General features: G+C 32.3%; 12 protein-coding genes, 1 non-coding gene and 3 pseudogenes across 22 annotated transcripts; 8 read left to right on the plus strand and 8 right to left on the minus strand.

Annotated features, from left to right (window-relative positions):
- Nucleotides 1-3,604: 3,604 nt before the first annotated feature.
- On the minus strand, nucleotides 3,605-14,356 carry LOC114425024 (protein transport protein SEC31 homolog B-like). The gene is made up of 22 exons (XM_028391749.1): nucleotides 13,775-14,356; nucleotides 12,466-12,520; nucleotides 12,234-12,356; nucleotides 11,999-12,095; nucleotides 11,859-11,895; nucleotides 11,649-11,754; nucleotides 11,509-11,566; nucleotides 10,268-10,365; nucleotides 10,008-10,127; nucleotides 9,089-9,131; nucleotides 8,732-8,853; nucleotides 8,520-8,647; nucleotides 7,858-8,413; nucleotides 7,643-7,735; nucleotides 7,019-7,204; nucleotides 6,717-6,930; nucleotides 6,018-6,115; nucleotides 5,734-5,919; nucleotides 5,001-5,123; nucleotides 4,653-4,914; nucleotides 4,293-4,531; nucleotides 3,605-4,202 (listed from the first exon to the last, which is right to left on the minus strand). Exons 1-22 carry the CDS (start codon nucleotides 14,089-14,091, stop codon nucleotides 4,107-4,109), a joined length of 3,357 nt encoding a protein of 1,118 aa, XP_028247550.1. The 5' UTR covers nucleotides 14,092-14,356; the 3' UTR covers nucleotides 3,605-4,106.
- Nucleotides 14,357-21,583: 7,227 nt separating this feature from the next.
- LOC114368520 lies at nucleotides 21,584-24,646 on the minus strand (annotated as a pseudogene).
- An 849-nt stretch (nucleotides 24,647-25,495) lies between these two features.
- Nucleotides 25,496-28,090, plus strand: LOC114425425 (EEF1A lysine methyltransferase 4-like). Of its 3 annotated transcripts, none has more exons than XM_028392353.1 (8): nucleotides 25,497-25,858; nucleotides 25,953-26,066; nucleotides 26,154-26,222; nucleotides 26,347-26,366; nucleotides 26,457-26,509; nucleotides 26,623-26,653; nucleotides 26,760-26,841; nucleotides 27,588-27,784. In XM_028392353.1, exons 1-8 carry the CDS (start codon nucleotides 25,750-25,752, stop codon nucleotides 27,782-27,784), a joined length of 675 nt encoding a protein of 224 aa, XP_028248154.1. In that variant the 5' UTR covers nucleotides 25,497-25,749. The 3 variants fall into 3 exon arrangements, with proteins under 3 accessions (XP_028248155.1, XP_028248154.1, XP_028248153.1); XM_028392352.1 differs by having other exon boundaries at nucleotides 25,600-25,854; nucleotides 27,588-27,886; XM_028392354.1 differs by lacking the exon at nucleotides 26,760-26,841 and having other exon boundaries at nucleotides 25,496-25,854; nucleotides 27,588-28,090.
- Nucleotides 28,091-32,702: 4,612 nt separating this feature from the next.
- On the plus strand, nucleotides 32,703-37,622 carry LOC114425026 (serine carboxypeptidase-like 40). Its single transcript, XM_028391750.1, has 7 exons — nucleotides 32,703-33,306; nucleotides 34,685-34,792; nucleotides 34,892-35,166; nucleotides 36,123-36,377; nucleotides 36,481-36,689; nucleotides 36,879-36,984; nucleotides 37,167-37,622. Exons 1-7 carry the CDS (start codon nucleotides 32,931-32,933, stop codon nucleotides 37,326-37,328), a joined length of 1,491 nt encoding a protein of 496 aa, XP_028247551.1. The 5' UTR covers nucleotides 32,703-32,930; the 3' UTR covers nucleotides 37,329-37,622.
- Nucleotides 37,623-40,252: 2,630 nt separating this feature from the next.
- Nucleotides 40,253-41,363, minus strand: LOC114425921. Its single transcript, XM_028392901.1, has 3 exons — nucleotides 41,151-41,363; nucleotides 41,024-41,076; nucleotides 40,253-40,618 (listed from the first exon to the last, which is right to left on the minus strand). The coding sequence occupies exons 1-3, from the start codon at nucleotides 41,239-41,241 to the stop codon at nucleotides 40,505-40,507; spliced, it is 258 nt and encodes an 85-aa protein (XP_028248702.1). The 5' UTR covers nucleotides 41,242-41,363; the 3' UTR covers nucleotides 40,253-40,504.
- A 1,003-nt stretch (nucleotides 41,364-42,366) lies between these two features.
- Nucleotides 42,367-44,403, minus strand: LOC114367302 (annotated as a pseudogene).
- A 725-nt stretch (nucleotides 44,404-45,128) lies between these two features.
- LOC114425027 (protein RETICULATA-RELATED 4, chloroplastic-like) lies at nucleotides 45,129-48,754 on the minus strand. Its single transcript, XM_028391751.1, has 8 exons — nucleotides 48,111-48,754; nucleotides 47,065-47,133; nucleotides 46,714-46,845; nucleotides 46,525-46,578; nucleotides 46,403-46,447; nucleotides 46,101-46,240; nucleotides 45,674-45,799; nucleotides 45,129-45,562 (listed from the first exon to the last, which is right to left on the minus strand). The coding sequence occupies exons 1-8, from the start codon at nucleotides 48,624-48,626 to the stop codon at nucleotides 45,514-45,516; spliced, it is 1,131 nt and encodes a 376-aa protein (XP_028247552.1). The 5' UTR covers nucleotides 48,627-48,754; the 3' UTR covers nucleotides 45,129-45,513.
- Nucleotides 48,755-55,294: 6,540 nt separating this feature from the next.
- On the plus strand, nucleotides 55,295-60,472 carry LOC114425028 (50S ribosomal protein L1, chloroplastic-like). The gene is made up of 7 exons (XM_028391753.1): nucleotides 55,295-55,683; nucleotides 56,481-56,660; nucleotides 56,777-56,831; nucleotides 58,853-58,980; nucleotides 59,423-59,506; nucleotides 59,772-59,897; nucleotides 59,982-60,472. The coding sequence occupies exons 1-7, from the start codon at nucleotides 55,354-55,356 to the stop codon at nucleotides 60,114-60,116; spliced, it is 1,038 nt and encodes a 345-aa protein (XP_028247554.1). The 5' UTR covers nucleotides 55,295-55,353; the 3' UTR covers nucleotides 60,117-60,472.
- A 1,900-nt stretch (nucleotides 60,473-62,372) lies between these two features.
- On the plus strand, nucleotides 62,373-66,947 carry LOC114425029 (uncharacterized GPI-anchored protein At1g61900-like). Of its 2 annotated transcripts, XM_028391754.1 has the most exons (8): nucleotides 62,375-62,560; nucleotides 63,331-63,484; nucleotides 63,753-64,622; nucleotides 65,169-65,414; nucleotides 65,524-65,538; nucleotides 65,943-66,086; nucleotides 66,213-66,263; nucleotides 66,520-66,779. In XM_028391754.1, exons 2-8 carry the CDS (start codon nucleotides 63,451-63,453, stop codon nucleotides 66,591-66,593), a joined length of 1,434 nt encoding a protein of 477 aa, XP_028247555.1. In that variant the 5' UTR covers nucleotides 62,375-62,560; nucleotides 63,331-63,450; the 3' UTR covers nucleotides 66,594-66,779. The 2 variants fall into 2 exon arrangements, with proteins under 2 accessions (XP_028247556.1, XP_028247555.1); XM_028391755.1 differs by lacking the exon at nucleotides 65,524-65,538 and having other exon boundaries at nucleotides 62,373-62,560; nucleotides 66,520-66,947.
- Nucleotides 66,948-67,732: 785 nt separating this feature from the next.
- TRNAG-UCC lies at nucleotides 67,733-67,804 on the plus strand. Its single transcript has one exon. It is a non-coding gene; the product is annotated as a tRNA-Gly (tRNA).
- A 135-nt stretch (nucleotides 67,805-67,939) lies between these two features.
- On the plus strand, nucleotides 67,940-71,038 carry LOC114425031 (aminoacyl tRNA synthase complex-interacting multifunctional protein 1-like). The gene is made up of 3 exons (XM_028391756.1): nucleotides 67,940-68,542; nucleotides 69,775-69,981; nucleotides 70,668-71,038. Exons 1-3 carry the CDS (start codon nucleotides 68,123-68,125, stop codon nucleotides 70,809-70,811), a joined length of 771 nt encoding a protein of 256 aa, XP_028247557.1. The 5' UTR covers nucleotides 67,940-68,122; the 3' UTR covers nucleotides 70,812-71,038.
- A 77-nt stretch (nucleotides 71,039-71,115) lies between these two features.
- On the minus strand, nucleotides 71,116-77,970 carry LOC114425030 (annotated as a pseudogene). The gene is made up of 10 exons (XR_003669187.1): nucleotides 77,835-77,970; nucleotides 77,500-77,747; nucleotides 77,235-77,366; nucleotides 77,061-77,113; nucleotides 76,788-76,942; nucleotides 75,475-75,618; nucleotides 74,113-74,262; nucleotides 72,728-72,982; nucleotides 71,618-71,699; nucleotides 71,116-71,521 (listed from the first exon to the last, which is right to left on the minus strand). The product of XR_003669187.1 is annotated as a polyamine oxidase 1-like (transcript).
- Nucleotides 77,971-83,669: 5,699 nt separating this feature from the next.
- LOC114425330 (cytochrome b5 domain-containing protein RLF-like) lies at nucleotides 83,670-87,035 on the plus strand. The gene is made up of 6 exons (XM_028392217.1): nucleotides 83,670-83,830; nucleotides 83,928-84,001; nucleotides 84,107-84,458; nucleotides 85,603-85,737; nucleotides 85,876-85,926; nucleotides 86,660-87,035. The coding sequence occupies exons 2-6, from the start codon at nucleotides 83,969-83,971 to the stop codon at nucleotides 86,734-86,736; spliced, it is 648 nt and encodes a 215-aa protein (XP_028248018.1). The 5' UTR covers nucleotides 83,670-83,830; nucleotides 83,928-83,968; the 3' UTR covers nucleotides 86,737-87,035.
- A 6,487-nt stretch (nucleotides 87,036-93,522) lies between these two features.
- On the minus strand, nucleotides 93,523-97,193 carry LOC114368521. The gene is made up of 5 exons (XM_028325754.1): nucleotides 97,084-97,193; nucleotides 96,847-97,009; nucleotides 96,588-96,624; nucleotides 95,778-95,951; nucleotides 93,523-95,162 (listed from the first exon to the last, which is right to left on the minus strand). Exons 1-5 carry the CDS (start codon nucleotides 97,141-97,143, stop codon nucleotides 94,946-94,948), a joined length of 651 nt encoding a protein of 216 aa, XP_028181555.1. The 5' UTR covers nucleotides 97,144-97,193; the 3' UTR covers nucleotides 93,523-94,945.
- Nucleotides 97,194-103,331: 6,138 nt separating this feature from the next.
- LOC114425345 lies at nucleotides 103,332-111,750 on the plus strand. 6 transcript variants are annotated; one of them, XR_003669214.1, is made up of 16 exons: nucleotides 103,332-103,551; nucleotides 103,788-103,865; nucleotides 104,478-104,527; nucleotides 104,646-104,699; nucleotides 104,878-104,930; nucleotides 106,252-106,324; nucleotides 106,671-106,732; nucleotides 107,174-107,242; nucleotides 107,868-107,973; nucleotides 108,703-108,767; nucleotides 108,963-109,063; nucleotides 109,732-109,827; nucleotides 110,421-110,488; nucleotides 110,666-111,073; nucleotides 111,139-111,215; nucleotides 111,360-111,750. XR_003669214.1 is itself a non-coding variant. In XM_028392240.1 (16 exons), exons 1-16 carry the CDS (start codon nucleotides 103,336-103,338, stop codon nucleotides 111,364-111,366), a joined length of 1,221 nt encoding a protein of 406 aa, XP_028248041.1. In that variant the 5' UTR covers nucleotides 103,332-103,335; the 3' UTR covers nucleotides 111,367-111,750. The 6 variants fall into 6 exon arrangements, 2 of the variants coding, with proteins under 2 accessions (XP_028248041.1, XP_028248040.1); XR_003669216.1 differs by having other exon boundaries at nucleotides 110,666-110,711; nucleotides 110,882-111,215; XR_003669215.1 differs by having other exon boundaries at nucleotides 110,666-110,711; nucleotides 111,139-111,275.
- Nucleotides 111,751-117,271: 5,521 nt separating this feature from the next.
- Nucleotides 117,272-119,369, minus strand: LOC114425033. The gene is made up of 3 exons (XM_028391758.1): nucleotides 119,047-119,369; nucleotides 118,404-118,898; nucleotides 117,272-117,958 (listed from the first exon to the last, which is right to left on the minus strand). The coding sequence occupies exons 1-3, from the start codon at nucleotides 119,132-119,134 to the stop codon at nucleotides 117,438-117,440; spliced, it is 1,104 nt and encodes a 367-aa protein (XP_028247559.1). The 5' UTR covers nucleotides 119,135-119,369; the 3' UTR covers nucleotides 117,272-117,437.
- Between the last annotated feature and the right edge of the window lie 2,527 nt (nucleotides 119,370-121,896).

Consider the following 121,896-nt stretch of genomic DNA (forward strand, 5'->3'; position numbering starts at 1 on the left):
TATTCATGTATTCAACGTAACTATATTCAGAATTGAACTTAAAAGCACTTGTTAAAGAACAGCCTTGTATTAATTTATCAATGCACTTGGTATTTTTTAACCGCATGTTTAAATGATGTGGTGGGTAACTGGGTGTGTCTTCTATAAATGAAATTATTTTGTTGATGCGGACTTAAAAGAGAATCATTCCCCGAGTTGCTTACAAGAAATACCATAAGCTCATAAACGTGACAAATAAAGGTTAAGTAAGCTTCTTTCTCAAAATGGTTACCACTTCCCTTCAAATACTAGAAGGATTTGTCTAACATCACAGATGTTCGAAAGCTCTAACCTTATTTACAAACTAAACATGGTTGCTCACATGCAGTGCAAGACAGCTCAGAGAGAAAGTACAATACTTGCTACTCAGGATTCCTGAGAGATTCTTTGGGGAAAAAAATAAGGACAAATTTAAAAATCTTGAAGTTGACTTTCTTTGTTCCAAACAAAAACCACAGCGACACATTTAATGACATTATTTATGCCCACATATTTGCTTAAGATAATTGGGATTAGGAGACTTACTGCTCAGCATCATTGCCTCCATCGGCCACATCGATTTTAAGGGAAGGAATCAACAATTGATTCAATTGCAGGGAGTGAGACCATGGATAGAGATAGTGATCCAGGTTGCCTTAAGCGGTCCTTTCTGTTTTCTTGTCCATGTTCAAACCTTCAAAATAGAAAAGCATATTTTAAACAAAAATGTGGCTGCTCCCAAGTAAGGCCCGTACCCAAGTGCCAAAGATATGCTTTTTTTATAGTTCAATTAAGATTAATACAGAAATTAAGAGCATGAAACAATTAAAAATATTATGTCAGTAAAAGCTGAAAATAAAAGATATACAGGAATTATGTCACAAAAAAAAACAGAAAATAAAAGATGTTCAGAATATATACCAGGCTGTTCAGAAAACAAAGCTACTTGCATCCTACTGAACATGAGCTCACATTGGTATTTTGAAAGGCATACAAAACACAACAACCAACTTTTACTCGGCTTTTAAACCTGAAATAGAATATATAGCACAATCTGACACTGCTACAGAACACAGCAATTAGCTTTTTACTCTGCTTTTAAATCGGAAATGGAATATATATCATAATCCGACACTGCTACAAAATAGAAGAATCAACTTTTGCTCTGCCTTTAAACCTGAAATGGACTATGTACCACAATCTGACTTCTCAGCACCATTGGGACAGTGGTAAATCTTGGTATAACTATGCATGCTTCGTACATGATACAGTGATAAAAAATAAAGCATACAATAGATCTGGAGAAAGTGATATAACAGGGAAAAAAAATAGAAAAAACACATGAATCTTATATTCTTACTCCCAAACATTTAAAAAAGAGACTAAACAGGAAGAAAAAAAAGACCAAACAGAAAAATAGAAAGTTTGGCTCTAAAAGTATACCTTGTCTCTTATATTCTTACCCCAAAGAGAATCCTACTACAGAATACATAAACAAATATCAATTTTATTCTCAACTTTCCAGTTTATAAATGTCAGAAGAACAACAAAGCATTTAACAAAATCCACCTTGGATATAGAGATGCATTAGATGAAATTTACACTTCCATGAGCTAATCAGATTGAGTTAACAACGAGGCACTTAATCTATATAGCATGGCCAATCAGATTGAGTATATCCAGAAAAGCCAGAAAACTAAAGAAATATGAAAAGCTACCCAAAACAAATGAGAGGGAGCTCTGATAGTATATCCACAAAAACAATATATGTTTTACATCTTTTTATTACATAAATATTTATCAAAGGAAACTAATTATATCATTTACCCTATTTGAAGGAATGAAAAGCATTTTTAAAAAATATTTTATCATTTGTTAATTTTGTGTTAGTTGTCTCTAAGAATAAGATGTTTGGTGTGTGCCCATTGGTGATTGGTTTGCGCATAATGTGTGGGTGTTTAATTGTTTTTTTGGGTTCTCCAGGCTGAACTATGGGGAGTGTTGCATGGACTTAGCCTAGAGTTTGTATAACTAAACAAGAATCAAAGGGAGCGAGTCAGAATCACTAACTGTTTTGGAGGGTTGTTGTAGTTCTCACATCCTCTGCTTCTCGTTTGTGGAAAAGATTAAAGGCCTCATTCGCATTTGGATTAAGCTCGTTCATATTTTGCGTGAAGCCGAGTATGCTTTGGATTCTTCATGTTCTAATCAGATTTTTTATAACATTCCTTTTCTATTGTTTATGTTGATTTCTTCATAATTGATATTAGTTGATTTTCTATTTAACTTCATTGATTATGGAAAATAAAAAGTTATCTAAAAACAAGTATTGAGTTTTCTATTTCGCATCAATTTTTATTTACATTAACCATATTCTCCTCATTTTGGAGCAGGGACGGTTGTGCAGAGCAGGCAGAGGACAGATGTGCCTGCAAAGCTGGAGTTTTGGGACGAGAAAGGCAAAAACAGAAAGCGATATTGAAGAAACTTGTTTACTTAGAATAGCAAGGAGTGCCTTCCCCTCTTTTTTTTGTATTTTGTTTTTCTTGTTTTGTTTATATATATGTATATGAGGTTTTTTAGATTTTTTTTTGTTTTGTTTTTATTTATTTTCTTTAGACTCATCTTTGCATTTTTTTTCCAGTACTTTTCCATTTCATATTTTGTAATTTATTTTTTATTTTAACTTATTTTATTTTTCTTATATTTTTATTACTTAGTCCAGACAAAATTCAGTGTTTCCATATTTTAATCCAAATTATCAAACGTATTTAAATATTCGTACCGACATTTTTTTCTATAAACTAAATTATTAGTTTTTTTAATAATAATATTTTCTTTGGACACTCCCGGAAATTCCAGCATCCAAAAGTGCTTTTTCAACCATTTCAAATATCTTTTGTTCAAATTCTCGTCGCATTCCCCCAAATCTACAGCTAATATATGTAGCCATGCATCCTAGACTTAACATAATCACCTAAGACATACAAAAAAATTAGTTAAATAAAAATAAGTATCTTAAAAATTGAATCAAAATTACATATTTTTAGAAATAAAAAATCAAATACATTTATTTTAAGATAAATACACCAAAATTATAAATTTAACAAAATAAGAAGACTAACATTATATTTAAACATCTTTCAAAAAAACATATATGTATATATATATAAGCATAAAAAATGCTCACCTCAAAAACATTGAAAACATTAATACTTTTCAAAGGAATTTAAATATTTTAATTTATTTAATAAACTAAATCATCGTGAACTGCACACCCAAGGCACATGCATAAAAAAAAGGATGTAAGAGACACATCCCCAATATGACAACTCCAAACCAATAGTTAGATCTCAGTCAGTTAGGATGAGACATAATTAAAATTCATAGTTCACAATCCAATCTTTTGCATCGTAATTCATGTCGCATTGCGATGAGCTTTTTGGCACTGATACGTAAGTTTTTTAATCATATTTCATGTCCTGAGAAATGTCAACCCACAAATACTACATGATCACGCTAGGCCCCAAGCGCCATGGACAGCCCGTTGAAACTAGTGCGTCTAAATCACAAACATGTACAGCTTGGAGAAATTAAATGATGGATGATTAAAAAAACATGATGCTACATTATTCACCTGTTTGACGATCAAATCAATACTTATATGGCTAGTGTTATACAAAATACTCTTTAAAAAGAAAAGAAACATCAATCTATAACTAACACTAGAATAGCTTGGAGCGTCACCATGGTACGACAGGGGTGTGAGGAAAAAACCCATCTGAAATTTTTAGGACAAACAGACAGACAACACTTTTCTCCATATTACAAATATTGGTCGAAAAACAATCTGCAAAAATTTCTAATCATTTCCTGAAAACTACCTTCAGTAACAGCTTTTAATAACAATCGATGTGAAAGCTGCAGACACAGCAAGAAATTGTAGAAGCACATATCAAAACCCTGCACCTGAAATCTAGAGATGGCAACAGTCTGTGTACATTGATAGGAGGATCAGCAATCACTACTGCAAGATGCTAATCACATGAAAAATTTCCAAAATCAGCAAAAAGATATCTGTAACTTTTTTAACTTAGTCTCACGCTCTGTCTTGTCTTGATCATCCGCTTGAGTGAACCTAACCAGGACTGGCATTCGTCCCACTCGGTAGTAGTAAGAAGAACCTGCAACACCAGTAAAACAGCTAGAATGTAGATTTGATGCAGGTTATTTACACAGGTAAATACTATAATTTGCATTTGCAATTGATTTACCTGAATTTGTAGGGCAGTACCAAAATCACCATTGTCTAATGCCTGACAAAGCTGAAGGAGCTTATCAGAAGCATTTTTTGATATGTCTCCACTATTTAACTTGGCAAACAATCCACCAAGTCTCTTCGAGTTGTCTTCTATCTCCCGCTTCCTAGCTGGATTTGCACGTGAACCTCCAAGGGCGTCTGATGTCTCATTGAAAAGCCTTGTCAAAGTTGTGACAATAGGCATTTGATGCCCTGGCACAGTCAACGCAAGCAAATAGCTCAACAAATATGATGAGTTCAAGATTTCTATTACGACCCATATTAAAATAAACACAGGCAAATTCATAATTCTTTTGGTGCAATTTAAAATTACCAGGTACTTTTGAAGTATCAGCAGTCTGCAAAGTAGGAGGAGGAGTTGGAGGTGCTGGAGGTGGTTGCACAGGTTGCACTTGAGGGGGACTGGGAGGTTGTATTGATCCCATCCCAGGTCTTTGGACATTACCAGAACCAGAGACTGGCATGAATCCCATTGGATTTGGGGTAGGTGCCACAACTTGTGACAAGTTCTGGCCATGACTCAAGGCCACTTGTGATGGAGCAGGGGGTGTAGGCTGGTAAGGTGGATTGGTTGTCTGAAATATAGAAAGTCATGGTTTAATCCACAAGTAGCCTCAAATAATTGATAATACAAAATTTGAAATTAAAAGGGTTTACAGACATTATACAATTGAGAACCCAATGTAGGCTGCTGATATCGCTCCACATTTCTAAGCACAGGAGGAGTTTGAGGATCAAAGGTTCTCAAAGGTGGTGGTGCAACAGCAGTATTTGAGAAAGTCGGCTACAAGAAAAAAATAATTAGATTCAAGCAACAAGGGAAATCTTAATTGATTATGAAAAGGAAACTTCAAAAAATGTTTGGAATATAACATTAAATCTTATACAAGGAGAGACTTGCTACTAAAACCCACTAAACAATAATTCCAGATTATACAAGAGACCCAGAGTATGAGTTTCCCCTCATCGTGCCTGCTAACAATAATAAAAATAAAATAAAAAACTGCATACCTTAATATTATCTACCATGTGTCTGTCTTAGCAGAGGTTTTAATTTCAAACAAAGTTCTTCTTGTATCTCAAAGAAATGGTTGTCACTGCTTGGGTTTGCAATTACATCCCAAAACAACTTTTCTTCTATGTCCAAATCAATCATTTGGAGTCAAAATTCACACACTATGTGCATGTTTGGTTCAACTTATCTAGAAAAGAAAAATTCATCCTCTAAAAGGAACTTTAAAGAAAATAATTATTTCACCCAAAAACAACTATAGACTATCAATATATTTTGAATAAAACTCAAATTACCGCTGAGCTATAATTCCATAAACATTATCCGCAAACACAACAAAGATTCTTTTTTTTTTAAGATGTAACATGATATCATGACATACCTGGGGAGTTTGCGCAACCTGAGTAGCCTGCGGAGGAACAAACAAATTAGGCTGTAGAGGTTGCTGGGGTGGAGTATGAGTAGGAGCACCATAGCCTCTTCCATATCTAGGATCAAATGACTGTTGATAGCTGTCAGGATATTGAATTCCAGAAACACCATGCTGCACTTGAGTGGGTACTGGCTCCTAAACAACAAAGATTATTTGGAATCATTTCAAATTGTAAAAAGACATGTTTTCTGCACCAAAAAAGAAAATGGTAAAGAACAAAGTTAAATAACTACCTGATAATAATTGCTATTATAATTGGAATTATCAGCACCATAATAGGACCCACTGTGTGATTGAGAACCTTCAAAAGCAGTAGTTTTGAAGTCTTTCTCTGCAAGCAATAACCATTTGAAAAGGAAGCAAAAAAAGTGAATAAAATATAGGTGTACAGCAAGTTTCACAATTAAAAAATGGAAACACTAGCAGCTGAATTTGTAACAAGATAATAATTAATCAAATAACTAAAAAATATAAAAATAGGTCTCTCCAATCAAGAATCCTTAAATAACAAAATAATTATGGTGTTCCTCCCTCAGTGTAAGTTAACTTTAATGAGCTGCAGCTCTACATGCTAAATGTGGTTAACAAATGATCTACTTTTAATTAGAATAATGTAAGATATGAAATTTACCAAAAAGAAACTCTTGGTGAAAATATTTCAGTTTATGAACGATTAAACACTCCACTATTCATTAAGATTGTTCAAAGGGTGGCATAAGTAACCATTTGACTGGTTAAGTCTTCTTAAAACATAGCAGCATAGAACTATGCACTAAAGTTTTAACCATAAAATAGAACTACGCCATACTAAGTTTATTCCTAACACAAGATTACTGTTCTACTAAAAAAGTAAGTATTCATCAAGCAAAAGTAGCATGCAAAGTGTCACTTGCTAATAATCAGCATCCCTTTGAGTCCAAGAAAATTTTTACCAGGTTCTGTAGAAAGAGCAATTCGATCCTTTAAAATTGTTAGTTCAGGCGACAGTTCTTCAGAACCCAAAAGTTTTAAATACTCCATCGCTGTAGTCAACAGCCCTTGACTTGCTAAAATTTCAGCATATTTCTCAACAAGCTTGCACAGAGAAGCACTAAACTGCTTCTGCCCAGTTGCCAAGGCAAGAACAATAGTCTTTTCCATTAAATCCTAACAATAGATAATCTTGTCAATTTTCTAGCAGCAATACTGGTAAGCGAGAATTTTATAACAGCTACAACAAGAGGGTCAATCTTACCTGAAGAAGGTCAACATAAGATTTTCCCTCGTGCTCATTTGACAGGCTCCTTGACCAAATTTCAACAGTTTTATCAATATTTCCAGCACATATATAACACAGAGTTGCAGCTAATGTATTGCCAGCCCCCATGAGTTTTGAAGCAAGTGTGTCACAAAGCATAGTCCATTCATCTCTCTGAGCAAACTGTTAATATGTGATAACATGAATAATATGTAATATATAATAACTCAATCATGAAAATTTCTGGCTAATATGAAGTTTCTAATTTGTACTATAAGAGAAATTCTGGTCTCAACTTAATCCAATCATAATATGACCCTTACTCCATTAGTAACAACAATATGAAGCCATGGTCAAAAGGTGAAGGCAGAAGATGCAGGCTTTCAATATGCAGCAATTATAGAGATGGCAATATGTTAACAAGAACTAATAAACTATTAAAAGAAACCCAGGGTATAATAAGAAGAGCAAGTGAGTTTGAGATGCTAGTAAAACATCATTAGGTAACTTGGCATTCCTTTTTTTTATCAATTTAAGAACGATAGAAATACTAAAATGATGTCAGCACTTCATAATCTTACTAAAAAAATTAGACAAGCAGCAAAGACCAAAGAGACTTACACTACAAAGAAGCGCAAGGGTTTCTTTCCAAAACTTCAGTGGTCTGGTGTTCACTAAGCTCAAGAGATCATTGCTCACCATTGCTGATACAATCTGAAAATGGAAATGACCCACAAATAAAGAGATTTCTAAAAAAACAAAATATCAGGTAGGTATAGGATAGAATTTTTGTTAGATATAAAATTGACAGTTTATATGATGTTATCATCAGCTACCTTCAAGTATGGTGATCGGACCATTTTAAGGTATTGATCCCGTGTACTTTCCCACAAGGAAGCATTCCCAACATGAGCAATAACTAATGCATCAGCCCATTTATTTGCAGAAATGCATTGCATTACTGCCCCATTGTAGTCCCCAACAACTAAAGCATGCTGAACACTGTCGTCAAATGAAGGGTCACTGCTCTCCTCCACTTCCACATCATCTTGGATTTTCTTTGAACCATTGGCATTTTCCGCAACAACAAAGTTGCCAGCAGAAGTAGATACAGGGGTATCAGCTTTAGGACTGGGAAGATTATTAAAGAAATCTTCCCCATTATCAGTAGAGAAAATAGGGGTTTCATTAGTAGACACATGTCCAGTATTATCAACAGTTGTGTCCTCAAGTCCTAGTGCATTTACTTCTTGGGAAAGATCATCATTAACTGTGTCTTTTGCTTCACTAGGTACATTGAAACCAAGATGTGAGAGAAGTTTTGTGCGTGCAGTCCCATCATCTTCAAACATAACCTTCAAAAAGCCCCATGTTTCTCTTTCCTCCTCAGATCTATAACATCAAAAAGTGATCAGCATTGTTCCAAGTGTAACGGATTAGGTTAGGCATAATAAAGAAAGACCATGAGACAATGTTGCACTTCATGAATAGAACTCACTCTGATTCCTCAGTTTTTTTTCCGCATAAAACCCTCAATAAAGACCTTTCTCCATTCTGTATTGCAGCTTCAAACTCAGATGAACGACTAACTAGACCATTTTCAGTGACCAAGTTATGCACATAAACCTGGAAAATCACAAATAGAATGAATTCAATTAAAAGTTTTAAGAAATTTGCCATTCACATATGATCAAAGCACTAAAACCTTACCTCTGAAGCACCAGCTGGAGAACCTGCAGCAGATGCCCTGGGATGAAATGACACAAGTTTGCCTCCAAAGCCAAAAGACACACCAGCAGGACGTTTATACCATTTTGGTGCTCTCAGTGGTACTGCACAGAACCGAAATTTCATCAAGAGATTCCAAAAAAGCCCTGATACCAAGGCGTTCTTAAGAACAGAAAGCCTTGCCTATCCCTCCTCAACACACAAAACAAACCCACAATATGCTTATAAAGAAAAGCTACATAGACTGTTTGAGTATGTCAATCACATACAGATGATATATGAGAAATTATATGTAAAATTATAATAGTTTATTCCATAGACCGAAAAAAAATATATCACCTGCACCAAAATCATTTTCCCCAATATCATTTTGACGGCAACCCTGCAGACAATTACAAATATTACTGTAAATAATGTGGCAAATAAAGAGATATAGAAGAGAATCTGGAATGCAAATTATGACTATATTACCAAAAAGAAATTAGAAATAGGCAAAACATATTTAAAATTGCTTACATTTTTATCCCATATATTCTTATCTAATTTGGCTTAAAAGGGAAAATTTAAATATAATAAAGCCTAATGCCATGCAAAATGTTATGAATAACCCAAATACCCAATTAAGCCAAGTCTATAAGCAAAAACTAACAGGTTTTGACAAAAAGTCTAGGACAGTGTCAAAAGTCGATCATGCGAAAAATGCTTGCATGCTTAAAGAGAGATTTAATTAAAAATAAGATTTTGGACAGGAAAAACAAGAATCAATGCAAAATATAATGGGGAATCAGTGTCATGTCTATAACTTCAACAAAAAAATTACTTATTTTATAAGTTATAAACACGATTGAAGTGATAAAGAATGAGATGGACAGCAAATGAAGACAGACAGAAAAAACTTTACTACAGCAAGCTATAATATAAAAAACAGAAACGTTTGATGAGGGACAACGTGAATATGGTTATATCAAAATTTGTATTTGTAGAGTAAAATATTAATTCATTATACATATTGTAAGACGCTACTTCATCACATTCCACCATAACTAGTATTTATGAATTATGGCCAATAAAAATATAGCAAATGAAATTTAGGCATGACTTATCTAATATTTTATTTTCCATGACACTTTGTCATATCACTCCAAGTTTACTCTCAAAATGAATTCCTTCAACATTACAGCAGACTTCCACATACTTGCTAAACAAAATCAGGTGAAAACTCACCAAAACTAAAATAAACCACCAAAAATATTTGTACCTTAATATTATATATACCAATTTTTCCATCAAAGGAAGATGCTGATATTACTCCAGGTATCCTGGGATACCAATGCACATCAAAATTCCAATTGGTCCCAGCTGGCAATTCGTAGGCAATCTGTACCCCACCCCCACCCAAAAAGGAAAAACCATCACCACTGAGCCAATGTACTATATTTGTAAATGTCAATGCAATCGAGCAGTTCTGGAACTCATCAAACAGAATATGAGATGGGTAAAAAAAGGCAAAAGCACCACCTCTCCAGAAATCATGTCCCAGCATATAGTCCGGCTATCTTTGCCACAGGTAAGCAAATAAGAGCTATCATTGGGACACCAAGACATTGCAATTACCCCTAATATAGTAAATTCAGGCAACAAAACCAAATAAGATAAACTGAAAACAGTGAAAGAGACTAAGTTTCACAATAAAACTGCAAGAACTATAAAATCAAGATCTAGAAGCCTATAAATGACAAATCATAACCTAAGATGCTATCATCCATCAGCACATTAATTTAACAGGAATAATTGACAATCTTACGGTACATTATACTAGGTGCAAAAGCATAGCATAGATAACAAAAACTATAAATAAAAACAAAATGATCACTAAACAAACACAAGATGCCTAACAGGGTGTCTGCTCAATTGTCAAAATGAAAGCAAAAATCACTGCCATCAAGTTTTTGGAGGGACTCAAAACAAGTATAGACTTAAATTTAAATATACCTTGATTTTCAGGCAAATTGTCCAATTCAGGCACATTTGGCAACATGGGCTGTATACTGTCCACTACATAAAGGAAGAAAATCTACTATACTAAGTACTTGATTGGATACCAATCCAAATGTATTCAGTGAAGCCTTTTTTTGCAGTGTTTCCAAACAAGGAATAGGAAAGGCATAAGGTAGAATAATCCCAATATCCTAGGAAGCAGGGACACTTCAAAATAGGCATCATATTCATGTCTAACATGTACCACTGTTAGACACTTCAAGGAAACTAAGGACACTGCTCTACTTACATTTTGGAATTTTTCCACTTTGCATTTTCTGAACTTTTATCGTTAAATATTGATTCTCTTTTAATTTATGTTTTGTGCTTTTATACTAATACTAATTGTATACATTGTACCATAACTGAGCCATGTCATGTCCCAAAGTCTCTAAAAATTTTCATGCCCCCATGTCAAAGTCATGCCGGTATCCATGTCTTCTGTCATATCCATGCTTCCTAGCACTATATCACCCTCCCTCCTCTTCATATATAATTCACACAAATTTCACATAAATAAGAGAAAAAGAAGATCTACAATAACAAAAGTTTAATTATCTATCATGGCCTGTTTCACAGCTAACATTACTTGCTCACTTGCTTCCCACATTTGAAAGATCAGTGAGGGGAATCAAGAAAGAAAAAATACTACAAATAAGAGAAGGTAGCATTGACAAAGAGACAGCCATAAGAATTATAAACAAATTAACAGGTGCCATTACCTCTAGTGTGTCCCACAAACTCCTTTATTGGTGAAATTGTATTCCTCATGTCCCAAAGCTGCATCAACATGCTCATATAAGGTCAATACACACAACCCTTGAAATAAACAGACAAATAATCTGCAATGACTATGCTATACCCTCAAAGAAGGAGAGCCGTCTTCATCTGATGCAACAACAAGTTGTGTGGCAACATCAGGATTCCACTGCAAAACAGAACACCGCCTTCTAACCGAATCTGCAAAGCTGCCAGTTCACAAATGATATATAAGGTTATAATTATTTTTTTAGGTAATAGAATACCAAACTTTCTTCCAAAACAAAAGGCAAAAGATGAGCAACCAAGTTACCTTATCACTGGCTTTTGCTTCTTTAGGTCCCAGACCACTGGAAAATAAAACCAAAATATGTATATTAACATATATAGTATTCCACCAAACATGTAACATTGAGAACAGAATATAAAGGATAGATTAAATTCCTTCCTCACCTGTGGTCCCATTGTATGAAGTAGACGCTAATATGTGTTGGACTTTACTGTTCCAAGATAAGAATGAAATTTCTCCCTGGGAAGCAGACCCAGTACTCTGCACCATTATCATATACACTAAATATTTTAAATTTATTAATTTACAGAGACAGATATTTGAAGATTAAAACATATTAATCCATCAAAGCAGGGGCAAATGTCTGTAACATGCACACTCAAGGGAACAATCTCTGACCTTTAGTGGTGGAAAATGTGTAGGTTCTGAAGGATTGACCAAATCCCATATGCAAATTTCACCATCCTCAGCCCCAGATGCAAGAAGATTTGGTGCAATGACATTAAACTCAAGACCACGAACCTGAAACAAGAAAAATATAAGATAGGATTTTAAATTAAGCAAACAATATATATGGTCAAGAACAATTAAAACTCAACAGTTTGGCTTATAAAAGCAAAGCAGAACTTACTGGTCCTTTATGCCTTACAAGGTGTCCAACAAGAGAACTTTGATTTGACTCCGAGCTGAGAAAAGTTATCAAAATAAATAAATTAACTTAACTCATTCGATAGGCAAAGTAAAAATTGTTTATGAAACTAAAATCATAACTTGAACAAATTAAGCTATGAACCAAAATATTCAGAATTAATAAATACTTTATCAATAATGGCACCATGTATTTAATCCAACAGAAATTATAGCCTTTCTCGATTTTCATGACAACCACTTATAATTTGAAGAGAACTTGATTTTGAGCTAGCATAGCTCAGATATAAGGGATTGCCAATATAAGATCATCCTTCACTTGCATCGACAGACAATGCCATCCATCTATAATTGCTCAAATTAGAAAATGTGAAGGGCAAAGATGTCTTTAAATTGGGGGAAACATGTGTCACATTGAATTTACATAATAATATTTGAATAATTCTGCACAAAGAATGTAAATTTCAGGACTCAATCATTATAATTTATATATTTATTAGGAATCCTTCATCTCCTAATCTTCCACAATTTTCTTACACCAAGAAACCACTAGACCCACTGTCTAGTGGCTAGTGGCTAGGAGGGAGGAGGACCAGTAACACAAAGCTGCAAAATCCTAACACTCCCAAAATATAATGAGCAGTGATAAAATAAAACTAGAAAGGATTACCAAAAGAATAAGCAATTCTTTATCTAATAGCAAAGGGGTAGGTCAGCTCTTTCCACCTGATGCATCCATTATTGTTTCTTTTTATTTGACATTTTAAGAGGATACTTTACCTACCTGTTTGTTCGCTCTGTTATTCCTGATGGGATTTTTTTTTCTTTTTTCATTAAGTAAAAGACAAAAGGAAATGCAAATTGTATACCGAACAGCAATATGATGCATTCATATCAAACAAAATTTCTATTCTGACTCGAAACAATCGTTAAGCATCATATGAAAATTGTATACACCAAACAATAATAATAATAATGAGAAACCAAATCAGCAATTCAAAATTGAATTTGATTTGCATCAAGATCGTATTATCCAATAAAAATATCGAGTACTCCTTCCACTAATCACTGATGTTGAATCGTTACTCCAATTCATGCATTAAAAACCGTACTATGTTTCGATCAACTCACAAATCATTAAAACCATGCATTCAGTCAAGTTCCAAATTCTGCAATCTAACCGTATTTCTAGGAGGTCATCTAACCCTAGGAAACTCCAATCTCGGCAAACACATGCCATTTCCAATATCAAAACAAAAGCAACGCGCATGAGAGAAAGGTCCACCAATTACCGGATCAGAGTGAGAGGATTCCAGATGTCAATGTTGCCATCCACCAATCCACCGGCAACGAGGCCGAGAGCGAAGTCTTCAGAGCCAGAACCGTTCTTCCCCCAGGAGAGACGGTTGAAACGGTCGGAGCTCGGGCACTCCGCGACGAGAGGCAGTTCCTGATCGTCGGACTGGAAATCGAGCTTGAATATCTCGAGATTCGCGGAAGAGCTGAAGGACAGATCAACGGCGCCAGCCATGGTCCCGGCGGCCAGGTACGGAGCGTCCGGCGCCAGCGCCACCGACGCTGATCGATTCACCCCTTTGATGCAAGCCATTCGATCTCAGAAAACCTAATAGCGCCGAAAACACGAAATTGAAATCGCTAATCGGAAATTCGAGTGCGGGTGGAGAGCGGAAATAGATCTAGGAATTCGGAATGTTTGGATCTGATCTGCGGAATGCGAGAGTGTGAAGAACCCACTCTCTCTTTCTCTTTCTCTCTCTCCGTTGTTGTGTTGTTCCTCCTTTTTTCCTCTCTCTCTCTCTACGTTTTTTCTACAAATTAATTTTGCGTTGTAAGAACTCTTTGTTTTGAGTTTATAGATACACTTGCTGTGTGACACACTTTGGGCTTTACTATAAGGGTGGTCTTGTCTGCAACGTACAACCATTTAAGCAAGGTCTTAGAGAGGTGTATGAATACACGCCGCACTGGATTATTATCTCCTACGAGGTACAACGTGAATCCGTGGCATCACTAATTACCGATTGACACGTATGTATTGTGTGAGATAATTTATGGTGCATTTGGATGAAATTCTCCAATCTGCTTTCATTTTATAATTACTTTTTTTACTGCATCATTTTATAACTACGTAGTTTTTTTAGACAATTATAGTAATTACTTACTATTCCGTTCCCTTCGCCTCTAATCTTAACAATTTAATTAAGAAAATGATGTTAAAAAATATAAATTAAGAAAATGGTATATTGAGTATCTGATTGTGGAAGTCAAAATAAATTATATTCAAAAGTCGGACAAAAATTAATACTAATTTATAAATAATTAACAATATTTAATATTGTGTATTAAATATTCTTGACTAATGCCCTTAAGTTAAGTATGTTAAATTAGTCAAGAATTATTCGTTGCAATTAAATAAACTAAGATATATGTGAAATTAATTATTCGTTACAATTATGTAAATCAATTTAACCAACATAATTTTTTTAATTATAAGAATAATAGATAAAAGTATTAAAATGTATGCATTTAAAAATGTTGGAAATTATTTCAATTAATAAAAAAATAAAGATAACTTCTAAAAATTTTATTATATATATATATATATATTAATAATACATACAAGTATTAAATGTATGCATTTGAAATTTTAAAAATGTTGAAAATTATTTCAATTAACAAAAAAAAGAAAGATAACTTCTTGATATTTTATTATATATATTATTAACTAAAAAAATTTAAATATTAATTTAAAAATACAAAATAATTAAAAAAATCTATATTATCGTTCAATATTATTTTAAAAAGACAATAAATAATTTATTTAAATAAATTCAGATAATATCAACTTATATTAAATAATAATTGATAAATAATCTAAAAAAATTAATAGAAATATTGTAATTAAAAATTAATAAAAGCTTAACTATAAATTTAAAATAAAAAAAAAATCTGAAATCTAAATGAAATTTGAAGAATACAAATTAAAAATATTTTAAAGTTTCAAATTTGTATTTAATTATGTTATTTTATTATTTCATATTAGAAAGTTATCTCAAATGTGATCATATTTAGTCCACTTCAATTGTGATCTATCAAAATTAGTTATCAGTTTCTAACAAAGGGTTGTTCCTAAAGTGATTGACCATAAAATTAAGTAAAGTGTTGCAATATGCAATAGATATGTCAAAACGAACTATTCAATCCACCATTACAGACCATGGATTATAATGAGTTGGGCCATAATGAATCGAAATTCATTTACTCTTCTAATTTGATATCCAAATCCAATTTATATGGGGGTTTCGATATTTTTAGTTAAATCGCCATTTTGTAAAAAAAAAAAATCCTTTTTTTCAAAATTTTGACATTAAAATACACTATGATAATGATAGTTATTTTTATTTATATGTTTATTTTAGTGTAATAAATAAAATGATAGAAAACTATATTTTAAAAGACTATTTAAATAATATATATATATATATATATATATATATATATATACACATTATGACAATCATTATAATTGTTTTTAATTAGAAAAATGTTTATATATATTATAAGATAATCTCATTTATAATTTTATAAAAGTTACAATAAGAATAATTATATACTTAATTGCTTATCAAATGAGTTGTGAATGTTACAAATATATGTAGTTGAAAAAGTAAAAAATTAGAAAATGTAATACATGTATTGTAATGGCGAGTAGTATATGTCAAACAAATTAAAGTTTTAAAATTCTCCTAACATCTTAAATATATGCAACAACAAAAATATTACGGTCTTCTTTAAAGACGAGATTCCTTTTTAATTTTTTTTTTATTCATGGAGTATTTTCAAGTTATCTTTTGCATTAATATCTCCTTTTTATTAAAATTATCTTAATTACTTTATAATAATGAGATAAATTTCAACAGTTTTAAGTTTAAAGAAGACGACTAACACATCAATTAATTAAATATAAAAGGGAAAAGAGATAAATTCCAATAGTTTTAAGAATAATATTGAAAAATAATACAAATTACATTTAATGTTCCTTAAAGAGTGTGAATTGGTTAAAAAAAGTGTTTATATTTAAAGACAGTCTAATTATAATCATGTACATAATTTTTCTAAGTAATTTTTTTCAAAATAAATATCAAACCCTATGTTAAACAAATGGAAAATTGAGATAATTAGAAATTAATTTTAGTTTCTCGAACCTCTCTTGGTCTCATTTTCTTTCAACAAGATTTAGAAAGAAATAGACCGTCCAAATCCAACAGAGGTGGCTCCACATAATCCTAATTGTGACAAAGACTTTGTTGGATTAAAAGACCTACATTTAAATTGGACCAAAAAATTATGGTCCAAATAATATGCTTCAAAAAGAAAAATAAATATACTTTAAAAAGGGTAAAGTTATAAACATTAATTTAAAATTAATGGTTGGGGTTAAAATAAAAGATAAAATATTTTTTATCTTTCTATTTTCTGTCAATCTTAGTTTTAATCTATAAAGTTTTCAAATAGATGAATTTGATCTCTATATTTAAAATAAGTGAATTTAGTCTCTCGGTTTTCCATCAATGTGCAAAATTAGATAATTTTTTTTAAAAAAAATATATGGACCAAACTAATCAATTCAAACAACAAAGACTAAAATACTAAAATCAAATTTGAATGACAACACAAAGGTAAAAAGACATATTTTATCCTAAAATAAAATAGCGTTTATATATTAAATCATGAGTTAAATTTGATTCTGTTAACTTTATAATTAACAATTACAAGTCCATAGCTTTTCTGTTTAAATATCATTTTAAAAATTCAAATTTTATTTGTATAAGATAAAAAAAATTCAAACATCTGCCTACTTGAAAATTAACTTGATTAGTTTTAGTATTATTTAAATATAAAATTAAATAAAAAATAATAATATCTCCCTAAATGTAATTTGATATAAGTTTCCCGACGACAGGGAAAAGAGGAAAAAAGTAATAGCATTATATTGTCAAGATCGTGTCTGCTTATATTATTGTTTTCAACTACAAAGATTTAATAAGTTAAAACTTAAAGATAACTCTTAGCTAAACACAAACCTAATATATCATTCTTAGATACAATCAATAAAATTATTACAACTAATAAAATAATTAAATAAATCATACTATCAGCTAAAACATTTTTTGTATATTTTTTCTGTTTTTCTTTTTTTTGCTAAATCACATTATTGAAAATTGAAATATATACAAGATTGTATTTCGAATATGGTAAATATAATTCAAATTTTAAAATAATATATTTTGGTGGCGTAAGACTGTAGAGTAGTTTATATTATTTTAAATAGCAACTTTATTGATGCAAATAGTAATTTTAAAAAAAATCCTAAGTGTTCTTATTTAAAAGTAAATGCTTAAATTAATAATGTGAATCAAGATCTTTCTAAAGTGAGTAAATTATTTTATAAAATAAAATATGTAATTTCAATTGGTAGATAGAAAATTAATCGTAAAGTCGATGGTATAGGTTTTATCCCAAATGAGTCATCACACTACCTTAGCAAAATCATAATATCTCGATGTGAAGTCATATTATTTAATGCAGTGTTTTAGTTTTTCGTGAACGGGTGTGGGTAAAGAAGCTAGTTCATGACATGAGGATTCGCTTTGGTACATGGAATATAGGCACACTTACTGGAAAATCTATGGAAATAGTGGATGTTATGGTGAGGAGGAAGTTCAATTTTATGTGCCTACAAGAAACTAAGTGGACAGGTGAAAAAGTGAAAGAATTAGACAATTCGGGATTTAAGCTGTGGTATACGGGAAAAATCAGATCAAGAAATAGGGTAGGGATTATTGTGGACAAGGAGTGGAAGAAGGATGTCGTGGATGTAAGAAGAGTAGGAGATCGTATCATAGCCTTAAAATTGGTAGTGAGACAGGACACCTTTAATGTTATTAGTGGGTACGCACCTCAGGTTGGGTTAGCAGAACACTTTAAGGTAAAATTTTGGGAGGATCTAGAAGAGGTACTTCAGGATATACCCCAAGGAGAGAAAGTTTTTCTAGGAGGGGATCTCAATGGACATGTAGGTAGCGTGGCTAGAGGTTTTGAGGGGGTGCATGGGGGTTTTGGCCTAGGGGAGATGAATGGGGAGGGTAAATCCATCTTGGAGTTTTTAGAGGCTTTGGATCTTTCTATAGCCAATACATGGTTTAAGAAAAGAGAGGAACATCTTATCACTTACAAAAGTGGAGGGACATGTTCTCAGATAGATTTCTTCCTTATTAGGAAGTCTGATAGGAAGTATTGCTTGAACTGTAAAGTTATCCCGGGAGAGAGCTTGACTACCCAACATAGAATTTTGGTTATGGATGTAAGAATTAGAGATAGGGCAAAGAGAAGAAGTACTATGGTAGCACCAAGGATCAAATGGTGGCACTTGAAGGGTGAGAAACAAGGAATCTTCCAACAAAAGATATGGGAGGGATGGTGTGGACAATTACAAGGAAGTGCAAATGATATGTGGAACAAGATGTCCCAAGAGATTATTAAAGTGGCTAAAGAGACGTTGGGTGAATCTAGAGGTTTTGGACCTAGGGGTAAAGAATCGTGGTGGTGGAATGAAAGTGTTCAGAGCAAAGTTAGAGTAAAAAAGGAGTGTTTCAAGGAGTGGTCTAGGTGTAGAAATTCTGAAACTTGGGATAAGTATAAGATAGCTAGAAATGAAACCAAAAAGGCGGTGAGTGAGGTAAGAGCCCAAGCTTTTGACGGACTATACCAAGCTCTAGGAACCAGGGACGGAGAAAGATCTATATATAGGCTTGCTAAGGGTAGAGAGATGAAGACTAGAGATTTGGATCAAGTAAAGTGTGTTAAGGATGAAGAAGGCAAAGTCTTAGTGCATGAAAAAGATATCAAGGAAAGGTGGAAGGCGTATTTCCACAACTTATTTAATGATGGATATGGATATGACTCTAGCAGTCTAGACACAAGAGAAGAGGACCAGAACTATAAGTACTATCGTCGGATTCAGAAATAGGAAGTAAAAGAAGCGTTGAAAAGAATGAGTAACGGTAAGGCGGTGGGACCAGACAACATACCTATTGAAGTGTGGAAAACTCTTGGAGATAGAGGCCTTGAGTGGCTCACCAAACTCTTTAATAAAATTATGAGGTCAAAACGCATGCCGGAGGAATGGAGGAGAAGCACGTTAGTGCCAATCTATAAGAACAAGGGGGATATACAAAATTGTGCAAATTATAGGGGAATCAAGCTCATGAGTCATACCATGAAATTATGGGAAAGAGTGATCGAACGGAGATTAAGAAAGGAGACTCAAGTTACTGAGAATCAATTTGGTTTCATGCCGGGAAGGTCGACCATGGAAGCGATTTATTTATTATGGCGGGTGATGGAGCAATATCGCATGGACCAACAAGACTTGCACTTAATTTTTATTGACTTGGAGAAAGCGTATGATAGAGTGCCTAGAGAGATTTTGTGGAAAACTCTAGAGAAGAAAGGGGTTAGGGTTGCATATATTCGAGCTATCCAAGATATGTATGATAGGGTAGCGACTAGTGTTAGGACACAGGGTGGAGAGTCAGACGATTTTCCCATCATAATTGGTTTGCATCAAGGGTCAACCCTTAGCCCCTACCTTTTTACCTTAATTCTGGATGTCCTCACGAAACAAATCCAAGAGATAGCGCCGAGATGCATGCTTTTTGCAGATGACATAGTCCTCCTTGGAGAGTCGAGGGAGGAGTTGAATGAGAGGTTGGAAACTTGGAGACGAGCTCTAGAAACACATGGCTTTCGCCTAAGCAGAAGTAAATCGGAGTATATGGAATGTAAGTTCAACAACAGAAGGAGGGTTTCTAACTCAGAGGTGAAAATAGGAGACCATATTATCCCTCAAGTCACACGGTTTAAATATCTTGGGTCTGTAATACAGGATGATGGAGAAATTGAAGGGGATGTGAATCATCGCATTCAAGCAGGATGGATGAAATGGAGAAAAGCATCGGGGGTGTTATGTGATGCAAAGGTACCGATCAAGCTAAAGGGAAAGTTTTATCGGACTACGGTAAGACCGGCGATTTTGTACGGAACAGAATGTTGGGCGGTCAAGAGCCAACATGAGAATAAAGTAGGTGTAGCGGAGATGAGGATGTTGCGGTGGATGTGTGGTAAGACTCGACAGGATAAAATTAGAAACGAAGCTATTAGAGAGAGGGTTGGAGTAACGCCTATTGTAAAGAAGATGGTGGAAAATAGACTTAGGTGGTTTGGGCATGTAGAGAGAAGACCGGTAGACTCTGTAGTGAGGAGAGTAGATCAGATGGAGCGAAGACAAACAATTCGAGGCAGAGGAAGACCCAAAAAGACTATAAGAGAGGTTATAAAAAAGGATCTCGAACTTAATGATTTGGATAGAAGTATCGTACTTGATAGAACATTATGACGGAAGTTGATCCATGTAGTCGACTCCACCTAGTGAGATAAGGCGTTGTTGTTGTTGTTGTTGTAATGTTTTGATACACTGTATCAAATTGAACATGTCTTTTTTTTTAATTACACTCTTTTTTTTTTTGTTTTGTCGATGACTAAATACACTAAATGTCAATATTGCAATAATAATTATAAATTCTAATTAAACTTATTTACCAAAAGTCGTGTATTAATGAAGTTATTATTTAAAATAAAATAAACTATTTTACAAGTCTTACACCTCTTACACTACTATTAATTGTAAATTTCTTATGGCTTGTGTTTAAAAAATGATGTGTTAGGTTTGTTTCTAAAAAAATTCTCAAACTTAAAAGTGATCAACGTAAGAATGTTCTTCTTCTCTTCTTCTATCACATTCACATTCTTTAGTGTTGCAAACGTACTATGAAAGCTAATGAAGCAAACTTTGGAGGAGGCGAGGAGCTCCAAATAGATCAAAGACTTGATAAAAAAACCAAGACGTGAAAAGTTTATATTCCAGCATCATGCAAGATTATTCTGATTTGTCTCCACTGGTGGGTTGTGGCGATCCATTGGCAGCTTTATCTTGCTTAGTAAATCAGCAGAAACGAGTTTCATATCTCCACCATGAACCCATCTGGGTCATTGAAGAAAATTTGATCCATTGTCGTTCCATCTTCTCTCTCCAGAGTCCTTTTCATGTACTTCACATTCTTCTCCTTCAACTTTTTCTCCATTGCTTCCAGATCTTCACACTAACATACAATTCAACAACCACTAAAAATGCTAATTAATCACATCAGCCACCAGCTCTGATGCATGTACGTTTAAGCAATTATTGGCAACCGTAGTCTCTAGTTCCTTCATTCTATATACTCCTTCATTTTTGTTTTCTTGTCCTTATGAAAACATAAAATTTACGAGGAAAAACACTTATTATTTTTCTCATAAATTAAATATAAAGTTTCATTTTTTTGTTCAAGAACACTTACCCTGCTCCTCACCCGGCCCGTTTCCTTTAATATCATTTCAACCTAACTACATAATTGAATTGTAATTGCCCATGTTTGAATTGCAATTTTTACACCCCAAACAATGGTTTGGAAAATATAAATTAAGTTTTATTTACAAATATAATGTTTGGCTAAATAACTATATGGAGTTGTATTTGAACACACCCATGATGCCTAGAAAAAGTAAGCAAATGATCACAACATCATCTAAAATTCTACTATATCACTTAATGTATATATATCTGAAAAGATATATGGTTTTCCTGGGGATCCAAGTGTTCAGTATCCGAAGGCAAATTCTGATCTTCTTGCTTGGACTGCACCAAGTGGATACCAACTCCATAATTGAACAACCATGCACCCTCAAAGTCCAAAGCTTGGGGCCTCTCAATCAGAACAAATCCCAGCACCTTTGTGTAGAAATCTATGGATTCCTTCACATTCCTACACAACCTTGAAACGTGGTTCATTGCCAATAATGGAGGTGGGTTTTCCTCCTTTCCTTTTCCTTCCTTCTCATTAATGTTTCTTAAATCCTCTTGTTTTTCCTCCTTATTTCCTTCTCCTTTCTCTGCTTTTGCATCATTCTCTCTCTCATCTCCTCTATCTTCTTGCTTCTACATTTTATTGACGAAAGCTTTGAAGAAATTCGTAAGGGTCTCAAAATTTCCCACCTAAGTGCACCGATCAAAATATATCCATCTCAACGAACTATGCCCTGACTTAACAAAATCTAATTAAATAGTATATATTTTGATTTTGATTAGAGCTGTTTGGGTGAAATTTAATTTCAGTATATATTTTTCACACTTTTTATCGTTTTAAAAATTAAATTTTATATTTTTATATCTTTCAAAAACATATTTATTCTTGATTGAGAAAATACAAAATCAATCAAATATTACATAAAAAAATATTTCTTTCGTTCCTTCGTATCACATATGTTATTTTATTGACGGGGACAGAAACGAAAATAGTTAACAATAAGATATATTTATCTCGTATTTTACTAAATTTTGTATTTTCATCTTTTAGAGACACATTTATCGATAAATTAGATAGAGATAAAAGTAATTATTTATTCTTATTAAATTTGTTTTTAAGTTTAATTAAATATTATATTTCAAAATAAATTTATATTCTTTTACGTTATAATTAAATTAACTACTAGTATATGATTTGCTTTAATTAATAAGTAAAATATAATATGACAACAAAATTACAACCAGCCAGTGTCATGTAGTAAGAAAAATAAGCAAACGGCGCGGCATTACTCAAATGATTAATGAGGTTGCTGCGAGTAAATCATAACGATGGGGCACGTGGAAGATTCTGGAAGAATGCTGCGATAGAAAGCTTGTACGAATGTGTTGGAGATGCTGCATTTTTATTTTTATTATTATTATCTAGGGTGAAAGTGTGAAACGATGAGGACTGAGGAGGAGTTACTTGATTGAACGGTAAACACAGGCATGCAGAATAAAGAAAAATAAAAGAAGAAAGTGGTTTCTACAAGCGGTGGCAGCGTGCATGAGTTATGGTTGCATTGCATGGCATATTAGTGCAGTGTTCCCTTGCTTTCTCTTTCTTCTAGTTTCGCTGGCCTTTTGTTCTCACCCATCCACCGCTTATAAAGCTTTAAATAAGTACTATTACACTACTTTTACTTTGTTTTTTGTTTTTTAATTCGCTTGTCTTTATCTTTAAGAAAAATTGACAAGGGGCCTTCTCATTTGTCATTCGGTTTAGCTGAAATCTGAGATTAATAACTATTCCATGCTGCCGTAAAAAAGTAATTTTATTTTTATATATAAAATCATCTATATATTATAGCATGTTTGGTTTAGTATTTTTGTTATTGGATTCACGTTTCTCATGAAATAATATTTTGTTACTTTTGCATTTTATCTTAATCTTTTGATGCGAAAAAGTAGTTAGTTTTATGCACCTTCAAGATACAATTAAAATTTATACTAAAAATATTTTTAAATATATAAATTATATTTTAGATATATAATTAATTAATTAATAAATAAATAATAACCTTGAAAAATCTTCTTATTCAAAATAATTGTTCTAATATTATATTGAAAGATGTTTGACAAATACATTTACATTTATATTTATATTCACAAAAATTCATGTTAGATAAAAAAATATTAATTTAGTTTCTGAATATAAAAAATATCATAAATTTTTGTGAATAATTTAATAATAAATTAATCTATAAATTATGAAACTTAATATAAAATTTGTGATAAAAAAATATAAATAAATTAATTCTTAAATATTATAATTTAATTATAAAATGAACTAATTTATTATAATTTTACATATTAGAAAATTAAATTTATATTTTTTATATTTTAGGAATAATTTAATGAATTTATCACCGCATGACAAAGTTATCTATTTATCCATAAAAATTTGAAACATGAATATACCCAAATCCATAGTTCATGCCATGTTTGTAAAAAGTCCTGAAAGAATGAATGGTGGACGATAAGGATTCAGGTGCCCTTAGTAATATTTTGTGTGTATCCAACAATTTAAGTAAAGTGACAAAAATGTTATTTATTTAAATTTTAAAAACTTTCCCTCCCATCTTTTTTGTGCATTCCGTATATGTTTCCGTCGCAATGCAACTTCTTCTTCCTCCACCATTGCGTTATTGTTGTCGTGTTGTCATCATCGTCAACTTTCATTGGTTCCGTCGTCGGACTTTTCTGCGTTGAGGTAAGATTTCTTTTTTCATGGTTCAAGATCACATTCGATATCAGTGTAACACATACGGATTACCTAATCCGTATGAGTTATACGGATTAACTAATTTATATAACTCACATAGATTAGGCCATTCATATGTTTTTTTTTTATTTATGAACTAATTTTCTAATAGTAAAATTTTTTTTATTTATAAAAATATTATTTTGATTTTTATTTAAAATAGTTATTTTTTTTATTAAATATAAATACATTATTTTGTTTTTTTTGTGAATAGTTATTGTTTAATTTTTAAATAAAAAGAATATTTTGAATTATTTTTTTAAATAGTAATTACTTTTTAATTGTAAATATATTATTGTTTTTTTAAATAGTTATTGTTTTAATTTTTAAATAAAAATAGATTATTTTGAGTTATGTTTTTGAATGATAATTGTTTTTTAATTATAAATATTTATTTTTATTTTTATTTTTAAATAGTTATTTTTTTAACAATCATATTTACGTATTTATAATTTTTAAAAAATTAATATTTTTTTAGTTAAAAAAAATTAAAAATTCCTATAATTCTTTCAAATTGATTAATCATATATTATACGAATTATGTAATCTATATAAATAATACCGATTAACCAATCCATATAAATTATATGAATTACATAATCTTAAAGTTATATAAAATTATGGGCATTTTTTAAATTTTATTTTAATACTAGCTGCACAAAAATATGTTTGATGTATCTAGCAACAGCCTAAGGATTTGTATATAGAACCGAAGGCCCACACGCAAAACGGAAGCTGAAGCCCAAGCAAAAGGGGGAGAAGTGAACTTCACACTTTCTGATGAGTGATGAGTTCTTATATTTATATACAAAAAAAAAATCTGGTGTTGTGAGTCGCGGCCGTGTTCCAAGCAACAATCATCATAACCGATTAATCACTGTGATAAGATAAGATTGAAAAGATGTTTAGGGACGTGTCAAGCTGCAACACGTACAACTACGGCGAGGCTGTGTATTGGGACGCGCGCTACATCCAAGAGGATGGTTCCTGCGATTGGTACCAGCGTTATTCTGCTCTCAGGCCTTTTGTTCGCAATTTCATCCCTCTTTCTTCCAGGATTCTCATGGTTGGTTGCGGCAATTCTGGTTGGTACTACAATTCTCCTTCTCTCCCGTCTCTTTTATTTAGGGTTTCTTAATCATTTTCTCTAAACTAAATGGAAGAATACTGTTGTATTTTACAGTTATGTCAGAGGATATGGTCAAAGATGGTTACGAGGACATCGTCAATATTGATATTTCTTCAATTGCAATTGACATGATGAGTAGAAAATATGAGCACATCCCACAGCTAAAATGTATCTAATTCATTCATAAGACTGTTTTCTTTATTTGTATAATCTCTTACCTTTTAACTAAACTCCTATTCTCATGAATCTCAATAGACTTGCAGATGAATGTCAGAGATATGAGCTTGTTTCCAGATGAATCTTTTGATGGTGTTATTGATAAAGGTATCACTTACTCTCTTCAATACAAACTTTTCTCTAAATTATTGGAATCCAGAATGAATGCATGCTTCATAATTCAGATACTGATGCTACTTTTGCACCCATGCTTTGTTGATGCTTGATCTAGGAACTCTTGATTCATTGATGGTACGTTGTTTCACTGATTGCTCTCATAATTTGTCCCATTTTTTTTTCTCAGCATGCTCTAATCCTCAAATTTGCTTTTATGTACTTCAGTGTGGTACTGATGCTCCAATTAGTGCTGCTCAGATGCTTGCTGAAGTTTGTAGGTTGTATAGACTTTAATGAGAATAAATTTCTTCAGTTTTGAACAGAAGTTTTTAATAGTCACACACTTCATTTCAAAATTCTCACTAATTATGCCTATTTTCTTACTTTGCAGACTACTAAAACCTGGAGGGACCTATATTTTGGTAATCTTATGTATTACATGGATAAGGCTTTCTTTGTATTAGTGTGCTAAATCAGTTTTGCAAGTTTTGAGGGTATAATTAATTACTAAATTGTCACTTGTTTCAGATTACATATGGGGATCCAACAGTAAGGATGCCTCATATAAGCAGACCGGTGTTCAATTGGAAAATTACGCTGTATAATATCCGTAAGATTTCACCTGTTTCATCTTTACTGGAACTGGAAAAAAAGCCTTTTTCTTCATCACTAAATGTGGATAAATTGTCCTTTTAAACTTGTTTTTGTTCTTCACACTGGATAATGTATGCCAAATGAGGATTAGAAGAAGATTTCTTTTGATTCTGATCTTATTGGAATAATGAGCAAAGCTAGCTGAAAATTACATATTTTTAGCTAGATAGAAGATCTTTGTGGTTGGTATCAATATTTCCTTTGACAGTTGGAAAACACGGTTTCCAGTATTATTGTTATTTCTTCTGCTTTATTATTGTTGTTGTCGTCATTGTTTATTCTGTTATGTTAAATCTTAAATGCTAGAGAGTTGATACTACGCTTTTCTTGCATGTGTCCTTACCAAAAACTAATTAAGATTTTCTTATTCTGCTAGTTGGGAATGATATTTAACAAGGAGAATTAATTGAATTGAACATGGAAAGAATTAATGAAAATTGAGGGTATATAAATGTATAATAATTTAAGCAATGTTTCACCCAATTGAAACATGAATTCACTTGAAAGTTAAGTGATTTATAAATAGCACAATCAACTTGTTTCATAATTTCGTTTCTTAATTATGATTATTGTGATTCTTTTGTAAGAGAATTATGCTTTCATGAATTTATATAAAGAAACACTAAGAATTCTAATTTCCCAATAGTTGTGGGGCTTTAATTCAGTGTTCTTATCATGCATACATTCTCTAAATCCTTGCAGCAAGACCAGGATTTCAAAAGCCCGAGAGTAGTACACCATCAAGAAAATCATACTTGGAGCCCATCGCTCTTACTGAAAAGGGCTTACTTTCAGCAGATTTCGTTCTGGAAGATCCAGATTCTCACTATATATATGTTTGTAAAAAGATAAATGACACAGAGATAGACAATAATACCTGCATACCAATTAACAGCTGATGTTTTATAGATCTGACTTACATTGAAGCACTGATGAAGGTAGTATTTATCCTCTTCACAAACTTTGATGTGCATCATAGTTATTTAAGTGGTTGCTTTTGTCATCTGTACCACTGGGACAAGTTACCACCGTCAATGTGTTGTTTGCAATAGCATTTTATTCTCATAAATTAGAGTAATGAAGTTAGCATGTAGAGATTATTGGTATTATTAGAATCTTAAAGAAATCAGACAAATTGACTGATTAATGTATTGTTTTGCCCGTGATTTTGTCTGGATGAATGGATTATGGTTGTAACATGTAAATGGCGTTTTCTTTGTCTAAAGCTTGAATTCTATTATAATACGTTTCTGTCCTAGCATTAGCTGTGGAATTGCATCAATAAACTTCCAGCAGGATTTCGTGCCGTGGTTTATTCTAATCCTCCTTCCTTGGGTTGAAGTTTTCTGACTGGACATTTTTAAACTTGAATTATCTAAGATTTTTTTATAAACAATTCCCTTAGGAGAGGTTGAGTCTTAGACTCTTAGTGCAACAATAAGGCACTTCCCAGAGATGATAGGTTGAAATCCTGGAAAGAATCTCTAAATGTGCATACATCTATCCTCCTTATATTCCATTAGGTGAGAGCGTAGGATTGCGGTAGTAAGTAGACCGAGATGGTTTTGGAAAGAATGTGCATTTGTTAGTGTGACACGTAGAGGGTGACACTCATTTCACGCCTATCAATTTTCAGTTTTCAATTCTCCATTTCACAGTGCTATTGGTGCACAGAGGAAGAATATATAGGCAATAGTACTGGATTGGGGAAACAGATTAAAGTGGGTTGGCTCTTTTAGCAACTGTAGCTCTTTATCCATCAGCACTTTCTCTCATATAACATAAACGGTAGGCACCATAGGATTAGAACATTGAATTCTTATAAGTTATATCAATGATTCAACCCTTATTATGACTTTGGAGAAATCAATCTTGCCTGATTTTTCTTCCACCGACTGGCATGAAATGTGTAAATGTGGCCTTGGAGGTACCCATCTCTAAATACTGGGAACATTTGTTAAAATCAAAAGATAAACATGATGATAACTTCTGGAGCTAGTTTCTTAAATTACAAAAACTTGAAATGTCACGATACTCAATGCTCCTACCCCTAAAAGATTTATGAGGATTGAGAGCTCACTCTAGTTTTGGAAAATATTCTTGTGAGTTGTAAAAATTAAACTTTAACCAAGCAGATATTTTTTAGTTTATTCTAAAATAACATTTTATAATAATATTTTCAAAAATACTATTCCTGATTATATAGCTTAAAATAAACACTACCTAAAAGATTATACTATTCATTGACCATTTGCTTTCAGAGGAAAAGAATAAAATCAAGCCATGAGAAATAGATGCATAAAATCATGAGAAAATAGTTTATGCATTCACAATGTAAAGGATTTTCTTAAAAGTTATACTCGCAATACTTAATGACTGTCGTACAACAAATTGTTTCCATCTATACAAATTACAAAAGTATTTGTATCCCTTGAGGTAGAAAATTACGGCATGTGGTTCATTAAGGTGAATAAAACATGGTTAACTATACGTGCTAAAAGACTGGAAGGGGTAAAAAGCTAATTTGGACTACTTCTAGCGTGCTTGGTTCAGTAGTGAACCGAACCCTCTCACCGGGCGTTTTTTACATGGAAATGGCGAAGAAAGCTCAGAAGCCCAGGTGAAAGAGAATATCAGTGTTAAAGGCACTAGAGACTAACAGACCCAAAACTAAACTGTAATCAATGAGAAGGGTTAAAAACGGATCACAATAAGAAGTCCAACACACCATAAGCCATTCCGCTTTCTTGACTTTGATAAAATAAAAAGTACTTTTAGGACCCAAAAGGTTCAAGTGCTTTGACGGTTTGACCAAAATTTAACTGGAAAGTTGTTTTTTATTTTCTGAATATTTTTCTAACACGGCTAACTAATGGTGCTGGAAGGGCTGTAAAGCTAACTCAAAGTCTCAAACTACTCCGTGTGGAATCTGTTTATTTTTGCTAGCTTGGGTCCCAACAATTAAAAAGTTGTGTTAATGCTTGTTTAGGTAGTGAGAACCGTGACTCGCGCTCAATATGGACAAATACAAGTTTATCTTTTCTTCAGTTTAGAGCACTGTTGCTTGTTGTGACAAGAATGTCTCCTTGATTTTGATATACATACAAAAACAATGGAACCCACGTACAGATAATACGACACCTTTTCTTTCCTTATATCTTACAATGATTTGCAAAATCCTATTGAATTCTAGAGATTAGTGTTTGGGATTTATTAGATTTTTACATTTCAAAGAACGGGGTCGGTGACAATTTAATTTCGACTCTTTATCATTAAGTGGTTTCTTTTTTTGTACAAGCTAAATTAGCTAGTACATTCAAACAATACGAGTCTCCTATTTTTGGGAAAGAATGTGCTATCTTTTTATCTCGTTATATAATAAGAGAAAAAAAATTTATACACCGATGGTCTAAAAAGAGTTACATAATTATTTAATTATAATTCATGATAATTCATGATGTAAGATAATTTTATTAATTTTTCAAATAATTATTTTAAAATAATTCAAAAAAAATTATAATTAGATGATAATATAATTTTCAACGTACAAACTTTAAATTCATATAATAAATCTTGATTAGGTATGCTTCTATGGTGGAATATTTCTTAATACACTAAATAATGAAAAGAACACTCTAAAGCGTCCAATGTGGCAGTTGATAGTGATTGTTCCTTTTGATTGCTCATAATTATTTCATACTCTTTTTTCTTTCCCTTTCCCTATTGAAGCTTACAGCACAAGCTTGAAATTAATGATTTTTTCATAATGCAGCAGTAAAATTTTTTCTGAAGTAATTTGGGGATCAAATTTTTAAGATAGAGTACTTTATTAGAAACAAATCCCACGTAATAAAAGACTTTTTATGGTTTCGTTGCATTGTTCTACTCTTTTTAGACCAAACAAAGACTTGAAATTCAGAAAATGCAGGAGTACCTTATCCAGCAATTTTTTGGAGGATCATGGATGTTGGAAAAGAAACCACCTACAGGGTTTAAATACAACAAAAGTTGTATTTGTATGTACTATACATTTGTATAATTATATGACAAAAGGATTGTTGTCTTTTTTAAAGAAAAAAATGACTGATGTTATCAAGAACGATAGAAAAAATAATAATAGAGTAAAATGTATTATATCAATAATATAACTCTTTATATAAATTAGATAAATATAGAATTTCATATGCTTTTATGTCACCCTTCATCGTGGTGAGAAGTTTGGGTAATTTATATGAAGTTTTAGGTTTAAATTTAGTATTACTATTGTACACAAAAAAAATTCGTATATTATAAATAATAAACATAACTTAGAGAGAGACATATTTTCTAAATCTTCTTAATTAAATATTTTAAATATGTTCTTTCTTCTTTTCATTAGATTTACATTTTACAAATTACTCTCAGAACTAACAAAAGTTTCTCTTTCAACTATCTCACGTTACCATTTACATTATAATTTAAATCATTTATTATAAATCTAAAATATAATTTATATCTATATTTAGAATTATTTATTTATTTATTATAAATTTTAATTGTATAAAAATAAATATTCATCTAATACAACGCACAAGTTAAATATTAATACTTACGTAAATAAGAAGGAATCTCACATTTTTGTTTGTCTTCCAAATTTTGTTAAAAGTCATTTGAGAAGTTTACAAAGAAAATGAATCCAAAAGGAATCACTCACCTACTGTTTTCATTCCAAGAATTGATGATACTTACAAAATGAAAACATACCTAAATCGTCCGTTTTTTTTTAAGGGTCACATAAATTAGCCTGAAGTGTATTACATTATATTCAAATCCCAAATGCCCCTAATTCCAATCTCTGAATCCATACATTTCCTCCAATAAATTTAGTTCTTTGTTTTGGTGAAATTTGATAGAAATGTTTTTGGTGCAAACTTTTATGTGGAAAGATGACACACGGCACTGGAGTTTAAACATCTGGGGCTAAAATTTGCTTGTCATGCTAAATTGAACTAAAGAAGGAATTAAGAATTTAAGATCTCAGAAATTCATCCATCACAATCAACAAGCTAAATGTTGACTTTTTTGTGTGTTTGGAACCGCTAATGGGGCTCACTTTGCATGTGCATCACTAATGATTCAGCAATGTGAATCTTCCTTCGTCCTTCTTCTCCCACCTTTGCAATGTCGTTTCTATTCGTTGTGTCCGTAGTTTACACAAATCATGTCAAGCAAATTAGTATTGAAAAAGCAGACTCGTTGGAATGACACCATTAAAAAAGTCAAAAAAAATGCGCCCCATTATTATCCTAACCCTGAATTTAATAAATAAAGTGATTCTGAAATTGAATAGTTATCATTAGCTACGGGAAAAATGTTTACCGCATTTTAATTTCTTCCAACATGGATTCTTCCTTTTGTCTCTTGAGTTTCCTTTTTGACATTCTCTTGCAAATAACCAATTCTTCTCCTCCCCAAAACCCATATTAAGCCTTATGAGAAAACATGATATTATAAGACAATTCATACTGTTATTTAATTATAAATTACATAATAAATTTATTGATTTTTATAATATTCATCTTAAAAATTATATAAACGATCATTTGTAGTTGATGAATAATGTAAAAGTTTTTATTCCGATATGATATTAGTTATTTAACTCTTAAAACCGTTATGCAGGGTAATTATGGTCTTAGTTATACAATTCCATTCTCCAGCTAGCTTTCTTGTGTTATTTATTAAAAAGAATTAAAATTGTACCCCTAAAATCCAGTCATTCGGCCTAACACAGTTGGCCACTAAAATTGGCCCACACCCTTATCATATCAATTTTGGACTGCTCAATCTTACACCTTCTTGGTTGTAGCAACTTCAAAAATCTATAACAGTTATTCTCCTTTCTATAATATGATAGTGTCATGGCCATGGTGATACAAAACAGCTAGATAGTTTTGGCTTATTATATACCCCCATAAGCCCCATAGGCCATACCACTCTCAATTCTGTTCTCACATTTCCTATATATATTTGCCACTCTTTCTGTGAGCTTCTCAACAGAAAGACACAATGGGCAAAGAAAGTAGTACTTGTGTTCTTCTATCCCTTCTCATTCTTTCACTCTTTGTGGCTGAAATATATGGAAATAGACAAGTTCAAGCTCTTAACAAACTGCACAAGTCCACCAAGTTCAGAGGAAATTCACAAATTGATAGGAGTGAGTTTGAGGTAGAGGAGCTTGCTTATGATGGCATTGTTCACTCTCAAGAGGGTCTCAAAGAGAAAGATAGAATTGAGAGTCTTCCAGGACAACCCCCTGTGAGTTTTTCTCACTATGGAGGGTATGTCACTGTGGATAAAGAAGCAGGTCGTGCCTTCTATTATTACTTCGTTGAAGCTCAACGTTCTAAACAAACACTCCCACTTCTTCTTTGGCTCAATGGAGGTAAATTACCAACAATCTTAGATCTAACTCTTTGTTGTTTTCAATAGGAAACTTGGCCAGGTCAAACCCATGAAATTAATGCATCTTGAAGTGTTACGTACGCACTCAAACATATATGAAAGCTATGTTAATTTGTAGTTTATTAATTTAAATTTGAAAGCTTTGCTGTTAGTTCCACACGCATGCACATGTAAATGTTTCTTTGCCTCCAATTCATCCTATTTTAAGGGACAACACTTTACATATAAACCAAAATATGCCACACAAAATCCACCAGAATCTGGCCTTAATTGCTTGCTAAATACATCCTATAGAGACGTTTCTCTTTTTTTCTTCGCAATGAGAACTTTCTCTGTTTCTCTTGTCAACAAATTATTGATTTTATTGAAAGTGGTGTGTCAATTAAGATAAATGATAATTGCTCCAAATGAGCCAGCAACGCTTATAACCACACACATATTTTTTTTAGTTGAAGCTTCATTATTTGGGAGTTAATTTGAGTTCACTTTAGATCACGTGAACTCATTAAAAAACACAAATTCAAAACTATATTTAACAAAAATTCAATATTGTTGTCACTTCGAATCATAATTAATGTTTTACACGACTTGCATATTGTTTATAATAGGATGGATTGTTGTATACTGTATACTTTAATTTAATTAAACTGCTAAAGTTAATGCACCGACCAGAAATTATTGTAATTGAACAGCTCTTTATACACATCGGGAGAGAGACATGATCTGTCATAATTATTCTATTTACTAATTTATGTCAGAGAATGGTTCTTAGTTCTTTCGGCTGATCATAAACCAGTGGCTTCCGTGATAGCAGGTGTTCAAATCCCATAATTCAAGCATCTAGACGATTTTTGCATTTATTGTATTTTAACCGTCCTTAAAAAAGTACTAGTAACGAAAACATGTGAAAGCTATTTATAAATAAATACGCCTTCGATGATATTTATTGGCTTTAGGAAAGTGTTAAGTGTCAACTAACTTAGCTAGCTAGTAAAATCTTTACTTGTGTCTACGGAAAAAATTATTTAATTGCGAATACAAGTTTTGTGGCCAAATCCTGTCTTTAATATGAAATTTAAAATGACCATTTTCCATTTTTAAGTATAGTATACTATAATTTCTTTTCTTTAAAACCCATAGTGCATACAAATTAAATTATTGTATATATATGGCTCACTGGTCATTATGATCGACAAACTATGTTTTGTCAACTTGCGAGCCTCATGTGCTTGTTTAGATGGTAGGGTAACGCCATGCTTCTGTGTGTACAAATCTGAATGTAATAATGTCAAGAAAAACAAATAAAATAACCTAATTATATATAATTGTGGTTAATAGATTATCATTTAACTTTTCAGGTCCTGGATGTTCATCTCTTGGCTATGGAGCAATGCAAGAACTTGGACCTTTTCGAGTAAACAGTGATGGTAAAACACTCCACAGAAATATATTTTCTTGGAACAAAGGTATATATACCAAAATGAAAATTCCCCATTTCGGATCTTACTATAACATAAAGTAATCGTTTCAAGTATCTCACTTATGGCTTAATTGAATTTTTGAAGTTGCAAATGTTTTATTCCTGGAGTCACCTGCTGGAGTAGGATTTTCCTATTCAAACAAATCAAAAGATTATGATACGAATGGAGATAAGAAAACAGCTGCAGACAATTATTTATTCTTGGTGAATTGGTTGGAGAGATATCCAGAATATAAGGAAAGAGATTTCTATATTGCTGGGGAAAGCTATGCTGGGCATTATGTGCCTCAATTTGCACATACCATTCTCTATCATAACAAAAAGGCAAATAAGAAAATCATCAATCTAAAAGGAATCTTGGTATGTGCCCACCCCCTTCTTCCTTTGCAATTGTTATTGGCCCATGTGTTAATTAGCTCTAGAATATAATTGATGGTTCCTATCTTACTTTAATTATATTTTTGTGGAATAGGATTTTTTCTAAATCCTTGCTACTTTCATGATGGAGAAGAAATTAAGCTTTTCAGATCACAGTTGGGCTCACAGGCCTATTTGGGTCTGAACCAACCCACTTCTCCTTGGGTGGGTCCAAAATGTAGTTAATTTATGGCTCGTGATTGGTTTATTAAATTTAGATCGTGGAATTCTAGTCCTTGGTCTGTGATGAGATGATAACATTCTAGTTTTTTGTGATAATGATATGTCACTAGTGACGTGACTCTTCAGATGTAAAGGTTTTTTTTATTGGATTGGACCCAACGTGGTTAGTGGTCCCTTTAGGCCCGTCCCAGTATGGGTGTACAGGGTGGTGACACATTGTAGATAGGTCACTATGTCACCATAGCATTTGTTGAAAAATGAAATACTATTATCTTGGTGCTCCTAAATCCTAATCAACTAAGTTTCTTTTCTATGGTATGCATTTCAAAATATTCATCGATGCCATATGCTCTACAGGGAGATAAGTAGGTTTTAAAATTAACAAAATGAGAAAAAAAAAATCAAGAGCAAGTGGAGTTCCTGAGGTAGCCATAAGTTAGGATGAATTACTTTATTCTTATCAATTATTTGTTTTTACTATAGATGATTAAATATACGTTATAAATGCAAAACAACTCTGGGTACCCTGAAAAAAAAAAAACTTTGATAAGAAATAAATTCACACAAGAAAGGAGTGTTTAACAACTTTTCCTGAGTTTATTAAAAAAAGGAGTCAAATGATAAAGGATTTAGATTCTTATTATAGTTTGATGAGCAATTTATTACAAGAATAGAACAAAGGTAACATACAAGAATATATTATATACATTGTGCAGATTGGGAATGCAGTGATCAACGAGGAAACTGACTCGGACGGACTGTATGATTATCTTGCCAGCCATGCAATCATCTCAGACAAAGCAGCTTATCTCAACAAAGCTTGTGATTCATCATCATCAAAGATTCAGGAAAGTGTGTGCGATGCAGCCGGAGATGAACTTGGGGAGGATATTGAATACATTGATTTATACAATATTTATGCTCCACTATGCAAGAATGCAAATCTCACAGCCCTGCCCAAAAGGAACACAGTAAGCTTCAAATATTTGGCTGGCCTAATAGATTTTAGAAAACTCAACATTGCATGAAGCATGAACTTCACTAGAATTGAAGCCATGTTTATTTGTTTTGCAGATTGTGACTGATCCATGTAGTGAGAATTATGTGTACGCATATCTTAATAGAAAAGATGTTCAAGAGGCTCTCCATGCCAATGTAACCAACCTCAAACATGACTGGGAACCCTGCAGCGATGTCATAACAAAGTGGGTTGATCAAGCTTCAACAGTTCTTCCACTTTTACATGAATTCCTCAACAATAGCCTCAGGGTTTGGATTTTCAGGTAAATTCTTCATTCACCTTTCATATAGTAGTATTTGTAAAAACTTGCAATTAACTTATCCTTTTCCTATGTCTTTTAACAATTATTTTTTCGGTGTCTTTCCGATTACTGCTCCAGCCAAATACATCCTTAACATTTGTAGATGTATGTATTCACAAATTCTGATTATCTATCTGTTGTTTGGTACAGTGGTGACACAGATGGAAGGGTGCCTATTACATCAACCAAGTATTCAGTTAAGAAGATGAACCTTCCCATTAAATCTGTTTGGCACCCTTGGTTTTCCTATGGAGAGGTAATTTAAATACAGTTACTTACACCCGGAATGTCTATATTATAGCTAATAGTAGTAAATGAATTATAGCTGATGATTCATATCAGACATTGAATTGAAAGAATAATCATGAAGTGTGGTAGCTGCTTTAACATCTTTAATCATGATTTGTAGCATAATAAAGCATTTTTGGTGTGACACAGGTTGGTGGCTATGTAGAAGTATACAAGGGAGGCCTAACATTAGCTACGGTGAGGGAAGCAGGGCATCAAGTGCCAAGTTACCAACCAGCCAGAGCCCTAACTTTGATCAAATATTTCTTAGACGGCACTCCTCTTCCCGGTCCTCCCAAAAGAAAGGACTAGGACTAGTTTCTTCAAATCCACTTTTCAATAATTGTTGTGGTAATTATTAATTTAAGGCAAATAAATACAATTATATTATAGTGGGGTTTCTTGGATTCTATTCTTGTTGGCGATCTTTCATTGGTAAGACTCCTGTAAATATCATTATAAGCTCTCGCCAAAAATTGAACATGGCCTATGAATGGGGCAACCTAGGTTCTTTGAACTTCCTCGCACTCAAAGAAAAAAAGAAAATAGTTTGATTTGAGTATTTGATTAATGAAAGTGTTTGTGAAAAAGAATATTGTTACTCAACTTTGTGATGGTTTCTTGCGTAGTGTTGTTAAATTAAGATATACAGTTATTGCCATAATACTATCGTGCTTAGATTGGTGATAAAATCAGTGACAAGTGGACCACCTCATTATTTTCGTGCGTGACATGTCCTACTGAGCTTGTCGTCTGTAAACTTAATGAACTGGTTTCCCAAATGTGTAATCAATATACTTTCATAAAAATTTGCCTTGCCAAATGACAGCACAACAACGTTCTAATCAAATTGAAATACTAGTTTAATTATGTTATAGAATAATTAATATCATTATATATGTATATTTAATGTGCATATAAATTTAGATAATAAATTTTATGATAATTAATTTTGATATTTAATGTGCATATAAATTTACATATATAAATTTTTATGAAATTTATGATTTTTATTTAAAATTTATATATGTAAAAAAATATATTATTAGATAAAAATTAATTATAATAAGATCAAAAAATACATTAATAAATTTATGTTAATAAAACTATGATTTTTATTTACAATTTATATATGTAAATAAATTAATTATTAGAACAAAATTAATTATTACAAATTTTATTATCTAAATTTACATGCGTATTAAATATACATTAGAAATTTTAGTGTTATATATAGTAACATTAATTATTTTGTATCATAATTGGTCTATTAATTCAGTTAGTTAGAACATCGTGTTAATAATGAAAAAGTCATAAATTTAATTCTTGCACGGTTATTATTTTTAAATTAATTTGTAAAATATATTTTTGAAAAAAAATTAAAAAAATTGTATGGACCACTTATGGGTAGCAACAGCCCAAATCAATTTGATTGCACAGAATAACCCAGCCCAAACGGTTAATCACAAAACCCCTAAATTGGAAGAACAAAGCACTAAACCGGGAGGGAGTATAACCTGCCTAATTTAACAAGTTTCATGAATTTTATTTTAGCTAATGATTAGCCGTAGATTAACAATAATCGGTATATTAATAAAAAAAGATGTTAAATAAAATTTCTCTTGTACAAATTTGTATTCAAAGCAATTCCAATAATTTAAAAAAAAAAAAAAAAAACGTATTCATGTCCATGCAAACCATTTGGCAACACACTAATCTCATCAAAACTTTTTCTGAACAGTCCAGGTTGTGTATATACTTTGCAGGCATCCTTTTTCCTTATTAGGTTTTGTTTTAGGTTTAGGACATTGTCATTTATCAATACAAACAAAAAGAATAAAATATAATATAAATATGAATTCAGTGCTTAGCCTCCACCCTTAACAGCAAAAGAACAGGTATCAAGAGAGATAAATCATAACGGTTACAGAAACATCTGAGTTGCCTTCTCTGATTTAATTATGCAGAACAGCTATCAAGAATGGTCTCTGTCTTCAACAGGTCATTCTTATCCACAGTATTAGTGTTGTAAAGTATCCCTGGAACAGAAGGCAAAGACTCAGCTAAAACAGTTAAATGAGACTGAGAGCACGGTGCATAAAAACCTGCAATCAAGCCACCAGAGCATTCTAAGATAAATGAAGCCAATGTATAATTCACATCACATTGCAATTCTATAAATTGTAAGAAAAATGCAAAATACAATTATGCTTATTCTTTCTATCAGAATCTTAAAGTGAAAACAAAGGAAGAATAGCTACAATGAAATTAAAGGTCGAACCGAATAAGGGAATTGGAGAATCGTCAATCGGTGCCAGAAACCCTCATCGACGGAGCTCTGCATCGGTGCGAATTGCAGCAAAGCCTCCATCTCTGCTTCGTTGGGTCCCACCCACTTCAACAACTTCCTAACGGATTTATTTCGATTTTTAATTTTCAGCAGAACTCATCGTCGTGTTCTTGGTTGAGGATTCAATTCTAACAACGTTTTGTTTTTTTATCATCCCTAGAAAAGAAACTTATGGGCCTTTCATTGTGTGGCCTCTTACGGCCCAATAAATTAATCTGACCAAGAATAAACATTAAAACAAGGACCCTAAATAAATATTCATTAATCAGAACTTTTTAGTCTGTCCAACAATAACTTACATAACAAAACAAAAATGAACAAACCTTCACTTTTTATTTATGTTCAAATTTCGAATATCATTTACTATATAATTCCTCGGTAAACCATCAACTTTAGTTTCAAAATTTGCATAATGTCAATTCTCTTCAGTCCATTTTTACTACCGGTACTCTACTCCATTACTCAATGACATTAACAACTAAAATAAATCAAATTTGACAATTTTACAAAGCTAAAAACTACATCAATTTTTCTTTGTTTACATATGTTTTTCATACCTATAAAATAGCTCATTTTCATTTTACTACCTAAATTACTTTTTTATTTTAGTTGATGGATAGTAATCTATGTAGTAAAATCAAAACGGATTATTTTACAAGTATGAAAAATATTTAAAAACATTTAAGGTGGAGTATTTTTTTTTTTACAAATTTCAATCTCGAGACCAAAGTAAAAGTTCTCAAACAGGAACTCATCTTAAGCCTTCTTGTCATCACAAGCCAACCATCCCTCATTGGCTCATTCTATGTCAGAACTTCACAGTCCAGACTTCATTAAATCTTGTCATTAACGTGTATATAAGCCTAGCATCATGTAATAGGTGAAATGGAAGTTGAAACAATCACCTTTGTTGAATAGATAAAATAGAGCTTTCCTCAGTTACTTCAGAAATCAAACAATCAACTATGACAACTAAAGTTTCACAATTGAGCAAACCAAAGCAATACATACATACCAAAATACTCTAGCAAGGTAAGATTATCAAAATTGCTTTTACAATTTGTAACTACAAAGGCTCAAAGACAATGCACCATTCACAAGATACATTAGGAACCATCCTTGATTATCCGATCATAAACTATTTACTTGCTGGCTCTTGTGGCGGCTTAATGATGCCTAGTTGCCCACCATCCTTCGTTGCTAGAGTCGCTGCTTTGATCTCATTGCAGTGGTTAATGAATTTACTAACCTCCTGGTTTCACAAAATTTTAACCCAATTTAGTAAAAAAAAACAATATTTCAATGGTCTATAACAATGTCAAAAAAGATAAACACGGCTAGATGAATTTATTAGTTCATGAAATTATCTCAGGAAACAATATAGAAAGTTCATCCATAAAAAAAAATGACCAAAAGCACAACCTAGATCGCTTTGCAGACTTAGATGCTACGAAATTTCCAAATAAAAACAGTTATCAAGTCTGAAATAATCATTTTAATGATCCTCGAGAAAAAAAATTAGAACAGTTACGAAAAGCAAATTAATAAAAGATGAAACCTAATTAGGTGTTAAATATCCACATTCCCCATTCAGAAACTATATAGGCCAAAAAGGAATAAAGTGAGTGGGGATTAGAGATAAGGGAAAGGGGCTTACACGATCAGTATCCATATCCTTTGTAACCTTGGATGGCTTCACGAATCTCTTTCCTGCGGAGAAAAACGGTAACAGATTATTGAAAAAGATAAAAGGAAGAAAAAAGAAAGAGTGGAAAAGTAAAAACCTTTGCGAGTAACAGGGACTTTCCCGTGACGATTGGGAGGAATTGATTTCTTCTTTGCTTTACCCTTGAAAAGATTCGCCTTCTGCGTCATTTTTCTCTGCTTCTGTTGTTCTACTGATTGCTAGGGTTAGGGTTTTAACTTGTGCAAAAATTCTGAGGTTGGGAAATTTCTGATGCACACTCACGCTTGGTTGGCGGCGACTGTAAGCAGCGCATGCCTGCAGCTAAATATATTGGGCTCTCGGCCCATAAAACGATAACATAACAGTAAGGAAAGCCCAAATGTCCAGACATGCTGAAAACAGGCCGAAATCTTTTATTTTCTTTCTTTTAAAAATTCTTATGGAACATTTTTTTTGTTTTTACTTTTAAAAATAATTTTGAAATGCATGTAAATAAAAAAATTATATAAAATATTAGCATGGTATTTATTATTGATTTTCAACCAATAAAGTTTAAAAATAGGCCTAACTTGACCCAAAAAAAGGTACAACATCTAGGAATTGGTGTTTTACTTGTTATTTGCATTTGTAATTTTTTACATTTTAAAAAGGATAGTTTACTAGAATATTTTAATGTGAGGGAGAGTAGTGGTTAACTTATTTGCTTTTTTAATTTCATTGCAAATTCACTAATATTAAGACAACAGTTGAACTTCTCTCTTTTTTTATGTTTTATAATTAAGATTTATTTTAAAGCCAAAACCTAAAAGGGCAGTTTGTTAATGCTAATAGGTTTGTGTCAAGGAAACGACTGAAAAAATGAGCGTAATAACTGAAAAGTTTACAGTAACATGTTCAGTTCAGTAATGAGAAGAGTGTTGTGGTGTTGTCATGAGCTTATGCGGATCGAGTAAAAATGTCATGATGCCTAGGCCATCCAGTTCGTGTTTGACTTTGGACAAAGACAAATCTACCTCTATACCAAGCAGCGTGATTTGGAACAAGTATACTACAGTTGCTAGTTCACCAGCTCCTTCTCTAAAACAAATTGCCGATTTCCAAAGTCTAACTTCCTCACCATAAATATTTCTTTTACTTCCAGTTATAGAAGTATAGCCGAATTAAAAGCTGTGATCCTATCATATTTACATTTGCAGTACCGGGAGCTAATTCCCAAGTAGTAGAAATATTTTGAAAGATAAATCAAGAGAAGCCTTGAAGAACATTTTTTTTTTGTCAGGCGTGTGTTACTTGTGAGATTTTGACTGTTCTAGTGTCTTTAAGAAAATGCATAAATACAATAAGCATCTGCAGATAATTTTACCAATAATCTCTGCAAGAACAAACACCCTCTTTAAATCTGTGAAATCGCGCTCGATCCCGCACAATAATCTCCCTATTATAAATATTTGATATATTTTTTATCACAGCATGACAATCCACACATATTCTAAGGTTTTTTATAACTTGAATTGGTGTCTCATCACTTGTACTAATTAAACCATATGCTACGGCCAACTTCTCACTGTGATAATTAAGCACATTGTCCTTGTCCTCCTCTCCTATATCATGCAACACAAGATTAGTCTCTGCAGCATATCCATAGGTTTTTGCCCTGAACTTGATCTCATCCAATTTTGCATAAATCCCTTTGGAATTCGGATGACTCTGATCACCATTCACAAACTTGTGTATCTTACCATCAATCTCTCTGTAACTAAATCCCGGCACCTTCCTCACATCCCTAATTTTCATGGCCTCCCTCACTCTCCCCACATCATGCCATCTCAGTTGTGCTGCATAAACATTCGATAACAAGACAAAATCCCCAGAACTGTGAGATCCCATCTCCACCAGCTTCCTTGATGCCATCTCAGCCATTTCCACATTCCCATGAGTCTTACAAGCCCCAAGCAAACTCTGCCAGAGAACCACATCAGGCACCATAGACATTGAGTTTATAATATCACATGCTTATTTTATCCTTCCCGCTCGACCCAGCAAATCAACCACACTCCGATAATGCTTATCATTAGGTTTCACCCCACACCCCTTCATCATATCAAACAAACTAACCCCTTCTTCCACCAAGCCAGCATGGTTGCACGCACACAATGCAGCAAGATATGACACCGCATCCGGATTCACTCCATCTAAAGCCATCTGATCTAAAAACTCAAGTGCCTTACACCCATCACCCTTCATTGCAAACGCCATGATCATAGTATTCCACGTGATAAGACTCTTGTTGCAGCTCACGCTAACAAACACCAAATAAGCTTTATCAACTAACCCGCATTTTGCATACATATCAATAACCGCATTGCAAACAATCACATTGGTGTCTAGCTTCTTGTCCACATCACAGGCATGAATAATCTGGCCGTGTTTCAAAGCACCCAATTGCGAACAAGCGGAGAGTGCACCTAGAACAGTTACTTCATTAGGCCTCCATCCCTCATCCTTCATTCTGTTGAACAAAGCTATAGCCTCATTGGGGCGGCTTCCTTGAGCCAACCCAGAAATCATGGCATTCCACGAAGCAATGTTTCGCTTGCACATATTATCAAACACCTTCTGTGCAGCGTCAAGATCACCGGTTTTGGCGTACGCGTCCAGCAAAGTGGTCAGCAACAATATATCAGCTTCGAACCCAAAACGCAGAAGCTGAGAATGTATCTGGGTGGCTTCGGAGAAAGCCAATGCGCGCGCGCAGCCCTTGAGGGCAAAGGAGCATGTCAAAGCGTCCACCTTTTGGGGACTGCGTGACAAGGCGCGGTATCATGGCAGGGACTGCGTGGGTTCTGGACTTTGGGCCAGGCCTCGGAGAACGGCGTTCCAGTCGTTGGTGGAGGGCGTTTCGATTCGCCATAAAATTTGGGCGGCGAAGGAGAGGTCGCCGGCGAGGGAGATGGCGCAGAGCTCGAGGAACTTGGTGCGGGAAGGGTGGAATTGGAATTTATCGGTGGTTATGAGATGGGCTTGAAGCTGCTTCATGCGAATCAGAGAGGTGCATTTCTGCAACAATGAATCCAATTGACACTGAGAAGCCATTGTATTGAATAGGCAAGAACCACATCTATGTTCAAAATCTTCTGGGTAATTAAATTACTTTAATTTATTTGTTTAATAAAATATGTTGATAAAAAAAATGCAAGCATCACTGATGTAAGTTATTTAACATTCAGTCAAAAGTCTAATATTATTATTACTACTATTTTGTACTAAAATAAGCCTAGAAACATGAAGAGGTGTGATATTTGTTTATGTGCTGAGTTGTTTGTTTGATAGTATATTAATGTTCATAGAAAAAGAAAAGAAAAAAAAAACTGTTACATGTTCAGGTGAGTTTGAGTATTCGAGTCTAAGTAACTTGCAAAGAAAGCAAGCCATGAGTAATACAACATGTATTTGTGTATCAAGCAGGAGCTGATACTATCTATTCTTCCCTTATTGTGTGTGGCTTATTGAACCATTGGAATGAACTAGGAACCTCGATTGAATCCGAAGCCCCTGTTAGATAACTGCAAAAAAAGAAAGGGTGAAAATAACAAAATTGCTGGGATAAAGCTCATAAAGGATCCGTACAACTAAAATTTTAATCCTTAAATCCCACATAATCTTGAGATATGGAAGGAAAGCTTTTAGCATGATAATCAATACATCTCTTTATGATTTTTCTAAAATTATATTGCCTTGTTTTGAATTAAAAATAAATCAAATGCGATGATTTTTTTTATTTTTGATAAATATATAGTTGGAAATAAAGTATATAACTGATTATATACAAATTTTAAAATATATTTTTTGTGATTATATTTTAAAGTATTATATACAAATTTTAAAGTATATAACGCATTATATTTTTTGTGATTTTATATAATTTCTTAACTTTCTTGTTAGTTTGATTGCCAAATAAGAGAAGTGGTACAGTTAACCAACGAATATGAGGTTTTACAGAAGCAAATTTTAAAGTATACAAATTTTTTGTGATTTTACAGAAGCAAATAGATGAATAATGAGAAAAGAAACAAAGTTAAGCAACAGCTATTAGGGCACTGCCAATTTGAATTTGTCTCTATTCATTTTTAACTTTAGAAGGCAAAACACACAAGAACAATATAGGCATTGCCCCACAAATGTCTAGTGAAGATGTGTGACTCAAATTCATCTCATGCTGCAGCTTTCTGCTAGCTACGAGAGATGGATCTTATACCTTCACTGGCCAGCATAAACGGTGATAATTGGAGACTCAAGTCAAGGTGCTTGCTGCCCTCCGTTATTGCTCAATTTACAACATTGCTTTCAGGAGGAATAAAAAAAAATACAACAAACCAACTGTACTTCAATAATGAATCAACAGACAAGATTTGACCCTAATCATCCTATGAAAATATCTTGTAACTGAAGAACCATTATGCCTAATCCCGTATCTTCTGGACTCCAACCCAGCGAGCATAATCCACCCACCTGTTCCCAGAAGGGAAGAATCATGTAGTATGTAACGAATGATAAGATGTGAAGAAGAACCAAATTTAGCAAAATATATACAAATATATCAAGATCAACTTAGAATCTTACAATAGTGAGCCCAAGAAAGTGTTTCCAGTTCTAACAGCAAAGCAAATTGCGCTTAGCATAAGTTTGTGCTGGTGCAGCAAAGGTTCAAGAATCCGTTGTTCAATAACTCCAGCTAGTACTTGGTACCTGGTGGAAAACAAAGATTTCCTGTTAGATTCTGCTTATACATGCAAAGAAGAACTCATTACTGCTAGGATGCATTATTGAGGTTGCACAAAACCCGACTAATCTCTAAGCATTGTAGAAAAGTTGCCTTTTTATACTAAAATGCCTGTATATAGTATTAGGCTATTAGATAATCTAGGTCATGGAATTCGGGAGGAGGGGGGGAGTGGATCCATCATGGTCAGAGGGCAGGAAATGCTCCCTCAGTCAATCCAAGAGGATCATTTCATCATAGAAGTCACTTATTTAAAAAAAAAAATACCTTAAGTTGCTGGATACTGCCATGTAAACCCCATAGGCAATACTTGTCGATATTATCGGTACATCCTCTGCCTCAGCAGCAAAAGATTTATCAACAACTTTTCTTGCATTGATCAACGCATTAGTTACACCTGTACCAATCTGGAAAGGCAATGCAATCACTCATTTCATATACTACAGGTCTACAATCATACATGGCATTTGTAAGGCCTGAAGTAAGTCTGGCGGCTGAAAGATTTTAAAGAGTTCACCAAAACTAGAAGCTGAAAAATGTATTTCTACACATGTAAGATGTTAAATTACCAGTGATGCACCAGTTCCAACTGCAAATAGCTTTGCTCCATTTCTCTGCATAAGAGATTTTGTTAAAAAATCTTCATATATGACAAAATAACTGCTTTAATTTCTTAGTATCCAGCACATACCACTATAGCACCTATTCTCTGAATAAGTGAATATGAGGTCCCAGCCAAAGCCACCTGTTGAGAATTGACAAAATTAAACCCAATCACCCAATGAATGTATTATTATTGAAAAAAAATTATAATATTTATCAACGCAAAAAATAAAAAAATAAACAAAAGCATATGAAGAGTGATTTAAAAAGTGTTAACCTGAAAAGCATTTTCAGGGCAGCCATAGAAGAATTTAGCAATAGTTCCAGCACTAACAGCAAGTGGTGGTCGGAGAGAAACTGTGGGGGCAGGAAGCCACACAAGCATAAAATCTGCTACGATGGCCATTACCTGTTAATTAATAATAAAAGAAAATAAAATAAGGGATAATGCCTTATTTGCTGCGTAAAGAAACAGGATAAACTGAGTTTTTCAAGGACTAAGCATGTGCGATTATTACAGAAGGGAAATGTAATGCACTCCTAAACAGTTTCTGGGAATGGAAGGGAGACTCAATTAGACACCAAATAATATACTATCACCAAAATGATAACTTGTTGACACACATACCACATCGGCACAAACAAAATCAAGCTCCTTAGTAAAATTTTCTTTGCGCTTCTCCAACTCCGCAGCAGTCTGAAAAACAAAGGTGATACTCGTTACAACCAGATGATACGCAAGATAGATGCTTCACTCAAATAGTCTAATACAACAAAATGCTGAGAATAACAAAGAAATCACCAGAAGCTCCCTACTCTGTCACAAGAATTAGTTGACTATGAAAATTCTATTGATTTGCTGGATATCAGGTCCACTGGTCCAGAACATAATGCATCAAGATCAGAAACTTTAACTGTTAAATGTTATTTTACAATCCCATCTCTGTTTAGTTCAGTAAATTGGCAATAATAATATATTAGAATATTTTTTAAGAAATAAAAGATCCAATCATATAAATTTTAGAACAATTCAGCCTAAACATAAAAACGTAATTTTAAATAACTCTGCCCCCTAAGTAAATAGATCCTGTCAAATAAATGATGTGTTCATCAAATTAGAAATTATAATTAAAAACCTGCAGGGAACACACTAAAACAGTGCACATTATCATTGGCATAAAAGACCAGTGAATTTAGGATTTGATTTCTCATAAGTGAGGGAGCCAAATCCGTGAATTTAAGTGTGATTGTTTTGATAAACTTACTGGTATTTGTTATTACAACTATTAATGGAAAAAAAATGAAAAGAGAAAATGCGGCTTGGTCTGGTGGCTGTCTGGCTGACCATAAATATAAGTAATGATACACTACTTTGGCAGTTCGGCTAAAACCGAACAATTTAGAAATAAAATGGAGAGTAATATGAATTTATCTTAGAAGTTTAAATGTTAAAATCAATGTAGATGTAGCTTGGCCTTTCGGAGTTAAAATTGATGACCAACAACTTTTCTAGAAAATTACGAATGCTCACACAAGAGAGTCAAAACAGAATGAAGAAAACAAGCAACAGTCACATGCTGTTGGTTGTTTGGTCCATCTCAACCATGTATGGTGGCAGTAAAATTAAGATAAAACAGAAATGCGGATAATAGAGGCGAATTTGGCAAAAGGAACCTTTGTAAAGATGCCAACACCGCACTCCATGGCAACCTTAGCGAGGAACAAATCATCGGCCAGTAACCTCTCCCTAAACCCTCCGAAATTCAGCAGCCACCGGAACACTGCCGATTTTTCCAGCTCGAACAACCTCTTCACAATCGAGCCCGGCACTCGCCCCGCCCCAATCGCCGCCGCTAAATCCGCCGGCAATTTCTCCAGCGGCCGCCCTGCCTCGGCGAGAACCAGCAGCGCCTCCTCTCTGTTCCGATCCCTGTCCTCCGATTCATGGTCGCCTCCCCCTCCACCTCCAGCTCCACCTCCGCCGGCATGTCCGCCTCCGGTGCCACCGCCGTGGGCCGATGCAAAAATGGGGGTTGTGGGAGAGCGAAGAGGTGTGAAGAGGTTGGAAGAAGAATATCTTGGGCGGCGAGATGAGAGAGTGAAGGAGGGTAGTGGGAGAGAAGAGAGGTGGCAGTAGTGGTTTTGGGCGGGGAGAGAGAAAGAACGCGCGGAGAAGGAAGGGACGGCCATTGCAGTTGCAGTTGGAGGGTGGAGAGAGAGAGAGAGTGAGTGAGTCTGGTAGGAGTTTGGTGGTGGAGTGGAAAAGTGGACTAGATGATGACTTCAACTTTATTGTCAGACACTAATCATCATACTGTTGTTTGTGAATTCTGATTACCGTATGCTCCACGCGCTTTTCCTCTCTAGATCAACTTAACTTTTATTCAAAATTTAGCTTAGTATCTCAAATTTTGTTTTTTTTTTTAAATTGGATTTGGTGATAAAATTTTATTCTCAAACATATTTTTATATTTTTTTATATAAAAAATATAAACATATTATAAATTATAAAAGTGGTTTAGGCAAACCAAATTTAACTGTATATTATATGTTTTGTAAATTCAAGTTTAGTTAAAAATAGATTTAATGTAACTATATTTATGTTTGAAACTTTTTACTCTCATAAACAACTTTAGACTCAACATCAATTTAGATGAAAATTAAGTTCAGTTTAATTATTAAGATTATTGATTAAATACGCAAAAGCGTTAAATTTATGTTTAGATGATCAAACATCAAACCAAACATATTTATAATAGTTTGACTGAAATTTAAGGGTTAAATATATATTTAAATTGGTCTTTATATATAAGAAAAATCATCAAATTAATCTTTATACATGCAATTGTTACTTTTTAAGTCTATGTTAATACATTTTCTTTAACAATTTTACTTAAACCATTAATTTTTATGTACATAATAATTTGTTAATATTTATAAAAGATGAATAACAAGGCATGACATTTTTTATACAACAATAAAGAAGTTGTTAGGTGGATTTTATTAGTTACGATCATATGGACAAGTCTAAAATTGGTTTAAAACAATGTTTTTAGTTGTATTAACGAATGATAGAGAATCATATATTGTAGGTCGATCTAAAATAATATTTATAATAAAAATAATTATTATATTTTTAGGTTTCCCATAATCACGATATGCATTTTTTTGTCTTTTTTCTTTACAATTATGTGATTTTAGACCCTTAAATTTGAATAATTAAGTAGTTTTAGATAATCAATTATTTGGTTATTTGTTGACCAATGGTTAACTTTGTCAAGACACCTTTACTTTACTTTAACGTGGACCAATGATGTGCATTGTTTAAGTATACTTTTATTTCTCTTAAATTTACAATTGTGTTCATCTTTTTCTAATTGTGTAATTTTATACCCTTGAATTTAAAAATCAAGCATATTTAAGTATATTTGTTAGCTAGCTCTAACGCAGCATGGTGATTGTTGGCATGACGCTCCAATGCTAACTAAATTAGTTATGTGGCGTAGACATGAGAAGAGGATTATTAAAATGTTAATTTTAGTCTAAAAATAATAATTTATATATTTACATAATACAAAGTTTCCAAACAATAAATCATATAATTTTATATTTAATATATTTTATTTCATAAAAAAATATAAACATACATCGACTTTTGTCTTTCATCCATTTTCTTGTCATTTTTTACCACATCACTTGTATAATATTATTTACTTATTTTGATATTATAATATATATCATTTTAAAGAAAATTTAAATAAAATAAAAAATTGAATATTAAATAAAAATTAAATTGCACCGTGATGGGAGACCAAATCTAAAATTAACTCATGTAGTAATGTTAAAAATATGTTTCTAATAAAATCTTTTAATAATTAAATATCTAAAATATTTTCAACTCGTGTAATAATGTGAAAAATATTTAATAAAAATTTGACGAATCAAGGTAAAAACATTCCATTGATAATAGCGCTGTTTTAGTTAATAAAAGGTTTATTATTTATTTAATCTTTATAATTATAAAATCTATCCTTTTAATACTTATTTTTAAAATATTATATTTCAATAGAGGTATTCATTGATTTGGATAATTTCACAAAATTAAGAATTTAAACTAAACTAATTAAATTGGTTTAAATTTACTGTCTAATTGCATCTAACTCACATCAAACATTCAAATCAATCAAACTCAATGGTAATCGATTTGCGATTTTTTTTTCCCCATTTTTTCTAAATGTATTGTGGTTTACTTATCTACTTTTAGCTTTAAAATGTGTGAACAAACTATGATAAATGTTTTGTGCATTTTTCAGTGCAAATGTAATGAAAAAAGGAAAAAAAAAACGTGGTAATTATTTCAAAAGGCTCCTTATAGCATCTTTAACCATCTTTATATAAGCAGCTTAATTTATACCACCTCATTTTTTTAAGTAACTAAAATAATTTTCTTTCCAATAAATATTTTTATTAAAAAGTTGTTTAATTCATAAGTATTTTTTTATATTTAATACAAAGTTAAACAACTCATAAATAATAATTATTTACATAAATAATTCTTCAACTTTAAACAACTCAAAATTCCATGACATACTAAAACATTATTTTTTATAAACAACTCATTAAATGACTCTCATCCTGGATATTCTTATGCATTTGATTTTGTTAAATTATAAATTTTAACCATGTTAAAAAAATCTTATACGTCTTTTATTTTATTGACATTATTTTTTTCACAGTTTAAATATCTCATTTAAATCATTGTCAGTAATAATAACCTACAGACAAAAAGTTTAATAAATAAAACTATAGAAACCAAACCTAAAAGATGTCATAAAATTTAAGATGAAAGCTAAACTATTAATATCATCAGAACTAAAATATACTTCACATTTTAATAAATAAAAAAAGTTCTATGGAAAAAGACTATTAATGTTTTTTCTTACACAAAATATTTACATAATCAATCAATTATCTTTCTTGATACATCTTTATATCCAAATAAGAGGACCACTTTAATGAAACAGACTAAATTAGTGGCTGATATATCACAGAAGGCATTTGAAAGCTGCTTCTTTATATGCTGTGAGGATAAAATTGAAATGAGAGTCTAATCTAACTATCTAAGTGAATGAAAACAAAATCCGATGTGTGGACAATATTCATTACTCAAGTCAAGTAAGCAAGAGATGGAAAAGGCCAAAGTAATGTCAGTGTAGGAGAAATTAATTGATGGTATGAGATTATCATAATCTGAGAAATTAATTGATTATTTTTTCTTGTAAATTATTTTTTTAAAATATATATCATTTAAAAATTGATCAAAATGGTAAACGACTTTGAACTACCTAATAATTTCTTCCCTTGTAAGCGTGTATGGAAAATTGCAAGTTTCACATTGACAGCGTGTGAAACTATCCATTAGATGGGTGATTAGTGATCATGGGTGCTCCTCAGAATGTAGTGTCTGTTCGGCTGGGTATCAAAAAGCCCAGCAATTTAATTATTTGGTAGCATGTTGACTTATATTATATATTAGATTTTTTAATTTATAAAAATTAGTAATTAATAATACCAAATTATGATAGCATGTTTATGGGTCTTAGGTAAACACCAAGACCCCATAAGCAATCATAAAAAATTTTATCATTACATTTTAATTCAAAACTTTAAGTTTCAGATTTTGAATTTTTTTTTAATTATATAATACTCAATTTTTCTATTTATACTTGATATTGAAACAATTCATATTTGTTTTTTTATAATTAGAAAGATTTTAACTAAAATTTGAAAGCCAACGTGAATCTTGTATCGTTATCCAAACACACGAGTAATACATGAACAGATGAACTACAATTAACAATTTACACAAAAATTCCTTATATATATAGTAATTAATTCATATCTCAAACTTTATAAAATGACATTTATAATAAATTTTTGTATATCAGTCTAGCTACTCACAAGTTATGACTCGTGAGATCCACAGTCTGATAAATTTAAAATACAGTTTTTTAACATTTTTTATTAGCTAATATCAATTAATAAAATGAATTAAAGATTTGTTTATTAGTATATTTAGAATATTCACTAATAAAAATACTGAAAAAATTACTTGTAATATTAATATTTGTAATATATTTTTCACGTAAATTTTGTTAAGTGATTTAAGCTTCTTTCATTATTTTTTTGGACAGTATTTAAACTTATTTCATATTTAATAAAACTTAGATAAAATTTATGGGTTTGGCTAACCAATGTTCTTAATATATCAATTAAAAAAATAAAATGAAAAAAAAATATTATAAAAAGTATATAAGAATGTAAAAAAGATCATGAATAATATAATTTTTGGTCTCTTAATAAAAATAATGCTACTTTAAGTTTTTTTAACCAATATCCTTACCGCAGGTTAGCATTTTTTTCAAATTTATTCGAGGATAAAAATTATAAATGGCCTTTGGTAACATATTGACAAATTTATCAATTTTATCACAAGTAGTAAAGATTAAAATAAAAGTTCAAGTGTCGAATTCACAAGAACTTTAGTTGTATTTGAGTGATACAATCTCAATTATTAAGCAATGAGGAGAAAGAGAAGAAGACAAAGACAAAGAATTGTTAAATATGAAAGTTGGAGTAAGGCAAAAAAAAGAAGAAATAATAAGAAAAATAAACAATAATTTAAATGCATAAAAAGATGAAATAATAAAGATAATTAAAAGATGATATCAGAATGCAATTATGTTGGGGTTTAACATGTCTTATTTGCTTAAGATGTATGATTTTAGATTTTTCTTTATCAATATGATGAATTTTTTCAACCCATATCTATTAATATGCTCAACCCAAATCCCTCACGATAAAGAGTTTTCCTAATTTATGTATTCTCTCTCTCAAATCTCTTTGCAAAGATAGAATCATAAACAACATTAAGTATAAAGGTATATGCAGAGGCACAAAATGTTGAGATGCCATTTCCGAGTTATATAGACATTATCATTTCCCAATGAATAACCCTTAAAACTAATGCATGTAAGACTTTCTTGTATTTTTATTAAAGATTACCGTCCCTCGAGCAATTAATCCCTAAAGATGATGCAAGAATGAATGATACATGAAATTAAAATAAGAAAGGATAATAGGAAAGAAAACATCTGATTGCATTAATAGATGCGAAGCATTGACGTTGATGGAAGAAGGTGATAGATGACTAATAACAAGAAAATGAGGAATGACTAAAGAAAGATGGTTTCCCCTAAGGGATAGACTCAATGTGTGAGTTGTCTTTTTCCTTTTGTTTCTTCTTCCTTATATAGACACCATATTACTTATCTTTCACGCTGGTTTCACGTTTAGCGCGGGTTTTTGCACCAAGCACGCCTTTGGGTTTCTTTGTGGGTCTTCTTTGCGCTAAGCGTGTGTTGGGCGCTAGTGCACACTGTGTCTGTCTTGTGCGTTAAATGAGTTTTCCAATTGTTCCAAATTTTTTTTCTTCCAGCTTTTGCATTAATTTTTTCTTTAAAGCACTTGATATCTTCTTCTTTTGCATTTTGCTAACAAAAAATAGTAAAGATGTTAATTTCTTCATTGTTTCATAAAAAATAATAATAAAATAAAGAAATTACACTCACTTATTATTCCAAATTGACTATCAAATTAACTTATATTTTATATTTCGCAGTTATTAGCCTTTCAACATTCTTCAAACTTGATTTTTTTTGTAAAAAACAAAAATAATACAAAAATTCTTCAAACATAATAATAATAGCCAACAGTCAGAAAAAGACTTAATGGAAGTTATGGACCTGAAGATCTGAGGGGATGGATGGTAGTTAACGATCAACTTTTCTCTTTCAGTTAAAATATACCACACCGGTAAGATGCAACGAACAAAAATTGTTTATTTTGGTTTTACAGTTATAAGCAATGGTATTTTGTTTGAGGGGAAAAAAAGAAGCAAAGTGCAACGATTCAAATTTAAGATGAATATTTTTTTATTCATCATAATTAGAATTTTTTATTTTTCAGTAGAATCTCAAATATTTCATAAGTTTTTGTTATTTACATCAACTATAAAATTAACCATCAATCTATATTTTATATCTTAATCATATTTAAAACTCTTGAATTTTCTCAAGTAAAAAATAATATGCATTACAAAATTTAATTACACACATTCTGTTTTTCAAATATTTGGAAAAAAGAAAAATGAGAGGCGAAACGATAAAAATGAGGTCATTTTTTTCTTCAAAATTATCAAATGAGAGTAAAATTTAAATTAATATCCAAAAAAGAGAAAGTTACAGAATAATCAGTAATTTTTGAATTGAAAGTCATAGATTGAGTTATGAAACTTTTTTTCTTTTTTCATTGAAGTTGTAAAAATTTTACTACTTCAAATTTTTTTTTTCACACAACTTTGAAGTCGTAATATAATTTTTTTAAAGTCATAAACTATTTACAATTTTAAAATATTAAATAGTTTTTTATTTTAATTATTTAGTTAATGTATGTTTTTTAGTTTTATTTAATTAAATAATTAAAATAAAAAACTATTTACTACTTTAAAGTTATTAATAGTTTATCACTTAAAGAAATTCTCTTACGACTTTAAAATAATGTGAAAAAATTAAAATTGTATGTTTTTTTACAAATTTTAATAAAAAATAAAATTATAATATAATTTAAGATTTTTAATTCAAAATTTTTAGATAACTAGGTACTAATTTAAATTTTATCCTGATAATTTTGAAAAGAAGTTACTCCCTTTCCTTGTTTCCCCCAATGTTATGAAATAGTTTTACCATGAAAATATAAAAATCCACGCGTCGTTCAGTAGACCATAGGGCACATCTTATCCCCATCATTTTTATATCCGGATAGGTAACCTAAGCTTTTCTTCCAGAGACTCTGAACCATGGCTTCATGTACCGCACCTCCCTCCCTCATGCTCGTCCACTCTCAAGACCTCTCTCCCTCTCTTCGCTCCTTCTCTCACAGGCCCATTTCTAGAACCACCTTCTCTCTCTATCCTCTCCTTTTGAAGCCCTCCAAATGGCTCCACATAGAGCCCAAATCCAGGACTTGCCATGCCCTCGTCGCCGCTTTGTCTGCAGAGGTCCAAGTGCCCGAAACTTTCGACGACACGGAGGAGGACGACGGTGCTGATGGCTCCACCGCCACCAACACCGTCCCCACCACCAAGCCTAAGAAAGGCAAGGCCGCATTGCCTCTCAAGAGGGACAGGGTAGGCTATCTCCAATTTCTTTTCTTTTCCTCATTTCTTTTATTAATTGACTCTTTTTTTTTTATATATTTAAAATTGCTTCTAAGTAGAAGTCTTTTATACTTCTTTTGGCTTCTGTTTCTACTTCTCTTAAGTAGCTCACGAGTAAAATTGGCGTCTCTGAATGTCCTGTGCTTATTTGGTTAACCAATTATAGCTTGCACAAGTTGCTCACACTTCCATGATCTATTGGAAATGAACTTGCCTAGCGTTTCATGAAAGTGTGGTGACATCCCTTGAAAAGAGGTCGAAGAAGAAAAAGATCAATGTCTTTTATTTTTATGACATACCAGTTTCAGAGCAGACAAGTCCGTCCATAAAAATACATGCTCATTTACTTTTGTTTGACCCAAGTTTATTTACCAACTTTATTTTCGTACAATGATTTTATTTAATGGTATTTATATAAAAAATATCTTCTGAAATTTCAAGGGTATATAGTTCGAGTGTGAGGTTGCAGGTGCTTGTGTGTGGCCAGTAGTACATCCTTGAATGTTAGTAGTGGTGTTTGTCCCACCATTCTGTTCAAGCTTTTGGCTTGGTTTTTCATTGTATTTTAGCATTTGATTTGCCTCCTTCACATTTATATGCATCATCGGTGTCTTCCAGCAGTGATGATGATATGATTTTTATTAGATAACCAATTGTTTACTTCTTCCAAAATTGAGGTGCTTGTTTGGGTTGTTGAAATTTTCATATTTGATGTTATGCTTTTACCCTTTATTTCAAGGCTGATTGTTCTTTCATTGCCTCACTAGACGAGATCTAAGAGGTTCTTGGAAATTCAACAATTGAGGGAGCGTAAGAAAGAGTATGACTTGAAGACAGCAATATCTTTGGTTAAAGAAACAGCTAAAACCAAGTTTGTAGAAACAGTAGAAGCCCATTTCCGCCTCAACATTGACCCTAAATATAACGATCAACAATTAAGAGCAACAGTGAGTCTCCTGCTACTTGCTTGATTTTGGTATATGCAGTTACATTGAAAACGTGAGCTATAAACTTTATGATGCATGAATTCATTTTGAATCTTTGGTTCACTCTTTCTTGACAGGTAAATCTGCCTAAGGGAACCGGAAAACCCGTTAAAGTGGCTGTTCTTACTCAAGGTGCTTATGCTTCTCAATTTTCACTCCACTTTTAGTTAATTAAAGGTTTCCAGATAGTGCTGAAAAATATTTTCTTATAAAGAGGATGCAAATGAAAGGAAATGTATCCATTATGCAACTTCATGTATGAATGAGCATTAGATGATAGCTTTTTTCTCTTGAATGTGGACATTGTGCTGTCCAGGTAAGGTATTGATATACATGAATTTATGTAGCACTGCACAGAAAGGAAGTCATATCATTCTGGATTCTGAATTTTTAAGCAACTAATATCTGGTAATTCTTAAAAAACTTAATGTACATCTACTTTTGGTAGTGTGATGGATCATGGAACTACTTCATGTGTGGACAAAGTATGAGTTGCTATGATTGTGCAAATAAATAATTATGAGAGCAAAGGATTATCCCTCTATGATTCGATATTGCTAGTGATAGTCGTTAGATCCCACATATTTAACAAGTTGTCTGCTTTTTACCAGCATGCAATTTAAAGTTTTGATCCTTTAGTACGTGGACCATCATTTACATTATCATCCATCTGTCCTTGAGTTGGCTATCCATTTACTTTTGATAAATTTTAAGCTCTCCGCTCTGTCAGAACGTGTTCCTATCTGGCTTATGGTTCATTTAAGTCTTTATACTAGATCCCTGCCCCCTCTTGTAAGGGTTTCTGTCATTCATCCTGTCCTTCGAAAGGAACACTAACTTATAAACAGTCTATGCTCTGAAAAAGGAAATGGCTGTAGCTGAAGTTGATGATACTAATCCACAGAAACAACCACCACCCATGTCCCAATAGTTGGTTTGCTAATGGCTACATGAATCAACTTCTACCATTAAGCTTTATCATATAAACCAAATGATTAGTAAGCCATTTAGTGAGTGGCACGATTTAGAGATAATTGTTAAAGAGGGTGGCCTAGTGCATCCCACCCAATTGGGGTTCTGGTTAATTGTTTGCAATTAGTTGTATGCATTACTTTGTATGTCCAACTCCACCCATTATATGGATAATGTTTAAGAAGTCAACTTTCATCAATTTAGAAGATTATTGTACCATAAATAGCAGTAACAGATTAACAATTAAAGGAACATGCATTATTAGCCGCTCTTGGTTGCATATTTCTGGAACTTGTTTCTGTGCTTTTTATTCTGCTGGTGGTGATTTGGTTCTGAACAGGTATATGCCATGACAACTTAGTTGCTCTGCACCTTAGTATTGTCATTAGGTGGCTAGGCTTACTGTAAAAAACACTAGACTACTTGTTTAAATGCTGAATTGTTTGTGTATATGACATGGTTGTAATGGGTAGGTCAGATCCAATCTTTTTTTTGAGTGTGTATATTTTATTTGTGTTTGTAATTTCTTCAGTACAATCATTAAACTATAGTTTAAGCTGTTTAGCCTGCTTGATGGATTTTAGGTGGGTTCCTTGATTTTAGTCAAATCCTTTTGGGATGATGAGACTTATGTTGCTCTCTTTACCATGAAAATCTGTTATGGGATTGGATTGGTATTGGTGCTCCACTATCACTGTTTCAAGGAAATTTTCAGCTGTCTGATGTATAGGGGCTGAACTGGCTTGCTGCATTCTCGATTTTGGTTTATTTCATTGATGTTTTTATCTATCTCTTTGGAAGATATTTATGCTCCCCGTAGTTGTGCTTTCTCTCTTTCTATCTAATAATATTTCTTCTCAAGGGATATTCTAAAACTTTTGAATGAAAGCCTAGAATAAGTTTATTGCACATTGATATTCCTTGTTAAAAGACATGGATAATAGCTTTTAAAGTTTAACAACGAAAAAAGTGTGGACTGGATGACACAATACCCATCATATATAAGGCTAAGAGGTGGATTTGGATGTCGGTTATAATGACTCTAATGAGAATTAAATGGACAAAAGACCAATTAGTATTCCTTCCTGCCATTTACAATTTATTCATGATCTGGATTGCCCCTTATAATTTGTAATCTATTTCTTGTTTTGACTAGTCTAATTCATAGTTCATTTTGATAGGTGAAAAATTCGATGAAGCAAAAAATGCAGGAGCTGATTTGGTGGGTGGAGAGGATCTGATAGAACAGATAAAAGCAGGATTCATGGAGTTTGATAAACTAATTGCTTCTCCAGATATGATGCCTAAGGTGTTGCTCTGATTTTCTTTGTTTTAATTTGTGATCCGATGTTGTCAAATTTAGTGTTTTTTTTCCCCAAAGTATAATTTGAGTAATCCAGAAAAGGATGAAATCTCAATAAGTGATCTGCAAAATTGGTAACTGACTGAATTATTTGCAAATTGGGTTCTCCTAATGTAGATTAAAAACCTCCTTTCCTGTTTGACATTTCAAAGAACTTTTGATAAGATGCATTTGTTTTCTCTATAATGTGTTTTAATAAATTAATAAACCTAAGTGCTAGTCAATTGGTAGCATGCTGTAAGGTACTCTTCAAAGCTACTATTATTAAACTTTTAGATATATTGTGATAACTTTTCTGAAAGTATGAAGACTTCAGTAATTCAATATTTTTTTTTAGAATTGCTTTTATGGTGCAATCTCCCTTAATTGTCATTGTTGATTGTGTCAGGTTGCTAGCCTAGGGAAGATTCTGGGACCAAGAGGACTGATGCCAAACCCAAAAGCTGGCACTGTAACACCCAATATTCCCCAGGTGTATTATCCACTTCTATTGTTTCTTTTCTTCTTTGCATGCATGTTATCTATATTGAACCTTCTTGCAAATACAAATTATTGTACTTGCTTGACTTATTTCCATTTTGGTTTTTTCTTCTCTGTTAACAGAAGAAAGGGAGAAAGGGTGGGGGGGGTGGGGGGGGGGGTGGGGGGATACATGGCCATTGGCCTTCAAGGTTTTGCTCCACAAAATTATGCACTAACTAGGCTAATCAGAAAGGCTTTAAATTCACATTTTACAGGCTATAGCAGAATTCAAGCAGGGAAAAGTTGAATACAGGGCAGACAAAACTGGAATCGTGCACTTACCTTTTGGAAAAGCTGACTTTCCAGAAGAGGATCTTCTTGTAAACTTGCTTGCTGCAGTGGTATGTTCTTCCCTTTGCATCCTTTCCAACTGTATTTCACTCACTCAAATGATAAACTTCTAACTCAATGTCCTAATTTCACAGAAATCAGTAGAGGCAAACAAACCTTCAGGTGCTAAAGGTGTGTACTGGAAAAGTGCTCACATATGCTCAGCCATGGGACCTTCAATCAGGTTAAATATCAGGGAGATGCTTGATTACAGACCTCCATCAGAATAGAACCCTCACATGTAAATGTTCGTTTGGCCTCAGTCAGCTATCCCGGGTGCCATTGTGAGATCTTGCCAAATATTTATTCAAAGATGTTACCAAAGTTACATACAGGGGATGGGATCTCTCTGTTCCAAATGTTTGCACACTGCTACATTACATAATCTTTGACCCCGGCTGAGGATTTTCCTTGTATTACTTTGTAACTAACACCAGAGATCTAATTATATTTTCTTTCGTGGGAATAAATTTTCATTTTTACGTTTTGATTATTAGTAGTAGGTATTTCACTCTTCAACCGCCTGTGTTCGTTGTACTCAATACAATTGCTATGGTATGTATGGCCCAGTAAACCATTTACAAGATCAGCTTCATGTTTTCTAGAAGCTATATTCTAAGTTTTAATTGAAACCTGCTGTTAAAAAAAATCACACCTCACTTAATAGCTGTAATTGTAACAAAACTTATTTATAATACTGGACTATTTAATTTTATTTTAAAACAAAAAAGGATAAGAGTTTTAAATTAACTTAAATTTAAAATTGTTTGAAAATGTTTTTATCTATAAAATAAAAAAACATTATCTCAAATTTATATAAACATTTTTTTGTTAATTTTTAACCACTTAACTTTTAGGTATTACAAAATATGCTTGTAAAATAAAGCTAATACTGAAAATTAGTAACTCTAGCTGCAGAGTTGCAGACGTCTCAAATAACATGCCTCCAGTTATGGCAAAAATCCTGCTTTTGTTTTTAACGGTAAAAGTTAATTGCATGAGTAATGATTGCAAATTTGCGACGGTGCAGCGAATCTTATTCACGGAATCCTTGACTAACATAAATTCTTTCAGAAAAAATCATGTCGTCCACGGTGCTGAAAGAAATTTCAGCCGTAAAATAAGAGGTTTTTTCAGGTAAGTGTAGGATTACAGATTATCTTATAAAAAGAAAGGAAAATGTCTCTTCTCCGTTGTTCTTTCCTCATGTCTGTCCACTGTTCCTGACAGTACCAATCCTCATCAATAACCTTTTCAACCTTGCATCCTTGGGTCGACTTCTCTAGTACCCCAAAAAAACCACATATTACTTTCCCACCTTCAAGGACATGACCTGGTCCCCCACGACGTTCACCCGTGAACATGTCATCATTTTTACTTATTCATCAACTGGTTGTTAATTAAGATCTTATTTCTCTTTCTTCAACAACATCCCCTCCCCCCATTTGAAGAACGTGAGTGGTTTTTTCAATGGTTTTTGTGGCGTGCATTTACATGCAAAAAAGATTTCAATCATATAAGTAGAGCCCAGGTAACGACAAAACTACTTGGTTTGGTATTAGTACATAGCCCAACATGCCTACCCTGTCCCTTTTTATTTTTTATTTTCTTATGATCTCATCCTCATCCCATTGACACTTGTCTTTTAAATCAAAATTTGGAATCAACAATCAGTTGCTTTGCTTTCAATTAGAGGACTTCATTGTGCTACTCTTCGAATCACATACTAAGTTGACATTTTATATACACACAGCTAAACAATAACAAAGCATTTCGTACAAAAAAAATAGAGACACTATTTCATTAAAAATAATGTATTTTATTATATACAATTTTTTTACTTACAAATATAAATATTAAATACAGATAAATATTTAATTTTTTCTTTATAAAAATAAAAATTTAATACATGAATTGTATTGCCTCAAAATATGTCACTTACAATCAACGTTTACAGATTTTTATTCATTTTTTTTTACCAAAATAGCGAGGAATAAATAAATAATACGAATTAATTAAGTTCTCACTAAATTTCATTCATTTCCCTATGTAATTTTATATTTATATATTTTGTGTCAAACTTTAAATATATCATAAGCCAAACTCAATAAATATTAATTCCAGTCTAATTTACAAAATCAAAAAATAAAAAATATATGAATTACAAAATATTTAATTTAAAATAAAATAATGAATAAAGTTTAAACAAATAATTTTTTTTATATTAATAGAAGTTTCTTAGGTGAATTTATCTCTCTCTTTTAAATGAAACATTTATCCTTTCATTAACACTTTAAACAAAGATGTAGTACTACTTAACATAGAAGAAACAAAGGCACCAAATTCATAAGAGTTGTTAAGGAAAAGTTAAACCTAAATGATTGGTAGTAAGAAGGCAAGAGTGAACAGCTATACTATTACTATAACAGTGTTGTTATGTAGCCGAAACGGTGCGTTTAAACTTTTTATAGGAATAGGAGTAGGTAATGCGGGTGCCAGCTGTTACCATATCACTCTTCTTCTCCTTCTTCTTCTCTCGTCCTCCTCTTCTGTTTTCTTCTTTTTCACTGCTCTTCCTCTTCGGTTAGGGTTTCATTTTTTCATCCCGATCCATATTTCGTTGCCGCTACTATTCCTTCCTCGCTTCGATTTTTTCACTTCTCGCTCTTACACGGTACGTTGTTTCTTTTTTGCTATCTTATCGTAATCCCTAAATCAACCTTACTCTCTCTGTCTGTTTCTTCATTTCAGCACTTGTTAGCTCGAATCTTTAGATTTTTGTTATTATATTCGACATTACTATTTTTGGCTTGTCAAATTTGGATTTAGTGATCGTGCCACTTAGAGTTCGTTTTTTAGTGCAAAAAGGAAATATCGTTGTTTATTTCATTACTCGTCTATAGAACTTAGTCATTACTATAGTTGTCTCTTTTAGCTTTTGTCTTTAGCTGTAATTTTCCAACCTAGTGAACCAACAATGTAATCTAATCTGAGATGCTAGGCTCAATTTATTTATTTGTTTGTTTTCATTTTTTTTTTTGGTTCAAACCCTGTTGACCCAGTAGGAGAGATGAGCTCTATGGGGAAAAAATGGTCTTGATGAACACATCGTGGTAGAAAAAAAAGAAGAAGCAGAAGCTGAAACCGTTTTGCATGGTTTTATATGGTTCCGTTTTATTTGATATTTTTGAGGTCTACTTATCTTGCTATAGGAAATTGCAGAAACAAAATCCTAGGCCTTAAAAACCACAGTTGCGAGAATTGATGCCTGAAAGAAATTCCTGCTAAATGCATGTCAAAATTTCAGACTTGAAAATCTTGAATTATAATCTCATTTTGTTCTATGCAGTAGTATGTTTATATTAGGCAGTAGTTTGGAATAGTACTTGATTCTGATTATCCTCTTTCAACAAGCTTTAAACTGTTCTCTTACTTTAATCACAGATCTTAAGCTTTGAAGTATTACAAGTTTGCTTCATTGCTATGTGGTGCCACTTGGCTTATCACCGGCAACCACCTGGTTATCCTGTGTAAAACTCCATGGTACCAGAGGGCTAGGGAGTTATGGGCTTCTCTCAGGATGCTAATTTTTATAGGGGTAAGCATTTTAGATTTGATGGATGAGGGAATCATTAATTTACAGTTCAGGTTTTCTTAAGCTCCTGAGTCCTGATTGTTTGCAAACTCATTAATTTATTGTTGAGGTGGTCATCATACTGTAATATGTATCGACAAATTCATAATTCATTTTTAAAATATTTGTTGGATCAAAACACGTTGGTATACATTACTGGCTTGCATTATCTTTGAGCACTGTTCTATGAATTATACTTCTGCTAAGTCAAGTGCTGATTAAATTGTTGCAGGTTCCTTGTGCTGTCAGCTAATTCTATTTTTCATCTGGCTTCCTACTTTCCAATATGTGACAGCACGGGAAATACATGCTGACCATAGAAGAATTTCTACTCTGGTAGAGTTAGCTAAGGAACCTGCTTCTGGAGAATCTGGGCTCTTTGACCCCATAGAAATATCACCTGCTGTATTACCAAAATTCCCATATCCCACTGAGTCTTTACCACCCATGTACCCTACCTTCCCAACCAGATATGAACCAGTTTTAACTGGAAAATGCCCTGTAAACTTTTCTCATTCAGGTATATCAAGTATCCTAGATAAAACAGCATCTGATTGCTCTGGACCTTTGGCAGCCCTTGTAGGGAATGTAATATGTTGTCCTCAGTTAAGTAGTTTGATCCACATCTTCCAGGGTTACTTCAGCATGAAATCTGATCATTTGGTTTTGCCAAATGCAGTTGCTGATCATTGTTTTTCTGATATCATTAGTATTCTAGCCAGTAGAGGGGCAAATAGTACAATCCCCAGACTTTGTTCCATAAAATCATCTAATTTTACAGGCGGGTCATGTCCTGTGAAGGACGATTCTACTTTTGAGAAAACAGTTAACACAAGTAAGTTACTTGAGGCTTGCAGCACTGTTGATCCACTTAAAGAGTGTTGCAGGCCTGTTTGCCAACCTGCGATAATGGATGCAGCCTTACAGATTTCTGGAAGACAAATGATGATTAACAATAATGAAAATATGGCCGGGGAAGTGAATCACACTGATTATCTTAACGATTGTAAAAGTGTGGTTTATTCATATCTTTCCAAAAAACTATCATTTGAGGCCGCAAATACTGCATTCCGTATACTATCTGCTTGCAAAGTCAACAAAGGTATATTGTTTAACCATTTCATTCTTAATGTAATATATTTTAAGTTTAGAGAGATTGTCAGTGGCATGACTAATCATCTCGTTCATGAATAAATTGGGAAGGAATGTGGGGGAATGTATTTAAGTGATTTTATATTACTGGTCATAATGTACCTCATTCTTCACATTTTGTAATTGTTTTCTGTGGTATTGGTTTAGATTCTTGTGTCCTGTCCTGTTACATGAGTGCTTCCATTTTTTTTCTTCCTTTCAATGTTTGCTGTTTGGTAAAAGAGAGATTGGGTTCCGCTGGGAAAGAGTTGGATTTTGTGTTTTTTCATTGCAGACAAACTAAGATTGGCTGAATGTTGTATAGAAATACACGTCCTTTAGACCTTTTTAATTGCATTATGATATCTGATATAAATTTAACTGTTCTCAAAAGCATGCTGCATGCCAGTCAAATTAGGAATGACATATATATAAAATTGTGTTCCCCCAATTGAATCATAATTGTTTCATTTTGTTGTTTCAAAACTTAATAATAGTGTAAGTATTGCTCGTGCAGTTTGTCCTTTGACTTTTAAGGAGCCAACAGAAGTAATTAATGCATGTTGGAATGTAGCTGCCCCCAGCCCTTCCTGTTGTAGTTCATTAAACACATATATTACTGGGATACAAAAGCAAATGTTAATTACGAATAAGCAAGCTATAATATGTGCAACACTTTTTGGATCTATGTTACGTGGAGGTGGAGTGATGACAAATATTTATGAGCTTTGTGACGTTGATTTGAAAGATTTCAGCATACAAGGTATTTATCATGCTCAATTGATATTCTTATTTCCTGCCCATGACCCCACTGTTTGAGTTTCTCTGGTCTAATTCTTCTGTTGTGGATCTACATGGTGCTGGTACGGCAGCTTATGGACAACAAGGTTTGCTCTTTTTTTCTAATCCTTGCATTTTGTTGAGAGCTGTTGTTTTTAAATTCAATAATCTATTGTTAGTTTGTTACACATTGGTTCAGACAACACATGGTATTGGCAGCAAGGAATAGGGAATTTGTGATGTAATATTGGATGGTTGAATCCAATTATGCTATTTTGGAATTCCCATTCTTTTTAGAAGGGTGATGGATTAGGTTGTTAGTTGAACTTGGGATTATGAGGGATTTATACTTGGTTGATTAGAATACAATCTTGGATTATACCTTAATAAATAATAATTCTATGGAGTAGAGAAAAAGCTCCTTTTAAAGCACAGTAAATACATGCTTGATTCTTGTCAATTAATAATGTATTGTTGGTAAATGGTGAGACTGTTGTTGGTTCATATGTAGGCTGTTTACTTCGAAGCTTGCCTGGAGATGTGATATTTGACAATTCATCAGGCTTTAGCTTTACATGTGATTTGAGTGATAACATTGCTGCGCCCTGGCCTTCTTCATCATCTTCATTTGCATCTATGTCACTCTGTGCACCTGGTATGTGTTTGGACAAATTTGCTTTCTCTTGATCGCTGCTTACTTTTTTTATTCAGGATGTTGGTATTATGATATTACAAAATACTGTTTGCATATGCTTAACTCTTGTCTCTATTTTTTTTTCAGAGATGTCATTACCTGCTCTCCCAACATCTTCTCAGACACTAAAAAATAATGGCGAGTCCCATTTTGAAGTGTTTTATAAATTAATACTATTCTGGCTTTCAGTTGACGAATTTAATACATATCTTTAAATGTTTCAAGTTTTGTAGCATTGTGCATACCCAAGTTGTACGTCTAGGATACAAGAATTAAAATTTTGTCGAATTGTCTCAAATTCTGTGCTTTGAAGATGACTGCAGTGCTATATTTTCATCGTGCTCAATTGTTGCAGAGCAAAATTTTGACATTGTGATTATGTTGGATTTTGCAGGTTGTAATTCTGGTGGAGTGGGATTGCTTCTGCTTATTTTTTCATTTTTCATCTTCAGTACACTGTTGTATTGAAGATATTTTAGGGTTTAGATGTGTGTCGGGAAGGCATTTCAAAGTGTCTTTGGTGTGGCTTTTGCATGTATATTTTTGAACGGCCTCATTGTATAGAAATCTCCCTTCCCCTTTTCCACGTGTCTTCTGCTTGTATGTTCTGGAGTTAGTGCTCATTTGATTTAGGATCCATGATTGTGCTGTGAAGGGGTTCCCTTATTTTGTGTTGAAATGCAGACACGCAGATGCTAGATTAGCCGCTAAAGTTTACTATGGCAGCATCAGAAACTGATTAAAACTGATTCGGGAAGGGGGAAATGAAACATGCTGACTTAGACGATGTTTTGATGCTAGTGGTGTGCCTCATTCGGAACTGACAATGTTGACTTTGACCACCAATTATTATACTTAAAGCACGTGAGTAGAGTTTAACTCGAGACCTATCATTACGTGAGTAGACTTTGACCTCCAATTAGGCTTAGTAGGGTAAAATTTGAGTATTTTGAGGTTAAAAACCTTTACAAAAATGTGCCAAGATTAGCCCAAAGCGGACACACGCTAGGGCTTCAAAAGGGAGCAGAGTTCTTTTAAAAATCAAAACTAAATAAATTCATATTTTAAAAAATATGCTAAAAATAGCAATAATATGCGTACTATTCTTTATGTGGAGTCAATCAAAATGGCTCGAGTGTTTTTCTTTCCTTTCCCATCTGGTAATTTCTCTTATCGGTAATATATGAGAATCAAAATCTATTAATAATGGTGTGACATCATTTGTGAAAAGAGTCTCATTCATATTTGTTAGGAATAAAAGTGGGTTGTTAATTATGCAAAGTAAAATTGAAATTCACTCTAGTTTAAAATGCTATTTGAGATTCTCAAATGATGTAACATGAAATGTGTTTAAGTTAGACTTTATTTAAGAACAACATAAAAAATATAAGTTTATTATACATTGTGATTGGATATGACTTGATTTATTTTTAAATAAGAACCAAAGATTAAAATACATCCCATAACAAAAGCAGATTTTTTTATTAATGGTTTACATTAATTTTCATTTTTTTTATTGGTTTGTCACAAATTGGTTTTGAAGTACTAGTAAAGGATAGAAGTTACACAAAATGTCAACAAAGTATTTTCCAACTCATCAACAACAAGCGTTTGTAGTCCAACGGTTAGGATAATTGCCTTCCAAGCAATAGACCCGGGTTCGACTCCCGGCAAACGCATGTGGTTTTTTGCTTTCATAACTAATATTCAATTTCAATACACCTTTTTCTTCATTTTTTCGACCATATATTGTTAATAGAAGACTTTTATAACTTACTTATATTCTAACCAATCCTTTCTCACCCTTTTAGGCCACTATAATTACATTCATTGTTTTGGTTTTGGGGGCAGGAAATCAAAATTTTATTTTACTCATTCACATAATTGTTTTTCTAATGAAGCAACCTTAATATTTTGCCTTGGTCTAGTTTATTGGTTGTGTTGTCTCCGAGGATTGAAATCCAATCCGTGCCTCCTTTTTATCTGATAACACAAAAATGGCAAATGCTTTGAGAGTTGGTAGTGTTATCTCACTCTGCTCCCTTCGGAACACGAGACCCCATCTTCCCCTTCTCTCCAACGCCACGCGCTTCCGTTCCAAGTTCCCATTTTTCACCCTCTCATCGTCGCCAAATCCATCTGGGTATCCACCATTTCGCACACTCTCTTCTTCTTCTGCTTCCACAGATGAGGCAGTGACCACCGAAGCCATCACTAGCAATAATGCAAGTGGTGAAGCTGAGAACAGTATTAAGGATGCGGCGGGGTTGCTTGACATAAGGGTTGGGTGCATTCTGAGAGCATGGAAACATGATGAAGCTGATTCTCTCTATGTGGAAGAGGTTGATATTGGTGAACCTGAACCCAGAATCATATGCAGTGGCCTTGTCAAATACATCCCTCTAGAACACCTTCAGGTTTTTCTCTTTTTGTCATAACTAGGTATTGACTTCTGCTTGATAGTGGGTTAATTTATTGCAAGTTTTTCAATTTGTATTTCAAGCTGTCATATTTTTGTTCTTAATACCAAGTTTAAATAAAGAACAATTTAGGAAAAAAAGAAGCATTTTTTAAACGAAATTACTAAATTTACTCTGTTTTACATTTTTTTTTTTGTATTTCAGTTCAGAAGGAATACTAATTGTATGTCGAATTAGAGGGAAAACAGTACAAAGTATCGCCAACTAAATTTTCATGAATTTTAAAATTTAAGGATGTGCAGACAGATTCTATACGATGATATTTTGAAAATGAGCAGAAATGTACTCTCTTTATTTGTTTTCTTCTAAATTTCTGTTGTGATAGACTCTTTAATGCATGCTTATGTATTTGGTAGGGTTCTACGTGATTTAATGACAAAAAGAATGAAACTTTGATGTTTGATGTTGTTGAGAATAATAAATAAAAATTGACGGTTATATAGACTCGTTTGTCATTTGAATCAATGTACCACAGACTGTGGGACGAATACCAGACATGACACAAATGCAAACACTTTGACATGGCTAAAGTCTAAGATATAGAACATGAGGACAACACACAAGATGAGTTATATGTCTTTAAAAAGAAAAGGTATATTCACCATTTCAAAAAAAGTATTACAACTTTTTTATGTTATGAGCCTAAAAAAAAAAAATACTGAGAAACCTTTTTTTTTATAAATAAAATATATATTGTTTTTGTAATACAAGTATCCTTGAAATACCATTCATAGGAAGCGTTGACTCAAGTGTCGGTCAACAATTTTTTTTAATCTAATGACAACTCAAGCAAGAGAAGTTTTCATGCTTTGTTGGTTTGAATTCTTTGTGCAAAAGAAATTATAAGATGCATGTGTCTTGTTCCAGCTGAGTATGTTAGCCGGAATTTATCAAGGTCTGGGAAAGAAACAATTAGTTTCTATTGACTGCTCTTTGTGCGTCACTTGTACTTATTAAAATGTGAATTCTATGAGCATTACACTTTATGTTTTGTAAATATAATGATAGAATAGGCAGACAAACTTACATGACTGCTTGAATAGTTGCTTTTGTGTGTGCCCGTGCGCATGGCAACAGTGCAGAAAGGTTTTGAGGCTGTGATATTGTCATCATATTGATGTTTTCTGTACAAGTATTTAACATCATAACTAATTGTATGGCACATGCAGGGCAAAAAGGTTATTGTCCTTTCCAACCTGAAGCCAAGAAATATGCGTGGTGTCAAGTCCTGCGGAATGCTGATGGCTGCTTCTGATGCAAAACATGAAAATGTTGAACTTTTGTTCCCTCCCGAGGAAGCAATTCCTGGTGAAAGAATCTGGTTTGGAACGGAAGATGAAAAGGATAATCAACCTGATGCTGCCACTCCGAATCAGGCAATTGCTCTTCCTTAATAGCAATTAATATGACTGCCTAGTTGACTGGGAAGTTCTAGATGATTTATTATTTTATAAATTAGGCTAACTCGCATTTGAAACTAGACAGTTTTTTGGGATACCATACAGTTATTGTGTCCAATAGTAATTATCCATCACACAAGGTATTTATTACAACTAGAGATTGAAAAAACCACCTAGTGGGATAAGGCTTTGTTGTTGTTGTTATAGAGATTGAAAAACCATAGGTCAAGTGGCATTTGTAATTGGAAGCCCCCAAGAAACTTCTTGTTTGCATATTGTTGTGTGCCATAGTAGACTCTAGAAACTAAACCTTCAAGAGTATATAGATCAATGTTCAACTTGGATGGATGTTGTATATAAAAAAATCTTACTACACTCATTACCATTTTGATTAAATATGTTAAGATAAACAAACTGTGATGTGTAGGGAAAAAGTTTATGGCTTAAATATGTTGTACAGAAAATTGAAGAATTGACTGAGGAAGAACAATCTAAAAATTGGGCTTTAGAGAGCTTAGAAAAATAATGATTCTTGTTTTTGTCATATGTGGGTAATTTCAAGAGAAATGATTAATTGATCACCCTGTCCTTTTCTATCTAGATCTTATTCTTCGTCTTTGACCTGTCTATCTTGGATCTTTTTCTTCTGTGACAACGTGCAGCTACAAAAGAAAAAGATATGGGAATTGGTGCAGCCGCATCTCAAGACAGATGCTTCTTGTATTGCAATGCTAGGGGAGCATGTCATGCGTTCATCTGTAGGTTCAGTAGCTTGCCAGTCATTGCAGAATGCAAATATCTCCTGATCAGCACTGTCAATTTGTTACCCTACTCAGCCATTCAGGCACTGCCTATCTGTATGCAATTATTCTGCTTCATAATGGAATTTTTGGTTGATAAATTGGCGTTTGTTTTGTATGTACTTTGATTTTTTAATGTTTTAGTTTACATTTTATCACTTTCACTTGGACATAATGATTTCAGCTGAGTATAAACCTCATACTGCATAAGTAAATGATTTTTCTTCATGGCATGTTTACTTTTGTTTTCATTTTTTATTTACTTTTAAATACAAATCTACCGTCTGCTAAACAATATAAACAAGAGTGGTTTTAGCTGCAACTGCCTATTATCTGCTAAACAATATAAACAAGAGTTTATACCAGAAATTTATTAGTAATTAGGACACGAGTAACTCAAGTCCTTGGCTTTCGTTTTGGTCTGTAGTTTGCTTGTTACCTTTGTTTTCTTGATTATTTTTCTTTTACTATTATTGCTGATGAAACAGAGGTGATGAATAGTGAATACAGTTGTAGGACAAAGATGTGGGGATTATTTCGGTTTGCTGTTGGATGATTGTGTAGTGCCATTCTAAGCTTGCCCCTGAGATTTTATTGTCTAGGAATATTGCATTCGGTTAATGCTGACAAGGGCTCTAATACTCGACTTTGGCTCTTGTTTTTTCTTTTGTTGTCCTTTCTCATTTCTTCAAGTAGTTCTTTGCTAGAATTGATACCTGTTAAAGCATTCGTGAGTTAATTAAATTCATGTCAACAAGTGGGAACTAATCACCTTTTTAGGAGAGCAAATTTAAGATAAATTAATGACTTACCTGCGAGGTATGCACCATGCACATAGCCACTAAATCTTTCACTCGTGTGTTCTCCAGTAAAGAAAATGCGACCTACTGGAGCCTGAACCATGCCCAAAAAAGACAAATAAACACAATGGAAAAACATTTTTGAAAGAAAATATAAACATTTCCTGGAGACATGAACACGGCTAAAAGTAACAGAACAAATCAAGGGGCAGAATACAAAACCAAAATACAGCACAGCAGTCCAACCCCAACAGGACAAAAACACTACAATATTGGAACATTAAACGACGTTATTAATGTAGCTTTGCATGATTGATTATTGCAATTTAGTAACAGGTTCTCAGAAAATAAAGACACTATAAATTGTTTACTTTACAATTGGATATGAATTTAATAATCCTAGAAGATGCTTCAGAAGGGAACATTACGTCCATGACTCTATTTCAACCCTCCTCCACTCATTTTTCCTTTTTCTTTGGGAGATATTTCAGAAATGAAATCGAAGAATAGTTAAATTCATTTCATAGAAAAACAAATGCATCTGTTTTCATATTCTAATAATATATCAAAAGGTTTTAAATTCAGTTAGATGGGAATGCTACAAGTTGATACAGATCAATTACAATTAATCAACACCTAACACTACAACTGACAGGTTGCTACCACATCACGTAATGGTCTATAACTTAAACCTTAATTATACATTTATAGTGACAGGTTTCCAATTGCAGTCATCTCTTTTGTCATCACATGTACTGTAGTGCAGAATACAAAGACAAATATGTATATATATATATATATATATAACAAAAAAAGAATACAAAGACAAATACACCAACTTAGAAGTGCTAAATCCTTTCATATTCTGTACGATTTTAATATGGAGACTTTTATTACATTGTTATCGCTATCCACGTCCTTTGACAACATTTTTAATGTTATACTAGTACCACATCTACGGGAGATGATAAATTACTCTTGTAATACTAAGGAGTTTTTTTGGATTTTCTCCTTGAAAATTTATAATTATATATATCTGGGAACATAACACGTTTTGAAGTAAATAGTCAGTAATTTATAATGTGTATGTATGTATATGAATATTTAAAATGATAAACAAACCTTAACATCACGAACTACTTGGAGATTAGAGATAACGGGATAGTTGCTGTAGCTGCCACGTTGGAACCTGTTATTCCACCATCTGGGAACAAGTATATCAGTGGCATCAGGTATGTTGGGTCCAAACATATCCTTGAGCACCTCCATAGCTTCTCTCAAGGTGTCTTCATCCGATTGAGCTTCCACACGTTTTGATTCACCATTTGTCAATGTCACCACCAAGATATCAGAGCCAGGGTATGCATTCTCCATTTGCTAGTGGCAAAGCATTAAATCATGAGATGCCTCAAAAAGATTTTGATGATTTAAGAGAATAGACAACTAATGTTTATCGTAGAAGTTCTAACCAAAGTCAATGCCTGAGTATTATCCAATTTAGTTTGTGAAGTAGTGAGAATGTGAAAAAATGTCAGACTAAATTTTGACACAAATAAATATATACTATGATGAAATTATATAATGGCTACAAATGTCAATTTTTTTTCCCATTGTAAAATTCATTTTGTATTAAAATACTATTTCATAGTTTGAAAAAAATTTAAATTGTATGGCATGCATGTCTATCTGCAGGAGTCTGAGCGTGAAATTTTGTGTGATTTTGTGCATCCATGTTTATGCGTGTGATATTGTCTATACATGCGTGCATATGTTTCTGTTATATTTCATGCTGTTTTATACGGAAAAGAAATCAATCATGGCTGGTAAGTAGTTCCCATTACGAAACTTGTACAGATAACTCCAAAGAGGATACCAAACGTTATTCCCCACAACCTAGAAGGATAATGAATCACTCAACACAAACAAGGACAAGGAGAAAAAACTATTATATTCGTGTCATCCCTACAAGGATGTAATTGATATTAGCATAACAAGACAACGGAAGTAGTTGCAAAAGTAGTATTTAATATTTATTAACGCACACACTTCTAAAATATCAAAACATCACCTTCAGAAAAACAACATTAAAAAGACACCTTGCGTAAATTAGGGGATGGGATTAGGAACATGATAAGCTATCTCTCCAATTAGACTAAAGATATGTATATTCACATTGAGTCCTAGTGTTATTTAAGAGGATAGTACTTTAAATTTCACATAACACTGGGCAATTTCTCCTTATCTTGTGTGTTGGAAAGAAATATATATTTTAATTGTCATGTTTTTTTAATTCACATTATTTGCCACAGAACTTGGAGTATTCATGATTACATGCAATGCAACATGCAATGTGCAGTAAACTCGCCAATTTCAAAGAATTTTATTCATTGATCAACCTACTGAATAGCACCAAACAACTTCACGATGAGAAGCAGCAAGGACATATAATGCAAGAGAAACAAAATAGTATGAATACAACATAATATAGAGAAAATTTTCAAACAAACCTGCCAAAATGTGTAGTAGCCTCTTTGATCGTGAGCATATATGAAGAATTCATTTCCGGGTCCACTTGGCCAGAACTGATATGGAAACTTCAGGAAAATTTTGGTGTACACGGTTACATCACATTTCTCTATGGCTTCTAATTTCCATCTCTGTGTAATTATTGAATAAGTCAAAGTTTTGCTTAGTAAAACCAACTAAAACTACTGTCATTAATTGAAGGGAAACTTTGACAACTAAGCAGGCTCAGACAAAGTGTCTCAATGATGTTCATGGGGAAGATCCATTTATAAACAGTTCTTTTGCATTATAAGTGTCTCAACAAAATAGACATATATAATGCAAAAGAATAACTTCATATGATGCTATTTAAATTCTAAATTAAATGCAAAGTCACTTGGAGGAGTGCTCCTGTTATGGCAATACATTCTCTAATACTTATAATTAAAAAAATATCAGTGTGTGAAAAGAGCACTTTTAATGCATTTTTTCAGACAACAAATACTTAAAAATTTATTGTTATAATGCATGTGTATTATGTTTTATATTGTTATAAAAATTTATTGTCGCACTATATGTAGTATCATAAATGATTTGTTGATCCATTGTTAAAAATTAATTAAAAAATTACACTATAAGTAGCCTTTTTTTACATTATCCATTTATTAAATTTAAATATTTGAAGTTTTTTGAGATATTTCATAAAAAAAATAGGGTTAAACATATTTTTAGTTATTAACGATAAGGTAATATTCATTTTTTAGTCTCTAAAAATTAAATCGATAACTATTTTTTCTCTTTTATTTACTAAAATGCATTATATATAATCCTTATTTTTATAATCAATAAATTAAAAGAAGATGACTTTTTTAAAAGACAAATCATGTAACTAACCAATTTTTATAAATAAAAGATAAATATAATAATTTATTTTTTGAAGACTGAAAATAATAATTTATGTATAACATATCATAATCCACGAATAACAAATACTAGCAACAAGTTGTTGATGTATCAACATTTGATCATTGATCTTGAAAAATTATCTCCTGACATCATTAACCATAGAGTCCAGTTTAATGCAAGGCCTAGTTATCCTTAATTGTATTAATATATTTGATTTTCTAATAACATTAGACTATGGGACCATGACCAATTAAATATCTTAAATAGAATGGAAAGAACTACATATTAGCAAAAGCTCACTCTAGACTAGATATTCCATTTAATTTTATTAACGTCTAGAAGATGAAAATACTATCAAATACAAATGTACGGGCACCTGTACCTGTACTAGAGGACAAAAGAAAATAAAGTACTGTAATATAGAGGACAAAAGAAAATAAAGTATAGACAAAACATACGGGTAAGGGTGGATGGAAGGCAACAAGGTTGCTTTGGAGAACCCCAATGCTAACGGACACAAGTACGTAATTTGCTTCATAAATGCAATCATCCTCTGTTATCACCCTAACGCCACTTCCCCGATGCTCTATTTCCCGGACCACCTGCATGCACAACATCAGTGTAAAGTTACATGAGGTAAGTTGAATTAAAGGATGCAAAGCAACAACAAATATTATTTTATTTCTTTAATTAATATCTCACGACACTTGTTAGTATAGGCTGTTATTAAAAGATGTTTTAAGAGACATGCAGGTTCTCTGAAACACACCCATGTTATTATTTTAAATGAAATGACAAAGCAACTTAACCCTTGTAAAGCATATTTTATTTTTGCTTACATAACAATATCTTGGACACTCATTAAAATTCTCTTATGTATAAAATTTATTTAACATGTTAAAAATTTATAAAGAAACTTTATTTTCACTAAAAGTTTTCAATTTTGAAATCAATGGTTAACAAAACCATTCTTTTACTAATAACTATTTATACAAACAAGAAATCTTATTCTTGGTCAGAATGTAGCGAAGGAAATTTCGGACACCGTGAAGATATTTGTTTTGGTGAAAAACTTCTTAAACTAAAAATTAAAAGTTTTGTTAAATTTTTTTAACTTTGCTTTTTTATTTTCCACCATGATTAATTAGTTGCTCAACATTTACAGTAATTTAATTTGTGTACAAAAATCTTTGTAACAAAAATATTACTAATTATATGTATTATTTGTCATTACTAAATATACTTGAATATTTCATCAATAATTTTATGTTTGAAAGTTGCAGGGTGTTGCTATCACTTTACCTAAAAATAAAATGTATAAAATGATACTTTAGTAAATAATGACAGTAAAAAAAGATTGATGCAGGGCGTTCATAAAACATTATATTTTTAATCAAATATTTATGATATATCTAAGATAACTCAATAGACAAGTGTATCCTGAACACTCATCATGCCTGTAACTCAAAAAGTGTGTCAACGAGCTTAAGTAACAGAAAAATAAAATAAAATAGTAAAGTTATTGGGTTACGAAGTGGATTAGAGTGCAGAGAAGAAGCCCCGGAGTAGGCGTATAAAGATAATGTAACAGTTTAAGGCAATGTAACGGACCAACCCATTATTACCCTGAAGAAAGTAGGTTACACCACCACTACCACTACTACTAGATGGCTCATGGACTCGGCGCATAGGCATTGACCGATAGAAATATTATAGCTAACTGGTTCATTAGATAAAAGGTCAAGATTAGGAAGCAAGCAACATTACGTACATGGTTGAGTTTGAGACGAGTGTCCAGTATTTTACCCTCAGATGTCAACAAAAAATCTTCAGCCATTTTATATACCAAATAATCAAAACCTCTTTCATCCGCAACCAAAAATTCCCTTTCGCCAAACGCTGTAAAGGTAGATATCGGTACTGCCTCTGCATCCACAACTTTCACAGTTTCAGAACAGACATCCATAAACCAACTCACATAATAATTAGTAAGAATCAACACTATTTAATTTAATTCAAAGTGAGTTGCGAGGTTTGAACTGACCTGCCATTTCAAAATCATGGAGGATGAAATCAATTGCTAGCTCTAATGGCGACCTAATAAAGGGAAACAAAAAAGAGTTCGGAAATATTGGTTCATGTTATTTATGGTCACAATCACACCACATTTATTCACCAAATCGTTTTGTGGTTGAAAAGGACTAGTAATTGCACTTACGAAGGTGGTTCAGTTGTTTTGGAGCTATTGCCTTCGCGATCGGCTTCTTCCTGGTTCGTTAAGTTTCGAATTGCCGAGTCCACAGCTTTTTTGTACGAGTCCGCAGCGATTCCACTCGAAAATATCTTTCCACTGGAATGAACTCGTCGTGGCAAATATATTTCAGGAAAAAATGGTTATACACTAACCGATAACAGGAATTATGGAACAGAGCAATCGGCAGAGCAACAGAAGCAAAAAAATGGAAAAAGAAATAGAGTCTCGCCTGCGATCATATATATTGTATGGCACATTCGTGTAGTCAGAGAAGCATGTTCGAAGGCCATATTCAGCGACGAGTTCCCAAATTGGATTGGACTCTTTGCCGCCAACTCCGACACCAACCAGCTCCGAGTTCGACGGACACACCGCCGAAGTTTTCCTTCCGAATCCTACCGCCAATACAGTTTGAAGCCTCCAGGATTACAAGATCCTTTACGCCATTCTCGGCCAACAGCTTTGCCGCAGAGATACCTTTCAGAAAGGAAAACTCATAGTTATTGATATGGAAAAATGAAGATGCGGAGAGAGAGGAAGAATTGTAGCGATGGTGGTATTCACCGGATACACCAGCACCGACGATAATGACGAAGGAGCGAGAGGGAGATTCCATGAATGAAAGAGAAGAGTTGAAGAGTATGGTAGAGAGAGAAAGAGAGGTATAAATATATAGCGGGAGTCCATTAACATTTTCTATGAAAGAAAGGTATTATTATATTGAGTACTTGAATGCTCATGTTCCTGCTTACAGTTGGAAATGTACATCACATCACTCTACTAATTAATTATTTGATAAGTATAAACTGACGCCACTTTTCCAATGTTGTATTCCCCGGACCACCAAACATCACCTATTCACATTATTCATGTTTTTGTTAAAGTTTTATTTAAAGGATGCAAAGCAACAATGAATCTTTTTTTTTATTTCTTTAATTAATATGTGACGCCATCTGTTAACATAAGTTGTTATTAAAAGGTGTTTTAAGAGTGAGATGTAAAAACACAAATACGTGTTATTATTTAAGATGAAAGACAAAAGCACCGTAGCCCTTCTTAGGCTATTAATTGCTAGTGAGTCAATTCAAATAGTGCGGACGATTACAGAAATTTGGAGTCCGGGACCTACTAATTTATGAGATGTAAAGGAAGTTTAAAAGATTGAGATACAATATATTATTTGATGATCAAGTTGTGCCGATCAACTTGTTTCTTGCGTGGAAGAAATTCATTTGGTTAACCATCCATTGAAGTAGTTTCCTAATTACTGGCACGAAAAAGGGATTTTTATATTTGCTGGTTTTAATTTTTTAGATCGATTTTAAGGGGTGTCAAATCAACATCGGTAGATAGTGAGTATATTTTTAGAATAGTTTTGAAATCGATTTAGAAAAGTTATCTTTTACACGTAGCGAAAAATCGTTAAAAGTACTTTGTATATTAATTGTAGCAAGAACCAATGTAACACAATTATCGTGCTAGGATTTTAACCAGCCAACTTTGTTTGTATATGTTTCAATGTGTTTGGATAGTCTCTATATCATACTAAATCATAGTGATATGGATTAATTTTGATTTTGATCAAATTTTATATGTTTTTAAAATTATTATAAAATTAATTATGATGCATAAAATCATAATGGAATTGAAGCAAGAATAATTTTTATTTTTATCAAAATTAATTTTATAATTATTAATTTAATTTAAAATTAAATTTATCGGTGTGGTTCCACATGCTTAAAATTTTAAATGGTGGCCTTAGAAGATAGACAGTAGCAATGAAAGTGAAAGATGAATTGTAAAGTGTCTCGGAGGAAGGGAATTAAAGAAAATGCGGAAAAAGGAATGAAATTCTGAGATAATATAAAGGTGACGTCTATGCTATAATCTACATGCACATGTGACTTAATTGATATCTTTAAAGCATTTTTAAGGAATAAAATTATAATAAATGATTATGTTTAGGAACTAAATTTAAATGGTTCTACTATTACTCATACAAATGTCGTGTTATGTTGGCCTGAACATTAACATTAACAGAGGTACTCTAAAAACTAAACTAACATGATTGACATGTGACAGTTTGAATAATCTATTTTGAATTTTCTTAATTTCAGGAATTAATGTAACCATACCAAACACTTTCATTGATGAAATAGGTCACTTATCCTAATAATAACAATTACGATGCTATGCTTTGTTGTTTTCTATTATCAATTTTTATTATTTAGTTATAATTTCTCTTGTGCTTTTAATTATTTAACGGTATTAATAGATTAGACCGTATAAGAGGAGAGGATAATATGACATTTACATCTCTCAAAAAATGAGAGTATACTTTAATTTAATTTAATGGTGTTAAATTAAATGAATTAAACATATATTTTTAAAGAGTAATGTCAGACTCGATTATCTTAAAAGATGGAAAAAAAAATTTTTATTTTTTTATTTTACTTCAAATTAATTGAATGTATGAATGATTAACCTTCAATACATTATTTGTTTTTTTAATAAATATAATTAAGATTTTTAACTTTTTAACAGGATCTCGAGATCCTTAAAAAAAATGAGACTTTGAGATACTTTTATAAATTTTAATCTTTAGAATTGATTATAGAATTAATCTTCGAGACACTTATTTACACTTACTCGGGACAATATGTATATTATGACCTGCTTAATTTTTCCTCCTCATGAAAAAATAACAGGAATTTGATGTAATTGGCAATCCAGTGATCCACTAACCGATCACCAAAATTATTATAGATGTTTTCATGTCTCTAATTTGAATTTGAATTATGAATATAATATTGAAATATATTATTTGACACATTTTTAATGTATTTTTATTAGATAAATTTTGAGTCTTACTAAATATTTTTTAATCAGCGAGTCTCACTGAATATAAAATAAATTTTAAATTGTTTAATATATAAATAATTTATCTTTTTATATGCTAAAATGAAGTGAATCAATAATTAAATAAAAGATAAATAAAAGAAAAAAATAGCATACTTGTTTCGTGTTTTTTGAAAAATTCTTTTTTAAAATAAAAATGAAATAAAAGAATTTATTTGATAAGACTCATAAAAGTAGTTTTGAAAACTCTTTTCAGAACAAACATCTTTATTTTAGTTTTTAAAAATAAAAATTCAGAACATTTATAAGTTGTTTTATTTTTATTTTTTTATTACTTATGTTCTTTTCTTTAGCTTTAACATCTCTTTTATCACTTTTACTCTCTAAAAATTTGTTTTTAAAGAAGACACCAGTACTCGGCCTTTTAATTACGTAGTAAGGTAAAATACGTCGTTGGATCAGTTACGTGTTTGACAATATATGTGCTTGTTATCCAAATATTCTGTATATTAGTTTACTAAAACATTAAATTACGGAAACTAAAAATACATTTTTTCAAATATGTTGCGACTTTGTATTGGGTGTTGTTCACAACCCTTTCCGTAATATACAGTACCTGTGCTTAAAATGCAAAGTTTGGTGAGGAATTAAACCATGATGCATGACTTTGACAAATGGCTAGTCTCATCAGTGGCGGAGCTTCAAAAAAAAGGATCAAAGTAATTAAGATTATATATAAAGATGTAATGATTTTGATGATATCATATCTTATGAATTTCCTGTTTGCTTTTTTCCTTTTTGCAGAGAAGCACTCGCATAAAAGATACTGGTTTCCACTAATAGTTGTTCTTCCAACGTGAAATTTTCTTTTTTCTTTTTTAGTATATGAAGTTTGTTATTTGATATTTAATTAATTTTTTATTAGACCGATTTATTTTAAGATAAAATGATATTTCTAATTATAATTTTATATCTTTATATTTAAGTTAAAAATTAAATCTAAAAATTTAATTAATAGACACGTGTCGCATTATTTGTGACGATAATTTTATTTGTTCATATGATTTTTTTTTCTTTATATAACTTATAAATTGTCTAAGACATTCATTTAGAGCCTTAAATACATTCTGTTTTGATCACGATTCTTTAACTATTTTTTTTTTACATTTTTCACGATTTTTTCTCTTAATTTTATAAATTTTACTGTCTATCTCTTTTATAAAGAAATAAAGTTTTTTAATTTTTTAAGAATTTTTACTCCATTTTTTCATGTTAAAATAAAATAAAAGTTAGTCCAAATATTAATTTTTAATTGAATTAGATTAGAAAAGTTACTCCAAAATTTACTTTTTTTTTTTAATGGATGGACATAGTGCTTATAAGTAGTATTAATATGTTGTGCTTGTGAGTAGTGAAAACAAATGAGTGACACGTCTTGTGTGCATATTATCAATTTTCTGTCATAGAGGTTATTACCAAGATTAAGTTTCTTATGTATAGACAAGCGCACTTGTTGCATTTGTTTTAGCATATTGATATATGTCTTCTTGTATTAGGGAGACTTTTAATTTTCTTTAAGTGCGAGGTATGTTCCGTTTATTATTGTATCATTTTGGGTTTAATATAATTTACATTTTTTCTCAGAAGTCAGACGCCTTATCGATTAGGCCACAGGCGCTTAGTCCCTGGAGGCCGCTACAGTAACTAATTATCCACATACAAAACTCTGGATATTTGACATATGAAACAATCTTTTTTTACAGGAACATATCAAACACAACTAAGAGTGGGTTTATATATAAAACAAAAATATAATTTATTTTACGTTAACATTAGGAGTGGGACTTATGGCTTGGCTTCCTTCTTTAGTAAAAAGGTTGGACTTGAATTTTAAAATAAGCTTATTTATTTAAATACACTATATTTAGGCTTATCAAAAAGTTTATTAAACATGATAGATTAGGCTATTTATTTATGTAACTTAATAAAAATAAATATGCATAATAATATTTTTAATTAAATAAATCTATAGGACTAAGATCAGATTATTAAAAATTTAATATATATATATATATATATATATATATATATATATATATATATATAAACAATAGTAAGACTATTGCATAGTGACAATTTAAGTGATTAAGTTAATAGTGATATTAAATCACTCATAATTTTATATAATTTATTAATATTTTTTATTTTTTTCCTATCACATTATAAGCTTTATTATATATAAAGGGTTGAGAGTCACAAATATTTTGTCTTCTCTGCAAGTATTGCGAGTGGATCAAGTTCTGGAAACGAGCCACCAAATAACGGTGGAGGCAGTTTTATTCAGAATAATGTGTCCTTCAAGGAGAAGGTTATGCAGAGCAAAGAAAAAGCTCCTGTTAGACCTTCTGTTGATTTGCTAAAGCATAATCTAGCTAGGATAAAGTTCAAGGATGACAATAGACTCAAAAGTGATCATTAACCCTTTTGTCTTTAAAGGACTATGCTTGCCATGGCAAGATGCCCTTGTCATCAAAGTTGTGGGGAAATGCATCAACTTTCAAATGTTGCATGATCAAGTCACCAAACTTTGGAGACTCGTTGTTGGCTTTGATATGGTGGATATAGGTAACAAGTATTTTATGGTGAAGTTTGATTTAAAGGAGGATGGAATTAAGGTCATTGAAGGAGGCCCATGGATGATTTTTTATCATTATCTATATCAACACACACGTGTATTTTAACTTTCAATTTTTTTTTGTTATAGTTTTTAAGAAAATTGTTAGAAAAATTTATTAGATCTTTGAGAATGAGGGGGAGACACCTCTGTGTAGATATACCCGATCCTATAATGTATCAATTCAATTTTTTAATGAATAATACAATTTTCTCTAGAACTTAATATGGTATTAGAAGTGTAAATTCCGCAACCTTCTTCCCCTCTTTTATTCCCTTCATCTTTCATCTCCGAAGTTTTTCAACCATTTGAGCTTTTTATCATGGACGATCCATATGATCCTTACATCATCAATAATGTTGATAGTCCTGATCTGATTCTAGTATCTCAGCCTCTCACATTGAACAATTGAAACTCATGGAAACGAACAATGCTCAAGGAACTATTGAGGACCGTCATTTGTTGGCAGATGCTAGGGGTGTCACCTTTTTTCATATAAATTAGTCTTTTTTATTTCTGAAGCATAAAAAAACCTATTATATCTATATTCTTTTATTCTCTCTAAGTGTTAGATAACATATTGAATCTCCAGCTGAACATTTTCCAAGTCAATAACACAATGAATTATGCATATATAGAGATGAAGCTAGTTTTGAATTGGTACATAGGCCCTCTTGTTTCTTTGAACAGACACACATGACTCTCTAATCTCTATCAACAATTCAATATCATCATAAATTCCGCGGACACACATTGGATAAGATAATTGATAGGGGGCTGGACTCTGAGACTTTACTTACGTGGGCTTTTGTTATAGGCCCACAGCAGCCGGCCCATCGTGTAAGGTGAAAGTCGTAATTCAACTTGCTCGGGCAGGGTGGGTGTTTGTTTCGATTTCATTTCTTCTCTTGCAGAAAATCGAATCAATTGATGGATGCTTTAGTTTCGTGTAGTTATTGAGTTGTATGCTAGAAATTTCATATCCGCAGGGGCAGAGAGTAGAAGGAAGAAGAGAGAAAGAGGGAAGGTGATGATAAATCCCTAGCTAGAGCCTAGAACTAGAATTAGATTCTGCCTGTGATCATATATTATATTAACTTGATTATTACGAAATTCAATTGCAGCTGCTGCTGAAACGTAATCGATCTTATATCTACACTCTACCATGGACACTGATGATGATTTCACATTTTGTCAGGTAAACATAGCATTAGCAAGCATATGAAATGCCATTTTTGTTTTTATCTTCATATTTATTTTGTCAATGATGATGCATGTGATTGGATACCATGCGTGTATATAGGTCAGTGCACCTGTTGATCTTGAAACAAACAAGCTTGCTTCAGATATAGCTGATATTTCCATTGAAGAAGAATCTTCAAATGCAACTAATACTACTCAGGATAGTGCTTTACCCAATCAGAAGGAGGCTACTGTTGGTTCTTTGTCTTTCACTGTAACTAGCACAGCTTCTAGTCGGCCAAGTGAATCAACCACAAAATTAGTACCAACTCAGGCTAACAACTCGTCTCTAAAGTCACCGGCACAGAAGAATTCCGTTAAGAAGCCAACGGTTCGGGCTAAAGTTCCTTTTGAGAAAGGCTATAGTCAAATGGACTGGCTCAAGCTCACCCAAACACATCCTGACCTTGCAGGTTCTCATACTCAGTTTTTTTACTATGCAATTGCAATCATTATCTTTGTTGGCTCGTCTTTTAAAATTTCTTCCAATTGCTTAGAGCTTTGTAAGAGAAATACATATTAAAGAAATAAGAGCTTCTGGATAAGCTTATCCAAACTGGTTTGTGGTTGATTGTTATAGTTGATACTTGATACTTGAAAATAAGCTTCATAAAATTTGCTGTCAGTTTTTGTGCACTTTCGGTCCCAATTCTCTACTTGTAATATCTATATTATATAAGCTTCATAACTTCTTCTTTTAAAGGCTCGGTTGAAGGCTGCTTCGCTGATATGTATCAGTGAAACATCCAAGACCAAGAGTACTGGGATCTGATACATATCAACTACGGATCCTTGAAGCAAACTAAAGCACAGGTGCTTCATAGAGCACCACCAAACAAGCCACTAAAATAGGAAGAATCACTAAGACAAAGCACTCACAGTAGAGAGGGTTGAGACTTGAGGGAGAGATGCTTAGGATCAGTCACACGCACAAGCACTGAAGCACAGCCACAAACACAATTCAGAAATTAGAACTGAGAGAGATGAGAATGAGAGATGTTCGAAGAGGCAGAGAGAATGGGGGTGGGCTGAGTGTGGCTCGTACATGAGAATAGGTCTGAGAATAAATGAAGAATCTCTTAGTTAGGGAAAAAAATGGGTGAACTGCATTGTGCAACCCTATCCGGAAAACCCAACTAGCAGGATCAGGACAATTGTCCAATCCCACTGAGAAACGACTTCATGCATGATCCAGCTTCGGAGAAGACCATGAGATCGTAAAAATCGTGGGATTTCACAATTTAACCAGTGATCTTGACAATATTGGCAGTAATTCCTTACTATACCGAACTCTGTTGTTGGACTAAAAGCAAGCAGACCACGTGTATATGCATTTATAGGAGATTATCACTTGCAATCCTATTACTAGATGCTTTTATCGTTTAACTTGTAAAAGATGCCATTGTCAAATAGTATTTTTACACTAAATTTTTGGTTACCACTGCTTTTATTAAACTTATGATTAGTTCTTTACTTGTTTGGCGTTACTTCTTTTAAGAATGAGAGGTGATGCAATGTGTCAATTTTATGATAAGATTCTTGTCTATCTTGTTCCAGGTCTGAAAGGGCAGTCAAACAAGAGACTTATTTCTATGGATGAAGTTAGAAAACACCAGACCGAGGGCCAAATGTGGACTGTATTAAAAGGCCGTGTTTATAATATATCTCCATACATGAAGTTTCACCCTGGAGGTACAGCTATCAACTCAATCTGCAAGATCACGCGTAGCTTTTATAATTCCAATTACTGGTTTCATTAAAATTAAAAATTCTTAAGAAAAATGTTAATATTAACAAAAAATCATATTACAAAATTAAAAAATTGCGCAGGTGTTAATATGTTGATGAAGGCAGTGGGAAAAGATTGCACATCTCTATTCAGTATCCCTTTTGTGATTTAGTAAGATTGTGAGCGTCCTTCATTTTCTGTCTGTTTTAAGTTAATGTTACCTTTGGTTAGATTTCACTTTATTCTGTCATTCAGATGTCGATATTTCTCTGTGAACAGTTTTCTGTGTATGCATTGCTCTGAACATGCTAGTCAACCTTCATAAATGCTTCTAACATGAGAAATATTATGGTTGATAATGAATTTGTAGGTTTCTAAAACGTTTTCTTATATCTTAGCTATGTTCTATATGAGGAATTCAAGTTATGACGTGGAGTTTATATTATCTGGATTTGGAGCCTGCATAACTTCTCTTCCTAGAAATAAATCTACCTACTTAAGAGGTGTTTGGTAAGAACAGGTGGAGATCTTAATTTCCTAAATGCTTAGAATCCCATTTATAAGATATTTGGGTATTGAGATAGTATATAAAATAATCCAAGATTTTTACGCATGACATATCATTGGGGTCTTAAATGTTTTGTATATATCATTCTCAAGTAAGTTCTAAATAGGTTTCTAAGTACTTGCAAAGGGGACTATGTTGGTTATTCCTATTTTATGCTGGTTATTCCTATTTGTTTGTTCATAGTTCATACACATGCCATATGCCTATGATTCAAGTTTCAACGTAGGTGCCCTAACATGTTCATTTGTTCCCCAACATGGATAAAGTTTCTATTTTGTTAGGTTTACTTCCGTCCTTTTCCTTAATTCTTGAATCAGATAAATACCATGCTTGGGTTAATGCTGAATTCTTATTGGAAAAATGCTTTGTGGGTACCTTAGATGAAGGTCAGTGAAGATTTCATTCTAATAATGCATAAACACATGAAGATACCCTTGGCTCCAATCCGTTATACCTCTTCATGGGCCCTCTCTATTTACTGACCAGAGGCCATCAAGCAAGGAGGAATAAATTCTGTAGGTATACACGTTTCTGTTTAAAGATCTCAATGGGAGTTTGTTCTACAATTATGGATGATTACAGTTATCTTGTAAACTAGAAATTTGGATTAACAATGTAACAATTCATGAGTGATTGTTGACTCTGTTAATTTATATGAAATCAGAGCTCAAGGGTAAGATGGTATTCTCTGTGTGATGCATTGCCATTTTATTTTTCTGGGTGATTTTATTGCCGATATTTTAGGTTAAGGAAACTGTAGCATATATCACCATTCATGGCACTGAGTTGCTTTCAGATGGAAAAGGTGAGACTCACTCACAACTATGCTAACGAAAAACATCAAGATTTAGATGGGTCATGACGGCTAATGAAACATGACATACAGTCCATTAAAAATGCAAGCAAAAACATAATACTTTGGATCATGAAATGTATGAATTTTAGATGGGTGCTCAAAATTCACTTGTTATTCTTTCAAATTTTAAGTGTACTTAACATTTTTTAAAATTTGGTTTTATGTATACTCTACTTAACTCATGCATTTTAAAATTCAACTTGAAGCAGTTAAACTGTTCATTATACGAAACCCCAAAAAAATTGTATTGACTTATTAAAAAGTAGAGGAGGTCCTTACGAAATGTCTACTTTTTGCGTTATAAACACTACGGCAAGTTCACAAAAAAAAAGCATAATAGGTTGATCGTTGATGGTACTTAGCTAACCATGTTCTGTACCGACAAATTAAAGATTCTTGAACAGTTATAGTCTAACATTGATTGTCATCCATGCACGGTACTACTATAAATCATCGAAGTTTTTCTCCCCCTTTCCTTTTCTTTCTAGGGTAAAAAAATTTGTTTTAGAGGTCTAATAAATAATTAATGAATTCCTAATATGGAAAACCAAGAAATACCAATGTTTTACTACTCATATATCTGCTATCTATTATTTTTTATTTTATTTTATTTTATTTTACTTTCTCTCTTTTCTTTATTTGGGCACTTTTTAAAGAAATAAAGTGGAGAGATCATACTGCCATGTCAAGACAATAGTCCCATCACTGGGAAAAAAAATGACAAAAAGTTCCATCCACCTGGCCTTAGACTTATAATAATGAAGTAGTAATTAATATCTGCTTGGTTTCTTACTATTTATACATGCATGTTCACGGAATTCTGTTAATTAACATTCATCATGTTTCATAATTTTGCACTAAATACATGTTTATGTAACTTTAATTAGTCTTAATCATTTCCACTTTTTTGCAAGGGTGAAATCCTGAGACAATGACTTCACGAGAGATGAAAATCAAAGCTTAATTTCTATTATCTTCTTTGAGAAGGAAGAATATGCAAAAGATAAGAAAATAAGAATATTCAATTTGAATTTCACCCAACCAAGGGGAATATATATAATTTTCTATTTTCGCATTCAATCTATATATTATTTCCTCTTGACCCCATCTCTCTGTCTTGCCAAGCAAAAAGCATTAAGTAGTTTCCTCTTAAATTGCTGAAGAAAGTTTGGTCGTGAGAGTCTTGATGATTGAGTGAGATAGTCCTTGACCCCACCTTCTTCCTTTTGGGTTATGTAATATATCTTGGTTTGAACTTTCATGACTGATATTTTTGGGTACCAAAATTCTCTTTAATTAAGTCCAAGATTTATTATAGTATGAAACTAAACCAAATCTAATTGATGGGTATAGTTTGACATGAGTAATTTGAAGTTAGGCCTGGAGTTTTTCTTTTTAATTTGAAAGAAACATGAAGAGTTAGTGGTTGTAACTAGAGTAATTAAATAAAATACTGAAGTAAGTTGCTTCCGATCAGTGCTTCCCTTTGGGTTATGTAATATATCTTAGTGATTGATCTTAGTTTCATCAGTAGGGAAAGACATATATGTTAAAGTATATAATTAATAGCTTAGTGAAACTAATATCATTTGCAGCAAAACCTTCTTCATATCATTCTTTATGCCACAAATAGATTTTGCACCATCAGAAATCATATAATATACTACTTCCAGCATAAATTTGTATATTACTATCTCCTAAAGAGAAGAGATTCTTCATATCATTCTTTATGCCACATTTCATAAGAAATTATTTATGTTCAATGAGTTTCATTGAGATTAGAGAAAAAAGAGAGAATGGTAAGAAAACCTGATAGATCACCATGATGCAGGCTAGCTATAGAGAAAATGCATAATATATTACTTGTTTTTGTGATAACTAGAGCAAGAAAAAAGTTGAAAGAGAATAAAAGAAACCAACTACTTTTGTTTTATGTCAAACTAGAACAACTTCCCATCTCTTTCTCTTTAGGAGACAGTAATATACAAATTTATGCTGGAAGTACTATATTATATGAACATAACTTATAAGTACTCACTAATCATGGGAGCATAGAAGCATTATGATACATCTTCTAAGTATATAAAACCTTCCTCTACCTTCTTTGAGAAGAGCACCCATGCCTTTGCCCATTAACTTTCTTTTGGATACTCTAATAGTTTCAGTTTCTATCTTCATCTTCTCTGCATGTATGATGAAGCCGGGGCTTTGCTCGTTTCCTCTTTGCTCTTTTTCAAACATGTAGTGTACTTTATAGGGCAATTTATGTGCTCTCTTTATGCTTTGTGGATTGCTTTTTAAGGGCCTTTGGATGTGCAATCCAGTTGCAACATGAGGTGATGATTAAATTGCATGAAAGAGGAGGGAGATGGGTGCACTTAAATAGGAAAAAAAATAAAGGGCTTTGTGGTGGTCCTGTGCTCCTAGCTTTCCCTGGTCGCCAATGAAGAAACCAAACGTGGGGTTTGTGGTGGATCATATGAGATGTCCCAGCTATATGAAAAGTTTAATAGTCTCACATTAGCATGTGTTTATAATCTCTATCAATTTTTTTGTGATACATAATCAAAAAATTTTAATTTGCAAAGAAAAACTAAAATATCTAATCACAGGTGATATAAAAAATCAATAAGCACGGATAGAATTGATAAAAAAGCAATACATATCCTATAAAAATATAAGTTTAATTTTCACAATAGAATCTTATTGATATATACTTTATAATTATTTTTATAAGTATTTTCTGATGAGTCTCCAAAATTCAATTTATTTCAGTAAAAAAAAATAAATGATGTAAAAATTGATTGAAATAATCCTAAATTATATAATAATTTATGCTGCTATTTTACCAGAAAGCTACACCCTTGGGCCCCAACACTCCCGGCAACCTTCAGTAATAAAGAAGGAATGTTCAAAACCATACAACACACTCTCTGTCTCTCTCCTTCCCTTATCTCTTCCTTTTGTTTTGTTATTCCACCTAATATAATAAAATTATGACTTTCTAAAAAGGATGTTTAGGGCTTTCAGTCTTATCTCGACCAAGTACTTCAGTGCACGAGATTCCTATCATCATGTGGAATGGAGAAAGTCATAAATCCAATTTTAATATTAATAAAATTAGTGCACTGTTATTCTCACGACCGACATTTCTCACCTATACTCATGCGCAAATTTATTGTTACTATTGATTCAATTTTTTTATATTTTGTAATTCATACACCTGCACAGCATAAACGTTTATTTCCCACAAAAAGTTTATTTTGAAAACAAAATACAAGCACTGTTATTTATTTATTAACATGTATGTTACCACTTTTGGCCATGATCTTCTGAAGAAGGATTGGTATTGGTAGGTTACTGCTAAGTGCTCATCAGCTAGCGTTTCTATCGAGAGGTAACTTTTGTGCATCACTAGCTACTAAGCACAGCTACTCACTTACCCAACTCTTTTACGTTACTATCAGTTATATTAGTCACTTTTGCAGATGTTAGATCAGTAGCGTTTGTTTTGATCGAGTAATTTTTAGTTTTTCATCAATCAAGAAAAATAACCTGTAATAGTCTAAACAGAAGCCATGACCTTTACTATTAGAAGGAATTTTTTTTTTGGTGCAAATGCAATTAAACACGCACATATATACATATATATCAGTATTACAAAATACAATGTGTATCGCATAATTAAAAATCAAAATGTGAAAGTCACAGCGGTAATCTACAGAGTTAGTTATAACTAAATTATAAAATTTGTGATTGAAATTAATTTAGAAATATAATTAAATAGGTTAAATTATTTTTTTTAAAAGTAATTTTAGTAATATTGTACTCACTACAGAATAGTAATTTAAAAAAAAAAACAATTTGGCCAATAATATATGAATTATAACATTAACCAAAATTTTGGCTAGTTTCGCAGAATAGTAAAATTATCTTATCAAATATAAAATGTGAAGAAAGTCATAATCCAGTAAGACTCTCAACAGTATATAATGATAACTGATTCAGTAGTCGTTTTTGAACAGAATCCTAATCCTATATATAAAGTATCAATATCAATAGTTGGCTAAAAGAGAAAACAGTATCAACATAATAAACTTTTGTCATGCACTGATGAACTATTTACCACTGTGATTCGCAACTTGTTTGATAAAATCTACACGTACCAATGAAGAGGAAGGACAAAACGCCGAGGAACTTGCTGCGATGCTAAAACCTTCTTTCTCATCGGGGATGCAAAGTCGCAAACTCCCAATTACAACACTTTCAAAAATGGAAAATTATCATATTTGTATGAGTTTATTTTTTGTGAATTGTTAGTATAAAAACATAATTGTGGTAAAAAGAGAGTTCAAGTTATATGATTTGCTTGACGGTGAAGAAATAAAGGAGGGAGGAATAAGTTGAAGATTCAAGTTTTTCGCTAACACATAATTACTAATATTTATTGATAAAAAAAACATGATTATTTATAATTTGATGATAATATAGAAATTATTTACATCAGTAATATTGTATAGATTGTTTAATTATTTCATTCTAATTAGAAAAGAGGTTTGAAGTATTTGCTTATCAACTTCAATTTTCAAATGTCATAGTTTGAATATTTTAGCTTAACTCCAAAATAATCAACAAAAAGAGAGTTTAAGTATATGATTAACCTTATCTAATCCCTTAATTATCGTATCATACCTTACTCAGTTTATAACAACTTTTTTTACAATGATTATATTATTATTAGAACTTATTACGTCATGCATAATACTCAATCTTCTTATTACTTGGCCAATTTTTTATAGAGTGAGAAAAGAGATCAAATTATATTAATGTAACTTTAACAATTGTTACATCATTTTTATAACTTGACATAGAACGTGATTTTTATTGATTTAATTGTTAAATTATATTTACATATTATTAAGATTGTTTGTGTTAAATTTTGTAAAAATTGAACAAAAGAAAAATAATCAAATGATTTATATTTTAGTATATTTTGAAATGTTTATAATAAAATTTTACATATGTGATCTATAAGAAAGAAACTTTTAATCAGATGATAAGTTTTAAGAAAATATTTGATCTCTCCAATTTATTTTATTTTTAAAAAATATATAAAAATCATAAAATCAATAAGCATTTAAAATATGTTTTGTTTCTTATATAAACTATTGAAAACAACAAAAAGTAATATTTTATAATTAAAAAAGAAAATAAAAATAAATAAATAAATGACTAAGTAATGTTTAGATCAAGTCTTGGAAATAAATAAAAACAAAGCCTCAAATGATTCTCTTAATTTAACTCTAAATCTAGTGAAGTCACTTCTACTAGTTCTATATAGTATATACCATGTAGCTGTGTTGATAGCAAAAATAAATGGGATTTGTACGGAACAGGGAACAAAATCAATCTTTTGTTGCACGTGATGATCACGTGATAAACATGGTGACTGTCTCCGACATCGAAGACATCATTTGTTTGTTGTTCCTCCTCATTTCAAATTTTTAAACCATACACTCCTCTCCTTGGCTGAGGGAGCTTCCTGTTGTTTTCCTTCTCTTGGGTTCCAAGCGTTTTGCCCTTTGACTTGAAGGAACTGTTACTAGCTGGTGGCTCTGCTATGTTACCACTTTACAATGATTTGGAAATTGCAACACGAATTACAGCTTGTTAAACATATTTTATTTCAATACAATAATTATCATTGTTTTGAATTATTAGTTTTTTTGTTCAATGATCACACTGACCTATAGTTTTAAATTATTAGTTTGTTAAATATAATACTAACTGCATCAATTATGCCAACGAATTGTTTCCTACATGCAAAGCGTCGTGCAATCTTAATTATTGTGCAGATTGAAGTAATGCAGATCCTCCAAACCTTCCACATCAAATTCACCTGGCAGTTAAAATAATTGCAGCACTACCTGACACCGTGAACCATGAACATGACTCTCACTCATTTGATGCTGAAAGGGCAAAATCAAAATTGACAAGTCAAGAACCTTTAGATGGATCTAGGCCTCGTTCTGCATATAACTAAGTCCTAGCTGCCTATATTTTAAATGAATGCATTTTACTTTTACTGTTTTTAGTTGTAAGATTAGAAAAGGACATTGTACTACTCAACACGGTAAAACTTAATTCAAAGTTACAGCCCGATAAAATTCAGTCTGTCTGAAGTATATATTAAAAAAGAAAAAAGAAAAAGAGCAGACATGTAAGTATGGTAAACCTGTTGAAATGGTAAATTCATGATTTGATGAATAAGTTTATCATTTATGAACAACCCCGTTCAGAAATAATAACCTGAAAGCCCCAGTTTATTTCTTACTGTTATACTCAAGCAGAACCAATGTACGAAATTATGGGCCCCAAACTGAAGTGGATGGTGACAGAACATTCACATACTATTGCGTAATGTCAATAAGCAAGTTTGTGAAGGCTACGAGCCGGACCCCTACCCAAAAAGAGGAACTCAAATGAGCACATTTGTCCTTCTGAGAGCTAGAAAATGATATGAGGAAGTCTCTTTTCAGGTACGAACGATGTCAAACACTCCCTGCAGGAGAAAAAAAAGTATACATAGAGATAGTACGAAATGGAAATATTTGTATTTCCTTGTGAAGTCTGCAGTTTGACCAATCACCTCTCTGGCTAGTGGCTAGTGGCCAAAGCCCACATCATGTGAGGCAGCATAATCCTCAGGCGCCAACTGTATCCAAACGCGAAAAGCTGCATCACCGCAAAGAGTTTGTTGCCTGTAAAGATCATACTCCGCGAGGGAGATAATTCAACAAGAAAACTATCTTTCACGGACCCAGTTGCAGTTCTTTACACCTGTCAACTTCAATGGAGCAACAATACGTGCTTCATGCTCTTGAACTCTTGATACAGTTGCTGCCTCTATCTGGCGCCTGGGACTTTGTGACCATAACTTAGTTTTCCTAATGTGCTCAGTGGCCATTTACTTGCTAGTCGCTATTCTTCATATATATTCCGTATCTAGTTAAATTTAATTAAGTCATATGGGAGAATATGATGCAAATTAGTAATGAACCGAAATTATTGTTTTGTTCTTATCACTTGCCAGAACAAGAAAACAAGCAGCTGGCTGTTTAGTTTTTTAATCATCTACTCTGCTCCATCAAATAGCTTTCCAAATTTCTATATTTATCTATCCATGTCTAAACCTCAGTAAAATATCCCTAATGACCAAACTTGACTAAATTGACTTGAAACTCCAGTTAATTGTTCAAAGAAAGGAACTTATAGAACATCATCGCTGGTCCCAATTGCTGAAAGTAGTGTAGTCTTCAAATCATTGATATCCTTAAGCAATTTCTCATTCTCCCAGTTCCTCCTCTGTATCTGAACTTCTAATGCTGCAATAGGGGGCATGGGGAAGGGGATTGGAAAGGTTGCAAAACATCACTGTCCAATAATCAACATCTAATACTTAATCATTAACTTTAAGAATTTATTTTATATACCAAAATGTGTGCAGATGTATTAACTTCCGTACGTATGTCGTCCTTGGTTTGGTTTAGTGGAAGAAAATAAATTCCTAAAAGTACAGGACTAAGAAATAGTCCCAAACAGCGCAAGCTATTCACACAAATACAGATACAACAACAACAAAAGCCTCATACCACTAGAGATACACAGATCACAAGAAAAATTTAAAATCCGTTTCACTATTCAAGTCTGATATTAATAGTAATATAGAAAATTCATAGGACTAAGGTTAAAAAAAAATACTACCTGAGTTCGAACTATGAAGATTTTCAAGAATCTCCTCCACAAATGCCAACACTGAATTTTTCAAAACATTATTTTTCTTATCCAAAAGTTGAATTTCATTTTCAAGGGAATGTTTCTCGGACAACAAGACTCTCACTTCACAATCTTCTCTCTTGTCAATTTCTCTCTGAAATTCTAGACATAGCGTTGTGAAATTTTCCCTGCATAGAAAAAAACCACTCAGTCATCAAAATTGACATCTGACGTTGCATAAGATAATGTCACTTCCACGGAGGACTAACTTCATTTTAGAATTAGATCCCATAAGGAAGCTATCAGAAGTGAGGACTCAAATAGCATTCGAAGTTGAAATACGTATACAGTTATACACACAATGACAAGTACATGAAGGCACTGATGCATATGTTCTATTATATTAGCCACATAGCAAACACCGAATCAGAACTAACTTCAAAACTACATTTAGTCAGCAATAGGATCATAGAATTGGTCCTCAAACTAGATCTTATATTATCTGTAGAAATAACAAAGATCCCACACATCGAGTGAATGTCCGGGGACAGTTTTTGTGATCCCAATTCCTCCAAGTACCATAAAATAAATGCATAGACATATAGAAACCTTTTGGTCTAACAGTGAGTTCAAAATTGATACTTCTTGCAGTATAGAATTAATTTTCGAGATATGCTGCCGCCCATGAAAAACAATTCCAGCATTTTCTGGCAGAGTTTAAGTTTGACTTTCACGGAAAGCCCAGTACAGAATTAGACTTCAATAACTACATCTGCATGCATATATTAAGAGTTTTTCAATACCGTTTTTCATCTACTTTACTAACGATCTCATCCCGCTTCACTTTAAGACAGCATAACTCCTTCTCCAAGGTACTTACTGAATCCCTGAAATCAGCTATAAATGAATAGAAAGAAAAAAATTGTAATACTGCACATAGGTGGAACAGAAAAAATAAGATCACCAACCAATAAATTCTTCAAGGAAAATTAGCTAATATAGATCCAAGTGTGAGCATAATGTTTCACATGGGATAAAGATGGCATGTTGAGCAGCATTTAAGTGGCAAGGACCCATAGATCTAATGTGTTGAGTAAAAAATAATTAAAAGTCAAAATGTAAACTTAACAGGGAGTATAGAATCAAAAGACTGTGTTGCCTTCATTTTTTTTCCCGAAGGGGGAAGAGTTAATGGTAATAGTAATAAGACTCAAATTGCCAACACATTAATTAACAAAGAGGAAGCAAGCAGGACATGTACAAACTTTTTGCTTTATTAAAAAAGAATTTGTACCATCGGACATGGTCTTCAGCATAAATATTAGCAAAGTAAGTCTAAAAAGAAAATTTTCCAGTGATGTCATGATAAAGCAGAAATTGTATTTGCTTCGCCAAAAAGACTTATCTTTCAGTGTCTGCAATATTTACATATTTTTAAATTTGTTATTTTAGTCTATTATAAAATAAAAAGCATATTTCAGTGTTGTTGTTGTTGTTGTAGTCTATTATAAAATAAAAAGCATATAATTAGTAATTAGTACCAGAAATCCCAAGCCAGTAGTAAACAGAGAAGAAAAGTGAGAAACACTAATCAAAAGTAATTGATCAATTACCGATTAGTTGGTTTAGGACGTTTGAAGCACGGATTCACTAATTATTGAATTGGAAATTTGAACCGATAATCAAACAACTCTATAATTTGAAATGCACACACCTGTAACTAAACTATGTGATTACCAAATGAGCTTTGCATGTTGTTTTTATACATTCGGGAATCAATTGATCAGAGTGCAATAAACACTAACAGTAACATCTAACTAACTGAATGTATATAATTTACGGAAAAGAAGTGGAAGGATGAAGAGCGAATACCAGCGACGGTGACGTATCCAACGGTGTCGAACTGCAACATGGCACTGGTTCTGATCAACTCGGCTTCCCTGGTTGCCAAATCAGCCTCGATCTCCTCGCATTTGACGATGCTGGATTCGATCTCTCGAGTAACCTGAATATTAGCCTCGATTTCTTCGTTTACCTGCTTTCTCCAACATAATCAATTCATTAACAAAAAAGGAAGAACGTACGTGATAAGAAAGAAGAGAAACATACCTGATCCAGCATTTCCTTCAGAGATGAAATGTGAGCGAGAATCGCTCCTGAATCTTCCATTGCTCTGTGTGTGTTATGCAGTGCAATGAACGAATTTATTTTTCAACGGCTCAACTGCATGTTTCCCGCGCTCTCGCTTCTTATGGGAACATGTAAAATAAGGCCCAGCCTATGGGACTAATATGTGGGCTTTAGAAAGAAGTAGGCCCTCTTAACAGCACAGTTAAAAAAATAATTCACGAAAAATAATCATATAAAGGTAGCAATATTTTAAGACAAAGAATATTGCTGCAGAAAAATACTGGAAAAAAAATCCAAGAGGACGAATAATTGCCGCATGAAATAAGCAAATTCCTGTTGAACCGACGCGGAAACCAAAGGCAAAAAAGCAGATGCGCATATATAGTTTCAATTCACACCATCTTCGATCATAGTCAAGTTTAACTTTTCTACTCAGAATGTTAGATTACTTTTTTTTTTTATCATGTTATGGGTAGTATTTATAGTATTGTCGATAAGTAATCACTATTAAAAAAATTGATATTTTTAGTAGAATTTTTTTAAATCATATTTTTTTATTCATAAGATTTAAATATTAAATCTTATTTAAAGAGATTGATTCTAATATCATTTTAATCAACAATTTGTAAATGATTTTGTTTTATTTATATGTGATAACTGTTAAATAATTGTACTTTGATAGTAGAAAATTAAATAAAATTATCTTTAAAAATAATTATTTAGTAATTATTTATGCTTAAATATTAAAGAATTGATGCTTTGTTGAATTTTGGACACTTAGGACATGTCATATGTAGGAAACAAAAAAAATATTAAAATATAAATGTGTTAAGAAAAATGAGGTGAAAAATATGGTCAATGCTAAGTTGATCCAATTTTATTTTTTTTTACTTTGGTGAACTTGTAAGTATGGCCATGTAACGTAGGTATATATGAATTTTGATTAAATAATTTATTTAAATAAATTATGTTGTTGATGATCTTTATGTTCTTATTATTGTAGAAAAACAAATATGCTTCCATCTAAGTGTTTTATCTGTGTCCCTTTGTTAGATTTATGGGTGGAGACTATAGTTGTTTGAAAATTACATATTAGAGGAGTAGAATTGAAAATGTCTTGTCCTCATTGAAGGTTTGTTCGGCACAATAAAACATTTGGTTGTGACTCAAGTTCTTTGTCGGTGATTCAGAAGCTTTCGTATCCTACAACATTTCGGCCAAACCGCAACAACATATGCCACCATTAAAATACTTCAAAACAAACACTGCAACCAACCTTGTGATCAATAGGTACGGGAAAGAGTCAAACCATTTTGAGTTGCTCCAAGATTACTAGCCTGATTCAGGGATGGAGCAGGAAGTCTTTATCTTATACAGGTAAGCTAGAGTTGATCAGAGCAATTATTCAAGGAATTGTGAATTTCTGGATGGAGATTTTTCCTTTGCCTCAATCTGTTATGGATCGGATCAACGCTTCGTGCCATAATTTTCTGTGGGACAAAGTGAATATTGGCAAAAACAAGCCCTTGGTTGCTTGGTCAGTAGTTTGTTATCCGAAAAAAGAAGGGGGTTTAAGCCTTTTTAATCTCAAGGACTAGAACCTTGCGCTTCTTTCCCGTATCCTGTGGGACTTTCATTGTAAGAAAGATTCTCTATGGGTTCGGTGGGTTCACCATTACTATTTCAGAGGGAGCGATGTGTGGAATTACAATACTTTTTCATCAGATTTAATTTTGATAAAGAAAATCATTCAAATAAGAGACTTTATTATCTCTAAAGAGCTAAGTACGGAAGAGGCCAAAAAAAAGATTCAATCTTGGAGCACTAATGAACAATTGTTTGTTGGCAAAGTCTATGAATACATTAGAGGTGCCAAGCCTACTGTTAGTTGATGTTCTGTTATATGGAACCCAGCAATCCCCCCTAAGATGTCTTTCATTCTATGGCTTACTAAAAGGAACCGGCTGCTTACTCTTGACAAAACTGTTTTTTTGAACAAGGGTTCCTTCTGCCCTTTATGTTCAAATGAGGCTGAGTCAAATGCTCATTTGTTCTTTTCTTGCAGGAAATCTCTCCAAGTTTGGGCTCACATTCGTGATTTGGCTCCTTTCCGCAGACATTTCACTTCTTTGCAACACATTACTGACTCTTTAATTAGGGGCAGATCCACATCAGGTATTCAAGGAAAATTTCGTTGTCTGACTATAGCAATTACAATCTATTGCATCTGGCTGTCTAGGAATAAGCTGATTTTTGAAGATTATCAATTTTCTGTAATATAGGTTATTAGCAAGATTAAGTTTCTTATGTATAGACAAACACACCTGTTATATTTGTTTTAGCATCTTGATATAGGTCTTCTTGTATTAGGAAGATTTTTTATTTTCTCTAGCTACGGGGTATGCCCCATTTATTGTTGTATCATTTTAAATTTAATATAATTTACATTTTTTCTAAAAAAAAAACACTATTAGACACAAATCGAACAAGAACACTCTCCTCCAAAACCATCCTATTCTTGTCTACACTCTTTCTCTCTCATGGGATGTAACTGATCACATTGTCGTAAATACATCAGTTGAAGAACAACATGATCATTTACTTTAATAAAATAATCATACACATTTAAAAGAATAAAATAATCATGTTATTATTTTATTACATTTAACACAACACTTTCTACAGCAGGTGACATTTTTCATTGTCCACCAAAGACCAAATAAAATGAGGTCCACCGTAGCCCAGGCCGAAAAACATATATAAATGTGTTAATAAAAAAAGTTTAAGTCCATTTACCACATCTCGGATGGGAGTACCTTGCACGGTTCTTAGTCCATTTACCACATCTCGGATGGGAGTACCTTGCACGGTTCTTACTTCTTAGCTAGTAACTTTCATCAACCACCAGGTCCACCACCGTCCACCACAATCCTTCAGGTGAAGAAGAGAATGGTACACGGGAGACGTTTCCAAAACGAAAAGCAAAAGGAAGAAAAACCATATTTATTTATTGACCGAAAGAAAAAACTTGAAGTGAGAAGTTGAACTTTATCAATTATCATACCGTTGATGTAGTTAATAAAAAAAAATAGTCAGAGCGTAACCTTTTTTTGATATGTTTTATTTTTTTACTTATTATTTAAAATTTAATTCAAATTAATTATGTTTTAAGTTAAATAAAATAAATAAATAAAATATAAAGATATAGAGTCTTATCATTTTTAGAATGTTTTTAAATTTATTTTAATTTTAAAATAAAAAAAATGTAGAATAAAAAGAAAATGGAAAGTTATGTTGGAAAACAACTTCCATTCCATGGAAATGTTACATTCCTAACTCATATTTTCAGGAATAATTTTGTCAAAATTTAAAGAAACACACTCTTGGAATTCTTAAATCTTATGTAACAATATAGGATACATTAAAAGTAAAATAAGAATTCATAGATAAATTATTTGCAAAGATGCTCTAACTTTGATCCATTTGATGATATGTATCAAAGTTTGAGAGAGATCTAATACATGTCATACGAGCTTTTATCATGTTATTTAACATCAATACTATTAGTATGAAAAAAAAATGATGGATTGAATAATTTAATTTAATAACAACACTTAAAAAAAATATTTTTAATTTGTTAATGACTATTTTTTTTTTTTGAAGAACTTGATTGGTGGCATTTAAAAGAATTTTTTCTCTTAATTAAGATTTTTTTCATTCAGAAAATTGAAACTTAAACTTGAAAGCTATTTAAAAATTTGAACTCAATCCTACATGGCTACATGAACTATGGACCTAATGAGAAAAATATATATTTTGGCCAATTGTTTTAAGAGAAGTAAAGCGTAGGGTGGCACGCTAGACATTTATGCGGAGAAAAAGGCATAGCATGTGCAAGTTGTTGGGTGATGGGGCTCCTTTGGTGATAGTACAAGTACTTTGGATTTCAATTGATTTCAGCAGAGGCATAAAAAAACTAAGACGAACCGTTATCTTAGTCGACAAATTCATGGTATATTTGGTCATTTCATGTATCAAGGTTGTCGGGGATTATGCTCTCCGATTGCTTGCATTGCATTTTCTGTTCAACAACACTATTTCAATTGTTGCAATCATTGTGAACTTTGATTGATGGGAATAAGGTTCCTGCGAGATTAGCTCCAAATTTGGTACCTTTTTAATGAATTCACAGGGTAAAGAAAAATTAATAACTAATATTGACCAATAAAAAATAAGGCAAAAAATTCAATGTTTTTTTTTTACTGTAATTTTGTATGTTATTATATTTTTTTATTTTTTCAAATTATGTTATTATATAAAATATTTATTAATTTTATGAATGATTAATTTTTACAAAAATCCTATAAATATAACTCAATTCGGTTGAATGTGTTGAAAAGAGCCCAAAACCAAATAATTACCATTATTATTGATAAAAAAAATCTTTCTCGAGAACCTAATTATAAACTTTAGTGTAATATATGCGCAACTTAACTCCAGCGATATGTTAGTGCGTATGACAATGAGAGAATGAGGCTAAGGAGTAGATAGACATGTAATGTTTTTTCCTCCTAAAATTTATTCACTCGGTTAAAAATTCAAGTTTCCTTTTATCATACAAAATTAAATCCTTAACTTTTTAGGATTTTTTTTTCTAAAACGTATTTAACCCAAATCTTATTTTTAAAGATAAAAAGTCTTAAAAAAACTAAAATAATCCTTTGGTCTCTATAAAACGGGGGTGTTTTTTATTTTAGTTATTTAAAGATTTTTCTAAAATTTTAAAGATTTAAAACTTTTAATTTTGGTCTCAACTACCAAGAAACAAGGTTATTGGATAACAGTGACCTTGAGAGACATTGACTTATCATGTTATCGAAAAATTTGATAATATAATTTAATTTTTTTTATTTGGCTACATGTATTTTTATCTTTAATAAATATTTAAATTTTTATTTATTTTATAATAAAAATTTTAATCATCTTTGCTCTCTAATAAAGTAATAATTTTGTTTTTTTCATGTTAGTTACTTTTCTTTAATCCTAGATAAATTAACAAATTTTATGTTTATTTGCTGATATTTTTTTTTTCATTTATTACTATTTCCTTTAAAAAAATTAATAACAAACAAAAAAATACTATCAGAAATCAAATACAAAATTAATTAATTTATTAGGGACTAAAAAATATAAAATAAAATTGTTGCTTTATTAGGACAAAGCAAATAATTTTTTTTTTATCATTGACAAATACAAAATTCAGATATTTGTTAAGGATCAAAATTATATTTTTGTTTTTTATTTTAAATTTTAATTTTAATTTTTTTCCAACTAGTATGACTTTATATCTATCTTGTTTCTTGTTCCCATGATGGAAATTTACTTTTTTGAGTAACTACTTCTCCCCCACTTCATTATTTCATGTTCCTTTTTTTTTATTTTTTAATTAAGTAGATTTGTTTTTTAAATTATTATGTCTCAACCAAATATGTTCAAGAGAATATCACCAAACATGTGAACGTAGTGTTGCAGCTTCACCAAAAGATCAAAGTTTGAGTTTTAATTACACAATTTTATTAAATACTTAAAGAAGTGGCTTTATAGCTTATAGTAATTATACCTGATTCAAACAATATTACCTCAAATAAATAATATATATGATTAAATCAACTACCTCATAAGAAACACATAACACTACCTATAATCATTCCTAACTTCTCATTTTTCAATTTATTCTTTAAGCAAATTACATTCACACTCCACAACTTTTCTTCATATTACACATAACACTGCTTATTTTTTCTATTCTCATCCTAATATCTTTTATGTTTGAAAATATTACATTAATACCCCTCTATACATTACACTAATCCCCTCTCAATATTTGAAAATATTACATTGATATCCTTTATATAACACGAACACTCCTTAAAAGAAAGGTTGATGAAATGATTAAAAAAATAGAAAATGTTTGTGTAATTTGATGAAATCTCGTAAATAATAAGGATAATTTATGTTATGATTTTTATCTTTATTTTAAATAAGGTATTTATAGTTTGGTACTATGCTTAGTAGCTTAGTCTTTATTTTTTTCCCACGTTACCAAAACAAAAAATCATTTTAATTTTAGGAGTGCAGCTTAGCTTTGTTGAAGCGGATGAATTGTTATAAATTTATTAAATTCATTAATATTTATCTACAGATAATTATTTTTATTTGAAATTTTTTATTATGGCACGATCCCTTGACCTCTTCTCTTCTTCGACGCAACCTGACTTGAGAACAAAAGCGAGTGTGAGTCTCATGGGCATGCAGACGCTGACCCTCTTTCGCTTCCCCCACCCTATTTCTCAAAACGCTGTCGTTCCCCAACACGCCATGTCCCGCTCCTCCGAAACCTCCTTTCCCACCCTCACTACTATCTCCATCTCTTTCTCTCAACTCCAAGTCTCTCTCTCTCTCTCTTTCACTGTTCTGCGTTTTCGTTTCAATATTTTTAGTGATCGAAAACAACGCTCAAGCTGCTTTCTACTTTAAAAAATTACTATCGTTCGTGTTACATGTGTTTGTTCCTCTGTTTTGTGTAATGCCTGGTTTGATGACGGCTTTGTCTTTGTTTATTGACAGTGTCTTGCGTGTGTTTGATTTTTGATTCGGTTATTTTTCTTATTTCGTTCTGACAGGATAAGAACGCCGACTTGTCGTTCAAGATTGAAGAAGGCTTTGGACCCAATGGATTGGGGATTCTATCCGTCACTGATGTATGTGCATACTGTTGCACTTGTTTTTTTTTTCTTTTTTTAATTTCCTTCAATTATTCATGAATTAAAATGCTTCTTCTATTGGGGGGGGGGGGGGGGGGGGGATAGAATAATTACAATTCATTGATTTTATAAGTTGCTGTTATTGTTTATGCTGTTTGGATATAGAGTTGAACCAAGTCTGTCAAGTTTATAAACTGAAACAATGAAAACAAGAGTTAAACTGAAGGCTATGTCTGTAGTAGTACAAGTTACCAACTATCACAGGTTTTGTTGAATCTCAATGGCTCAATGTAATGGCCTCAATAGACTTTTTAATTTATCCGTCAAGTCCGTGTGGTCGGGATTTTTGTCCAGGTTGTCAGGCTTCAGTCAAAACATTTTCTGTTTTAGGGGAGAGTTTCTCCGTTGGAACGAAATGAGCTCCCTGTTAGTTTATATTATGGTTTCTTCTATGGAAAATGGGGGCATGGAGTTATGTTATGCCTATTTTTTTTTGTCATAAATGATGATAAATGATATATTCTTTGGAGCTGGCAATTCCTGTGTGTTGATTTTCTGGCTGCATTATAACTTATGCTGTCGTGATTATTTTATTGGAATTAATTACAGGTCCCAGGATACTCTTCATTGCGCAGAAATCTATTGCATCTTGCACCAAGGTATGTGCTTTGAGATGTATTTCGGCATACATTCCTAGTGCCTTAGTTTTAAATCATCAAAGGATACCACTTGAAGCTGATATTTGTTGATGATATCATATCCCCGTCCTTTTGCCAGATTGGCAAATCTTCCCAAAGAAGTGAAGGAGGATCTTGAAGATCCTCATAGTAGGTAACTTATCTGTATTTAAGACTTCTTACTACTGAAAATTCTCACTTTACATTTGATTCTACTTCATTCATTGTCCATACATATTGTTTTCTTTTGCCATTAGTCTAAATACCTATGTTTTGTAGCTTTCTACAGTGTCAAATAACTTATGCTGCTTCTATCCACCCTGAATTCATAGGTACAATTTTGGTTGGAGTCATGGGAAAGAGAAACTTGAATCTGGGAAGCCAGGTAACTCTTTCATCTATAGTGATTTTTTTATCGTTTCTCTTTGAAGCCTTAAATTTTTTATGAATTAAATTTTGCTTATGCTTATGGCTTCTTTCTCTGATGTTTCAACCCATTGCTATTCAATGTGTGTTCTATTTTTTATATGCATAGTTAATTGAAAAATTTGCTGAATTTGCTGCATTTTAACTTGTATGTTCCATTTTTTTTGGTATTTTGGTTATTCTGTTTATAGAATGTTTTTTCCTGATCATAGTTCTAATAATTTTTCTTCCTGTCCACACAAAATAAGGAACACTCTTTTCTATTATGTGCTTCGAAATTATTCGTGAGGAAGATGGCTATTTTGTAGGAAAATCCTTAGAGAAATATCAAATAATGTATTTTTTTGAGTTTAAGTTGTAAAGAAACGAGTAAAACATAGATACATAGTAAACATGCATTGGTTGCAATTACTTATGTGAATTGTGATAACATAGGCAAGACAACTTTTTGTCTGAGTATTTACACAATAACACATATATATAGATAGATACATTTATATGCACAATGAATCCTAAGGTAAAGGCATATTTAGTTCCACACAATGTACTTGTAAGATAAAAGCTGCAGTGCACTTTTGTTTTTGGAAAACTTTACCATGGTACATGACATTTGGAATGAAATTCAATCTGAGCCCTGATGCTTGGAACAAACCCATACTGGAAGGCCGAGAGAAGGTAAATGGTTATGAATTCCATTCCAGCCTACTCTTTTATCTTAGATTAAAAATTAGGCAACAAATTTCTGGTTGATACTTTGATGTTGAGCACTTGTGCTTTACTAAGCACAGAATGGTTTCGTACGGCGACCAGATTTTGTTACAAATCAGATGCTTCGAGTGAGATTCTGACACAGATTTGTCCAAGTTATTGCTATAATAACAGTGCCCAATTGGAGAGATTGTTATATTGCTTTCTGGAATCAGGGCTGGGTGATTGAAATTTGAAACATTATTTGATCATTCCACAAGTAATTTCTGCTTTCCTTGGTATGGATTACAACATCAAAAGGAAAGGAAGTGATGCTCTGGAAGTGACTTTCTGTCAAAAGAAAGTAATGGTTTTTGTGTTAAAAATCTTCATAAAATTAAATCTGATCTGTAACTCTAGATAATAACTTCAATTATATGCTATTTCCTATATTATGTAATTTGTATATGTGAATTTGGGAATTCTAGTACTGTACCTAGTTGCATGCATGCCTTTTAGAAAATCAGTAAGTTATTTACATTATTAAGTATTTTTTTAATTAATTTTTATCTACTTTTTTTCCCCGAGTGAAGATATTTTAAAAGGATCTTTCTATGCCAATCCCATACTTGATACACCTACAACAGAGACTTCTTTGATACAACGGTAAGAATAGATGAAAACATGTAAAATTTTCAAATTTTTTCTTTATGTAGATGTTTCTTTATTTTCTATGAATGATATGAAACAACTTTTTCTTTGTCATAATTCAATTATTATTCTTTTAGATATATGACATTCACACAATTTATCATAGAAGTATGCCGAGTTATCACCTCAGTCAACAAGTCTTTTTTTCTTATCACATAAAATAATATAGTTTGATGCCTGTTTAAGCTTGTGTAATTTTTTATCTGTCATGCCATCCTCTTCTTTAATGTCATTTATATTATATTGTGTAGTTCTGTGTCTATGATCATATGTATTTCCTTGGATTTTGTGTTTTCTGCAGGTATCCATCATATTGCGGCTCAAATATATGGCCTAGAAATGCTTTACCAGAACTTGAAGTGGGTATGCCCTGAAGCCTGAACTGGTTTTGCATTTGCTGTGTTTGTTTACCTGATTTGTGGGGATATATATTGCTGTTTATAGGTATTTTTTTCTGTGGTTTTACATGAATTATCATTAGATGATGATAGTAGATGAGTGATTACTTGTTTACCATTTTGAGCATTATCAACTAGTTCAAGCTGAGTGGTTAAATGTTCCTAACTTGAAATATTTTTACTAATAATTTTCTTTTGTAATTTCTTGTAAGTTTTTTTTTTATCCTTTCTGGATAAATGATTTATGCATTTCGAACTTAAAAATTAGAAGGTTAAGAGCATGATATTCATACTTCTTCCAAATGATAATAGCATTAGATGGCGCTAATAACTTGTCTTGGTTTATTTTTTCTAGATGGTACAATGATTTGCTACAATTCACCGTATATTTATCTTTGATGTGTAGCTTTCAAAGCACTTGGGAAGCTGATATTTGACATTGGATTGATGTTGGCATATCACTGCGATCAATATGGTAAGACAGCAATCGATATTTAATTTGGCTTTAGACAAAGGCATCTTGAAATGCCTATGTTGTTATCCTAGATTTCTATTTCATACGAATTGTTTCCTGTGGGAAGTCAGACTACTTTTCAGGTAAAGATTTCTTCGATAGTTGAAGTGGCATTTCTTATAATATTGAAGCTCTTATTCTCCTAATGGTTTTATGTGGAATAGGAATAATAATCTGGTCTAGAGATTCTATCTTGAAATAAAAACACATGATTTCATTCTTACCCCCTGATATCTCATCAAATTGTTTTAAAAGATATAATACTGTATTGGCAACAGTAATAAGTTACCTAAGAATGATTTTTATTCCCTTTTCCCCCTTTCACATTGCTCTATATGCTAGAAGTCATCCTTAAATTCTGTAAGGTTGGCGGGCAAAACTTCTGATTTTATATTAGTGCTTGTATCAAGTGAAGGCCTTAGGCCACTAATATTAGTGTCGATGCACTCATTCTTAGGTGGCATGAATTGCCACTCACTCATGCCTTTTGTTTATAACCAAGTTCTTTTACCTATTGCACTTTTTTTTTTTCATTTCTATTGCTGTCCTAAGTCCTAACTATTGTCACACTCAAACAACTTTTCAGTATCCAAAGGGATGAAAATTCACAAGGATGAAGGTCTGGAATCAATACTTCGTTGCTCCCGCTGTCATAAAGGACGTTTGCTATATTATTTTCCTTCACAACAGGGGTAAATTTGTTATAAATTGTCTCCTTGCTTGTTATAAGATTTCTTTGTCATAATAAGGGATGTTTCCTATATTATTTTTTTCCTAATTTTTAAAATTAAGACAATAATATCTATTGAATTTTTTTAATTTTAATATTGTAATTAGAAGATAATTTTAAGATTTGAAAGGTATCTGAACTTGAATATTTTTCTTATATATAACTGTAGCAATGAGGTTTGAAATTATGATCTCATGTACAATACCGAAACCACTCATGAATCCTACTGGCTATTATCTTGGTCTTTTTATCATTATTTTAGTTTAAACTATGATTTTAGGTGGCCTAGTGGAGGGTTGAACCTCTAATAAATTATACTGTGCACAACTCTTAAAAAGACTTTTATAGGGGATATTTGATGTACAAGCTTGATGGCTAGAGTAAACATTTTCTATACATATAAGTCAGTGAAGGATATTGAATGTGATGCTAGTAGAGGAACACTTATATTTTGATGGTTGTTTAAAAGGCATTACATTTGCTCCTATGGATGTCTTTACTTCTGGACTAGGTTATAGCCTGGAATCATAAAGCTTTTCACCCCCCCTCCCCCGATTCAAAATGCTGTTTAGAGTATATTCTAGTCTTGAGTTTAATATAATTATATATACTTGAATACCACAAACATTTCTAGTTGTCCTTTGGCGCCTGCATGAATATATATTAACAAGTTACAAATGATGTTTAACAGAGTCCCAGATGGCAACTCTTTGTCTTCTTGGTGTGGATGGCATACTGACCACGGTTCACTGACAGGTTGTTATTATATATATATTGGATATGGGCTGTGCTTTCATATATTTTCACTCGGGTGTAATATAAACTTCCTAGTTAACTTAATTAGAGAAGTCCATGGATATTAAGAACATAAACTATTGCCAAGAGTTACAATATTATAGTTCTTCAGATGCCATCATATTTGCCTAATTTCCATTTCAATTCAATCTGTAGGTCTGACTTGTGGTATGTTTACGAGAGATGGTGTAGAAATTGCTTGCCCTGATAGTGCTGCTGGCCTCTATATTCGAACAAGAAATAATCAAATTATCAAAGTATACATTCTTTTTTCTAGAATTACAAGTAACAATGGATATATAAATGATAATTTTTTACATAATTGCAACATTAAAATCTGTTCTTAGTTCATCTTTCTTTCAATGTGAAGAGCTCATCCTTCCTTGGCAGGTAAATGTTAGTAAAATGTCTCCTTTCTTTCTACAGTGTTGAGTGATCTTGGACTGGAAATTTTTGTGAAGTGGATGCAGATACTTTATATCAATCTGCTGTGGACGTTACATTTTAGATAGGGAAATGGCAGTAACACACTCTTTGACCAATACTCTTCAATAAGTAGTACAAGTGACTCACATGATTTAATAAGTCTCACATGAATTTCATCCAATAATGGCATGTTCAAAAGAGTATGCTGCTAGCATTCAATCTTTTAGATCTGTCATAATATTTTCATCGGTAGATAAATATGGCAATTCTAATGACAGCATTGAGGATTAACAAGTTTATGATACATGAGCTGCTAGAAATATTCCTTGACTTAAAACAATAAAATCATTTCATGGATCTTTTTCTTCTGAAAAATGATGTTGGGTTGCATGCATTTTGAGGGTTTAAAATTGTAAAACCTGACATATGCCTCTATGGTTGCAAATATGAAGCTTAGATTAGTACAATGCATTTACTCATTGTTTATTCTATATTATAGGTTGTCTATGGAAAAGATGATATAGCATACCAAATTGGTGAAACCACTGAAATACTTTCTGGAGGTTATCTTTGTGCAACACCTCATTGTGTTCAGGTAATTTAAAAATTCCAATTACATGCATAATGTTATCGCCCCTATTTTGTTTTGTAGCATATGTCATGGTCTTCCTGTTGACACAAGTTGTTTTATGTATTCCTTCTTCTGTCTTTATACTTTATATCATTGGTTGGTTGTAGACATGCTAATTGTTGATGTCATAATTATATCTCACATCGTGCTTTTCTTCTATAGTTATTGGCAATTTTCTTATTAGGATGCTTTATAAAGTTCATTTTTTATTGTGTTATTATTTTTTTCCCATTTATTTATAAGGGTTGGGAAATGGGATGCTAGTGCCTAATGCCTTTGTTGTGACAAAATTGTAGTATTAAGTTTGATATGTCAAATATTTATTTATTTATTTATTATTTCATTAATATTTATAGATAAATTACTAAACAAATGTTTCCGGTAATGTTCACCATATATTGGACATATAGTACCATTCTGTGTCCCTCTGATTGCAACCCGATCTGGTCTAGATATTCCCAATGCAATTTCTTTAACTGTCTAGTGTTCCTTTTCTTTTTTTTTGGTTTCTACTAGTAGTTTTTTGTAATAAAATATGAATGTTATGATACTTGTAGGCTCCTACGGGGGAGGAGTCCTCTGGTATTGAGCGCTCAACATTTGCATTATTCATGCAGCCTGACTGGTATGTTCTCTAAGCCTGAGCAATAATCCTAGACTGTTCTGTTGCTTAAATTATATTTGGAGCTATCAGTTATCTTCAATAGTAGAATACAAGTTAGCATGCTAGAACATGACATCTGAGGTCAATGATGAATCTGAGCTCAATTCTATAATAAGTGTCAATAATTATGCTTTTCAGGGATGAAAAGCTCAATTTACCCGAGAAAGTTCACATTCATAAAGAGGTATGTATTCTTGACGTCATGATCATTCTTCACATTCAGCATGAAACAAGACACCATATAAGATTTGAATTAGTAAAAGATGACATTGAAAAACAAAGAAAGAAAGAAAAGAGAAGAAAAGGAGTGACTTTGCATTATCATCTGTGACATGCAAGGCAATAACATTTCAGGTTCCACCCAATAAGTAGGTTTTTTCTACGTAACCTCTGAATTTACTGGATGGTGGAACCGGAGAATATTTCATGTTTAACAACTACAAATCCATCTCACTTTGAAATCTGTGAACCTAGCATTCTGCATGGTATTATGTTGACATCTAGATGATACGGCCCGAACCTGCTGCCTCCTTGGTATTAAAAGAGGTAAGCTGTATTTCTAAAGTCCAGAATGGGCTTATGGGCTGAATTTTTATCATTTTTTTTTCCAGCTTATTCCATCAAATGCTGCCCTTACTTTTGGAGAGTATTCAGAGATGCTGCTCGACAAATATTACCACCAAAAACAGTAATGTTTACATCTTAGCCATTGATGTTGATTGCTAATCAAACTCGATCTACTTTTTTGGTATTTGTTTTAGCTTCACATCTATCTGCTTCATTTTGCTCTGGTTCTCTGATGGTGATTTGATAAACCGTTCCTTTTCTGCAGGAACTAACTTGTTACTTCTCTGCCAACAAGCATAACTGGTTGAAGAGACTTAGCCTGTGAATTCATGAGACTAAAATAAAATTGTGTGAATGTGTAGTCGCTATTGGATAATCTCAAAAGAAAAGAATAACTGGGTAAGGTTACAAGGGTAACTGGTTGAAGAAACTTAGCCGGTTAATTCACGGGTAAATGTGTAGTCGCTATTGGGGTAATAGCAAAAGAAAAAGAAAATTCTTATAGATTACGTGGAATAGCAACATTTAATTTATTTAACAGGATATTAACTTATGGGATGGAATGAAAGTTACAGTACAATCCAATACTTATGTTCTTTTTCTTTTTAGTGGGAAGTAATGCAATGATATAACCTACTTGTGATAGGATTTAAGCATCGAGTTTAAAGTATAAAGTACATAGTTCAAGTTTTTGTGTTATCACATCATGAGCCTTAAAACTATTAAACATGTAACCATTAAAAGGTTGATTACTTTTCTAAGATGTGGACATGCTAATAAATGCACTGAATTCTATGCCATCTCAGGAAAAGTTGCTCGACCAAACATACGAGACATATAACATGAATCCGCAGGCAAATACCGGCAGATAGATCAAATTAAACAAATAAAATATATGATTTAGATAATTTTATATATTTTTATGTTACTTAATTTAACATAAAAAGATAGCTATTATTTAATTCATGAGTTTTTTTCCTTTGCAAAACCAAACAAAATCCGGTGTCTCTCTCACCAACTAACATAACAAGAAAATGCCCCCTAATACGATAGTAAATACTTTGGGCGGTCGGCCTACAGTCGTCATTCTGAAATTTAATTTGGGTAACCTCTAGAAGCCTACATAAAGTTAGGAGGTTAAATAAAGTTAAATAAAAAATAAGGGTGACAGGGAAGAAAGAACTGATAATATAAGAGTAGTGGTTTCACTAAAAATATATACATGAATAGTGGGACAGCTATCGTATTTTAAAAGAGAATAATGAACGTTTAACAAATTAAAAAAATAGTAAAAGTTTAAGATGTGATTTAAGAATAAAATTATCTAATGAATAATGTACACATATAGGTATTGCTTTTATTATTAGTGTGGATGATATCTATGAATATGTAACTTTTAATGTAAATTTTAAAATTTATTTTCATTAGTGTGTAACTTCTAACAAAAAGTTTGTATTTTTTCTGTTATTAAAAATTAATTACAATGTTACAAATTCATTAAAAAAATAAAGCCTATATTAAAATTACAATTTTTTAAAGAGAAATTGTATTTATTTAATAAATTTTGTATAACTTTTTTATACACATCTAGAAAGGGAAGAGACAAAAATGTAGGATAAAATTATTGATGAAATATAAATAAATAAAAATATTATAAATTTCTTTATAAAATATTATGAATCAATTTATGAAAATAGTTATTTTTTGTCAATTTATTGATAAAGATAATTGTGTACTTTGGTAATTCATTGTCGAAACGACTCCACGTGATTTTTTTATCATCGTGGAGAGTTTAACAATTTTAAATGAATGATTCTACACATTCTAGAATTACAAAACCACAATAGAGTTTAACAGTATTATGTTCAACAATTTTATTCTTAACAGCATTATAAGTTTTTGTTTTAAACAGAGTAGAAATTAAAATAAAATATATTTCAGCTTCAGATTTTCAATCCTCAACCAAGGCAGATTGAGCATAAATCAGTTGACTTTAAAATCAAAATTAGTTTTATTCAAAATCTGTTTTTGTAAATACTTATACAAACAAGTAAATTAAGCTACACCAGGTTTTCAATTTTATGAGACTTAATTAATATTTGATGTTCTATGATAGAGTTGCATGAATAACCATGTTAAAGCTTAATTTCCTCTCTTAAGTAAGACATGCTCGTAAAATTACAAGATTATAAATAAATAAGGAAGGGAGTATCCAAGATGCAGCTATAGAAATTAATAAGTTGGATAAAGCCGCGAAAAAGATAGAAATTGAGTGACACAACTTATTATTATGGAAATGTTTAATTTTTTTGTACTTTAAATCTTTTGGATGCCGACTTCATGGCACGCCTTGTGCTTTGCGGGTATTCCACTTCATCAATAAAATTATTTGCTTATAAAAAATGTTAGTATTTAATTTTCCATTTCCATGCATTCTAATACATGTAAATAGTAAACCATATCTTTAATATTTTTGAGTAAATGGTATACATACAGAAAAACAAGTACCCACTCTTAATTATTTGGACATGGAAGAATTAATGAAAGGGTTTATTTGGGGTAATACAATACTACTATACGGTATAGTAAGATGGATGGAGAAACTAAAATTGTATAAGGTTTTTGAATGGAAAAAAGGAGGGGGCAGAAGCAGAAGGGTTGATGGGTGACTAGGCATATTCAATAATTCAATCTTATCTCGAATAAACTAGCCGACATGTTGTTTTCTGCCGCCAAAGTGATGAGTGGCCACATACTACATTTGCATCTGATAGTTGCTACAGTCAAACCTTTTATTTCCTGTTGAGAAAAACGTGATTGGGTAAGGACAATAAATGCCACCTGTGTAGTGGCGGGGGTTGTATTTGGAAACGAAATTTCGTAACACCATCCATGCATATTCCATACTTTAGCTAGCACACGGATTCTTATTCTTCTAATTTTTTCATTTTATCCACTCTTCTTCCTAATTTAATTCATTGCTTATGGAATCTTCCTTGTCATCCATGCAACTTTCTCCTCCCTCTTTTTGACCATTTTGGATTCTTTTCTTTGTCCTTCCCGCTTACTACACCACATATATATATATTCCTTCTAGACTATGAACTCAATGCATCTAATAAAAAGCATGCAATTTTTTTTTACTTCTTCTTCTTAGCTTTCCTTTTATTAAATGATAATGGCATCTTTTCACTTTTATTAAATGATAATTGCGTTTTTTTTTTATTGGATTCAGAATGAATGATAGTATTTTCTTCTTTCATAAATTATTAGTTGAACGTAAGAAATTATATTTTGTTCGAGTAACTTAAAATAGTTATAAGCAATAAAATTCTTTATCGATTCTTGTTAAGTTGAAATAATATTATGTTGATTGATTCATGTATTATGCGATCATGAGTTTATTTATTGAAAAAAAATTTCTAGTATGTGTGAAGTACTTTGGGCCAAAAATATCTTGTTAAAATAGCGTTTGGAAATTGTGACCTAATTTTCTGATCCGCGAAAAGTATAATACAATACGAGCGTAGTATAAGATTGTGATTGTGACGTGAAAATGGAACAAAATAATGCATGTGGGGCCCACAGAAAGTTGAAGGTGAGAAGAGAGATGAAGTATTACTAAACAAACGAGTGGACCCCAACTTGTTCTATAAAACAAGCTGAGACGGTTGGGCTAATACAACCATTATCTCTCTGCAAAGTGCAAAAACCAAACCTCGTCAAAGGTTTTAGTTTGAGTTTGATTCATCGTAGTATCTAAGCATGACTCTCTCCCAATCTTGCCGGAAAACAAGCCTTCGAAAACGGTGCTATCTGGTTGCAAAGCAGCAGAAGACGCGCTTCTACATCTTCGGACGCTGCATAGCCATGCTCCTCTGCTGGCACGACCATACTGTTTCCGATTAGATCCTTCACTCGCGTTTCAGCTATGAAAACATTGAAATTTCGATTTTTCTCCATATGGGGGTACCCACCCTCGGCGTCACGTTATTGCTTTTGCCACACCCGACAACAAAGAGGGATGTAGGAAAGTGGACGATTGCAATACAATGAAGATCAGTCACTGCAAATGCAAATTGGGTTGTCTTGTGTCTCTTGAGGTTGAATTGAAGAATTCTTGGGGCACAAGGTGGAAAAAATTGGGTCTTTGAAACTGGTGGCTTATAGGGTTAGTTGATCAGGGAAAAGATAAGGTCTTGAAATTAATTGGACCCGTTTGAGTTGAGTACCCAAAAGTTTGGTTCTTGATTGGCTTCGCTGCCGTGTAATTACTATTGTAATTATCTGACCTTGTTTTGGACAACAGTTTTATTGAGCTGAAACAAGTGTTCTCCAAAAGTGCTGCTATCTTTCCATGACAATTATTTTTTTATTCATAAAAGTGGTTACTTAAGATTACCTATTGCGTGTGAATCTGCTTGCTCTCCCTCGCCCATTTTTAAACGGATTGAGGGTCGAGACCACGATTTCGGTTATGTGAAGAACAAATAATGAAGGATTGGTGTACTGTACTTATCTGTTGACAAAGAACTTGTGATAGTAAACTAGAGTTTGCCATAGAAGATCATTCCCTTTATAGATCTGTTATCAATTTCTTAGCTTTTGAAATCGTTTTGTATACTAAAACGTAAGCGCCACCTAAACCTGTTAACTATCTCAATCACTATGTAGGCCGAGAAAGATTGGCACCATGAATATGAAATTTTCAGATTGTTTCCTGAGGTTTAGAATGGTGTCAGAACATACCAAGAATTGGCTCTGCCTTTGGTACCCAGATTAATAATCATCATTATTGATCCCAATACCTATACATCTAGCACATTCTTTTCTTAGGTATCCTCATAATTAAGATATTGCAGTTGAAATTCTAGACGCATCTCCAAAATTCATGTGTGTGATGAGATGTGAAGGTAATAATATTTGAATAAAATAATTGTAAACAATCGTAAATAGTTGTGAATAATGATAAGATAAATGCAATGCCCTATTTTTTAGGGATGTAGTCATGTAGATAAACTATTCCCATGACCCACATATCCTATTCCTTTGTATCAGTTAATTAAAGTTAGTTTGACGTTAACTCTGAATTGAATCAGCTCCTCACACATCCATAAAGCATGTAGCTGATCCCAAGAACTCTATAACTGATTCATCCTCAGTTTAAGTCACTTCAATTCAAGTTTGGTGGTCTCAGGCTGTGCATATGCACATCAGTGGTAGAGGAAAGATGGGTTGCCTTAAAGGTGATAGATAAAAGGAACCTGATATGCTGAGAACTTTATGGTGACAAAATCCCATCTGCAATTATATATTTTCTTCTTCTTTAGTTACCAGAACATGAGGAATAACTCCTAAGTGCATACATTCAATTATCTTTTCGTTAAATTTACTTAAATATTTAGTCATTAATCTGACTGTATTTAAAATATTCTAGAATAGGAGGTGTCTCCCTTGGATCTAACTTTTTTGTGTTTCTTTTGTCACATGCTTGGTCACAAGTACGCATTTATGATCTTTCCGTACTTCCTTTACAATTCCTGCAATGTCTCCGCTCATGCCCTATTACGTTTTCTGAAGCTGCGTGCTTAAAATAAAATATTTCTAGCACTGGCATTAGATGTTAATGTTATGTTACTGATGCCTCAGCACATGCATATCCGATCCCTGTTTCCCGTTTGATAGTTTAGGGAGGCATGGAGGGAAAATATTAGTTATTTTGTTCATATTACAAAACAAAGAACATGGATAACAATTAGCATCTAAAGTGTCACCAGAAATCATTAGGTAGCAAACATTTTTAACTAGTCTGTGTCTGTGTGCGCACATTGAAATATGTTAAAAAAAAAAGGTTTGCTCTACGTAAACAGCTTGTAAAAATATATCATTATCTATGTAAGATATGTACTATATATTATACATTGATTGAGGGTTGGGAACTTGAAATGGCTCATGAGTTCATTTTCTTAGGTGGAAATGTCACCACTTAGAGCAGGTATATATTTGAAGAGAACGTTAGACATGAGACATCCATTATCCATGCATTCTTAATTAGCCTAAATGACTCAGCAAATGAACGTCAAACTAGGAAGTTTTGAATGATTGTGGTAATACAAACTTTACTTTTGATTATGGAGAAGGCTATGCAACTAACTGGTCACGTGTGCAAGTATACTCTTCGAGGAAGTCCATACTTCCAAAACATCATTTTATTGAAATTCTCATGTGTTACAGGAAGAAAAGGAAAGGATAAATTTAGTCACCAAGACCGACACAATATTTTTCATCTTCTCATACAATGCAAACTATAAATCACTAGTATTAGGTATGGTAAAAGCAGTGTTCAGGCGACAGGATACACTATAACTTGATCAATAACAGGGCCACAAAGAGATCCGTAGTCATGAATTCTTGTATGGTAGAAGGAGCTATAGAATGTGATTCTTGTTCTGTTTTCAATCGCTCTGAACTTGAAACTCACAGTCTTGAATTCGCCCTTTCCCTCAGATTTGAAGGGAACTTTGAGGGTATCTTTTGCTGCAAACGCTTCAATCATCATTGATCCATGACAACCATTTCTGGCGTCTCCAATTGTGAACTTCATGTTGTAAATTTTGTTGGGAACTGTTCTGAGAATTTGGGCAATGACACTTTCCCTGCCTGCAATAAGTTCTACTGCTCCCTGTCCAAATGGTACATTGAAATGTTTTGCATCTATGAACTTCACGGCTTTGAGGGATTCAATCATCCAACCAGGGAGTGGAGACACATGATCTTCTTGTTCGGGAGGAAGTAGAACACCGTTTGTAGAGTTGAAAATAGGGAATGGACCCACCTCAAACCCCGGATTTTTAACCAAATTAGCTGCAAGAGATCATATTGTATGTAGTCTTATTAGTCACCCAAATAAGCAAAACACAACTCCCAAAGCAAGGCATAGTGAAAACATATAATTGATATTCTCGTAAATTGAAAAACTCGATAACATGTGACATAAAGATTAACCAAGACTATTATGGACACTTAATGCTGACTAAATTTTACATTACATGTAATCAGATTTTTCAATATACGAGAAAAGGTTAATAAAACTCTGACTATATGCATCACATAGAGTTTAACCAGAACTATGGTGGTGTTGACCATGCAATAATTTCTGTCATTTTTATCTGGACTGCCTAGTGTAACACATGATTTTACCAAGGACGGATTTGGAAAACACTAGCAAAGCAAGGCAACGAGATCTGACAAATTAGGTTGACATTATTTTGCAAACATATCAAATGAGTAATGTGATGTGTTTAATTACCTCTTGTAGGCTTTGGAGGGCAGAATTCTGCGATAGCAACGGCATCCAAGAGTGGACCACAGGCAGGGTCTTCTTGAATTCCAGGGTTGTGGAGTATCACTTTGGCAACAGAAGAAGTGGGACGGAAACCCCAAGCGATAACATCACCATTGAGGCTATAAAGGGTCTGCAAAGGAACCTCTCCAGATTGTGGAGGCACTGAGATCCTTAAAACCTCATCTTGAGCACAAGTCCTTGAGGCTCCTAGAATTAGAGCGTACCACTTGCCAGGTTTGACCTTAATGGTTTGTGAGATTGAGGCCTCATTTCCAAGCCTCACAGCATGCACTCCATGACTAACTGGGAAGTACATACCCCCAGGTTGTGGCCCCCCTGAGACATACTCAACATGACCACTGATCTCCCATTTTGGAAGAGCATATTTCCCAATCAGTCTCGTTTTCTTGAGGTATTTGGGGTTTGGATTCTCCTCAAAGTTACCATTCTTGAGGTAAACTGTCAAGCACAAGATGTTATATTACATGTGAAAATTGTAACATATGTCAAGTATCAGAATCAAAGCACACTAGCACATTATAATGGAAAATGCTTAATATAATGTGGTCATCAGAATATATGAAAGGGCATCAAAAGAGAGCATCACCTTCTGGCAACCTGTGTGGAACTGCTGCAAAAGCTGAAGCAGCACATAGCATAACCAGAGAAAGTGTGAATATGAATGTCTCTGACATTCTCACCAACCACCTAAACAAGACAAGCAAATGTGGATGTGTAACTAAGAAGTGGGGTTGCTAAGGAAGAGAAGGGTCTTAGTGTGCAAGAGCAGAGGATGAAGCTCTACTCCGTTTTATGCTGCAACAGCAGACCACACGTTGCTAACAATGCGCCTCTTTCCATGCTTTTTCCATCTATGCAGTGCAGTGAATTGCAAGTTTGTTTTATTAAATAAAATGTAGACTTCAAATATTTAATGGATGAACATGGGGTTTTCTTAAATTTTCATATATAAGTGTCAAAATATCAAGAAACATTAATTTAACATACTTTATTAAATATTTTTAACCATTGAAATAAATATTAAATAATTTTATATGGCATTAAGAGAAAATAACATTACATTATAGATGACGTTTAAATTTATTGTTTATTTTTGAAATTATTAAAAAAATGTAATTACTTATATAAAAAAAATTGTTAATCAATGTCCTTAGTTCTTTAACCATTATGCTTAGGATACTAATTAACATTTTTTTATAAAAAAAAATTGAGATTAATTAATGTTTACTAGAATAGAGATAGATTAATTTAATCGTTTGACTTTTCCGACCTAGTTTTTATCCGTATTACCTGCGACGGGCATCAAGCTTGGCCTTAAAAAATATTTTTTCAATGATAATAAATAAAGATACCTGTGTTTATTGAGTTAGCAGTTTCATTATGAACCAGGCCACCACATGCTTCTCTTGTATAGATCGGAAGGAACCCAGTTGCAGTGGTATTTCATAAAAATATTAGTTTTATTTAATATGATACTATATATAAAATTAAACGATTCAAACTATTTTTTTTACCAAATATATTGTTGTATTATTTCCTCCATAGTGTTTTTATTTCATTTTAATCTCATATAATGCTCCAATTGAAAGATGATTCTCATATGCAATTTTAAAATAATATTCTATATATATATATATATATATATATATATATATATATATATATAAAATAACATGAATTTTTTTTACTGCAACATGAATAATTATTATGACTACAAATAAGAAAAAAAAATAGAGGCAAAAATTTTTCGTATTTATTTTTTTGTTAAAAGCATTAATCGATGTGGTATAACAGGGAAATTTTATAGCTAAAGCACGGAATAAAAAGATACAATCATCTTTCAAATCATCTAAGAGTTAATGAAATATATAATTAAGATATGATGAAAATACAGACAAATATTGAAACTTGAGTTAAAAATATTAATTAATGTTGGATAGCAGGGCAATTTTATAGGTAAATCAAGTAATAATAAAAAAGATAAAAGTCATCTACAATCCATTCAAGAGTTAATGTTTTTCACAATGAAAGGCCTAAGTCAAACCAGTAATAATCAAATTAAACTGAATTGGTGACCCTTGGAAATCAATATATAGACGGGTTAATTTGGATTCTTTTAATCAATTTAATGGATTTAATCTGATTCGTACGTGAACATGCATCAAAACCTTAATCAACCCCTCCCGAGTTGTGAATAGTGTTTTCCCCTAATGAAACATTTTCTATTGATGAGTTAGGAACTGATGAAGGTAGTATCATGTCTTTCGTAATTACAAACCCTCTGTCAATTTGTGGGATTCTATTAATTATATAGTAGTTAGGAACTGATGAAGGTAGTATCATGTCTTTTGTAATTTCAAAGCCTATTATGTTTGTGGGATGTCAATTGATACTACATTAGTTAGAAACTGATGGAGGTTGGACCGTGTCGTCTTCAATTTCAAACACAATGTTCATTACATGCATGCATGGCTTTTGTTTGGACCACCTGCATTCTTAATTGTGTTAATTACCAAAAACATAGGATAGATTTATAACTGCTTTCTAGCTATAGTAGTTCTTCATTCTTTTAAGTATTAATGTTGTCCACCAAGATCCGTGTTTGTCAGTTGCCTCATTTATTAATATCTATCAGTATTAAGCTTATAACGCCTCTCACGAGACCTACATGTCGTGTTTATATGATTCAAGTTTATTTTGCTTACCTATTACTAGTATGGCAAAGTTTTATTCTTCCCCCCCTCTCAAATCAAGGGAAAAGATGCTGAAAAGAGTAATTGTTCTTGTCGATGTTATTTTCGTCACGATTTTACAATGAAAAGTATCTGATCAAAACTGTTCTGAACTTGTATTTTTCTTTGGTAAAATTAACTCGGCTATTAATTGTTCACTAATTAAAAAACTTAATTTTATTATATTATGTATTTTTATATAATATAATTTACAAAACATATTTTAAAAAATACATAAAAAATATATTTCAATAATCTATTAATGAAATTTCTAGTTTAGTTAATTTTTTACATATTTTATTTTATTTACATAAATAGAAGATAATAAAAAAATTTGAATTTTCATTATTATTTAAGATATAAAATCTTTATCAAAGAAAACTAATTATATTATTTTCTTATGAGAAAAAATCAAATTAAAACTAATAAATGAATAATGTTTTTCCTTTATATTTTACCCCTTTGTTAACTTTTTATTGGTTATGTGTAAGAATGGGGCATTAGGTGTATGTTTACAGAGTATCTAGTATATATATATATATATATAAGCTGCGTTGCGTCCTAGTTTCTGGTGAATGCTATTGGAGACCACAGGCCAGGTGAGTGTAGAGAGGCAATGTGGAAAGAAGAATTAATAAACATAAACATAAACATTTGCATGTGCTAATAATAATGGATCCTGAAAATTAATCACATGGTTCGAA

The sequence above is a fragment of the Glycine soja genome, chromosome 9 (genome assembly GCF_004193775.1).
Source record: "Glycine soja cultivar W05 chromosome 9, ASM419377v2, whole genome shotgun sequence".
Classification (NCBI taxonomy): Eukaryota; Viridiplantae; Streptophyta; class Magnoliopsida; order Fabales; family Fabaceae; genus Glycine; species Glycine soja.

What these genes read in the sequence shown, in the direction of transcription:
- LOC114425029 (XM_028391754.1), top strand. Translation starts at nt 63,451, where the DNA reads ATGGGCTTCTCTCAGGATGCTAATTTTTATAGGG. An exon ending in TGCTTGCAAAGTCAACAAAG is followed by an intron (nt 64,623 to 65,168) that starts GTATATTGTTTA and finishes TTGCTCGTGCAG; the next exon opens with TTTGTCCTTTGACTTTTAAG. An exon ending in TATGTCACTCTGTGCACCTG is followed by an intron (nt 66,087 to 66,212) that starts GTATGTGTTTGG and finishes TTTTTTTTTCAG; the next exon opens with AGATGTCATTACCTGCTCTC.
- LOC114425330 (XM_028392217.1), top strand. Translation starts at nt 83,969, where the DNA reads ATGGACACTGATGATGATTTCACATTTTGTCAG. An exon ending in AACACATCCTGACCTTGCAG is followed by an intron (nt 84,459 to 85,602) that starts GTTCTCATACTC and finishes ATCTTGTTCCAG; the next exon opens with GTCTGAAAGGGCAGTCAAAC. An exon ending in AGATTGCACATCTCTATTCA is followed by an intron (nt 85,927 to 86,659) that starts GTATCCCTTTTG and finishes TTCTTGAATCAG; the next exon opens with ATAAATACCATGCTTGGGTT.
- LOC114425031 (XM_028391756.1), top strand. Translation starts at nt 68,123, where the DNA reads ATGGCAAATGCTTTGAGAGTTGGTAGTGTTATCTCACTCTGCTCCCTT. An exon ending in TCCCTCTAGAACACCTTCAG is followed by an intron (nt 68,543 to 69,774) that starts GTTTTTCTCTTT and finishes TGGCACATGCAG; the next exon opens with GGCAAAAAGGTTATTGTCCT. An exon ending in ATGCTGCCACTCCGAATCAG is followed by an intron (nt 69,982 to 70,667) that starts GCAATTGCTCTT and finishes GACAACGTGCAG; the next exon opens with CTACAAAAGAAAAAGATATG.
- LOC114425026 (XM_028391750.1), top strand. Translation starts at nt 32,931, where the DNA reads ATGGGCAAAGAAAGTAGTACTTGTGTTCTTCTATCCCTTCTCATTCTT. An exon ending in TCAATCTAAAAGGAATCTTG is followed by an intron (nt 35,167 to 36,122) that starts GTATGTGCCCAC and finishes TACATTGTGCAG; the next exon opens with ATTGGGAATGCAGTGATCAA. An exon ending in CCCTGCCCAAAAGGAACACA is followed by an intron (nt 36,378 to 36,480) that starts GTAAGCTTCAAA and finishes TTTGTTTTGCAG; the next exon opens with ATTGTGACTGATCCATGTAG.
- LOC114425024 (XM_028391749.1), bottom strand. Translation starts at nt 14,091, where the DNA reads ATGGCTTGCATCAAAGGGGTGAATCGATCAGCGTCGGTGGCGCTGGCG. An exon ending in TTCATACAATGGGACCACAG is followed by an intron (nt 11,896 to 11,998) that starts GTGAGGAAGGAA and finishes TTTATTTTCCAG; the next exon opens with TGGTCTGGGACCTAAAGAAG. An exon ending in AGGTTGCGCAAACTCCCCAG is followed by an intron (nt 5,124 to 5,733) that starts GTATGTCATGAT and finishes TTTTTCTTGTAG; the next exon opens with CCGACTTTCTCAAATACTGC.
- LOC114425033 (XM_028391758.1), bottom strand. Translation starts at nt 119,134, where the DNA reads ATGTCAGAGACATTCATATTCACACTTTCTCTGGTTATGCTATGTGCT. An exon ending in TCCACACAGGTTGCCAGAAG is followed by an intron (nt 118,899 to 119,046) that starts GTGATGCTCTCT and finishes TGTGCTTGACAG; the next exon opens with TTTACCTCAAGAATGGTAAC. An exon ending in CCCTCCAAAGCCTACAAGAG is followed by an intron (nt 117,959 to 118,403) that starts GTAATTAAACAC and finishes GATCTCTTGCAG; the next exon opens with CTAATTTGGTTAAAAATCCG.
- LOC114368521 (XM_028325754.1), bottom strand. Translation starts at nt 97,143, where the DNA reads ATGGAAGATTCAGGAGCGATTCTCGCTCACATTTCATCTCTGAAGGAA. An exon ending in CGTCCTAAACCAACTAATCG is followed by an intron (nt 95,952 to 96,587) that starts GTAATTGATCAA and finishes TTTTCCTTGAAG; the next exon opens with AATTTATTGGTTGGTGATCT. An exon ending in AGTAAAGTAGATGAAAAACG is followed by an intron (nt 95,163 to 95,777) that starts GTATTGAAAAAC and finishes TTTTCTATGCAG; the next exon opens with GGAAAATTTCACAACGCTAT.
- LOC114425345 (XM_028392239.1), top strand. Translation starts at nt 103,336, where the DNA reads ATGGCACGATCCCTTGACCTCTTCTCTTCTTCGACGCAACCTGACTTG. An exon ending in GAGACTTCTTTGATACAACG is followed by an intron (nt 106,325 to 106,670) that starts GTAAGAATAGAT and finishes TGTTTTCTGCAG; the next exon opens with GTATCCATCATATTGCGGCT. An exon ending in ATATCACTGCGATCAATATG is followed by an intron (nt 107,243 to 107,867) that starts GTAAGACAGCAA and finishes ACAACTTTTCAG; the next exon opens with TATCCAAAGGGATGAAAATT.
- LOC114425921 (XM_028392901.1), bottom strand. Translation starts at nt 41,241, where the DNA reads ATGACGCAGAAGGCGAATCTTTTCAAGGGTAAAGCAAAGAAGAAATCA. An exon ending in AGTCCCTGTTACTCGCAAAG is followed by an intron (nt 41,077 to 41,150) that starts GTTTTTACTTTT and finishes TTTTCTCCGCAG; the next exon opens with GAAAGAGATTCGTGAAGCCA. An exon ending in AGGATATGGATACTGATCGT is followed by an intron (nt 40,619 to 41,023) that starts GTAAGCCCCTTT and finishes TTGTGAAACCAG; the next exon opens with GAGGTTAGTAAATTCATTAA.
- LOC114425425 (XM_028392352.1), top strand. Translation starts at nt 25,671, where the DNA reads ATGTTTAGGGACGTGTCAAGCTGCAACACGTACAACTACGGCGAGGCT. An exon ending in TGATGGTGTTATTGATAAAG is followed by an intron (nt 26,223 to 26,346) that starts GTATCACTTACT and finishes TGCTTGATCTAG; the next exon opens with GAACTCTTGATTCATTGATG. An exon ending in AATTACGCTGTATAATATCC is followed by an intron (nt 26,842 to 27,587) that starts GTAAGATTTCAC and finishes AAATCCTTGCAG; the next exon opens with CAAGACCAGGATTTCAAAAG.
- LOC114425028 (XM_028391753.1), top strand. Translation starts at nt 55,354, where the DNA reads ATGGCTTCATGTACCGCACCTCCCTCCCTCATGCTCGTCCACTCTCAA. An exon ending in TGCCTCTCAAGAGGGACAGG is followed by an intron (nt 55,684 to 56,480) that starts GTAGGCTATCTC and finishes TTGCCTCACTAG; the next exon opens with ACGAGATCTAAGAGGTTCTT. An exon ending in AGTGGCTGTTCTTACTCAAG is followed by an intron (nt 56,832 to 58,852) that starts GTGCTTATGCTT and finishes TCATTTTGATAG; the next exon opens with GTGAAAAATTCGATGAAGCA.
- LOC114425027 (XM_028391751.1), bottom strand. Translation starts at nt 48,626, where the DNA reads ATGGCCGTCCCTTCCTTCTCCGCGCGTTCTTTCTCTCTCCCCGCCCAA. An exon ending in ATTTTGTTTGTGCCGATGTG is followed by an intron (nt 46,846 to 47,064) that starts GTATGTGTGTCA and finishes ATTAATTAACAG; the next exon opens with GTAATGGCCATCGTAGCAGA. An exon ending in GCAGTATCCAGCAACTTAAG is followed by an intron (nt 45,800 to 46,100) that starts GTATTTTTTTTT and finishes GTTTTCCACCAG; the next exon opens with GTACCAAGTACTAGCTGGAG.